General features: G+C 42.6%; 2 protein-coding genes across 2 annotated transcripts; both read right to left on the bottom strand.

Moving 5' to 3' along the window:
- Positions 1 to 9,154: 9,154 nt before the first annotated feature.
- Positions 9,155 to 11,963, bottom strand: LOC109910228 (homeobox protein CDX-1-like). Its single transcript, XM_020509358.1, has 3 exons — positions 11,525 to 11,963; positions 9,501 to 9,646; positions 9,155 to 9,385 (listed from the first exon to the last, which is right to left on the bottom strand). Exons 1-3 carry the CDS (start codon positions 11,961 to 11,963, stop codon positions 9,155 to 9,157), a joined length of 816 nt encoding a protein of 271 aa, XP_020364947.1.
- Positions 11,964 to 28,672: 16,709 nt separating this feature from the next.
- LOC109864967 (vascular endothelial growth factor receptor kdr-like) lies at positions 28,673 to 100,899 on the bottom strand. Its single transcript, XM_020453060.2, has 30 exons — positions 100,333 to 100,899; positions 89,312 to 89,399; positions 87,458 to 87,660; positions 84,352 to 84,479; positions 81,417 to 81,576; positions 79,438 to 79,574; positions 79,165 to 79,348; positions 78,843 to 78,969; positions 78,462 to 78,631; positions 76,759 to 76,915; positions 71,703 to 71,817; positions 64,922 to 65,030; positions 63,464 to 63,748; positions 63,084 to 63,230; positions 62,799 to 62,927; positions 61,560 to 61,666; positions 58,826 to 58,952; positions 57,994 to 58,098; positions 55,402 to 55,515; positions 55,124 to 55,212; positions 54,796 to 54,949; positions 54,057 to 54,154; positions 53,327 to 53,449; positions 51,813 to 51,924; positions 47,615 to 47,714; positions 43,780 to 43,885; positions 35,696 to 35,817; positions 34,109 to 34,181; positions 33,769 to 33,869; positions 28,673 to 29,458 (listed from the first exon to the last, which is right to left on the bottom strand). Exons 1-29 carry the CDS (start codon positions 100,391 to 100,393, stop codon positions 33,792 to 33,794), a joined length of 3,708 nt encoding a protein of 1,235 aa, XP_020308649.2. The 5' UTR covers positions 100,394 to 100,899; the 3' UTR covers positions 28,673 to 29,458; positions 33,769 to 33,791.
- Between the last annotated feature and the right edge of the window lie 215 nt (positions 100,900 to 101,114).

Genomic DNA, 101,114 nt, shown 5'->3' with positions numbered 1-101,114 from the left:
GAAACATATTTTTCCTGCAATCTAGAGCCCTAAACATTATGCTGAATTCTATGTTCAAAATATGTTTATTTTCTGCATATCTAATCATACTTCTTGAGCTGTCTGTATCTTCCTGAGAGGTGGTTATTTTTTTAAAGGTTCAATGCAGCCGTATTTATCTCAATATCAAATCATTTACGGGTAACAATTACATACCTTACTGTGATTGTTTTCAATTGAAATTGTAAAAAATAAACATATGTAGCTTCTTAGCAAAGAGCAATTTTTCAAGCAAGAGTTTGGCTAGGACTGTCTGGGAGTGGTCTGTGTGGGGGAGGGGGAAACTAAAAACTAGCTGTTATTAGCAGAGAGGGTTGGAACTCTCTTTCTTATTGGTCTGGTTAACTAATTTACTCCTGGTGATGTCACCAGGCAGGCCAAAACTCCATCCCACCAAAACAGGCTGCAATCTTTTCAAACAGCTCTTACACTAAAAGGGTATTATAATAATTTTTGCAATTTCACAGTATTATTCCAAGCTCACAGTGTGGAAATATACACTGAACAAAAATATAAACGCAATATATAAAGTGTTGGTCCCATGTTTCATGAGCTGAAGTAAAACATCTCATAAATCTTCAATATGGACAAAAAGCATATTTCTCTCAGATTTTGTGCATGGATTTCAGTGCATTCCTGTTAGTGAGCCTTTCTCCTTTGCCAAGATAATCCATTCACATGACAGGCCTGGAATATCAAGAATTTGATTAAACAGCATGATCATGACACAGGTGCACCTTGTGCTGGGGACAATAAAAGGCCACTAAAATATGCAGTTGTGTCACACAACACAATGCCACAGATGTCTCAAGATGAGGGAGCATGCAATTGGCATGCTGACTCCAGGAATGTCCACAAGAGCTGTTGCCAGATAATTTAATGTTAATTTCTCTGCCATAAGCATCAATTTTGAGAATCTGGCAGTACGTCCAACCGGCCTCGCAACTGCAGACAGACCATGTGCGTGGCTTCGGGTGGGAGAGCAGTTTGGTGATGTCAATGTTTTAAGCAGAGTGCCCCATGGTGGCGGTGGGGTTATGGTATGGGCAGGCACAAGCTACGGACAATGAACACAATTGCATTTTATTGATGGCAATTGGAATGTACAGAGATACCATGATGCGATCCTGAACCCATTGTCGTGCCATTCATGTTTCAGCATGATAAGCCCCATGTTGCAAGGATCTGTACACAATTCCTTGAAGCTGAAAATGTCCGAGGTCTTCCATGGCCTGCATACTCACCAAACATGTCACCCATTGAGCAGGTTTGGGATGCTCTGGATTGACGTGTAGGGCAATGTGTGTTCATGTTCCTGCCAAAAGCATGATCAACTCTATGCGAAGGAGATGTATCGCGCTGACTGAGGAAAATGGTGGTTGCACCAGATACTGACTGGTTTTCTGATCCACGCCCCTACCTTTTTTTTAAGGTGTCTGTGAACCACAGATGTTTATCTGTATTCCAAGTCATGTGAAATCCATAGATTAGGACCTAATGGATTTTTTTCAATTGACTGATTTCCTTATATGAACTCAGTAAAATATTTTTTTATTTAATTTATTTAATTTAACCCCTTTTTCTCCCCAATTTCGTAGTATCCAATTGTTAGTAGCTACTATCTTGTCTCATCGCTACAATTCCCGTACGGGCTCGGGAGAGACGAAGGTTGAAAGTCATGTGTCCTTCTTAACACAGCGCGCATCCAACCCGGAAGCCAGCTGCACCAATGTGTCGGAGGAATGTGTCTTATTCAGTCAATTTAGTATTACTTGCTTTATAAAGTGTACCAACCTTGCCAGCCTTGCCAGCACAACTAGTATTGCTTTAGAGCCCTAATAAAACAAGTTAGATTGGTCCTTTTACTACTGTTCAAATGTGCAAAAATTTATTTGAAATTTACCCATACACATCAACAACTGTCGTTTTATAGAATAACACAAGATATGCCCCCCACTACGACATACATGAAGTGCAGCCGTCGCTTAAGTAGGCCTACACATAATTTTTGCCTACCAACCAGTGTTGCCAATTTAGCAACTTAGTCGCTATATTTAGCAAGTATTCAGACCCTTCTAGCGACACATTTTCAAAAAAGCGACTAGCGACTTTTTCTGGTGTTATTGGAGACTTTTGGAGAGGTCACAGGCTAGCCCAGTCCTTGCGCAGCAGTCTTTCCCAGCTGCAGTCAGAGCAGGAGATGTTCACCCCTCTGCGTCCAGACTGCAAATGAATTGCAGGGCGGGATGTAAATGTAAAATGTTCTTTGTCTAAAATAAATCACTGCACTAAAAAAAAATCACTGCATTTGACTCACACAGCCTCAGTCACTTATTCACCTTGTCCACTGTGTGTGTGCCTCTCTGTGACATAAGCTAAACTTCTAGCTGGCTAGCTCATCATGTCTCAGTCTAAACTGTACACTCACAAATACAGAAAGGAGTGGGAATCACTCGGTGATCGGGCCTGCAGGCTGGTCAGTGAACTTGGCATATTTCTCTCGACATGGTGGTCCTCAGTTTTTTTGCTCTTGGCAGTTCTCAGTCATTTTCGGATATCCATGCTGATCAAAGCTCAGCCAACTAGCTATAATTATTCAGTGCCCTGCTACCAAAACTTAAGGAAGCTAGTAGCTACTAGCTATACTGTTGTTAGCTGTATCTGTCTGCAAAGGTGAAAAACGTTTCCCGCTCTCTGTGAGAAAGCACAATTTATATGTGGTGAGTCCACGCCTGGATTTGCCTCCCCGTAGAGGCCCTGGCATCTTGGTAGGTAGTTATGAGGTTGAGAGATTGTGAACATATCTGGGCTAGCTAAAGCCTTCATAAAATGTCTAGGTGCTAAGTATTATTACAGAGAAAAAACAACAGTCTTGAATGAATTCCCACATATGCTGAGCACCTGTTGGCTGCTTTTCCTTCACTCTGCGGTCCAACTCATCCCAAACCATCTTAATTTGGTTAAAGTCGGTTGATTGTGGAGGCCAATTCATCTGATGCATCACTCCATCACTGTCCTTCTTGGTCAAATAGCCCTTACACAACCTGGAGGTGTGTTGGGTCATTGTCCTGTTGAAAAACAAATGATAGTCCCACTAAGCACAAACCAGATGGGATGGCGTATCACTGCAGAATGCTGTGGTAGCCATGCTGGTTAAGTGTGCCTTGATTTCTAAACAAATCACAGACAGTGTCACCAGCAAAGCACTCCCACACCATCACACCTCCTCCTCCATGCTTCACGGTGGGAACCACACATGCGGAGATCATCCGTTCACCTACTCTGCGTCTTACAAAGACACGGCAGTTGGAACCAGAAATCTCAAATTTGGACTCATCAGACCAAAGGACAGATTCCCACCATTCTAATGTCCATTGCGTGTGTTTCTTGGCCTAAGCAAGTCTCTTCTTCTTATTGATGTTCTTTAGTAGTGGTTTCTTTGCAGCAATTCGACCATGAAGGCCTGATTCACACAGTCTCTTCTAAACAGTTAATGTTGAGATGTGTCTGTTACTTGAACTCTGTGAAGCATTTATTTGGGCTGCAATTTTTGAGGCTGGTAACTGTAATGAACTTATCCTCTTCAGCAGAGGTAAATCTGGGTCTTCCTTTCCTCATGAGAGCCAGTTTCATCAGAGCACTTGATGGTTTTTGTGACTGCTCTTGAAGAAACGTTCCAAGTTCTTGAAATTTTCCGCATTGACTGATCTTCTTGTCTTAAAGTAATAATGAACTGTCGTTTCTCTTTGCTTATTTGAGCTGTTCTTGCCATAATATGAACTTGTTTTGTTACCAAATAGGGATATCTTCTGTATACCACACCTACCTTGTCACAACACAACTGATTGGCTCAAACTTATTAAGAAGGAAAAAAATTCCACAAATTAACTTTTAACAAGCCACACCTTGAATGAGTAGGTGTGTCCAACCTTTTGACTGGTACTGTTTATACAGCACCTTCATAAAGTATTCATACCTCTTGATGTATTGTTACAACCTGAATTCAAAATGTATTAAATAATATAAATATTTTTCTCACCCATCTACACACAATACCCCATAATGGAAGTGAAAATACGTTTTTAGAAATGTTTGTAAATTTATTGAATATGAAATACAGAAATATCTAATTTACATAAGTATTCACATCCCTGAGTCAATACATGTTAGAATCACGTTTGGCAGCGATTACAGCTGTGAGTCTTTCTGGGTAAGTCTCTAAGAGGTTTGCACACCTGGACTGTACAATTTGTGCAGACATACTGAAAAACTCCCCATTACTTAACAATTACTAGCATACCCATAACATGATGCAGCCACCACTATGCTTGAAAAGATAGAGAGTGGTACTCAGTAATGTGTTGCATTGGATTTGCCCCAAACATAACACTTTGTATCCAGGACAAAATCTTAATTGCTTTGCCAATTTTTTTGCAGTATTACTTTAGTGCCTTGTTGCTAACAGGATGTATGTTTTGGAATATTGTTATTCTGTACAGGCTTCCTTCTTTTAACTCTGTCAATTAGGTTATTATTGTGGAGTAACTACAATGGTGTTGATCCATCCTCAGTTTTCTCCTGTCACAGCCTCTAAACTCTGTAACTGTTTTAAAGTCACCATTGGCCTCATGGTGAAATCCCTGAGCGGTTTATTGAGTTAGGAAGGACGCCTGCATCGCCCATCTACCAATAGGTGCCCTTTGCGGGGCATTGGAAAATCTAATCAAATCTAATTTTATTGGTCACATACACATGGTTAGCATATGTTAATGCGAGTGTAGCGAAATGCTTGTGCTTCTAGTTTCGACAGTGCAGTAATATCTAACAAGTTATCTAACAATTCCCCAACAACTACCTAATACACACAATCTAAAAGGGTGAATGAGAATATGTACATATAAATATATGGATGAGCGATGGCCGAGTGGCATAGGCCAGGTGCAATAGATGGTATAAAATACAAATTATACAGTTGAAGTCATTAAAACGTGTTTTTAACCACTCCTCAAATGTCTTGTTAACAAACTATAGTTTTGGAAAGTCGATTAGGACATCTACTTTGTGCATGACACAAGTCATTTTTCCAACAATTGTTTACAGACAGATTATTTCACTTATAAGTCATTCTATAACAATTCCAGTGGGTCAGAAGTGTACATACACTAAGTTGACTGTGCCTTCAAACATCTAGGAAAATTCCAGAAAATTATGTAATGGCTTCAGAAGCTTCTGATTTGTTAATTGACATCATTTGAGTCAATTGGAGGTGTGCCTCTTTGCTTGACATCATGATAAAATCAAAAGAAATCAGCCAAGACTTCAGAAAAAAAATTATAGACCTCCACAAGTCTGGTTCATCCTTGGGAGCAATTTCTAAATGCCTGAAGGTACCATGTTCACCTGTACAAACAATAGTACACAAGTATAAACACCATGGGACCACGCAGCCGTCATACCGCTCAGGAAGGAGACACGTTCTGTCTCATAGAGATAAACATACTTTGGTGCGAAAAGTGCAAATCAATCCCAGAACAACAGCAATGGACCTTGTGAAGATGCTGGAGGAAACAGGTACAAAAGTATCTATATCCACAGTAAACGAGTCCTATATCGACATAACCGGAAAGGCCGCTCAGCAAGGAAGAAGCCACTGCTCCAAAACCGCCATAAAAAAGCCAGACTACGGTTTGCCACTGCACATGGGGACAACAATCATATTATTTGGAGAAATGTCCTCTGGTTTGATGAAACAAAAATATAACTGTTGGCCCATAATGACCATCATTATTAGGAAAAAGGGGGAGGATTTCAAGCCGAAGAACACCATCGCAACCGTGAAGCACGGGGGTGGCAGCATCATGTTGTGGGGGTGCTTTGCTGCAGTAGAGCCTGGAGCACTTCACAAAATAGATAGCGTCATGAGAAAGGAAAATTATGTGGATATATTGAAGCAACAAATCAGTCACGAAGTTAAAGCTTGGTTGCAAATGGGTCTTCCAAATGGACAATGACCCCAAGCATACTTCCAAAGTTGTGGCAAAATGGCTTAAGGACATCAAAGTCAAGGTATTGGAGTGGCTATCACAAAGCTCTGACCTCAATCCTATAGAAAATCTGTGGGCAGAACTGAAAAAGTGTGTGTGAGCAAGGAGGCCTACAAACCGGACTCAGTTACACCAACTCTGTCAGGAGGAATGGGCCAGAATTCACCCAACTTATTGTGGGAAGCTTGTGGAAGGCTACCTGAAGCATTTGACCCAAGTTAAACAATTTAAAGGCAATGCTACCAAATACTAATTGAGTCTATGTAAACTTCTGACCCACTGGGAATGTGATGAAAGAAATAGAAGCTGAAATAAATAATTCTCTCTACTATTATTCTGACATTTCACATTCTTAATATAAAGTGGTGATCCTAACTGACATAAGACAGTTTTTTTTTACTCTGATTAAATGTCAGGAATTGTGAAAAACTGAGTTTAAATGTATTTGGTTAAGGTGTATGTAAACTTCCGACTTCAACTGTACATATGAGATGAGTAAAGTAAGATATGTAAATATTATTAAAGTGGCATTATTTAAAAGTGACTAGTGATCCATTTATTAAAACTTCTCTGGTCTTTTTGGTTGAATCCGTGTTTTAGATTCACGGCTCGACTGAGGCACCTTACAGATAATTTTATGTGTGGGTTACAGAGATGAAGTAGTCATTCAAAACTCATGTTAAATGGGGATCTTTTCCCCACAGCATCTTACGTGTTTCCATGGCAAATCCATTGTTTTGACCAGTTCCATTGACCTCTTTACTGCATCTATAACAGCTAGTTCTCAGTTTTCCCCTCCCCACTCAGACCACTTCCAAATAGTCCGAGCAAAATTCTTGCTTGAGAAATTGCTCTTTGTTAAGAAGCTATTTGTTGTGTCTCTTTTTAATTTAAAGTTCAAATTCAGCCGTTTTTATGTCAATATCAAATCATTTTTGGGTAACAATTGAGTACCTTACTATGATTGTTGTAAATTCAAATGGTCAAAAAGGAACAAAATATAGCTTCAAAGAGCAATTTCATTAGCAATCATTTTTCTAGGACTGTCTGTGAAGGGTCTGAGTGGGGAGGGGAAAACTGAAAATGATCTGTTATTGGCAGAGGTTTGGAACTTTCTTATTGGTCTATTAATTCATTTACAGTCAGGCAGGTCAAAACTCCATCCCACCAAAACAGGCTGAAATTTCAGGCGGTCTTTTCAAACAGTTCTTTCACTAAAATGAATTATCGTCATTTTCATTAAAACAGCCTCAGTTTGTTGGGGCATGGACTCTACAAGGTGTCGAAAGCGTTCTACAGGGATGCTTGCCCATGTTGACTTAAATGCTTACCACAGTTGTGTCAAGTTGGCTGGACGTCTTTTGGGTGGTGGGCCATTCTTGATACACACGGGAAACTGTTGAGCATGAAAAACCCAGTAGCGTTGCAGTTCTTGACACCTGGTCCTACTACCATACCTAGTTCAATGGCACATACATGTTTTGTCTTGCCCATTCACCCTCTGAATGGCACACATACACAATCCATGTCTCAATTGTCTCAAGGCTGAAAAATCCTCCTCCCCGTCATCTCCACTGATTGAAGTGGATTTAACAATTGACCTCAATAACGGATCATGGCTTTCACCTGGATTCACCTGGTCAGCCTGTGTCATTGAAAGAGCAGGTGTTCTTAATGTGTGTATACTCAGTGTATATGAAACACAGGAAAACAGGTTTGTTGAGGTTGTGCACTTCTATACGGATCTCTTGCAAGTTTTTGGAGTAGGCCTAGGCTAGGTTATGAGGATGTTATGAGCCATTTTAATGACAGTCTTGGGTGACCTTTTTACAGGTTCATGTAATATAACCCCATAGGCTTGAACCTACATTGAACCTATCCCAACGAATAGATCACTACTTATTTCCCCATATTAATGGCTCAAAGGTCAACATGAATTGAGAAGACAGTTTGACAGTTTGTGGACAAGCATAAGTAGGCCTAGTCCTAGACTACAAAGTCTACAACTTGACACTATATAGAATCCCGTTACAAAAAGTGACTGCGTAGCTGTGTGTTGCTTTGGCCAATAGCAACATTTTTGGTGCAATTTAAAAACTCCAAAACGATGTGCCATTATTCACATGAGAAGGGCTATAGGTCTAGGTCTTTTTTAATCGAGAAAGATAAAAAAATAAAAAATAATAATGTTACATGCACATCACCAATCAAACATTGCCTTTGACACATGCTGGGTGGTCAGAATGAACTTTAATCCCATCCTTATAGTTTGTATAAAAAAAACAGAATGGCGATAAACAATTTAAGAGCATGTCAACTGTAATAGCCTAATGAATTAATCCCTTGATAAATCATTTGTATGGTTTTGAAATATCAAATATATACATCAACAATAAAGTGTTTTAGAAAACAGTAAGCCTATGCACACTCACATTCCTGTTATTATGCAGTAGTTCGCTATACTTTTACAGTCAATGAAATAAGTAGAAAACGATATAACGTTATTGCAAAAAACACATTTTATTTTCATTTTGAACGTTGCCATCAGACTAACGTTCTACCCGTATCACTCTTAAAACCTGCCTCACTTTCCCTGTATTAAGGAAGTGTGCTTTGCAATCAAATTGGAGCAGAAAATGCTAAAAGTTTGTCAAACAGAAACTCCAAATTAATAATATGCCTTTTCTGTCCAGTTAAACTTCAAATAAAATGTAATGCCTACGTGATTTCTCATTTTATTAACAAACGTATACACCTTATCACATACAGAAAATTATATTGCCTATCTCAATAACTCAGACACAAACAAACATGTTAAGCATTACATTTCTGAACCATACATTTATTTTTTGTATGTTTTTATTTTACTATTAGAACTATTCTATAAAAACGTATATTTGAAGAGCCTCCAGCATTTCGTTGCAATTATAAATCATCTTGTTTCTCGACTTCTCGTAATCCACAACATGTGTTTCAGGACGTCTGAGTAATCCATTGGGAGCCAAGTCTTGCGGAACTGTCCTTTCAGCGTGTCGGAGTGCTCAGTTATGTTGGATGGTCCAAATTCGATTCTACTGAGTGACAGTAACTTGCTGTATGTTCCTAATAGATGCCAAGGTGTTCATTCCGGGGGGTGGGTAGAGAGAGCCGTGAATATCCGACGGACTGAGTGAGCCTGGTACCGGCAGAGGACTCACTGATCCCGGGTCACTGTGCACTGATCCTCCGCTGCCATCAGATCCCATTTTCTTTTTGATTAATTTCCTTTCCTTGGCTCGGCGATTTTGAAACCAGATCTTCACCTGTAAATGTAAAAGAAAAATGTGTCAAATTGGTATTTCGTTTTATATTTGATTCATCATTTGATTTATCAAGCCTAGGGCCATAATGCTCTATCATGAATTGGTATTGACCTACCTGTCGTTCTGAAAGGCCAAGGTTCCCCGCAAGTTCCGACTTTCTTCTGATCGTGATGTAACGATTAAAATGGAACTCCTTCTCCAGCTCCAGTCTCTGGTGGTCGGTGTAAACCACTCTGTATTTCTCCTTCGTTCTTGTTTTGCCTGAAATTATGAGAAGTTATGAGAATTCAATATGCTCCGTAGGCCTAATTTTTAAATAGGCTAGTCACAATGAACATCGAATACTTCAATATATAATATATAATGGAGCAATAGGCTATTTAAACACTGAAGTTCATTCTTGTTTTAAATTAACTTTTATAGCAGTAATTTGAGGTATTTATAGCAAGTAGGTTTAATACTAGAGAAATAGGACAATCAACAGGTTAATTATCAATGCCTATTAAACTTTACGATTCGTTTATCTAACACATCTCAAAATGTGTATGTAGCATCTTTAGGCTCTATCAACTGAAGTGGTGGCTATCATGTTAATCTAGATTGTGTTGCTTTGTTGGTAGATATGCAAATTGAGCCACTGATCTTTTGATCTCACTTTTTGAACAAACTGCAGAACAAAGAGTCTCAGAGATATTACCTAAACTCCATTGAAGTGTTAAGAGGCAACACACGACAACACAAAGGACTAACAAGGCAATACTATCTCAGACATTTCTCTAGCTTGGATCAGGTTGCTTTTGTTGATCAATATATCATAACCACATACACTTTTATCAGGTAGACAATATTATTAGTCGTTTTGAACAACATTGAAACATGTTGATATTAATAGTTATAGCTATAGGTCATGCTTGACACGTTTGACAAGACCCGGGATAGCCTCCTAGAATTAAACACTTGACAACACGTTTGATAAGCTAGCCTAATAATACAAATACAGAAAAAGACATCTAGGCTAAAAGAATTTCAGGATTTTACAGTGGTTCGTTTTATAACCAAGTTAATTAATAAGCTATAAAACGAAATATACGAGTTAATTTAGGCTTATGTTACTATTACTTAGTCTAATTTATAAATATAGGCCTAAAGTAAACGAATTCTATTTTCTACATGTTTAATTTCTAGCGAATTAAGAGATGCTTAGCTTTATTGCCAAGTTATAGAGCTTTGTTTATATTCGTCAAAGACCTTTCTTTATTTGCTGTGAAAAACGTCACCCTTTCCGGCAATAGAACTCGAAGAATGGGAGACGAGGAATACACTTTGGTGCATATCAAAGTAAAATGAGGTGTTAAAAGAGACCGCAGCCTGAATATGACCGATAACCTCAAAACCCGAGACAATGTAGCAGGAAAAGTAGACCTCACATCTAGTTTACGGGAGTCGAGAAATTAGCATTACAAGTGCGCCTGGCGCCGTTTCAGATCTTGACACCTTCATCGTTTCCTCCACAAGGCTAAAAGCCTGTATCAGAAAATAACTAAGATGTTAACGTTTTAATTAATATCATAGTTTATCAGACTATTATCGCTTTTGTAGGCCTATAGTTGCTTTGTCAATAATGCATTTGACAAATTCGATCTAGAGCCTATCATTTTCCTCCTTTCGCCTTTGAGTCTATTGTGATTTACAATTTAATGCCTTGAAGTTGCATTTTACAGTTTTCAAAATGTGTCCAATACAAAAATGTTACATGCGACTGTGTGATTTTGGTGACATCTAATTTAAATCATGATTAGATAATGTCATGTTAGTGCTTCCTTTTATTCGTTACGAATCTCTCCACAATGTTACCACAATGCACCCATTAAGCATGATGTTATTCGTTTTTACGGTGAGATTTATCACTTAAAGTATGCAATAATTTTTTATATTGTATAAATTTTCTAAATACTACCTGTTGCACTTGCACAACTTTTATGAGCCAACACCAGCAGTTTTCACAGCACACGGAGAAAAACACAACAATTCCGACTCTTAGCAAAATATAAACATGTGGTTTGGCATGAGTTGATGATGTGCACGAATGATTTTAATAGTGGCATGCATTTCTTGGCTCAAGCTTGTGACCTTACTCACCCGTGGAAGATGATTGTACCGTTTTGTTCATCCACTGGTAAGAAGAATTGCGCCTTTCTCTATCCGGGGAAAGTTGAGCAACAGAAATATTATCTGGAGGTGGTTGCAATACTGCTGACCCTGGCGCGTGCATGGGATTGTATTCAGGTGAGCAATAGGAAACTTGTCCCGGCGATGAGTTGTTCATGGGCGAGGGAATAGTGTTAGGAGGACCCAGACTATAGGCGCCCCAGTCCTCTCTCGGTGCGCCATAAGGAGCTCCCCAAGCCCCCGAAGACTGTGCGTGCGTATCCATGTTTGGCACATGATGGTATCCAGTAAAGTCGGAATATTGTGGCGTGGGAACAAAGTTCTGTGGTGGGATGTTGATGCCCGATCGTCTTGCAGGTCCTTGGTGATACATGCTGCCTTCTTTATCCAAAAGGTATCCCACATGCATGATTTGAAAACAAGGGACAAAAGTGACTTTCAAGTGTACATAGTTGCCCTGCAACTGCGTCAAAATAAATCAAATAACAATCCTCTTGCTGTGGTTATGTTGCGTATAGTCCAATGGTGCAAATTAAATGCGAAGTAGTTCCTGACGTGATACTGTCTCACAGGATGTGGCTCTGTTGTCAAGGTGGTGGTGGCAAAGGTATACTAAGGTCTTCCTTCCTGACGTCAGAAGAGTCTTCAAACCCCGACAATTTGCATTCAAATGACGAGTCAATTATGTTGGCGAACCCACTGTCCTCTAGCGCCAGTTTTACGCATCACCCCAAAAAAGAGCAAACTCCACTCCCAAATCTGAAATCTTGGCGCCAATAATCAAATTTATTGCAAAAGTGAATTGCAATTTCTCCAACAAACAATATGCTTAAATGGATATGCTCCTGAACACGTTATGACTTATACATATCTCTCAGGCCAATTGAAGTGTCCTAATTGAAGTGTGCTTGCTATATATTTTCTACTTTGTGCCAGCAGCATGCCACCCTGCATACCACTGCTGGCTTGCTTCTGAAACTAAGCAGGGTTGGTCCTGGTCATTTCCTGGATGGGAGACCAGATGCTGCTGGAAGTGGTGTTGGAGGTCCAGTAGGAGGCACTTTTTCCTCTGGTCTAAAACAAATATCCCAATTCCCCAAGGCAATGATTGGGGACACTGCCCTGTGTAGGGTGCCGTCTTTTGGATGGGATGTTAAACGGGTGTCCTGTCTCTCTGAGGTCATTAAAGATCCCATGGCACTTATTGTAAGAGTAGGTGTGTTAACCCCGGTGTCCTGGCTAAATTCCCAATCTTTCCCTCAAACCATCACAGCCACCTAATAATCCCCAATTTACAATTGGCTCATTCATCCTCTCCCTGGAACTGTTCCCCAGGTCGTTGCTGCAAATGAGAACGTGTTCTCAGTCAACTTACCTGTTAAAATAACGAATAAATAAAAATGTTCAACAATATTTTTTATTTAGGCCTATTAAGTTGCATACATTATTCCTTACTAGAAATAAAGATGTGGCCTTGTGTTAATGCAGGACTGTTACTGTGCTATAATAAGCTAGGCTATTTGTAGGCTTTCAATTATATAACGTGCAATTGTAGCTGTCAACTTCTTGATTGTGTTGTTGTCATTCTGTTTTGTGTCAGAGAATAATAAATAATAAAAAATACCATTAAACATTTACAGCAGGGATCAACAACTAGATTCAGCCGCAGGCCTATTTTTTTCTTGGACAGATGGTTAGGGGGGCAGAACATAATTACAAATCATTTGTAGACTGCAAATTGCCCACAAGAAGCCCAAACAGATATAATAATTGACTAAAACATAATAATTTCAAACCTAGCTTACGTTTGTATATGATCACATATCTCTCTCATTATGCATGGGAATACTTGGAAACAGATTTCCTAAATTAAAATAACTTGGAGCAGATCTCCTGGTGTTTTTAGAGTCCAAAAAGGAAAATTCCCCCAAGTAATAAAAACATACATATTTTTTTATGCTCTAAAAACTTGGTGGGCCAAATAAAACCGCACATGGGCCGCCAGTTGGGGAACCCTCATTTACAGTGCAGGTGATGGTCCAACACAACCGTCACACTCTCCTCTCCTTTGGTTGAATAATGTCTTTAGGGCTAAACCTGTTAATATGGGAAGGCAACGTCTCCCATGTCCACAGACACGTTTCACGCCTTCGGAAGCTGATCGTATTTGTTAAAGATATTCACTTGCAAAATAGGTACAAAGTATGATGAGACTTTCTCCTGTAGCAAGGCGAAATTTTCACATTCCTTTTAGTTCGCACTTCGACACTTCAAGGTCGCACTTCACAGCTAATTCCGGTTTAACCTATGACACCCACTAACCACAACGTGGTCTCGCGCCCGTGCGTGCCAATATGTTAGGCATGATCTTAGTTGTTATCTGTCCCTATTTTACATAAGAGATTGCATAAAAAGTCTCGAATGAATTGCAATATCTATCATAAAACAATCCAAACGAATCGAAGTACAAAAGTACAACAATACTACAATACTAATACTAATAACAACAATACTGATAACACATGTACTTTACTAGGCCTACACATAGGCCTATTTATTTATTTTAAAGAATTGTATGTTTTTTTATATGACTGATTATAATTTTTTCACAACAGACAGTTCGAGTCATCTAGCATTAAATAAACCCAAAGTAGATAAAGATTGCCCTCCAGCTTGCTTTTGTTTGTGTTAAAGGTATGGAAACAAATATTAAACCGGAAACATGCTTTCTTTTTCGGGTGGGTGGGAGAGGTGCTCAAGAAGCCCTGACCATGCCAGTGCCTTGTAATGCAAATGTTTGGTTTATGTGAAGAAAAAAAATCAGAGGCATGTGCTACACATAGAGACACCTGTCCATTTGTGTCTACTGCATTTACAGACATTTTATTTCATATTTCAAAGTGAAGTATGGCTTCTGAATCTCATTGACCATACACTAAACAGGCAAAAAACTCTGATACAAGTCAGGTGCCTTGACTGACTGTAACCAAGAAATGACTTATTTCCCCAGGCTCTGGTGGAAGGATATTTGAGCTGAGATAATTGAAAGCCACTGCTTCCTTGTGGATGGATACAGAACTCCAATTAGTGGCCAACCAGAGGTTAAATCCAGACCTAACAACGGCCATGTAGTCCCCTCAAGAGGGCACCATCTACCAGGGAATGTGATGCTGTGCTCCATATAGTACAGTTCTGTGCTGAGTGGAAATTAATTACAATGCAAGCTGAATTGCTTTACAGTTGGCCTATATGGTGTACAAGTTATTACAGCGCAGAATAGCAAACAGAATCTTCATTAAATAAATCTATGTATATATATTGTTTCCTACTGAAACCACATCATCAGCTGATGTCCCTCTGTATGTACCTTGATTAGTGCATTCCATAGGTTTGTACAATATGTAATTAAAGGAGGTGTCAAAGTTACTTCTATATTATTGGGCAACTGGATTGCACGTTTATGTAAGGAGTTTAGTAATAAATACATATAATATATGTGTGTATACAGTGATGTTTATTGACATACCACACTATACACATACAGTGCCAGTCAAAAGTTTGGACACACCTACTCATTCAACGGTTTTCTTTACTTTTACTATTTTCTACATTGTAGAATAATAGTTAAGACATCAAAACTATGAACTAACACATATGGAATCATGTAGTAACCAAAAAAGTGTTAAACAAATCAAAATAGATTTTACATTTTGATTCTTCAAAGTAGCCACCCATTGCCTTGATGACCACTTCACAGGGCTCCCGAGTTGCACAGCAGTCTAAGGCACTGCATCTCAGTGGTAGAGGTGTCATTACAGATACCCTGGTTCAAATCCAGGCTGTATTACAACTGGATGTGATTGGTTGTCCCATAGAGTGACTCACAATTGGCCCAGGTTTGGATGGTGTAGGCTGTCATTGTAAATAGTCATTGTCCTTTTGAAAAACAATTTGATAGTCCCACTAAGCACAAACCAGATGGGATGGGCTATCGCTTCAGAATGCTGTGGTAGCCATGCTGATTAAGTGTGCCTTGAATTCTAAATAAATAACAGACGGTGTCACCAGCAAAGACCCCCCCACACCATCACACATCCTCCTCCATGCTTCACGGTGGAAACCACACATGCAGACATCAGTTCATCTACTCTGCATCTCACAAAGACACGGCAGTTGGAACCAGAAATGTTACATTTGGATTCATCAGACCAAAGGACAGATTTCCACCGGTCTAATATCCATTGCTCGTGTTTCTTGTCCCAAGCAAGTGTTTTCTTCTTATTGGTGTCCTTTAGTAGTGGTTTCTTTGCAACAATTCGACCATGAAAGCCTGATTCACGCAGTCTCCTCTGAACAGTTGATGTTGAGATATGAACTCTGTGAAGCATTTATTTGGGCTGTAATTTCTGAGGCTGGTAACTCTAATGAATTCATTCCCTGCAGCAGAGGTAACTCTGGGTCTGCCTTTCCTGTGGTGGTCCTCATGAGGGCTGTTTCATCATAGCCCTTGATGGTTTTTGCAACTGCACTTGAAGAAACTTTAAAAGTTCTTGAAATTGTCCGCATTGACTGACCTTCATGTCTTAAGGTAATGATGGATTGTCGTTTCTCTTAGCTTATTTGAGCTGTTCTTGCCAAAATATGGACTTGGTCTTTTATCAAATAGGGCTATCTTATGTATACCAACCCTACCTTGTCACAAAACAATTGATTGGCTCAAACGCATTAAGAAGGAAAGAAATTCCACAAATTAACTTTTTAACAAGGCACACCTGTTAATTGAAATGCACACACACACACTCACACATAGACACACTATCACACTCTTCACATCCGCTGCTGCTACTCTGCTACTCTGCTACTCTGTCGCCCCCAGGTGGTGAGGGTAGGCAACAACATCTCCACCCCGCTGATCCTCAACACTGGGGCCCCACAAGGGTGCGTTCTGAGCCCTCTCCTGTACTCACTGTTCACCCACGACTGCGTGGCCACGCACGCCTCCAACTCAATCATCAAGTTTGCGGACGACACAACAGTGGTAGGCTTGATTACCAACAACGACGAGACGGCCTACTGGGAGGAGGTGAGGGCCCTCGGAGTGTGGTGTCAGGAAAATAACCTCACACTCAACGTCAACAAAACTAAGGAGATGATTGTGGACTTCAGGAAACAGCAGAGGGAACACCCCCCTATCCACATCGATGGAACAGTAGTGGAGAGGGTAGTAAGTTTTCAGTTCCTCGGCGTACACATCACAGACAAACTGAATTGGTCCACCCACACAGACAGCATCGTGAAGAAGGCGCAGCAGCGCCTCTTCAACCTCAGGAGGCAGAAGAAATTTGGCTTGTCACCAAAAGCACTCACAAACTTCTACAGATGCACAATCGAGAGCATCCTGTCGGGCTGTATCACCGCCTGGTACGGCAACTGCTCCGCCCACAACCGTAAGGCTCTCCAGAGGGTAGTGAGGTCTGCACAACGCATCACCGGGGGCAAACTACCTGCCCTCCAGGACACCTACACCACCCGATGTCACAGGAAGGCCATAAAGATCATCAAGGACAGCAACCACCCGAGCCACTGCCTGTTCACCCCGCTATCATCCAGAAGGCGAGGTCAGTACAGGTGCATCAAAGCTGGGACCGAGAGACTGAAAAACAGCTTCTATCTCAAGGCCATCAGACTGTTAAACAGCCACCACTAACATTGAGTGGCTGCTGCCAACACACTGACTCAACTCCAGCCACTTTAATAATGGGAATTGATGGGAATTGATGTAAAATATATCACTAGCCACTTTAAACAATGCTACCTAATATAATGTTTACATACCCTACATTATTCATCTCATATGTATGCGTATATACTGTACTCTATATCATCTACTGCATCCTTATGTAATACATGTATCACTAGCCACTTTAACTATGCCACTTTGTTTACATACTCATCTCATATGTATATACTGCACTCAATACCATCTACTGTATCTTGCCTATGCCGCTCTGTACCATCACTCATTCATATATCTTTATGTACATATTCTTTATCCCCTTACACTTGTGTCTATAAGGTAGTAGTTTTGGAATTGTTAGCTAGATTACTTGTTGGTTATTACTGCATTGTCGGAACTAGAAGCACAAGCATTTCGCTACACTCGCACTAACATCTGCTAACCATGTGTATGTGACAAACAAAATTGGATTGGATTTGATTTGATTTGATCCTGATTGCCTAGGCACTTTAACCCCTGCATGTACATACTGTATTACCTCCATTACCTCAACTATCTTATACCTCTTGCATATTGACTCGGTACTGGTACTCCGTGTATATAGCCTCGTTATTGTTATTTTCTGCACAGTGTAGTTTGTGCTGCTCCCTGTGACTGCGTCTCTTCTTGTCAGTGACTGCCCTCTGCTGACGACAGTGTGAACCCCTCTTTGCACATTTGATTATTCTCTCTTTGTAAACTCAAAATCACTATGGCAATTAAACACAATTTATATAGTCATGTGGTCTCAAAATAATTATTCCACAGGTCCAATAGAGTCATATTATAGTATGTGTCTGCTTCCATATCTCCAACCGTCACAATATTGACAAGAAATGATTCTAAAGGCAGTGAGTGACATGAGGTTGGAGAAGCACCAGTTTTTAGTTGGTTGCATAAGTCCAGATGTTGTTGAGATGGACCCCAGACTTCACTGCAGGATAAGTGCTAAAACATGACCTTGTGACTTTTAAATTCTACAGATTCCGCTCTGACTGACCCATATGACGCGGATAGAGCAAGAAACAGTGGTTCTCAGTTTGTTGATGGGATGTAAACGTCTTCACATGCACTCTCAAGTTCAAACAGGATGCTTGTTGAAGCCTAACTCAGGTTAAAGTATTTCAATCATTTTGGTCAGGGGATAACAGAAATGGGTGTTTTGCTAGCATGTCGAAACAGCCCAGTGTGTTATCATAAGATTTACAGTGAACATTTTGTGTGTCTACAGGACAGGAGATGCCTTTTTTTTAAAGAACTAAAGGATTTTTAGAGAGGAAACGTGTGCAGGAAGCTTCAAGTTGAAGAGCACAATGTACTTACTGTGTGTGTATCAACAGCTGCACTTCCATTAACTCCTGTCCTAGTCATAGAGTGATTAAACTTACTGTACACTATTTTAAGTGAGAGAAACTACTTATTCACAGGCTGTAGTCATCAAGTACAACAAGCTACTGACAAAGTATTGAATTCCATCAAATAGCTGTGTCTAAATACTAGGCCATTGTTGTTCTGGATAGAATGTGATACGCTACACCTGCAATAACATCTGCTAAATATGTGTATGTGAACAATCAATTTGGATTAATTTCATGCCATTAATAGTCTCATTACTGGGCTCCATCTTTTAATAAATGTAGGTCTTTGTAATCTAAGTGAATTTGTTATTTCTTCCATCTCATTCAGTTCCCAAACCTTTTGCAGCCTGGAGTTATTTGTTGGGGGCTTGGATTTTAACCAATTTATGGGTAATAGATTTTAATGGTGGCTGTGAGCAAAATCTGCAAAATCTAGTTTTGACCCCTTCCCTCTATGCCCTCTGGAATCGCTCCCAGGAGAGCCACCAGGGGGTGTTGTGGTATTTCTAGTGCAATTAGGATTTTAAAGAAAGATTTGGAAAAACAGATGAGTGGAACAATGGAATGCCTGTGTCAGTCTTAATTTGTATCTGACAGGCATGCCATTGGGGGAAACAGTTTTCAGAAATATTACAAACTGACTGAACTGGACTTGTACATGATGGAGTTGCTCCAAGATCTGTCAAAAACATCCTAGTCCTCACCGAAAATGTATCAGACGAAGTATACCAACCATTATGTCAAGAGAGAATTGTTTGCATATATATCCCTGTCATTCAAATGAAAACCTCAGTGAAACCAGCTCACCCGTGTTACGACTGCATCGGAAGGGGTCAGAGAACACAGAAAGAACACAGTGCTGAAACCATCAGAGAGGCATGGGAAAAATGCAGAGACCACTTTGCCATAATCAATTCAGAGAAACGGCGTGGCTATTTATGAGCACAAACACATGTTTATGGCAGGCTGCGGCACTAATCCTGGTTTCCCGGACCCCGCTGGCTGCGTCTGCTGGGACATCACTACTTCCTGTTGCCTGTCAGAACCAAGAGGCCGTCCTCAGATCTGTGGTAGTGAACTCAGAGATTGGTTTAGTCTCAACTCGTCTGGGTCTAATGCAACAGTGCCAGCACTTGCAGCGGTCTTGTGTTCATTCATTCATGAATTAATTCATGTGTAATCCCATCCCTTGTTTAGCCTTGCATTGATTTGCAGGCCATTCTCTTTCATGTCAGGCAACAGGGGAGGTCTGTTTAAGACAATGCAGTTATAGTATTACTGTGTTTTGGAGATTCTGTGGTCTGAATCAGATGATAAAGGGGAGGGAGGGCTTTTATTTTTAGACCTCATTCTGCTTTGAAACAGTCTTGCAGATGCAATGCATTTTCTCTGCAGTCTAAATGTATTTCAGGAGTTTCAGTATAATATAAAAAGCGAATTCATGCAGGTTCCCTTTAATTAACCTCCAAACGTTTGTCACAGCTGGGAGAGGAACCTGCTAATGTTTGTTGGAACTCTGATGGTCTTTATACACAGTGCTTCTTTCTCACCCTAGTACACCTTCTGTTCCACACCCCTGGAGTTCACAAGTCCATTTTCGGGGGTAGTCTTTATTTACTTCGATGCACTTGTTGTTGACTTGGTCTGTGATACTTCCTTGCTGCTTAAAGGTGGGGTGAAGCTCCAGCTAGTCTGACTGTGGAAACAGCATCCGGCCCATTGTTCTGCTTCTAGTTGAGAGGAGGTTTGGACGTGGCCTACAGTCCACCTTCTTGGAGCAGGGGGTCTGGGAATCGCATTGTATAGTAGTGGGCTTGGGGGGAACCTGTGTTGTTTTTTTGTAGTTATTGGGCATTATTGTGTGGCGGATGGCTTCAAATCTGCACATGATAGGAGTTCAATCTGTGCTGTTTTCCCCCTGATTAACGGAATGTGTTTTGGCATGGTTTCAAGAAGGCCCTCAGTGTGTCACCTCTGTTATAGTGATTAATGGAGCATTCTGCTATGGGGTGCTGTGTTTGTCTTGGGAAGGAGCTGTGGAAGTGGGAACTCTGGGGAGGGAGGTTTTTTCGTAAATACCATTTTCCAAAGGAAAGAAATGAAAACAGAGCTCAATAGGTGACGCCCTTTAATTAGATGCAAACGGGATGTTGTTTTTTTCCCCCAGGTCCGTTTTGGTGTTGTTGCAGAGGCCGTTGTTACCTTGGGCAGCACACAAACTCTGACTCATCAGAGGGGATACGCTCGTTTTGCTTTGGTTATAGTAGGGTAAGTTACAGTCAACGCATTGTATTAATGATGTTTCATCACATTCCTCATATCCTGCCCTGGGTACTTCACATGGCAGATTGATGTTTTTTTTGTGTCATATCTGTCTAGCTGTTTCATTAGTCATATTTCAGATTACCAGGCAAACAACATGACCTTGAGTAAAGCTGTTTGAGGGGCAACACCACTTTTTCATTGTACGTTCACGATGGATGTTTTCATTTGAGAGGCTCTGTTATGAAAGGCCAGCACCACTCCATTTCTTTGGTTTATTTGGTTTCTGTCTTGAATGGCAAAGCAGTTCTGGATTCCGGATATGACATATTTCTTCCAGATCCATCCACTCATTGCATTATACAGTGCCTTCAGAAAGTATTCACACCACATGACCTTTTCCACATTGTGTTGTGTTACAAACTGGGATTCAAACGGATTTAATTGTCAACAACGTACACGAAATACTCTGTAATGTCAAAGTGGAAGACAAATGTTAACGTTTGTAAACAATTTATGAAAAATAAAACACTAATATAACTTGATTAGTTAAGTATTCAACCCCCTGAGTTAATACCTGTTAGAATCACCTTTGGCAGCGATTACAGCTGTGAGTCTTTCTGGGTAAGACTCTAAAAGCTTTCCACACCTGTATTGTATAATATCTGCCCATTCAAATAAATCATTCAAGCTCTGTCAAGTTGATTGTTGATCATTGCTAGACAGCCATAGATGTTCAAGCCAATTTAAGTCAAAACTGTAATTATGCCACTCAGGAACATTCAACGTTGTCTCGGTAAGAAACTCCATTGTAGATTTGGCCTTGTGTTTGAAATTATTGTCCTGCTGAAAGGTGAATTAATCCCCAATTGTCTGGTGGAAAGCAGACTGAACCAGGTTTTCCTCTAGGATTTTGCCTGTGTGTTTCTTTTTATCCTGAAAAACTCCACAGTGCTTAACGATTACAAGCTTAACCATAACATGATGCAGCTACCACTTTTCTTGAAAATATCGAGTGGTATTTTTTTGCAGTATTACTTTAGTGCCTTGCTGCAAACAGGATGCATGTTTTGGGAATATTGTTATTCTGTACAGGCTTCCTTCTTTTCACTCTGTCAATTAGGTTATTATTGTGGAGTAACTACAATGGTGTTGATCCATCCTCAGTTTTCTCCTGTCACAGCCTCTAAACTCTGTAACTGTTTTAAAGTCACCATTGGCCTCATGGTGAAATCCCTGAGCGGTTTTCTTTCTCTCCGGCTACTGAGTTAGGAAGGTTGGGTGTAATGATACACCATCCAAAGTGTAATTAATAACTTTAGCATGCTCAAAGGGATATTCAATGTCTGCTTTTTAAAACATTCACCCATCTACCAATAGGTGCCCTTCTTTGCGAGGCATTGGGAAGCCTTGCTGGTCTTTGCGGTTGAATTTGTGTTTGAAATTCACTGATCAACTAAGGGACTTTAAAGATAATTGTATGTGTGGGGTGCAGAGATGAGGTAGTTGTTCTAAAATCATGTCAAATATTATTATTGCACACAGAGTGAGTCCATGCAACTTATTATGTGACTTGTTAAGGACATCTTTACTCCTGAACTTATTAAGGCTTGCTATAACAAAGGGGTTGAATACTTATTTACTCAAGACATTTCAGCTTTCCATTTTTAATTGATAACAAAAAACTCCACTGACATTATGGGGTTTTACGTGTAGGCCCAAACATATTTTTTAATTCAGGCTGTAACACAACAAAATGTGGATAAAATCCAGGGTGGTGAATACCTTCTGAAGGCTCTGTAGTTCATTTATTGCAGCGTTGTTGTTGCATTGAATTCAGCCTATATTATAATGTCATCCAGGATTTACAGATGCATGTTAAGAGAATACAGCTTCAATATTCATACTCTATAGTATATGTCATGATCATATTTGATCAATATTCTGCACATTATTGGTGTCCAATGTAGTTTTTGCAATGTCAATTGTCTTTGGAGATTCTTATTCGACCTTATTCAGAAGTTATGACTGCTTAGTGCTCCCAAGAGAGGAGTCTGTCTAGTGAGCAGCCCCTGAAGAAAGGGCCAGTGAGGTTTTCCTGCTTGTGTCTGTGTGTGGAAAACTACTAGTTGTGTGAGTAAAGAAGCACGCCTTGTTGTGTTTGCAGCCAAAGAATGATGGTTCCTCATCCCCAGCATGCTTCCCATGTTTATTTACATTCCATATTCTGGAATCAGTTTACATCGGAGCTGACCTGCTTGGCTTGAGGTTTCAATAATTCACTGGTTTGGTCTCGTATAGAAGGAGGACAGTGAGTGTTGTGGTAAATATTCACGTTCACCTAGCTTTAAATACCGTAAATCAGTGTAAACCAGAGTGATGAGCGGAGACAGTGGAGAGCCCAACCTGTTCCGTGTGGCGTTCCCAGTGGGCAAACCCTGTGCCAGTAACGTGGGTCGGGGGGCAGTGTGGCCCCATAGGAAGCTCACTGCGGGGTGGCGTCCTCCGGTCGTGACCAGGATGATTAAGGGCCCCTTCCTTTCCTGCTCCGAGGGGCATTGTCCCGTTGACAGACAGGCTGCCGACACCTTGCCCCGCTCAGGAAGCGTGTCTCGCTGGTTAAGGAGCAGGACCAGCGGAGTGTAGCCTTCTGATGACACACACATACAATGGATACACGTCTCACCCATCTCCACATTCCCAGCCACAGACAAGTTGTGCAACAAACATTTTTTTCTGCTGATATGTGTTCAAAATGGTGCTGATTACCTATGGTGTCAGCACTTCAGATAAAAAAAAAGCAGAGGGTTAATATATTAAACAATGTTAGCATCTTCAGAAAAAATGAGGAGTGGACTAGAAGTAATTTATAAATATATAGATCTTTATTCATTTATTCACTTCTTATGCTTGGTTAATAATAAAAATACATTTAGATGACAGAAATCTATATTTGATAGAAAATATCAGTGCATATACTTTTCCCCTCCACATTGAACACAAGACCCAGTCAGTCCACATTAACAACGCAAACATAATTTGGCAGGATTTCGGGGTTTAGAGACAGGATTCATAATAAACCTTAATGAATAATGTATTGTATTGGCACATTGTAGTAGCTTAACACACACAAACGATCAATTCCTCCTATTTGTAAGGAAAGACCAGCTGGTGTCACTGGAAGTTTTATTTAACCAAAGATGCATATTTTTCCAAACATTTCAACTCTTCATCCTGATACTTTTTCCTTAAATCTGTGCATAACAGCCTTGTTTTTAAAGGTAATTACAGGCTAAACGTGAGAAAGTAGATAACATAACTTTCAGTGACCAGTGTATTGTGACCAGCCTGGATAACACATAGGATTCCTGTAGCCCGCCCTGCAAGCTTCACTAACACTTTTAGAGTAACAAAATGGATCAGTAGCAGAAGCTTTCTATTCTAAACATTCCTGCTAACAAACAGTAAATTCCTTCATCTTTCCTAATGTAATTAAAGTGTATACAGCAGTGGAAACAGCATATAAATCTGGAATAAAAAAACGGAATGTTACATATCTTGTTATCAAGGAGTCAGAGGGTACAAATCCTTTGGTTAACTCTTCAGTGTGACATATTTAAGAGGACATTTGATCTGGATTAATAAGCGACAACGTATAATATAAACCTAAATAAATATGCATGGTTTATTTTACTAGTGCTTTCTCAGACACACGCTTCATGTGGAATTCTAATCCAAGCTCATGTTTTTAACTAGCTTTGTCCATGTGGCTCTCTTGTATCTTCTCATTTCCTTTTTGCACTCAGGCCACAACAATAATATACAGTTAGGTTTTCCTCATGAACGGGCCCATATTGGGATAGGGGAAGGAATCCAAATAGGACTTTTCATTTAAAATGCCTTCACGGGAGAGAAGTAGTGTTAAATCCAAAGCAGTGTGGTATTACTCTCCGTTTTGCCCTGTTCCCTTCATACCTTAACCCTATTCAGAGGGCATGGGGACTTTATGGGCTGTTGAAACTACTACTACTCAGACTGAGCCAATACCCATCTACAGTCTCAACCCTTTCTTCTCTCTGAGGCGAAATGGGAAAAAATATATATTTTTAAACATGTTCACTGGGAAGACTGGGGATCGGAGTACTCAAGTGAGAAATCTTTTCAAACTGGCAGATTCAATTATTCACGAACCGTTCCGATAATCTGTCCGACAGGTGCCTTTTAAAAACGTGAGCATTAGCTAAAGTCAAGCTGAGTAATACATGCTTGAAAATACCAACTTTGTGATAAGAATGTTTATTAAACCTCATATTACGAACTAAAAGAAAACACAATAATTATTACTTAATATAATAAAATAGCACATTTACTTTCCAGTTTTCTATTCTATAAAACATTTGTACAGAAATAAAATAGTAAAACAAGAAACGCCTCAATTCTCCAACCTATTTTCTTTCTCTGTTACATGTTTTATCCCCATAGTAACACAGCCACATAGTTACACATTCTTAATTTACACAACAGTATAACCTGCTACCACTACATTTCATGTGTTATACGTCTGGAATCTGTTGTGCTTCTTAGTGTTATTCACAGTAGATCATAGGAATACCTGAGCCTGTCTTTAGGTTTGCATACAGTGCCTTCAGAAAGTATTCACACCCCTTGACTTTTACCACTTTTTTTTGTATTACTGCCTGAATTTAAAATGGATTAAATGAAATAAGTATTCAACCCCTTTGTTATGGCATAACTTGAATGGACTCACTCTGTGTGTAAAAGTAATGTTTAACATGATTTTTGAATGACTATCTCATCTCTGTAACCCACACATACAGATAAGTGTAAGGTCCCTCAGTCGAGCAGTGAATTTCAAACACAGATTAAACCACAGAGACCAGGGACGTTTTCCAATGCCTCTCAAAGAAGGGCCCCCATTGGCAGATGGGTAAACATTTGAAAAAGCAGACACTGAATATCAGTTTTAGCATGGTGAAGTCATTATTTACACCCAGTCACTACAAAGATGCAGGCATCCTTCCTAACTCAGTTGCCGGAGAGGAAGGAAACTGCTCAGGGAATTCACCAAGAGGCCAATTGTGACTTTAAAACAGTTACTGCGTTTAATGGCTGTCACAGCAGAAAACTGAGGTTGGCTCAACAACATTGTAGCTACTTCACAATACTAACCTGATTGACAGAGGGGAAAGAAGGAAGCCTGTACAGAAAAAAACATGTACAAAACATGCATCCTGTTTGTAGCAAGGAGCTAAAGTAATACTGCAAAAAAATTGTCAAAGCAATTAACTTTTTTGTCCTGAATACAAATTGTTATGTTTGGGGCAAATCCGATACAACACTATTCTCCATATTTTCAAGAATAGTGGTTGCTGCATCATGTTATGGGTATGCTTGTAATTGTTACGGACTGGGGAGTTTTTCAGGATAAACCTAAAACACAAGGCCAAATCTACACTGCAGTTTCTTACCAATAAGACTGTGAATGTTCCTGAGAGGCCGAATTACCGTTTTTACTTAAATCTACTTGAAAATCTATGGCAAGACCTGAAAGTGGTTGTTTAGCAATGATCAACAACCAATTTGACAGAGGTTGAAGAATTTTGAAAATAATAATGGGAAAATGTTGCACAATCCAGGTGTGGAAAGCTTTTAGAGTCTTACCCAGAACGACTCAAAGTTGTAATCGCTGCCAAAAATGCTTCTACAAAGTATTCACTCAGGGGTGTGAATAATGATGTGAATGAGTTATTTCTGTATTTCATTTTCAATAAATTTGCAAAAATGTCTAAAAACATGTTTTCACTTTGTCATTATGGGGTATTGTGTGAGGACCTCACAAATGAGAACATTGGGCAATATTTAGATTCTAACTAATGTCTGAGTCTTTAAAGGAAATTAAGTTCATGCATATATAATTTGATATACAGAAGAATATACATAACTGTCTTATGATTTTATATTATCGTGTTTGATATTGTACATTTAATTGTAGATGGGTGAGAAAAAAATATATTTAATCAATTTTGAATTCAGGCTGTAACACAATAAAATGTGGATTAAGTCAAGAGGTACCGTTGAAGTCGGAAGTTTATATACACCTTAGCCCCCCAAAAAATAATTCAGTTTTTCACAATTCCTGACATATAATCAGAGTAAAAAAATCCCTGTCTTATGACAGTTAGGATCACCACTTTATTTTAAGAATGTGAAATGGCAGAATAACAGTAGAGAGAATGATTTATTTAAGTTTTATTTCTTTCATCACATTCCCAGTGGGTCAGAAGTTTACATACACTCAATTAGTATTTGATAGCATTGCCTTTAAATTGTTTAACTTGGGTCAAACGTTTCGGGTAGCCTTCCACAAACTTCCCACAATCAGTTGGGTGAATTTTGGCCCATTCTCCTGACAGAGCTGGTGTAACTGAGTAAGGTTTGTAGACCTTCTTGTTCACACACACTTTTTCAGTTCTGCCCACAAATCTTCTATAGGATTGAGGTCAGAGCTTTGTGATGGAAACTCCAATATTTTGACTTTGTTGTCCTTAAGCCATTTTGCCACAACTTTGGAAGTATGCTTGGGGTCATTGTCCATTTGGAAGACCCATTTGCGACCAAGCTTTAATTTCCTGACTGATGTCTTGAGATGTTGCTCCAATATTTCCACATAATTTTCCTACCTCATGATGCCATCTATTTTGTGAATGCACCAGTCCCTCTTGCAGCAAAGCACCCCCACAACATGATGCTGCCACCCCCGTGCTTCACGGTTGGGATGGTTTTCTTTGGCTTGCAAGCATCACCCTTTTTCCTCCAAACATAACGATGGTCATTATGGCCAAACAATTCTCATTTTGTTTCATCAAACCAGAGGACATTTCTCCAAAAAGTACAATCTTTGTCCCCATGTGCAGTTGCAGACCGTAGTCTGGCTTTTTAATGGTGGTTTTGGAGCAGTGGCTCCTTCCTTGCTGAGCGGCATTTCAGGTTATGTCGATATAAGACTCGTTTTACTGTGGATATAGATACATTTGTACCCATTTCCTCCAGCATCTTCACAAGGTCCTTTGCTGTTGTTCTGGGTTTGATTTGCACTTCTCGCACCAAAATACATTAATCTCTAGGAGACAGAACGCGTCTCATTCCTGAGTGGTATTGCGGCTGCGTGGTCCCATGGTGTTTATACTTGCGTACTATTGTTTGTACAGGTGAACGTGGTACCTTCAGGCATTTGGAAATTGCTCCCAAGGATGAACCAGACTTTTTCTCTGAGGTCTTGGCTGTTTTATTTAGATTTCCCATGATGTCAAGCAAAGAGGCACTGAGTTTGAATGTAGGCCTTGAAATACATCCGCAGGTACACCTCCAATTGACTCAAATGATGTCAATTAGCCTATCAGAAGCTTCTAAAGCCATGACATTTTATGGAATTTTCCAAGCTGTTTAAATGCACAGTCAACTTAGTGTATGTAAACTTCTGACCCACTGGAATTGTGATACAGTGACTTATAAGTTAAATAATCTGTCCGTAAACAATTGTTGGAAAAATGGCTTGTGTCATGCACAAAATAGATGTCCTAACCGACTTGCCAAAACTATAGTTTGTTGGTGGTTGAAAAACGAGTTTTAATGACTCCAACATAAGTGTATGTAAACTTCCGACTTCAACTGTATGAAAACTTTCTGAAAGCACTGTAGGTCTATAGGTATCTGTATGTGTGGATCAGTGGAGGCTGCTGAGGGGAGGACGGCTCATAGTAATGTCTGGAATGGAGCTAAAGGAATGGTATCAAACACATAGCAACCATGTGTTTCATGTACTTGATACCATTCCACTTACTCCGCTCCAGTCATTACCACGAGCTCGTCCTCCCCAATTAAGGTGCCACCAACCTCCTGTGGTGTGGATATCACAGTGGGGTATGGAGAAGACCAACAGCACATAGATGAACCCCTGGGACAGGCTGAGAAAGCAGACTCTTCTTCCTCCTTCCTGCACTGTGGGCTGATGGGAAGCAGGCAGGCTAAGTGCAGATACACAGAAAGGTGTCACAGTCCTAAAGTAACAGATCCCACGTTGTAACAAATCGTCTCAAACTTGTCTCTAGCTCAAGCCCCGGGGATGAGGGGAAATGGAAGAAGTTAAAAGGAGAGAGGCAGCAGCAGGTGTTTTACGGTGCGCTGTGAAGGCCAGGGCGAGCTAGAACAGAGGAGAACAAAGGAGAGGCCTTGAGGCATTCAGTCAGACTCTCCACCAGGGGCGGGGGTGGGGGGGGGTCTCCCACGGCGATGGGGTGGGGTAGGGCTACACAGGTGGGGTGGAGGGGCGCACTATGTAGTTGTAGTCAGGGCGCGGGCTGTGGCACTCCAGACCAGGCTCCAGGGAAGAGTTGTTCAGGATGAAGTCCAGAGGGGACAGGCTGAGGGTACTTGTCCTTCTCTTCCTCAATCAGCACCGACTCCTTACTCCTACTCACCTCCTTCATTCTAGAGAGAGAGAGAGAGAGAGAGAGAGAGAGAGAGAGAGAGAGAGAGAGAGAGAGAGAGAGAGAGAGAGAGAGAGAGAGAGAGAGAGAGAGAGAGAGAGAGAGAGAGAGAGAGAGAGCACATACATGTTTAAAAACGGACTCAGTAATAAACCAATAATACATTTCCATGATAATTTTTCATAAAGGATATCATCAATCATGTTCTCTGGCCTCTCTCACTTCTGCTCCCATAAACGCTCCTTATATGAGTAATTGACTACTATTGTCTTCTGGTTGCTAGGAGTTTCCAGAACCTAGCTTACAGGGACGCAAGGTCAGATCCCAGTGGGGTAAATCACATGACTGACTAGCTGCATTGACTATGAGACTGGGGAAATGACAGGGTGGTGTATTACATTTTCGATTTTTTTGAGTCAAGTACTGACATCAATACTATGCCAAGCATTTACACATGTCTACAAAGAGAGGGAGATAGAGAGAGAGCTATAGCGAGAGGGTATAAGACAACTGCGAGTGGGGAAGAGGGAGTGCCACGTGGAATTCTACAGCACAAAGCTAGAGGATCATTACAGAGCCAGGGAGGCCCTCCCTCGTAAACCCCCAGAAGGTCAAAGGTGACAGTGATCGAGTGGCGACTCAGTAAGGGTTCTTTCCCCTCAATAAATAGATAATTCTCTGCATGCCTCTGGTGACTGGTTCTCCCATGGAAGAGGCCATGGAAGGTAAGGCTGTGCCCATAGGTAGTGGTCTTCTAGTCTCTCTCTACCCAGCGTTGTGCATCACATATGGGCACAGAGACGATGGGAGCACTGTACATGGGTTGATGGGGGTGTGGGGGTGGGGTTGGGAGGGAACAATGGTTGCTGAGGGAGGGGATCCATAATGTTTTATTCAAACCAAGACCTTGTTCATTGGGGGTTTCGGAATAGTGTCATTAATCATGTTAATTTCACATCAAACTCCACTCAAGGATGATTTCCTGTACCCTTTCTGCCAGTTTATGATTATTGCATTGAAAAAAAACATTGCTTGTTAGCTGTTCTTGCTTGTCAGAACATGTTTCAGTCCTAATCTTTTTTTGACCAGTGAGTGGGGCAAAGACAGACATATATTCATTTAATGCAATTGTGCTCTTTGAACTGAAGCTGGGAGAGTTATTGCAGCCGGACCTTTCTAAGCCCTGTCCTTAGCCCTGGTTTCTCTCTATTGTACAGGTATGAAAGGTTCTGACAAGGTGTCATGCCAGCAGTGTCATCTACAGTTGGTCAAGGAACCTGTCTTCTACGGACACTATCGATGACCTGGGTGATTGCTAGCTGGGAACCCAGCAAACCCAGGAACATTCCCAGAACATTAAACTAAGATTCCCATTTAAGTTCTAGTTAGGGTTGTATCTAACATTAGGTTTTTAACATTATGTTTTTGATAACAAAATATTTTTTTCTTCAAAAATATGTTTTAAGAGGCCTCCCAGGTGGCACAGTGGTCTAGGGCACTGTATTGTAGTGCTAGCTGTGCCACCAGAGACTCTGGGTTCAGGCTCTGTCGCAGCCGACCGCGACCGGGAGCTCCGTGGCCTAGCGTCGTCCGGGTTAGGGAGGGCTTGGCAGGTAGGGATATCCATGTCTCATCACGCACCAGCGACTCCTGTGGCGGGCCGAGCGCAGTGCACGCTAACCAGGTCGCCAGGTGCACGGTGTTTCCTCCGACACATTGGTGCGGCTGGCTTCCGGGTTGGATGCGCGCTGTGTTAAGAAGCAGTGCGGCTTGGTTGGGTTGTGTATCGGAGGACGCATGGCTTTCAACCTTCGTCTCTCCCGAGCCCGTACGGGAGTTGTAGCGATGAGACAGTAACTACTAACAATTGGATACCACGAAATTGGGGAGAAATGGGGGTCGAATTTAAAAATAAATATAAATGTTTTAAATTAAATAACCTTGGAATGTCACTAAAATGTTGTGCACAATATCTGTGACAACCCATATAGAACATTTCCCACAAGTTCTCATTAGGTTTCCAGGTTATGTAATAACACAATGTACCAGTAATGTTTTCCCAGCAAATCAAAATTGGTTCTGTGAAAGTTCAGAACATTCAATTACGGCAAATGTTCTCATAATAGAGCTCTGCTAACCAACCCGAGCAACAGCAGGTGAATGTTTTTTGCAGCCCAGAGTCATCTGCACAACTGGACGGTTTTCATGTTTTGGGAACACATCTTTTGTGATGTCCCGACAATATTCTCACCAGACTGTTTCCGCAACCTAATGAAACATTCTGGGAACCTTTTTTGTTTTTGTTGTACTTTCACCCCTTCCCCCCCCCAATTTCATGATACCCAATTGGTAGTTACAGTCTTTTCCCATCGCTGCAACTCCCCTACAGACTCGGGAGAAGCTAGGGTCGATAGCCACGCGTCCTCCGAAACACGACCCTGCAAAACCTCACTGCTTCTTGACACACTGCTGGCTTAACCCGGAAGCCAGCCACACCAATGTGTCAGAGGAAACACTGTCCAACTGGCGACCGAGGTCAGCTTGCAGACTCCCGGCTTGCCACAACGAGTTGCTAGAGAGCGGTGGGACAAGGAAATCCATTCTGGGAACCTTTAAAGAACAGATTAAATGTGTTCTAGAAACATTTTTTGCAACATCTGGCAAATGTTTTATACAAAAATGATATAATCATCAGCAAGACTGGACAGTTTTTGTGTTATGAGAACATTTGCCGCGACCTAATGAATGTTCAGGGAACTTTCACAGAACCAATTTTGGTTTGATGGGAAGCTTAGTCTACGCCTGAGGATTTGTGAACTGTATCATGAGATTACATTTAGAATAACCTGAATGCATCCCCTTGTTTAACTCATTTTGGAAGTTGCTGGTTTGCTGAGCATGTTCAGATCCAAAGAGTCCGGGTGTGTGACCTACTAGATTAACCCTGCTATTGGCCAACGTTCAAAATCATAAACAATCTCTAAAAGCTAAATCTACACAAACCACAGGTTTATATGGGACAGTGGGTGGACTGTACATGCATAATGGAATGTTCTCTATCTGAACATTAGCTCTCAGTTCATTGCGTAGGGGAGCCTTCATTCTCAAAGACACAGGGTGATGTTAGACAACAGCCACCACAGACTGATTACAGTGGACCAGATAACATCCAGGGTGATGAGACATCGGAGTCCACAACTGTTCCTTAGCAATGACACTGTTATTCTGTTAACATCCGTTAGATTGACTCTGGACAGAGTGTTTGGACAGAGTGTTTGGACAGAGTGTTTGGACAGAGTGTTTGGACAGAGTGTTGGACAGAATGCTTGGACAGAGTGCTTGGACAGAGTGCTTGGACAGAGTGCTTGGACAGAGTGCTTGGACAGAGTGCTTGGACAGAGTGCCTCCTTGGCCCCGACCTCTCATGTCATCTCACACTATAGCAGTTGAGTGATGTATGAAACACTGCCTCTACTCGAAAAACGTAGAAACTCCTTGATAAGTAAGTTGTCAGAGGATGTCTCAATCAGGCCGAGCAGCCTTTTGAGTTTTAGTGTTAAACCACCCAGGCCCGAGTCACACTTCCACTGGACTTTTGTTCTCTGTCTTTTGGGTTGTCACCTTAGGGCAATATCCCTCCCCAGAGTCCTTTGTCTCGATTGGGCTCTCACAAGGCTTCTTTTTACAAATGCAAAAACCTGTCATTGAGGTTCAGAGGGTGATAGGGACCATGTGTGTGTGTGTGTGTGTGTGTGTGTGTGTGTGACAATCCGAACGTCTACATTCCAGGCCAGTGGGTGGGTTTCCTGGGCAGGTCCAGCACCGTCTCTCCTTCTACCTCTTTCTGCTTCCCACATCTCTCCATCCTGCTTCTCTACCCCTCTACTCTTCTTTGCTTCTCCACCTCTCCCAGCCTCTCCACCCCTCCCAGCCTCTCCACCGATCCCAGCCTCTCCACCCCTCCCAGCCTCTCCACCCCTCCCGGGCCCCGGCCTCTCTACCCTTCTCTGCCTCTCCACCCCTCCCAGCCTCTGCCTCTCCACCGCTCCGGGCCTCTGCCTCTCCACCCCTCCCGGCCTCTTCCCGGCCTCTGCCTCTCCACCCCTCCTCGCCTCTCTACCCCTCCCCTCCCCGCCTCTGCCTCTCTACCCCCCCTCCCAGCCCATCTACCCCTCCCTGCCGCTCTACCCCTCCCTGCCTCTGCCGGTGGCTCCCCTGCCTCTTTCTGCCTCTCGCTATGGTTCTATCCGCCCCTCTCTGCGTCTCCAGATGATGTCAGTGACAGGGAAGATGGGGATTAGGTGTACTCACGCCAGGGACATGATGCAGGGAGGTCAGGCAAAAGATTCCAGGCGCTTCAGCGTGTTCCCATCGTCAGATGACAGGCCCATCCCACTATCCGACTGTCCCCCCTGCACGTGCAGAGAGAGGGAGGGAAATATCAGGAAACAAAGAGAGTGAAAGAGATAGAGAAAGAGAGAGAGAAAGAGGATGAGAGAATGATAGAGAAAGTGTCAGAGCTAGTCCAACAAAAGCGTGGTCTCACATATGTCTATTCTTACAAGCCAGATGTTTTACACCCTACTAATTAGGCAGCTCTGTAGTGAAGAGACACCCTCATGTTAAGTTGGGGGATGATGAGTTAATTCACCTCATGGTTGTCGTTAGAGCTGTTCTCCATGGTAACCTCGTCAAAGGTCTTCACACTTCCCGGCCGGATGTTCCTGAAGGGATAAGATTTCCAAAATCAGATCCCAATCAGGGAATTCCAAGATTACATGTGCCAAAAAGCGGCATTGAGACTCACAATAAGCGGGAACATAATCAAGTTAATGAACAATTACATAGTGTCAGTGGGATTGGTCTTTGAAAAAAACCTCTATTTATTTAGCTTTTCAACAGACGCAGAGAATCAAATGGCTGCTTAATTCCGCTTAAGGGATAACTGCTATTAGAGCATTTCAACACATTCTGAATAAACACACTCGTAGGACCTGTGAAACGAGGGCTTGACAAATATTATTTTAAGTGGACCTAAACCCTAAAGGAGGGTCTGTGGTTTGGGAGGAAATTCCTTGAAGGGGCCACAATGCTTTGGGCTCCCTCAACATCTCACTGCCAATGTATATAGTTCTTATCTCAACCTTAATCAGGTCTTTCACTGTCCTCAACTAGATCTACATCAACTTCTTTAAGAGTAAGTAGCCGAACCACCAAGCAAAGCATATGTTAAGAAAATGGTGTGTGCTTTGAACAATGTACTGAAGTGATTGGTTGTTATTTTAAAGGCACAATATGCAGAAATCACTCTGACATTTCCTAGTTGCTAAAATTCTAATAGTTCGCCTAATATCAGTTGATGTGCCAAAACAAGCAAGTACAGTGTAGAGAATCATTGTACCATCTAAACCGCGGTGAAATATATTTTCCATAACTAAAAATATTGTATTTTCAGCTGTCTGAAGCTGGTGTACCAAACTGAAAGTAAAAGACGCAAAAACTAAACTTAAGAATGGGAAGCATAGAAATAGCGCACAAAAAACATATCAACAGCTTCTTAGACGTGCTTTAACTGCGAATGACAGATCTATAATGCACATTTCTTTTTTTTCTTCTTTTTTTGTTGAATTTTACCCCCTTTTTCTCCCCAATTTCATGGTATCCAATTGTTAGTAGCTACTATCTTGTCTCATCGCAACAACTCCCGTACGGGCTCGGAAGAGACGAAGGTTGAAAGTCATGTGTCCTCCGATACACAACCCAACCAAGCCGCACTGCATCTTAACACAGCGCGCATCCAACCTGGAAGCCAGCCGCACCAATGTGTCGGAGGAAACACCGTGCACCTGGCAACCTTCGTTAGGGTTGCCTAAAAACGTATTGTAACTTTAACATTCAGTACATTTAAGATAACACATATTTAAAGAGAGATAAACGTTCCGTTAAGCCAAGATGCCCAAGGAGACATTACATTTCACTGCTGAAGTGTCTCTATTAAATGTTATATAATGTACATAGACTTATGGCAGAAATCTTCAACTAAACTGCAATGCTATAAAATGTGAGAGAGCTTATTCAATAGTGTTGTGAGCCACAGGTGTCTGTGTGATCTCCATGTTAGGTTCAGGGTAATATCTCTCTGTTAGGTTCAGGGTAATATCTCTCTGTTAGGTTGAGGGTAATATAGCTGGGTAATGTAGTGTAGTGACTGGCCAGTTGACAGATTCCTGTTTCTCACCAGGTGCTCCCTGAGTCGCGGTGAGAGAGCGGCCTGGTGTTGGTCTCCTCTGACCGGGACGTGTTGGAGGGGTCTCCCTCCTTGGACAGCAGGGCTGCTATTGGGATGTAATGCTTGCCCTCCTGAACGGAAAGAAAGAGGAGAGACCACAACATGTCAGACCAGAGGCCTAGCTAACAACTATCATAGCATGACGGAAAACACATGTATGTGATAAGTGTGTGAAGCCTTTTGAGATTTGAGCATAATACTGTCCGTGTGCTCCACAAACATCCATTCAGGCCCTGTAGACTAGCAGGGAATGTTGCCAAAGAACCCAAAGGTCACGCCTAATAAATAAAATGTGGAATGCCTGAGGGCCACAGATGGAGCAGTGTGAGGATGTTGGTAGAGACAACCTCACTGACTGGCCATTGAAGGACTGAGTCTGTCTGTAAGTAACAGACCTACAGTTGAAGTCGGAAGTTTACATACACCTTAACCAAATACATTTAAACTCAGTTTTTTCACAATTCCTGACATTTAATCCTGGTAAAACATTCCCTGTATTAGGTCAGTTAGGATCACCACTTTATTTAAAGAATGTGAAATGTCAGAATAATAGTAGAGAGAACGATTTATTCCCATTGGGTTATTCCCACTTTCATCACATCCCCAGTGGGTCAAAAGTTTACATACATTCAATTAGTATTTGGTAGCATTGCCTTTAAATTGTTTAACTTGGGTCAAACATTTCGGGTAGCCTTCCACAAGCTTCCCACAATACGTTTTGGCCCATTCCTCCTGAAAGAGCTGGTGTAACTGAGTCAGGTTTCTAGGCCTCCTTGCTCGCACACACTTTTTCAGTTCTGCCCACAAATTTTCTATGAGATTGAGGCCAGGGCTTTGTGATAGCCACTCCAATACCTTTACTTTGTTGTCCTTAATAAGCCATTTTGCCACAACTTTGGAAGTATGCTTGGGGTCATTGTCCATTTGAAAGACCCATTTGCGACCAAGCTTTAACTTGAGATGTTGCTTCAATATATCCACATAATTTTCCTCCCTCATGGTGCAATCTATTTTGTGAAGTGCACCAGTCCCTCCTGCAGCAAAGCACCTCCTGCAGCAAAGCACCCCCACAACATGATGCTGCCACCCCCGTGCTTCACGGTTGGGATGGTGTTCTTTGGCTTGCAATCCTCCCCTTTTTTCCTCCAAACATAACGATGGTCATTATGGCCAAACAGTTCTATTTTTGTTTTATCAGACCAGAGGACATTTCTCCAAAAAGTACAATCTTTGTCCCCATGTGCAGTTGCAAACTGTAGTCTGGCTTTTGTTATGGTGGTTTTGGAGCAGTGGCTTCTTCCTTGCTGAGCGGCCTTTCAAGTTATGTCGATATAGGACTAGTTTTACTGTGTATATAGATACTTTTGTACCTGTTTCCTCCAGCATCTTCACAAGGTCCTTTGCTGTTGTTCTGGGATTGATTTGCACTTTTCGACACCAAAGTTCATTCATCTCTAGGAGACAGAACACGTCTCCTTCTTGAGTGGTATGGCGGCTGCGTGGTCCCATGGTGTTTATACTTGCGTACTATTGTTTGTACAGATAAACGTGGTACCATCAGGCATTTGGAAATTGCTCCCAAGGATGAACCATACTTGTGGAGGTCTACAATTTTTTCTGAGGTCTTGGCTGATTTCTTTTGATTTTCCCATGATGTCAAGCAAAGAGGCACTTGAAGGTAGGCCATGAAATACATCCACAGGTACACCTCCAATTGACTCAAATTATGTCAATTAGCCTATCAGAAGCTTCTAAAGCCATGACATCATTTTCTGGAATTTTCCAAGCTGTTTAAAGGCACAGTCAACTTAGTGTATGTAAACTTCTGACCCACTGGAATTCTGATACAGTGAATTATGAGTGAAATAATCTGTCTGTAAACAATTGTTGGAAAATGACTTTTGTCATGCACAAAGTAGATGTCCTAACCGACTTGCTAAACATAGTTTGTTAACAAGAAATTTGTGGAGTGGTTGAAAAGCGAGTTTTAATGACTCCAACCGAGGTTTATGTAAACTTCTGACTTCAACTGTATCTTAATGGAAGGGTTGAAATCCTTACTGTGCGGCTCTTTTCTGTCCCACACGGTTGGTTTTTAGAGAGAGCAATCTGTTATGTTATAAAGCATTTCTATACTGCAGTTTTATGTGACGCGTGAGGTCTGGTCTGCTATCATCTCTTATCTCTTTACAATCCCCACTCTCTGTGACTGTTTATTTGACTGTCTTTTAAACTCTGAGTTTTTGGCATTATTAGGACTTGATGAGACCGTATAGTTTTGTGTTCGCAGGGGAAACAGCCAATTTTCCATCAGCAGACACAGTCGCTGCTTTCCTTCTACCTGTCTTGATTCCAGTGGTGTAATGAAGGGTATACAGAGGTATATGCCGTGCACCTCCAATTTTGTTGTGGGCATTGTGTATGCTCACTTCTTATCCCCACGATTCATATCAAAGTAGTGAAGTGGAGGTATACGCCATATCAATTAATAAGGCTGACAGAACAGATCTGAATGTTTAGCTTAAAACGTTGATAAACACATTTTAAAGCTCAACAATGTGCACGCAGTGGTAGGCCTACGCGCAAATGTTCCAAAATGGAATTTGCGGAAAACACTGTTCTAAAATGCAGCCGGGTCGTTCAAGATTGACTTCGAAATTGGACGTCTATCCATGTCCTAAGACCTATAAGGAGCTGTTTCCCTTGTTTTGCAAGGGCCATGGCTTTCAGTGGAGTGATGGGTAAACGATGCTTCGTGGAAGGCAGTTGTTGACGTGTTCAGAGGCTCCCTGGTTCGAGCCCCGGTTTGGGATGAGGAGAGGGACAGAAGCAACACTGTTACACAAACTCCATCTCATGTGTTCTACACAAACACCGCTAACCAAACAATGGTGCTAGGTGCCTGCGCAGTTGAATGAAAGGGTAAATACACTTAAATATCAACCATTGTTGATATTGTTGACATCTAATTTTGTTGTTTTTCAATTTAAAAAGAGGGACTCAGTTGACAGCCTCATTTATCTACAGCATTTCAATAGTAGGCCTACTATTAACCTAGTTGCACAGTACAGCTTGGGTAGGCCTGACTGTGAAAGACCAATATGGGATTTATCATTTGAAGTCACTGAAAGTGTATGTCACACAGTGCTCTTGAAAAATATTTGTCAAAATTAGAGTATACTCACTTCTCCAGACACCACTACACCACTGTTTGATTTAATTCCTATTTCTCAATATCTCCTTGTCATTCCACTACCACAAAAAGCAGGGGGAGAGGGGGGGGTTGTTGAGTGTGACTTACACCCCCAGTTACTGTGTCCACACCCCTGGGCCTGACCCCAGTGACTAATTGAATTGTTAAGTAGTTTCCTAAGGACAATGTGGCTGGAGTCCTTAAAGAGTGTCTGCTTTTAAATAGCAACAAATCCCTTTGAAAATGGCCTATGTGGTATCGATATGAGTAAGAAATATTTATTCTAGTGTCAAAATTGACTACAAAGTGTAAATAAGTTAATTTTGGTCATAGAGTCAGTCTCGTCTTAAACTGAGTTTGGAACATCTGTGTGTCACACCGGGAAATGAAGGTTGGGTTTTGATTTGACGATGTCCACTTGCCCACTAACATGGGGTGAACAGCTGCAGTGATTTCTATCTATCCAATAGCATAGACAGTGAGTCAGGCCTGCCCAGCAGCCTGACTTTGTTTACATAAGACAAAAAAACATTTACATGAGAAATACTGCACTAAATACCTTAGTTGGATGTAAAATTGTGCAACTTAAACATCCTCGGACAAAACTGCAAAATTAATTACAGATTTTTTGAGTTACCTTAGATTCATTCTGGAGATTTTGAGGCAGTAAAATAGGCTTCTGCGTCTACAGTGTCTCATTGGGGACAAACATCATTAACCAAACGTGGAATCAGTCAGGAAACACGTCCAAAACTGAAATAAAAAAATTCTAATGAGCAACAGAAAAACACACATGCCAATCGGCGTGTTCAGTGGCTCTTTATCTGTGTTGTGGCTTCCCCCACATGGAAGTAGTTTTAGGCACTTTGCCTAAACTTGACTTACTTACCTAAACCCTTTAACTCCGTGAGGAGCATAGGTAATACGCAAATGTGCTCCATCACACTCAGTTTTACTGGCCAGAAGCAAAGCATATAAAACACAGTAAGTCATACAAGCCTTATGAGCATAGTGCACTTAGATGAGGCAAGGCCAGAGCATAGTGCACTTAGATGAGGCAAGGCCAGAGCATAGTGCCCTTAGATGAGTCATGACCAGAGCATAGTGCACTTAGATGAGGCAAGGCTAGTGCCCTTAGATGAGGCAAGGCCAGAGTATAGTGCACTTAGATGAGGCAAGGCCAGAGCATAGTGCCCTTAGATGAGGAAAGTCAAGAGCATAGTGCCCTTAGATGAGGCAAGGCTAGTGCCCTTAGATGAGGCAAGGCCAGAGCATAGTGCACTTAGATGAGGCAAGGCTAGTGCCCTTAGATGAGGCAAGGCCAGAGTATAGCGCACTTAGATGTGGCAAGGCCAGAGCATAGTGCACTTAGATGTGGCAAGGCCAGAGCATAGTGCACTTAGATGAGGCAAGGCTAGTGCCCTTAGATGAGGCAAGGCCAGAGTATAGTGCACTTAGATGAGCCAAGGCCAGAGCATAGTGCACTTAGATGAGGCAAGGCCAGAGCATAGTGCCCTTAGATGAGTCAAGGCCAGAGCATAGTGCACTTAGATGAGGCAAGGCCAGAGCATAGTGCACATAGATGTGGCAAGGCCAGAGCATAGTGCACTTAGATGAGGCAAGGCTAGTGCCCTTAGATGAGGCAAGGCCAGAGTATAGTGCACTTAGATGAGGCAAGGCCAGAGCAGAGTGCACTTAGATGTAGCAAGGCCAGAGCATAGTGCACTTAGATGTGGCAAGGCCAGAGCATTGTGCACTTAGACGAAGGAAGGCGAGGGGTGAAAGTAAGCCGGTACAGAGTACCGGCAAAATAAATAGTGGGGCTACGCCATACCGGTAAAACATGAGCCTATCACAATAATGAAAACCAAGATTGCAAGAAAACTGTAAGCTATTACACCATCATTTAGTGGTATACCATCCAAAATGCGGTGTGGTTCCATGTGAACACTAACATTTTGCCAAGGTAAAGATGACTGGCCGGGACCAAGACGAACACGGACAGCAGTGGACGCATCAATCAATTCAGGCTACAAGAGGGTGCCTAATGACAATCGGTGAATGTTATTAACATTTTTGGTGTTTTAATAGACGTCTCTCATCAAACAGCAGGTGCACAGTGCTGTGTTTAAGATGCTGTAATTCTCTTACAGTACACGAACGCAGGTAGCATACTTTTTAAAAGGATTTGTTTGGCAATCAGACAAAAACATCATGCCTGGTTCTGTTCATGCCACATTAAAAGGTAATACATTTTTACAGTTGAAGCTAGAATACTAAATTGAAACAATAACAAAGTGGTTCACCCGCCTCATAGTTTGAACCATGTTTTGAGGCTATACAGTGTTTGCTTACATTTACATTGTTTACAAACATATAAAGTTATATTTTGGGTTCTGATGGGGTACGACAGTTGAACTAAGCTCATGAGGCATTTATAAGTTATATTCTTCAAGAATCAACACGTATACAGTGCATTCAAAAAGTATTCAGACCCCTTGACTTTTTCCACATTTTGTTACGTTACAGCCTTATTCTAAAATGTATATATATAAAAAAAATCCTCAACAATCTACAGACAATACCCCATAATGACAAAGCGAAAACAGAAATATCTTATTTACATAAGTATTCAGACCCTTTACTATGAGACTCGAAATTGAGCTCAGGTGCACCCTGTTTCCATTGATCATCATTGAGATGTTTCTAAAATTTGATTGTAGTCCACCTGTGGTAAACTCAATTGATTAGACATGATTTGGAAAGGCACACATCTGTCTATAAGGTCCCACAGTTGACAAAGCTTGTCAGAGCAAAAACAAAGCCATGAGGTCGAAGGAATTGTCAGTAGAGCTCGAGACAGCAATGCCACAGATCACAGCAATGCCACAGATCTGGGGAAGGGTACCAAAACATTGATGCAGCATTGAAGGTCCCCAAGAACACAGTGGCCTCCACCATTCTTAAATGGAAGAAGTTTGGAACCACCAAGTCTTCCTAGAGCTGTCTCCCGGCCAAACTGAGCAATCGGGGGAGAAGGGCCTTGCTCAGGGAGGTGACCAAGAACCCGATGGTCACTCTGACAGATCTCCAGAGTTCCTTGGTGGAGATGGGAGAACCTTCCAGAAAGACAAACATCTTTGCAGCACCCCACCAATCAGGCCTTTATGGTAAAGTGGCCAGACGGAAGCCAATCCTCAGTAAAAGGCACATCACAGCCCGCATGGAGTTTGCCAAAAGGAACCTAAATGACTCTCAGACCATGACAAACAAGGTTCTCTGGAATTATGAAATCAATATTGAACTCTTTGGCCTGAATGCCAAGCGTCACGTCTGGAGGAAACATGGTACCATCCCTTCGGTGAAGCATGGTGGTGGCAGCATCATGCTGTGGGGATGTTTTTCAGTGGCAAGGACTAGGAGACTAGGCAGGATTGAGGGAAAAATGAACGGAGCAAAGTACAGAGAGATTCTTGATGAAAACCTGCTCTAGAGCACTCAGGATCTCAGACTGGGGCGAAGGTTCACCCTCCAACAGGACAACAACCCTAAGCACACAGCCAAGACAACACAGGAGTGGGTTGTGGCCCAGCCAGAGCCCGGACTTGAACCCGATCTAACATCTCTGTAGAGACCTGAAAATAGCTGCGCCGCGACGCTCCCCATACAACCTGACAGAGCTTGAGAAACTCCTGTTGTGGAAATTCAGTCCTGAGAAAGACTTGGTCATTTCGTCAAACAATCATCTTATTTAATATTGATTAACTATTGCAATAATGAGGCTGGTCGACCCCCCCACCCTTGAGTGTAGGACCGAGTAACCTAACCTTCACACAAATGCAGAGTACTTTATATAGCCGACACTAATAATGCTCAGCCATAGTTGGTTCAACCCCCCCCCCATGCAGACCAAGGATCATCATAAGCCACACTGGGTTCATCCTGTCGTTATCTGCATGTGGGTTGTTGTCTTAACCCCACCCTGGCTTAGTTTCCCAGATGCAAGGATGATTTTGAGACAATGAAGGATTGTCCTACTCCTAAGCTATCTCTAGTAAAACACATTCTTGTCTACGTAATGCAGTCTTTAAATCATTTTCCAGCTCAAGCCACCTCCAGTGACCACATGCCCAGATTAGCTGCAGGGAACTAGAGTGGATATCATAAAACACAGACACTAACAGAACAGAAATATCTTCCTATTTGTTAAGTATTAATTGCTAACTATTAATATCAAACAAATCAGGTAAATATGCACATTTTCTATCACACTACCCAAATACCAGTGAGCCAAGCTTGTAGCGTCATACCCAAGAAGACTCGAGGCAGTAATTGCTGACAAAGGTGCTTCAACAAAGTTGAGTACTTACGTAAATGTAATATTTCAGTTTTGTATTTTTGTATAAATTTGCAAAAATGGTAGATTTCATGAGGGGAAAAAAAACAATTTAATACATTTTAGAATAAGGCTGTAACGTAACAAAATGTGGAAAAAGTCAAGGGGTCTGAATACTTTCCGAATGCGCTGTATATCATTATGTCCAAAAATGGATGTAGCAACTAAGGATTCTAGCTCTAAATGACATGCGTTTACTATTAGGCCCATTAAAAATGTTTAGTGCACACCCACATTGGAGGTCCTGTACCTGGCAGATATTACATCTACCTTCACCCCTGGGCAAGGCCCTATCCACAACCCTGCTGACCCCTGATTTCCAGATCACCTTGAACCTGGTCTTCACCACCACCTTCACCTATTCAGTCATTTCAGACTAGTGATAACCTCACGGGCAGAAGGAATAGATATTAAAGTATTAAAACAAAGCCATGAGGATCTTACCTGCTGTACACTGGCCTGTAGCAGGTCTCCTAGTCTCTCCACCAGGTCAGTGAAGGTTGGCCGGTCTCCTGACTCGCCCTGCCAGCAGTCCAACATGGTCTGGTATCTGAGGAGAAATACACATCATGTCATTATTCTGGCTCATATTCACATTCTGATAACACAGACACACTGTATAGCTATGTTGAGCAATATACAAATAAATGATGGTAATAATATGGTAATCGTAGAAATCTATATGGGTTGGTAATGATGGTGATGAATTTAGCATAATGCAGATGGCCATGCACTGCTAAGTTTCACTCCGCTGTAGCAGACATTTACCCAAAAGGCAAATAGCATTCAATCTTTTACAAAGGGAGTGCTTTGACTTTAGCAACAACCTGCACTCCACCAGAGAGACCCTGTGTGTGTGGAGGCTGACTGACACCAGAGATGACCTGTAGCTGGCTTCCACCCAAATCAACTGTCATCTAAAATACTCGTATATCCAATATTTCATTTTCCAAGGATAATCTGGTCTCTGGGGCTGTATCTCATTCCCTCTAGGTCTTGGTGTGAACATTAGGAATGCTCAGAGCACCCCCTCTGGTCTTTGACGAGCTGTCAGCCTCGCTGCCCATATGGGAAGACTCAGGGCCGTTATGTGCTGTGTTTCCACTGCAGTGGCCTGTAATAATGGCCGGACTCGGCCGTGTAGGAATTCAGAGATGGAGTGCAGGCTGCTGTTTAAATCAAACCCTACAGTCAGGGGTGATGATGGATCCCTAGCCTGTTTCTTACTATGGAGCGCAGCCTCCAAACAGAGGCCCTTACGTAAACAGAGCCAGGTGCCCATTAGCTCCATTATGTTCCTCTGATTGGCACCAGATTGAGTCAATTTGGATTTTGGAGAAAATTCCAGTAAAAAGCAGATGGTTCATTACATCCTCCGTCTTTTGCCCTCTCCATCTGTGTTTGCATTCAGGGAACCTAGACCTTGGCTTGACAAGACTCCTCCTCTCCTCTCAGTACAGTGGGGATTGGCTGGAAAAACGACCGGGTTGCTGGGCTGTGATTCCCATGTTAATGAGTGTCCTTGGCCAGGTGGAGGGACTCCTAACATCCTCACAGTGACAGGATGGAAGCCCAGAGCAGACCACCATGGCCCACATGGGCCACACATCAAGAGGAGGAGATGTAGACAGCAATGTATTTCAACCCAGCTTCCTCTCTGCTGCGTAAGGGGAATAAATTGGTTCCCCCTCTACTGTCTCTTCAAGCAATACTTTGTCGAGGGGGACCATTGTGGTGGTCGCAATTCCTTAGTCCACTACTCTCTTCTGGCAGGACAGCTGTGGGATGTTGGGAGGTGGACATCATTTTTTCTCTATTCTCGCGTCTTGAGGAGCATTCTTGAGGATGCCTCAGATCGCCGTTGGACCGATGGAGGATCTATCGATCTTTTAAGCCGATGGTCACATTCCTGATGAGCCGGTGCACCAGCAGCAGCGTAGATATACCGCCCTGTATCGCCCGGCACTTGGCCCCCTTCATTATCCATGGGATCAAGGTCAGGGTCAGAGCCTCTGGATCCCAGCCTTCCACACACCTGAACAACGTCAGGCCTGGGAGGCTCTGAGGAGAAGTGTTGGAGACAGGGTATTGCCCCTATAGACTATTGTGTACCGCTCCTCTGCTTGCCATTTAAAGTGATATCAGCGGGTCTTGTGTTTATCTCAGACAAGAGGCAGGTTTTACATCATGGTTCCTTGGCATGAGCATGTGTTCTCTATATCTTCATTTTGTCAATGGAAGGCTTTGCTTTGAACCAGAACGGAAAGTATCTTAGAGAGAGGAACTTGGCACCAGTGGGTCTGACTCTGGATCTACCGAGCTGACATTTGCTTCTGTTCGCGTCCCCACTCTCTTAAGGCCTGTGTCACATGAAGCAATGTGGATGCAATTTCTGTTGCAGATGCAAGTTGCAAGTGACATCATCTCAAGCAACTTTGCTGATACACATTTCAATTCAAAAGCAATTTAAATTACATTCAACATCTAATCCTGTCAAACATCACATCATGGTTTACATGAATTATTTATTTATCCAAACGTTTGGTAATTTTAACAGCATCGATATATAGACAAAATGCTGGCTGTGCAATTTAGCTAGCTAGCCAAAATGTTGCCTATTTGCCAACCATGCTTTACCAAGATAGCTAGCAAGCTAACCAAGGTAGCGACGAGCTAAGCTAGCTAGCTAAGTGCAGTTCATGTTGGACAATTTCAGTTGAAACTGGACAAAGAAAGGTCTGGGATTTATTGACTGCCAGACCATGTACAAAATCATGACTAGCCATGGTGTCTGGAATTGTTTATACATTTCCCATTTGCCATGTCTCTCTCGTTTGTCGCGATTTTTAGCGGCACTGACAACTGGATGGAACGACATGACGAGTCGACGTAAACCTTTTTCTGCACACTGATTAGACATTGCATACAGTCAGTTACGTGAAATATAATTGATTTCCATCACTTGCGATGCAATGCAACTAAGTTTCAGGCAATTTCGGGGGGGGGGGGGGGGGGGGGTGACACACATAGCAACCCAAATGCAGCTTTGTTGCAAGCAACATAAATTGTCTCCAGATTGCTTTGTGTGACATCGACTCCAGTCTGGTTCATATTTTGCTGGTCATCTCCAATCACCATCTCCCAGGTATTGGTGATGTATCCATTAGCTTGGTTCCAGTTGGCACAAGATGTTTAAAACAATTCTGGACAACATTTATCAATTACAAATCAATAAGACAGAGGAAGTTTGACTCCACCATGCTCTGTCACAAATGAAAACCAAACCCTACACACACACACACACACACACACACACACACACACACACACACACACACACACACACACACACACACACACAGCTGAATGGGAGATAGATTAACAGCAGAGCTCAGGAAGTGAGAGCAAGAGGTCCTTATTGCAAACTCAGACATATGCCGCAGCCTGGGACAGTGAGTGAGAGCCCCAGACAGAGCTCCCTGCTGAGAAGCCACCCAGTCACCTAAAGGCAACAACAACCCTAGCTCTCCCTATCCAGTCCACCTCCCTGCTAGACAAACAGCACTGATACCACAGGGCCAGGAGAAACCCCACTAGACTCCCCCAAAGATATTCTGTTTCAGCAGCAGCGTCCACCTCTGCCCTGCTTCAATGCCCCCTTGTGTGGACAAGGGAGGGAGTGTCCCGCCCTTTGGCTCTTATTGCCCTGTGTCTGGCTGCCCCCCTGGCCACTTCACGCTCCCCCAACCTTTAGTGTTGGGCTTAATTACGGCCGCATCAATGTCAGTCTTAAAATGGATCCGCACCTTGCCACCCGCAGCCCCCTCAGTTAACTGCCAATCAGCAGCTCCCGTCTCTCCTCCACATTCAGAGCTGGATTACCCACGATGCCTATAAGCCCTGTCACCCATTCAGACGAATGAAAGAGCAGATACAAGTCCTTTTTTCACTATATCAATATGGGAGGCTTTTATTGAGTGCCCTTTAATGGGTGGCTCTGAGCAAGAGTTCCTGTTAGCTAATTACCTTCAGGAGAGGTTGGGGGATACGGAGACTTGACGAGAGGCATGGTTCAGGCTCTTTACAAGTTTCAAGAGCCAAGGGAGCTCAGTGTATTATGCACAGGCAAGAGGTAAGAGAGCTATAGCATTTATGATGAACTTTCTGACATGGGCCACTCTTCAAACTGCAAGGGCATTACTTTTTAAAGCCTGAGTTAGATGATGAGATGGGGTTTGTATGTTAAGTAATGGGGAAGCAATGATTGCTTGATCCTTACATCTCAGAGGAGGAGTATTCCGGAGCTCTCATCCTGGTCCCTTCCTTCAGTCGGCAGCAGAACTCTTCGTCGATGTGTAAGCCAGGATATGGAGAGGCACCTGGGAAAGGGACAGCGAGAGAGAAGTGCAGGGTTATCAGACACTTCAATCTCCCACACAGAGAGGATTGGAGACTTTACAAAGATTAGAGAAGAAAGCTTCATAAACACTCAGTTAAGACTGCTTCAAAATCAACTGATTGACCTTACACATGGGCAATGATATGAAACATTGAATAACATCTAGAGATAATGCTAGAATAATTCTGAAATTGGAATATCGGGGGTGAGGTAAGATATGTTTTTTAATAACTTTAATTCACGCTTGGATCAGTCTAAATAAAAACAGTAATACACTAAGCCAACTTGAATCAAATATCCAATCCAGTTGGGGTTTCAAAAATATTGCCCACGCCATGTAATCCATAAACATTTCCTGACTCATGAAGAAATATTTTCATGTACCCGACCAAGATCGCTGACACAATGTCAGATAGCATCTACAGTGGTATCTACAAAGTATTTAGTCAGCCACCAATTGTGCAAGTTCTCCCACTTAAAAAGATGAGAGAGGCCTGTAATTTTCATCATAGGTACACTTCAACTATGACAGACAAAATGAGAAAAAAATCCAGAAAATCACATTGTAGGATTTTTTATGAATTTATTTGCAAATTATGGTGGAAAATAAGTATTTGGTCACCTACAAACAAGCAAGATGTCTGGCTCTCACAGACCTGTAACTTCTTCTTTAAGAGGCTCCTCTGTCCTCCACTCGTTACCTGTATTAATGGCACCTGTTTGAACTTGTTATCAGTATAAAAGACACTTGTCCACAACCTCAAACAGTCACACTCCAAACTCCACTATGGCCAAGACCAAAGAGCTGTCAAAGGACACCAGAAACAAAATTGTAGACCTGCACCAGCCTGGGAAGACTGAATCTGCAATAGCTAAGCAGCTTGGTTTGAAGAAATCAACTGTGGGAGCAATTATTAGGAAATGGAAGACATACAAGACCACTGATAATCTCCCTCGATCTGGGTCTCCACGCAAGATCTCACCCGGTGGGGTCAAAATGATCACAAGAACGGTGAGCAAAAATCCCAGAACCACACGGGGGGACCTAGTGAATGACCTGCAGAGAGCTGGGACCAAAGTAACAAAGCCTACCATCAGTAACACACTACGCCGCCAGGGACTCAAATCCTGCAGTGCCAGACGTGTCCCCCTGCTTAAGCCAGTACATGTCCAGGCCCGTCTGAAGTTTGCTAGAGAGCATTTGGATGATCCAGAAGAAGATTGGGAGAATGTCATATGGTCAGATGAAACCAAAATATAACTTTTTGTTAAAAACTCAACTTGTCGTGTTTGGAGGACAAAGAATGCTGAGTTGCATCCAAAGAACACCATACCTACTGTGAAGCATGGGGGTGGAAACATCATGCTTTGGGGCTGTTTTTCTGCAAAGGGACCAGGACGACTGATCCGTGTAAAGGAAAGAATGAATGGAGCCATGTATCGTGAGATTTTGAGTGAAAACCTCCTTCCATCAGCAAGGGCATTGAAGATGAAACGTGGCTGGGTCTTTCAGCATGACAATGATCCCAAACACACCGCCCGGGCAATGAAGGAGTCCTTCGTAAGAAGCATTTCAAGGTCCTGGAGTGGCCTAGCCAGTCTCCAGATCTCAACCCCATAGAAAATCTTTGGAGGGAGTTGAAAGTCCGTGTTGCCCAGCAACAGCCCCAAAACATCACTGCTCTAGAGGAGATCTGCATGGAGCAATGGGCCAAAATACCAGCAACAGTGTGTGAAAACCTTGTGAAGACTTACAGAAAACGTTTGACCTCTGTCATTGCCAACAAAGGGTATATAACAAAGTATTGAGATAAACTTTTGTTATTGACAAATACTTATTTTACACCATAATTTGCAAATTAATTAATTAAAAATCCTACAATGTGATTTTCTGGATTTTTTTTCTAATTTTGTCTGTCATAGTTGAAGTGTACCTATGATGAAAATTACAGGCCTCTCTCATCTTTTTAAGTGGGAGACCCTGCACAATTGGTAACGCCTGCTAGAACGCCCTTTTTCTTTTCATCACATCAACCAATCATGGCAAACAAATAGGTTGATTACCGCGTAAGTCATGTCTAACACAGAAACAGGGGTGTAGTTGATGGTTTGGCACCTAAAACGAACAAGAGGTGTAAATCCTAAACCACAAGACAAAACTCAAGCTGCTAGACAGCAGGTCACGTCTCCATATGCATATGCCAGCACCTTGGGACTGGAGCAAACCTTTGACCTTCAAACACCTATCAGGTTGCCAGACTGAGTGTTTGTAATTTTTTTTGCAGTCGTTTCGTGTCTTCATTTATCTTTCTGAGACCATGTTAACACCACCCAGATGTGTGAGTGGTTATGTGAAGGTACTGTATATGTGTCTGTGGGTATTTAGTATTTTCTTTCTTGTATTTTATTAAGATGCCCATAAGCTGTTGCAAAGGCAGCAGCAACTCTTTCTGGGGTCCAAACAGAGTGTGTGGTTGTGACAAAGAAAGGTTACCGGAGAAAGAGAGAGAGACAGTGAGCAAAGGGAGAGAGAGAGTGTGTGTGAGAGAGAGAGATAAAGAGGGAGCATGTGTGTGTGTGTGTGAGAGAGAGAGAGAGAGAGAGAGAGAGAGAGAGAGAGAGAGAGAGAAGAGCATGTGAGAGAGTAGGAGACAGATAAAGAGAGCATGAGAGAGAGAGAGAGAAAGAGAGAGAGCATGAGAGAGAGAGAGAAAGAGAGAGAGCATGAGAGAGAGAGAGAAAGAGAGAGAGCATGCGAGAGAGAAACAGAGAGAGTGAGAGAAACAGAGAGAGAGAGAGAGGAGAGACAGAGAGAGAGAGCATGCGAGAGAGAAACAGAGAGAGTGAGAGAAACAGACAGAGACAGAGACAGAGAGAGAGAGAGAGAGAGAGAGAGAGAGAGAGAGAGAGAGAGAGAGAGAGAGAACAAGTGTTTGCATGTACCCCATGTCTTGAGGTAGTTCACATTTCACACCCTTTTTTTGTTGTTGACCCAAGTCCTCCTGGGTGATTGGCTTCATGGCAGAGGTTCAAACGTAGCAGCACAATCAAACCTCAAGCCCTGCATCAATGTGCTGTTCTTTCCTTACACTTTCCTAACATTTACTCTGAATGTTGTCCTTGCTGCCTATGGTGACATTTGAGCATACAATTTGTCATGTGGAGTCTTGCTCTAGAACAGCTTGGTCTCTGCTTTGTTGCACGGTGCAAAGACAGTCATGAACCGACATTCAATGGCGTCTCAAAGGTTGCAGTGGTTTCACCGCAGGGGCAAACATTTACATTGATCGGCTGCTTGGTTACAGCGCGTTTGCATTGCCAGCTGGGAAGGGAACGGCCGGCTTAAATGGAAGGTATTCTTTCTTTTTAACGGCCCTTTGCCTGTGATAGAATTCACAGTGGAAGTTCACTAATGTTTAAAGCACGAGCAGCATGAAAATTGTTCTCTCAAGCTGACAATGCAGCCCCGTTTTATCCCAGAGGCACAATTACGCAGTAGCAGGAGACAGTTATGACCCAGTACATCTGGAGGAGCTGCATGGCTGGGGGCACCTTGCCTCGCCTGGCTAGCTGACTGGAGACTCCTCACTGAACATCGCTGGCTGATGACAGACAGAAACTTCTCCCTTCTATGGAAGGGATACTGCACACTGTGTGCAAAATTGTAAGATTACATGTAAAAAAAAGCTTCTTGGAGACTATTTCATTAAAATAATAAAAAATTCTAAGCAGTAATGTTAACTGAGAAATAACAAAAACACATTTAGCATAATATAATTTCTCTGAAATAAGTAAGTTGTAGGGCAGTGAGCATGGAAGCAGTCCAAATCTGTAGTTTCATGACAAGTCCTAAAACAATAGTCCTTGTAGAGGTGATTTAAGATAAGGACCTACACAACGGAGGAAATCTGCATTGAATAAGTCTGTATTGTTCCACATGGCTGCGTTGTGAAATGTGCACAGATGTTTGTTCATTTCTGCTCATTAATTCTGCTAATGGGGAGGTCAGGTGAGGAGGTGAGGGACTATAAGGCATAGTGAGTCATTCCTGGTCAGGACTAAAGGTCTGTATATTTACCCAGAGAGAAAATCTCCCACATTAGGACTCCAAAGGACCACACATCGCTCTGAGTGGTGTAGATCTTGTCAAAAATGGCCTCTGGCGCCATCCACTTGAGGGGCAGTCTGGACTGTGGGGGGGAGAGAGAGAGATGGAGATAAGAGACGACAGCTCTTTTAAATCGGTATCTCATCTCACCTGTGTGACTGGCTCTCTCACTAATACCATCAACAACCGACCTGTCACATCTGAGAAGCAGAAGGGCTTGAGTTGAGTGAAGTACTATACATGCCCTCATGCTGTAGTTCTATCACACATCCTCAACCACCAAAACATCCTCTAGTCTATGCAGACAGACACGTTAATTCCGTATTCAGACAAACACTGAAATCTGCCCAGAATATCTGGCATTTCTCAGAACTATTGCATTTATTCAGTCTGTCTTTACAGTGCCTTCAGAAAGAATTCACACCATTACTTTCTCACATTTGTTGTGTTACAGCCTGAATTTAAAATGCAATCAATTGAGATGTTTTGGTCACTGGCCTACTACACACAATACCCCATAATGTCAAAATGTATGAAAAATGAAAAGCTGAAATGTCTTGAGTCAATAAGTATTCAAGCCCTTTGTTACGGCAAGCCTAAATAAGTTTGGGAGTAAAAATTTGCTTAACAAGTCACATAAGTTGTATGGACTCACTCTGTGTGCAATAATAGGGTTTAACGTGATTTTTGAATGACTACCTCATCTCTGTACACCACACAAACAGTTGAAGTCGGAAGTTTACATTCACCTTAGCCAAATACATTTAAACTCAGTTTTTCACAATTCCTGAGATGACCTTTCAGCAGGACAATAACCTAAAACACAAGGCCAAATCTACACTGGAGTTGCTTACCAAGTAGACAGTGAATTTTTCCTAAGTGGCCGAGTTACAGTTTTTACTTAAATCTGCTTGAAGATCTATGGCAAGACTTGAAAATGGTTGTCTAGCAATGATCAACAACAGATTTGACAGAGCTTGAATAATAAAAAAAAAGAATAATGGGCATATATTGTACAATCCAGGTGTGCAAAGCTCTTGGAGAATTACCCAGAAAGACTCACAGCTGTAATCGCCGCCAAAGGCGATTCTAACATGTGTTGACTCAGGTGTCTGAATGCTTATGTAAATGCGATATTTCTGGTACTTCTTAATACATTTGTAAGAAATTTGCAAACATATCTAAAAACATGTTTCCACTTCGTCATTATGGGATATTGTGTGTAGATGGGTGAGAGAAAAAAAGAACTGAATCCATTTTGAATTCAGGCTGTAACAAAATGTGGAATAAGTCAAGGGGTATGAATACTTTCTGAAGGCGCTATAGTTTTTGCCAAGTCATTTTTGAATGATGGTAGTCAAGTTACAGTCTCTGGTTTCTCTCACACAACCAGGCGGTAATCGTCAAGTGAATGGCACATTTCATCACATATATAATGTACTTATTATGTCAGATTAATAGAAGTACAGCATGTAGCCACTAACATCTCCTTTGCGAATGTAGTCTGGGTCTTTGTAGATGTCTCTGGCCAGTCCAAAATCGCAAATCTTCACAACATTATTCTCCGACAGTAAGATGTTTCTTGCAGCCAGGTCACGATGAATACACTAACGAAAAGAAGACAAGACATCCATTTGGATTAGGATTGTTATCAAATGCATGACTTTACATGAACGTTTGAGTTCTGTGGAGATATCTCAAGTTAAGATTCAGCCTAATGGGATAATGCATGGCTAGAGCCAGGACTATATCCTGACCATGTGACCTTACAGGAAACACTCGTGGCCCTGTGCATGTCAGCTAAGACAACCTTATGGAACAGTCATCAGTGATATTCTGATGTGAAGTGTTTCATATCCAGGTTAAGCCCTTCTTTCTAATGGGGTTAGTTACAACAATGGGTTCACTAATGAGTCGAATCTGCTCTCCCAGAGCTTGTGACTGAGTTTTAAATGTGAATGAGTTTTAGACTGATTATAGCCAATATGCCAATAGACTCACAGCGAACAGAGCTTACTATGAATGAAAAAAGGTCAACAAAACGACTTCCCCGGCATTCGAAATACAACATCATTTCATTAAAGTCAACTGGACAGAATAAAGCTTTATAAACTGGTATTAGCTGATTTAAAAACAGCAACTTGTGTCTCATCAGACTGCCTTTTGGAAACATATTGATTTTGATGCAGTAATTTGCCTAGAGGAAGTGTATACCTTGCGTGAAGCCAGGAACTCCATGCCTTTTGCAACTTGGAAACTGTAGCAAATCAAATCTTCCATTGTCAATACTCTCTTGTACAGATCCTCTGGGTCTGAGGGTAAAACAAAACACAAAGTGGTAATGACTACAAACAATTTTCATAAACACAATTTAGTATGGTGTAACACATGAATTATGCACAATACAAATGTATACATGCAGGATCATCAACTCCATATTGTTAATGTAAGCCTCCCATACAAAGAAACCTGCAACATGCCATCATCGAAACCCCCTTTGTCACGTACAGTACGGTTCATTCGTCCACCTACAGTCTCTGTCTTACTAAAAACATCCTTTAAAGACAGGAGAGGATGCCTGGTGTTATTTTAGATGTGGGGTGAGACGTGTGATATCGGTGCAGTGTGACAGCAGGAGGGGGTTTGTGGAGGAACCCAGTGGACTCCTTCCATCAGCCCACCTGAGTAAACATTTAATCACACCAGAAATAACACATCACAAAACAAAATGTCCGACACGCCAGGACCAGACAAACACTTCTGTCAGAGGACTTTTCCTCCACTCCTCCTTCTCATCCAGGCACAGTGGGTGCCAGCCTGTGGTTCTGACCTATCGATTGTAATTATGAACAGGAGGAGGAAATGTCCCATCAGGCCCAGGAAGAAAACAATCCGGGGGAGGGCGGGGTGGAGGTGAGGGGAAGGAAGACACTGTTGGCTCGTGTAGTTTTACCTTCCTCCTCTTCCTCTGAGTCGCAGTAGCTCTTATCTTCCACAAAGCCGGAGCTGGCCGAGCTTCCGGTGCTTGCCACGCTCTCCAGGCGCCGCTTGATGAGCTCGCTGAGGTCACAGCCCGACCCCGACGTCACCAGCTTACCGTCCTGGCTCTGACGAGACACACAACAGATACAAGACGCTAAGCTTGAGTCTCTTTAGAAAGTGGCTCTGCGGACAATCTGGGGTTTTCTTATCAGGTTGAGAAAACGATGAAGGCTTTTGAATAGGATTTAATGAGAAAACAGCATTTCTGAAAGCTTCAGTCCGTGAAGATGCTGATTCACCTTATAGACAATGAAATCCGCCCTCTTGCTTCTTAAGTAGTTTGACAAGTTTCCATATTTGCAGTACTCCACTATCATCATCAATGGACCTGAGAAGAAAGAAGCACCGAATTCAAAGAAACTGACTAACGAGTAATGATTCAGAAACAGTGACAAGAGTGTGTTGAAATCATGATGGATTTTCTCTGAGATGCCAGCAATTTATAACTTTACTTCAAAAGTCATACACTGTGGCTAAGTTTAACCATAGAGTTAACCCTGTCCTCTGTCTCGCTCACCTCCAGGCTTGGTGCAGGCTCCCAGCAGGTTGACCACGTTCAGATGATGACCAATGTGGATCAGGATCTTCAGCTCGGACATCAGAGCCTTGCGCTCATTTGTCGTAGCTCCTCCTGTTACAACGCAAACACGCAGACCATTTAGAGGGATGCTGGTTAAATATACATTTCCTATTGCGGGGATACTGTTTCATACAACCCCTCAAAAGCGTGGATGTATTTTGACTTTAAATTACATTTTCATTGAAGTTATTTCGCTTTGTTTAAGATTAACTGATGTACGTTCATGGACGTCTGGTAACCAAACAGTATATTTAATAAAGAACAGATTTGACATAGGCAGGAAATGTTTCATTTGAGAAAATATGATCATCGACATGAGAACATTCAATGTGAAAGGTTAAGATGGCATGAAAAGATAATGTCAGGAATGGAATGAAGTCAACATGGGAATATATATAACTTCAAACATAAACATCAGCCTTCTCTCACATTCAAACAGATTCTCGCATACAACCCAAAGCACAGCCATACATTCCGTCAAAATAAACCCTGGAGCACACACGGAGAGACAATATAACTGTTGACTGTGAACAGGGCTCCCGAGTGGCACAGCGGTCTCAGGCACTGCATCGCAGTGCAAGAGGCGTCACTACAGACCCTGGTTCGATTCTAGGCTGTATCACATCCGGCTGTGATGGGGAGTCCCATAGGGCGGCGCACAATTGGCCCAGCGTCGTCCGGGTTTGGATGAGGTAGGCCGTCATTGTAAATAAGACTTTGTTCTTAACTGACTTGCCTAGTTAAATACAGGTTAATTTTGTTTTAAGATCACAGAACAGATAATGCTGTTGTTTTCCTCAGTTGTTTATCCAGTCTACCGTTCATATAAGGAGGCGGATATCTGGGTCAGGCATGCTATGAGGTCAGAGGGAGGGTTATTCTTAACCAAATAAACTAAACACCATCAAAGGGACTCGTCCTTTTTGGGGTGCCATCGACGCCAAAGATTAACGGTCAACCATAAATCAACCTCTACGCTACGCTGATCTCAAAGACCGTGGAATAGCCACTAGTCAAAGGTGGGTGGCGAGCTTAATGCGTCCGATGAGCCTGTATAATGTCTCTCTCTTTCATTATCTGAAAAGCTCATCTGGCCACAGGTGGTTGGAGTTAGCAATGTTAGTAAACAATATTGTCCCTAACTGATAAACAAAAGGAAAACATCGATTGAACAAAATAGTGCGAAATATTCCTGCTCTTATCCATCACTGACTCCCTGGATGTGGTTTACTCTGACAGAGATTTTGGTCGATTTTAATCATGAATCAATGACTTGAATTTAAATAATGAATGGAGAACATAGAGAGTTGAGCTGAGTTTTGGGTCTGTACTTCTGCTCTGTCTTATTGTTGGCTCATCACAGTGGTCCCAGCATGCTCTGGAAGCTGGAGCTGACTGACGCTGAGTCTCAAACCACCCGTAGGAAGGGTCAGTTTAGGGAAGTGAGCTGCTTTTCACTACGTTTGACCTGTGGTTCCTGGAGCAGAGCAGGGAGCAACAGCCAGCCCGGCGAGCTTGGTTCCTCTGTGATTAATGGAAGGGGATGATTAATGCCGTGACACTGATGGAAATATCTAACAAATGGCCTGGTTTATCATGTAGCTAGATCTATCACAAAACGCCATCACTGTCCATCCATGGTCCCATTACTCTACAGAGTTGGAGTTGGCCACCCCAACAGAGCCAAGAGGGAAGTTAGTTTGACCACTTCAACCCTAAGGGGATACAGCCAGTAATGTTGGGCTGAAATGTTTACTCTGCTAAGATCAGTAGGCCAAATCCCTTGGACAGTCTCTCTTGCTTCTGGAGTCTCTCTTCTTCCACTTTTCTCTGTTTCCATTTTGATGGAATAAATATGTTCTGCCAGATTTAGAAAGATTGCAAAATGTGTCTGTAAGTTATGGTGACCATAAATCTTGCGTGGGGAAGGGGGTGGTCATTGGTCTCAACTGTTTGTGTATCTAAAAAACATCAGGTCTATAAACCTTAATAAGGATTAACGTGCATATCTTTTGTAGATGCTTCATTTGTACCGTCCACGTTTACATTTTTCATCGCCTGAAAATCTTGGACCCAAGTGGAATGCTTTCCTGATTCCTGTCACATCTGCAGAATGTCATCCTCACCAGGGACACCAAGGCCTTAGTCTCTCTCAGACCAAACAGTCTGTTAGAAGCAGCCATCACACGCCTACAACTGGCTACACACGTGTGCCATCACAGTTCTTGAATTCATATCATGCACGAGAAACCAAATCACCTGCTGAAATGACAGATGGCTGTTTTACATCTGTTACATTCAGAACGACGGCTGTTGTGTTTCTACCGTAGGAGCTGACCACGTGCATTGGGAGAGGAGTACCTTTATCAGTATCATCTCCACCAGGTGGGATCAAAAGGAAGTTATCTGGAAACAACCTGCATGACTTTTCAGCCTGGTTTCCCAACCAAAGTGACTCGCGAGTGCTGTTAATGAGCGTGCATTACGTTTTCAGATCAAAGTCTTGATAATAACGCTTCTACCCTATACCTTTCAGCATTTTGACAGCCACAGTCTTGCAGGTCGAGAGCTTGTCGATCCCAAAAGCAGAAGCCTCCACCACTTTCCCGAAGGCTCCATGGCCCAGAGTTTTGCCTGAGAGAGAGAGAAGAGAGAGAAGAGAGAAAGAGAGCAAGAGAGAGAGAGACCAGTGGGTTAAGTAAATCAGATTGGGTTCCCTGTCAGGGGCGATATGGGCCTGTAATTAACCTTTTACTGCAGTGGGTTAAATCAGGGACACACAGAGTGATTGGTCTAATTTGAAAATCAACTTTAAAATAAAAGTATACACCTCACACACATGGTTATGGGCTTACAAAAAAGAAGACACCTGTACCATGTCAGGTATAGAGTTGAAATTTATTCAATTTAGAGTTTCAATACAATGTTACATTTTCTATACATCACAGAAGAGTGAAATATAACAAAACTGTTTGACATAGAAAGACCGGACATTCCACCCATTAGGGCAAAAGAGGGCATTTTTGGTCATTGACTGCAGGAAAGGGCTAAAACAACCTGCTGAGGTTCTGACGACTGGACCCGTGAAGCGTTCCTTCAGGGGATATATAATGTTAAGACTGTGTGACAGCGGAGAGTCACTGATGAGTAACGAAGCTACACCCTCTTCACAGGGGGGTGACACCTGTTGATGTGTCAAAAATGACATTAACCTGTTGATGTGAAGTATATGGTGAACAAATCAATTAACTTACAGTAGTTGTCCCTTCATGGTGCATATTGACCTTTTGAGTTACAGCGTCGTCATGGTGAGGGACTTCGTAGACCGTACCAGTGCTGTGTGGTGTAGTAAGTTACTCACCCAGTCTGAGGCGGTCTCGGGGAAACTCCCACTTGCTGCTGTCATACTGCAGGAGTTCACACTGCTCATCCAGAGGAAACTCGTCTGGGTCGATGATGATGGATGGACCCATTTTATAGTCCACAGACTAGAAGGGAGATGAGAGGCAGAAGAAAATGGTGATGGAGCTCGTGTACAGTAGGTATGTGAAATCAAACAGGATTTGTGGAAAATACACTTTTTCATGTTAAGTAAAGGACAAGAGCAAGTGTTCTACCATGACCGTGCCATTGTTCTACCATGACCGTGCCAGTGTTCTACCATGACCGTGCCATTGTTCTACCATGACCGTGCCAGTGTTCTACCATGACCGTGCCATTGTTCTACCATGACCGTGCCAGTGTTCTACCATGACTGTGCCATTGCTCTACCATGACCGTGCCAGTGTTCTACCATGTCCGTGCCATTGTTCTACCATGACCGTGCCAGTGTTCTAACATGACCGTGCCAGTGTTCTACCATGACCGTGCCAGTGTTCTACCATGACCGTGCCATTGTTCTACCATGACCGTGCCAGTGTTCTACCATGACCGTGCCATTGTTCTACCATGACCGTGCCAGTGTTCTACCATGACCGTGCCATTGCTCTACCATGACCGTGCCAGTGTTCTACCATGTCCATGCCATTGTTCTACCATGACCGTGCCAGTGTTCTAACATGACCGTGCCAGTGTTCTACCATGACCGTGCCATTGTTCTACCATGACCGTGCCAGTGTTCTACCATGACCGTACCATCTCTCTACCATGACCGTGCCATCGCTCTACCATGACCGTGCCATTGTTCTACCATGACCGTGCCAGTGTTCTACCATGACCGTGCCATTGTTCTACCATGACCGTGCCATTGTTCTACCATGACCGTGCCAGTGTTCTACCATGACCGTGCCAGTGTTCTACCATGACCGTGCCAGTGTTCTACCATGACCGTGCCAGTGTTCTACCATGACCGTGCCATTGTTCTAACATGACCGTGCCAGTGTTCTACCATGACCGTGCCATTGTTCTACCATGACCGTGCCAGTGTTCTACCATGACCGTGCCATTGCTCTACCATGACCGTGCCATTGCTCTACCATGACTGTGCCAGTGTTCTACCATGACCGTGCCATTGTTCTACCATGACCGTGCCATTGTTCTACCATGACCGTGCCAGTGTTCTACCATGACCGTGCCATTGTTCTACCATGACCGTGCCAGTGTTCTACCATGGCCGTGCCATTGTTCTAACATGACCGTGCCATTGCTCTACCATGACCGTGCCATTGCTCTACCATGACCGTGCCAGTGTTCTACCATAACCGTACCATTGCTCTACCATGACTGTGCCATTGCTCTACCATGACCGTGCCATCGCTCTACCATGACCGTGCCATCGTTCTACCATGACCGTGCCATTGTTCTACCATGACCGTGCCAGTGTTCTACCATGACCGTGCCAGTGTTCTACCATGACCGTGCCAGTGTTCTACCATGACCGTGTCATTGTTCTACCATGACCGTGCCAGTGTTCTACCATGACCGTGCCAGTGTTCTACCATGACCATGCCAGTGTTCTACCATGACCGTGCCAGTGTTCTACCATGACCGTGCCATTGTTCTAACATGACCGTGCCATTGTTCTACCATGACCGTGCCAGTGTTCTACCATGACCGTGCCATTGCTCTACCATGACCGTGCCATTGCTCTACCATGACCGTGCCAGTGTTCTACCATGACCGTGCCATTGCTCTACCATGACCGTGCCAGTGTTCTACCATGACCGTGCCAGTGTTCTACCATGACCATGCCAGTGTTCTACCATGACCGTGCCAGTGTTCTACCATGACCGTGCCATTGTTCTAACATGACCGTGCCATTGTTCTACCATGACCGTGCCAGTGTTCTACCATGACCGTGCCATTGCTCTACCATGACCGTGCCATTGCTCTACCATGACCGTGCCATTGCTCTACCATGACCGTGCCAGTGTTCTACCATGACCGTGCCATTGCTCTACCATGACCGTGCCATTGTTCTACCATGACCGTGCCATTGTTCTACCATGACCGTGCCATTGTTCTACCATGACCGTGCCATTGTTCTACCATGACCGTGCCATTGTTCTACCATGACCGTGCCAGTGTTCTACCATGACCGTGCCATTGCTCTACCATGACCGTGCCATTGCCATACCATGACTTTGCCATACCATGACCGTGCCTTTGGTCTACCATGACTGTCGTTGTAATGTGCCTATTTCTATTGTCTTTGGACTGTTGATGCATGTTCTCTACTTTCTTGTCATACACACAAACACGATCTCAGCACTTTTCCAATGCCAGGAAATGTGGAAATCGTAAACGTCAAGCTAAAATTATCCCACCCAATTGAACTGCATTTTGCAAGAGACATGAGTCAGTGATCGCAGTTGACAAAATCTGTATAGTGAGATTGCACTCCACTCCTGAAGCTCACAAACAAAAACCTCAAAATTGTAGTGTGGATGTTTGAATATGTCTTGAGAAGAGTATGTTACACATTGTTAAATGGCATGATGCTATGGTTTAATTAACTAAGTAAAAAAAAATGAATGGTGAGTCAAGTCCCCAGTGCAGTATACAAACAGTTACCACTTTCAAATGTCTTCACAGTCAAGAAGAGTGAGATAGATAGCACAGAACTAGCTGTGATTGCAGGGAGATCTCTTGTTTACCTTCCTCAGCTTGCGGATGAAGAGGATGAGCATGAGCCAGAGGAAGGTGGCAGCAGCTCCTGTACACACCAGGACGATCACCTCAATGTTGGGCTTCCCCTCATCACCTGGAAGGAGACCACAGGAACAATTAGTCAACTGTTGTTCACCGAGGAATTATGTGTTTTCGATGATTCTTGAAAAATGTATAAGAATTGATAACTGAGAACAAATATAAATGGGGATGTACACAATAGAGGAACGGTTTTGTTTGTTTAACATATTAGAGTAAGACATGGCACTGGTCTACTTATCCAGTACTTGAAAGTACATTTCTCTAAGTGAATCCAAGGAAGTGAATTACACCACTGCAATGTTGATTTTTTGAAAGTCCACTCTGGCATTTCTCTCAGTTATTCATTTTTTTGCTAGATTAACTCATTTCCGCCATGTTGTGTTCACACTACAAGTGGAAACACATTCCACTGCGTATCCCTAATTTTCTTAACTATCCATGTCAACATTCACAGTCAGCCATCTCAAAACTGCCTTCCTTAATCTTTAGGAATTTTGTGAAATAGTTTTGTTTAGAGTAATGCCTAAATAAAGGTTTGGCAATGCATGAAGCAAACTGTCTAATTTTGGACATGCTCTAACGGATGATGCTGACACCGGGGTTGGACTTTGAGGAAAATGGGACATTTTTGGGGGAACAGGAATTCATGTCTGGTGCCAGGGCTAGTCGGCAGAATACCGTCGCATGACCTTTCCCCCCTCCCTCAGTCTGTGTCATCATGTTTCCAGTCCCATGGTTATTTAACGAGAAGACTTCTCCCCTTGCTGTGCCCACAGAGAGTGGGACCTCTTAACACACTCTTTGCAGGTCATGTCCCATGGGTAGGGACCTCGTTTAGAGCTCCAAGAGCCCCAGTCATAAAAGCCAGTGGAGTAATTCACTGGACATACTTGGAAGCCTCTTGGCAGCCTCCCTCTCTAGAGAGAGTTCTCATACTGAAGTCTGGCCAGAGCCATTTGTACTGTTGACAAGAAAACATGGCCCAGTATGGCCAAAAGGTTTCCTGTGACTGTGATTGGTCATGCAGTAAGGAAGTGTTCTGGCTGTGGCTGTGCTGGTTAAACTCAGGGTTGATTGGAATCTGACGTGGTTAATGTACTGCAGTTAGATTCATTGGATATCGTTATCAGGATGACATGGGTTCTCGTCAAGCTCATTATGATGGAAATAAAGTAGTGACTCACCCACGACAGTGACCACAGCACTGGCTTTCACACTCCCCTCACCGTTGCTGGCCAGACACTCGTAGAAGCCCTCATCGTCTTTCTTCACTCTCTTGATCGTCAGCACCCCATCCTCCCTCAGGGTAATACCTGGAACAACAGCACGAAGTCAACAGCTCAGATTCTATGGAGAAAATGACTAACATGGTTGAGCAATTCAGCAACGAGGAGGCCCAGGAGATTTTCTTGATCATGTGACCCGACCAGGGAAAACCCAGGGCCCCTAAATCCCGAGTCATTTCTTACCTGGACCCTCCTGTACTGGTAGGTTGTCTTTGTACCAGGTGATGTAGGGTGGCGGCACACCCAGGGCGTAGCAGGCCATAGTCAGAGTGCTGCTGCTGTTTACATCTTGATTGGTCAGGTTCTGTCTCAGCCACGGCCTCTTCCTCTCTGTTTCAATCACAAAAGCATGTCTGAATTCGATCACTCTTCTTTTCAAGATTTTCCTCAGACAAACTCATCTCTCTACTGGGTTTCATAATCACGAGCGGGTTTATATCCAGGAGCAGGCACTTTTAAATACGATGTTACACAAACATATTATTCTTTGAGTTGCAATTACTGTTCTGTTAGAGACCTCATTGAACACCCAGCAGGCAATGTTCTCTCTGTCACTTCCTCACCATGCACAATCAGCACAGTCTTGACTATAGCTCTCTTGTTGTGGATCTTGTGCGCCCAGCACTGGTAGCCTGCTGTGTGATTCCGGGACACATTGTGAAGGCTTAGGGAGAGAGAGATAGAGTAGGGGCTGAACTGCAGGGCCGTGACGTTGTTGGTGATGGTGGAGTTCTGAGGGTCCTTCCACTGCAGGTCTGTGTACAGGTACCGAGTCCCCCTGCAGGTCAGAGTGACGTCGTCACCCTCGATGGCAGTCTGGGGCTCAATGGCCAGGTGCTGAGGGTGATCTGGCGGGGGAGAGGGGAAAAACACATCAGGTCATTAGGAGTGTTAGAGCATCTTTTTGTTTGGGGGGGGACATGCATAAGCACAGGTTAGATTATTGTACAGTATATAAGTGGGATACAAGAGCATCTTTGTTACTGCCTGTAAACCTCTCTAGGACACTGACGCTGTCCTATTCTGGGAAAGAACATCTCCGAAACATCAAGCTGCGCATCACCACACCAGGAATTTGCAGTTATTTCCTGTTTCATCACTGTTAATTGGAAGCACGTTGGCGGTGTGCGGTGAGCAGCGCTGATGTTCGGCCTACAGCAGTGCAATAGGAATCAGGCCGGGGCCGGGCCTCCGGGGAGCCAGACTGAGTTTGTTTATTCAGAACACTGGAAAGCATTCTGTGTTCCATAAGAGACGACAGCTGTTATTACAATTCTGCAGCATTCCAGTGCTCTCGATCCCCACCTCTGGAATGGTGGCACATTGCAGCACTTCCTCCAGAGACTGATTTTATTCTCATCCGGAAACTCGGAGTTTGGCATCATCAGCCGTGTCCCCAAACATAGTGTCACCACCATTCCCAATTACAATCTATCATCATTCAAGTTTTCAACTTCAAAACTTCTACGGTTTCAAATTTTTTTCCCGCGGTAATGACTGCTTGCGTGCCCTGACAGCTGATTTCTCCTATCATTATATAACTGGACTAGATGGAATTTTCATTTCATGAACATTTGGAACTGTTCAGATGCATATAAAAAATGATTCATGCAGCGGCAGGCTCCGAGAAGAAGAGAAATGACCCGCGGGCACTCCAGTGTTCGCTCAGAGCTGTTTTTAACCTCGCAGTATTAGACGGTACCATATGGCCCAGGACATGTTTGCCTCTTCCGTTCGATCCTGAAGCCTGCCTGCTCCGGAGGAAGATGGTTTCAATTAATGCCTCCATCTGCACTCTTTATTGCACAGTACAATCTGTGCATTCTTTCGCTTGCCTCGCAATTCATTACAGTGCGTACGTGTAGTCACTGGAAGCGAGACTTTGTGTATGTTATATGTTATACTGTATGCCTGGCCCGTAAAAATAAAAACCACTCAAGCATTTCTGCTTGTAATTTTTCCTTATGCTGTTTCTTTCAATCAACTCCCCACGTTGTGTAATGTTAAATTGGCCCACTTACCGTCCACATAGAAGGGGATTCTCAGTGTACGGGTGCCAAGTTTGTTCTGGGCTGCGCAGGAGTAGATCCCTGTGACGTTAGCCGCTCCCACCACTAGCGTACTCACAGTCTATGGAGGAGAGTGAACAAGCCAATCATTCGATCTACAATAGAGCCAGCAAATGCTGTATACTATGTGCAAAATATATGTTTATCTCGATGAGACTAACTTGTACAAATAAAAAAGTTACATGAAAAATGTTCAGGTTGGCATAAGATTCATTATACCTCAATCCATACACACTGACACAATGTCTTTTGAAATACCACAGCAGATGTTCCATCAACATCAGTGTGGCTATTTTGCCATTAGCTAGTGTGTCAGAGATCTGCCTTAAGCCTAGCCTGTTTTATGCTCTCGTCACAATAATGGAAGGATACATCTGGACTTTCAAAACCCGCCTCTTCTCTCCCCACAGCACAGGTCCACAGAAAGAGTGCCGGGGCCTCCATGTCATTTCCTGGGGAGCATTTACAATACCACACTCGATTCTATCACCGTTGGAGTGGAACCCGTTTAATGGCTTAAGTAGACACAACAATAAGTACGATTTGGGCAAAGGGCCAGATTGCGTAGGGTTCTGTTTTGTGTTCAGAACGACATCTGTTTTCAGAGCAGCTACATCAAAGGTGCTGAATGCTGTGGCTGTATTGTCTGGGTGGTGTTAACTTCCTGGGTTTCTAGTGCCATTGTGCTCTGCCCCTCAGAAATAGAGCTTTAGCCATGAGACTGGACTGTGTTGGACACATTTTCACAGTTGTAATATGGTTTCAATGTTTCAGCTCATATTGTGAGCAGGGTTGAGGGAGTAACACATTACACAAAAACGGTAACTGTGGTCTGTTACAATAGCAGCAAAAATATTGTAATCAGAATACCGATACTTTTGAAAAACTAGATGATTACTTTGAGGATTACCTTTAAATTCAGAAAGGATGTTTGCGGGGAAAAAAAGTTGACACTTCTCTGTTAATGACATTCAAATCAGCTTTGAAAACAGTTTAAGTTTGTTCCACCTGAGCGAGTCTGACCACAAGTCAGAGACCACTATGATGACACACCAAATGTGTTTGATGGATCGCGAGAAAAGAGCAGGAATAGGCTTTTGTAGGCTACAGTCCCAGCTGTCTTCCAATGGTGCGACTGCTGTCGGCATCCAAAGATTATCCAATTTGAATAAATGCTTGGAGGTAAGGATGACAGTAGTGGTGTAGTGTACGGCGATACGGATATCACTTATTATTGATATCTACATAGCGCATTGATGTGAATCACACTGCTGCTCTCTCATTTAGCTATTTCCGCTTTACGGATTGTGGTTGTTGTGGATGGCTGTTCACAAATCTAAATGTGTATTTGAACACAATAATGGTTAGATTCAAGAAGGTTAAGCTGCCTATCAATCATTGTTTTTGAAACCAGTGGACAGCCAGTGAAAAATGCACTCTTGCAACAGCTGCACAGTGTGGATCCAAGCTTATGGAATAAAAGTGGGGCTTTTACTGCTCAATCTAATTCATTCTGGAAATATCCATAGGCCTAATGCAACTAATGCAACATGCTCAAACTTGCACACTTGTGATAGACTTAAGGGGGCAATCTGTAGTTGCTAAATCTATTTTGGGACTTATAAATGATCAAATTAATGAGCCCAATCAGTCCTCCATGACAACAAAATCATAAACAATAGAGTAGGGCTGGCTAATACTGTATGTCCTTAGTTTTGGGGTCATGCTCAGGTAAAACAATTTGGCTAATCTATACTTCCATAAGTCCTATTCTTGAAGATCAAGGGGTATAACATTTATTAAAATGGCTGGAATTCTGATAGACTTTGGTTTTTAATGTAAAGATATCATTTAATCGTAATATTATATGTAGTAGAAGGTGATGGGTTAGAAGAAGCCAACATAACCAACCCATAAAGTAAACTTTAACATATGGCCAGCTACATAAACCTTAACATTGACTTATCCTTCAACAGATGTCGTTCAATTGGTAACATACATTTTTGTCTTCTTCTAATACATCTTAAGGGGAAAGTAATCTAAAAGTAAGGGAATATAATCAAATTACGTTACTGAGTTTGGGTAATCCAAAAGTTACGTTACTGATTACAATTTTGGACAAGTAACTTGTAACTAACAGATTACACTTAGAAAGTAACCTACCAAACCCTGAGTGTGCGCTGTGTAAACATGTTTGGATGGAAAAGCTAGCTAAAAGTTGTGTTAAGTTGTCTACCCCGAGTTGTTATGACATTGGTCAGACCACTGACGGAGTAGTTACATGGTGTTGTGTTACGGTCATTACTCATGATGATGTAACGTGAGCTGGAAAACAGTCGTTTCAACAAGTGCGCTCTGTCCCTAAGTGGTGACTTGACCAGAAGCATTATGACCCCAGGGAGGGCCCATGCCTCTCTCCCCCCGTCCCCTGGTGCTGTGACCCAGCCCAGTCGGTCCCCCTCTCCACCAGGAGCCCCTCTGAGGCTGGCCATGCAAACCTGATTAACACTCTATTCTCATTCATGGAGAACAGTGATTTATGTGGGGTGACAGAAAATAATTATCTCCCAACAAACCGGTGCTTGTTATCACTGACCCTTAGTCCTCACCCCTATAAAACACTGGTGTTTGGGCCACAAGCGCTTGTAAATAAGAAGTGCCTCCCTATTTATGTCCATCGGAGATTGGTAGTGTTGGAAGTGAATGAAGTCTAAGCCCTCTATTACGAGGTGTGTACTGTATTGTACCTGAAGGAGATCCTTTTTGGATTGATAGGTAGTCAATAAAGTGGTGAATTGGGAGCACAAGCAGTGTGCGGGCCCTCCTGTTCTTTACAGTATATATACCATTAGCACAATTTCTGTTCTTTACAGTATATATACCATTAGCATGATTCATGTTCTTTACAGTATGTATACCATTAGCATGATTCCTGTTCTTTACAGTACGTATACCATTAGCATGATTCCCATTCTTTACGGTATGTATACGATTAGCATGATTCATGTCATTACAGTATGCATACCATTAGCATGATTCCTGTTATTACAGTATGAATACCATTAGCATGATTCCTGTTATTACAGTTTGTATACCATTAGCATGATTCCTATTATTACAGTACGTATACCATTTTCATGATTCCTGTTATAACATTACGTATACCATTAACATGATTCCCATTCTTTACAGTTTGTATACCATTAGCATGATTCCTGTTATTACAGTTTGTATACCATTAGCATAATTCCTGTTATTACAGTACGTATACCATTAGCATGATTCCTGTTCTTTACAGTATGTACAGTATACCATTAGCATAATTCCTGTTATTACAGTATGTATACCATTAGCATGATTCCTGTTATTACAGTACATATACCATTAGCATGATTCCCATTCTTTACAGTATGTGTACCATTAGCATGATTCCCATTCGTTACAGTATGTGTACCATTAGCATGATTCCTGTTCTTTACAGTATGTACAGTATACCATTAGCATGATTCCCATTCTTTACAGTTTGTATACCATTAGCATGATTCATGTTATTACAGTATGCATACCATTAGCATGATTCCTGTTATTACAGTCTGAATACCATTAGCATGATTCCTGTTATTACAGTACGTATACCATTAGCATGATTCCTGTTATTACAGTACGTATACCATTAGCATGATTCCTGTTATTACAGTACGTATACCATTAGCATGATTCCTGTTATTACAGTACGTATACCATTAGCATGATTCCTGTTATTACAGTACGTATACCATTAGCATGATTCCTGTTATTACAGTTTGTATACCATTAGCATGATTCCTGTTATTACAGTACATATACCATTAGCATGATTCCTGTTATTACAGTTTGTATACCATTTGCATGATTCCTGTTATTACAGTACGTATACCATTAGCATGATTCCTGTTATTACAGTATGTATACCATTAGCATGATTCCTGTTATTACAGTTTGTATACCATTAGCATGATTCCTGTTATTACAGTTTGTATACCATTAGCATGATTCCTGTTATTACAGTACGTATACCATTAGCATGATTCCTGTTATTACAGTTTGTATACCATTAGCATGATTCCTGTTATTACAGTACGTATACCATTAGCATGATTCCTGTTATTACAGTACGTATACCATTAGCATGATTCCTGTTATTACAGTACGTATACCATTAGCATGATTCCTGTTATTACAGTTTGTATACCATTAGCATGATTCCTGTTATTACAGTACGTATACCATTAGCATGATTCCTGTTATTACAGTTTGCATACCATTAGCATGATTCCTGTTATTACAGTACGTATACCATTAGCATGATTCCTGTTATTACAGTACGTATACCATTAGCATGATTCCTGTTATTACAGTACGTATACCATTAGCATGATTCCTGTTATTACAGTTTGTATACCATTAGCATGATTCCTGTTATTACAGTACGTATACCATTAGCATGATTCCTGTTATTACAGTTTGTATACCATTAGCATGATTCCTGTTATTACAGTTTGTATACCATTAGCATGATTCCTGTTATTACAGTTTGTATACCATTAGCATGATTCCTGTTATTACAGTTTGTATACCATTAGCATGATTCCTGTTATTACAGTACGTATACCATTAGCATGATTCCTGTTATTACAGTACGTATACCATTAGCATGATTCCTGTTATTACAGTACGTATACCATTAGCATGATTGCCATTCTTTACAGTTTGTATACCATTAGCATGATTCCCGTTCTTTACAATATGTATACCATTAGCATGATTCGAAATCCCTTCAACCGTCAATCATCAGAGGGAGGAAACACCTTCATAAATCTCCCATAGAGGAAAGCTGGAGAAATACCATTTCATAAAGTTTACCACACCAGCATACGTGTTTGGGTAATGACTTATTATAACCAGTATTTTCTTCGGTGGTAGGTTTGCTTGTGCTGTTGAAATGCTTATATGCTGGCTAGATTTATGTCCCAATTTGACCTAGTGTGTTGGAACGGCTGTCTTTCAACTAATCCTATAGGTGGGCTTTTGGGGGAAACAGTTGAGGCCTGCACTTACGTTTGGAGTGAATGGTTTTGGTAACAAGCTCCTCTAGGACATGTGCTGTAATGTCTATAGTCTCCATGTTCAGTATGCTTTGGGAACGCATGCCAAGACGTGGTCCATTTTTTGTGAGAGGAAGTGATCGAGTGTTTAGTAAACTGCAGGGCAAATTGCAGAAACCTCTATTGGAGACTTAGGAACTAATAGTTGTGTGGTTATATGGTCAAGGTGTCCCAGGTGAACACTTTTAAGATTGTAATTATTTGCATACCTCTTGTGGATCCCCTAACCATTACATTCAGCTATGGTGTAAGAACACAGATATGATGAAAACAATGAAAATAACCAATTATTTCAATTTCCAAACTTTGTTTTAGTAGTTCCAGCGATTACGGCTGATCTCTTCAAAAGGTCAGTGGAGTTAGGAGGGAACCTATAAAAGTCCCTTCTCCGCTGTCTGCACACGCATGGCTTGAGCCGTATGGTTGTATTGGTCTGTTTTACGAGGAGCTCCACAGCCCTCCGTGTTCCAACAGACAAAGATCCACTGATGTCAGAATAAACAGTGCTCTCTGGCAGACCAGGCAGCTGCATCATTTACAGGCCTAGCTGCTTTAGATCCAAAATCTGCGTTTTGTTCGGAGGGTGTTTTTCACTCCAGCAGGGTGAAATGAACTGTGTCTTTCAGTTAATGGGGCAGACGGACGAACGATTCAGGAGAGCAGCCCTGAAAAGAGCCAAAATGCTTTTTCTTCATGGCAGTTCTGGCACTCGACTTGTGTTGACCTTAATTGAAGGCTAAGGGGCTTCTTTTAATAAAAAGCAAATCATGTCAGATATGATGGTCTGTTTGTTGCAGACAGCATATACGAAATGACGGATAAGTTGATTTAGTGGCAGTTACTGCAGTGTAAACAATAATGTGGGTTTCCGTGTCATAAATATGCCTACTGATATACACTAAATGTATTTTACTATATATAGTTTTTTCTCTGTACATGTTGAATATTACAATGTATAAATAAACAGTATTTACAATGTACTGTACAGACTGTACTGTACTATAATTTCATTATACATATTGATGTTCCTTCCATAACTTTTGGTCACAGTTACATAAGTTGAAAGTGATGCAGATTGAATGAATCATTCTAGAACATTTTTGAACTGCCAATATGAGGATGGGGATTGCCTCGATGTATTGTTTTCAGATGTTGCCATCTCAAAGAGAACGGCCATGCAGATTTCCACGTCAGTGTTAGTCTCTCTGAACCCTCTCTATAGCCATTTACTCTAAATCCCTTTCTCACACAGTACATCTCAAAGTAATTGTTGTATATGCTTATTCCATGTGTACTTCTGTGTTGTTGTTTGTGTCACACTGCATTGCTTTATCTTGGCCAGGTTGTAAATACGAACTTGTTCTCAACTATCTTACCTAGTTAAATAAAGGTGAAATATTATTATATATATATTTTTTTAATTTGCACAACTATTTTGTCATTGACATTTACATTTCTGTTCAGATTACAGTATATTTATCAAACCTGACTCATATATGAAAAGTACACCCACATGAATTATTGTTGTACAATGTTAAGCAGTTCCAGGTTACAAATCTAATGAGATCAAACCCATATTATATACATACCTTGTTCTTTCCTTTCACCAGTTCAGTTTGGTTGTTTATGCTCTCAATCCAGTTGTGTGAGTAGTTCCCTTTATCGTCCATTTGAACTGGGATTGGCTCAGTGTAAAGGGTGCACCTACAGGACAGAGGAAATCAGTGATTACTCAACTAGACGTAACGGCTGCAGGTTACCTAAAATATGAACTCAGTTTTGTAAATTAGTACAGAATATTGGACAGGAGACTGTTAGAGCAGGATGCTGTGTGGCCATGACATAATTTCCTGTATTTAATTAGTGGGAACCGGAAATGATACTATGGACCATCGATTGATAATATGGACCAGTGATAGCTGTCCAAACGGTTTGACAAGGTGTCACTTTGAAACGGCAGGAATTAAACCCTAAGAAGCTCTGACTAACACCATAGCTTTTGTATGGCCTTTTAGGGTGCAGTGAGCTTACAGCCCAGTTAAACCAGACTGCCTGCTGAGGGGAACAATCAGGCTGATAAGGAGTGAGGCGGTCAGGATGAAACTGCAGTGTGACAGGAAGCCCCATGCTATGCTTTTTATTTATCCCTTATTTTACCAGGTAAATTGACTGAGAACACATTCTCATTTACAGCAACGACCTGGGGAATAGTTACAGTGGAGCGGAGGGGGAATAAATTAGATATCTGGAAGCTGGGGATGATTAGGTGGCCATGATGGTATGAGGGCCAGATTGGGAATTAGCCAGGATTAACACCCCTACAATAAGTGCCATGGGATGTTTCGTGACCACACAGAGAGTCAGGACACCCGTTTAACATCGCATCCAAAAGACGGCATCCTACACAGGGCAATGTCCCCAATCACTGCCCTGGGGCATTGGGATATTATATATTTTTTAAGACCAGAGGAAAGAATGCCTCCTACTGGCCATTCAACACAACTCCCAGCAGCATCTGGTCTCCCATCCAGGGACTGACCAGGACCAACCCTGCTTTCACCTCGACTAACCTGTACCCCCACACATTGACTCGGTACCGGTACACCCTGTATAGAGCCTCATTATTGTTTTGTACTTTCTTGTGTCACTTTTTTATTTGATTTTTTAAAACTTTAGATTATTTAGTAAATATTTTCTTAACTCTATTTCTTGAACTGCATTGTTGGTTAGGGGCGTTTAAGCAAGCATTTCACAGTAAGTTCTACACCTGTTGTATTCAGCGCATGTGACAAATAACATTTGATTTGATTAGCTTCAGAGGCAATTCAGCAGTGGGATGCAGGGTGGTATGCTGCTGGCTATGCGTCACCTCGAACAGGAAACCCCCCCCCACTCTCTGGCCAGAGGAGATAAGCCTGTTCCCCAAACCTTATTGGGTCAACAAGGGACAGCTGATACCATCTTACCCTGCTGCTGATAAAGAAACCCACCCCCCTTCATCTCCCAATCACTCTTTCTTTAACTCCCAAATTATATCTGAGACGTTACGCTTCCCCAACCACAAGGGGACTGTGATATGTGATTTATACGAGGTCCCATCCTGAAATGATAAGTGGTCAATTTGCAGTGACAGGTTCTTGAAGTGGGTCTGAACTGTATAAAACAAACAGTTGGCTCAATCTGCCTCCAATCAGGCCGTGGCTGGCCTGGGCTGTTTCTCTGTCTGAAGCCACTCCCTCATTAGCTGTTGAAAAAACAAGCCCTTTTCAGCGTCAAACGTTTATGAGCCACTGTTTCCATTGCCAGAGTTGATTATCTTTAGGGCTGCAGAAACGGGGCACTTTGACACAGCTTGACCCTCCGCCATTATTTCTGTCACAAATTTGGCATACCAAGAGAGGGTTTTTTAACCAATAATTATGGATAATTAACAGAAGCACTTGTCAAGTTAAAGCGCATGAAGTGTAACATAATTCAGGCCCTCCGTTGTGAGGCCATCCAGAGACGTGTTTTTCTAGCGGTGTTGGGTCCTGATAATCCCGCGGTAATGGCCCATTGTTTGCCTGATTTTACGCCTCAGAAAGGACCCCTGCTGTCACTGACTGTGTTCTGGCTGCTCTGGCTTTCAGGGAATGTTCATGTTGTTAAAGGTTCACTAGCAGGTCGACATACACGCCCACGTCACTCATACCACACGCTCTGTCCCGTTCAGCTCTATAAAAGCTTGGGGAGTCTGAGACTAATATATCCTCTCTCCCCGCCCACAGAGCCAACGGCCACAAATGAGTGGGGAATTCTCCGGGGCTGCATTTCTTTGATAAATTACTGTATTTTGGGCCAGAGTCAATTAAAAGGATGCAGGCATGTTTATGGAGAAGGAGCCCCGGGCTTGCCCGGTGGTTCTGGACTCCAGACTCACACAGATGATCTGGTTTTATGTCTGTCTTTGTATGTGTGTCTGTCTTTGTATGTGTGTCTGTCTTTGTATGTGTGTCTGTCTTTGTATGCGTGTCGGTCTTTGTATGTGTGTCTGTCTTTGTATATGCGTCTGTCCTTGTATGTGCGTCTGTCTGTCTGTTTGACTTTGTATGTGTGTCTGTCTGTCTTTGTATGGGCGTATGTCTGTCTGTTTGTCTTTGTATGATCGTCTGTCTGTCTGTTTGTCTTTGTACAGTGGGGCAAAAAAGTATTTAGTCAGCCACCAATTGTGCAAGTTCTCCCACTTAAAAAGATGAGAGAGGCCTGTAATTTTCATCATAGGTACACTTCAACTATGACAGACAAAATGAGAAAAGAAAATCCAGAAAATCACATTGTAGGACTTGTAATGAATTTATTTGCAGATTATGGTGGAAAATAAGTATTTGGTCAATAACAAAAGTTTATTTCAATACTTTGTTATATACCCTTTGTTGGCAATGACAGAGGGCAAACGTTTTCTGTGAGTCTTCACAAGGTTTTCACACACTGTTGCTGGTATTTTGGCCCATTCCTCCATGCAGATCTCCTCTAGAGCAGTGATGTTTTGGGGCTGTTGCTGGGCAACACGGACTTTCAACTCCCTCCAAAGATTTTCTATGGGGTTGAGATCTGGAGACTGGCTAGGCCACTCCAGGACCTTGAAATGCTTCTTACGAAGCCGCTCCTTCGTTGCCCGAGCGGTGTGTTTGAGATCAATGTCATGCTGAAAGACCCAGCCACGTTTCATCTTCAATGCCCTTGCTGATGGAAGGAGGTTTTCACTCAAAATCTCACGATACATGGCCCCATTCATTCTTTCCTTAACACGGATCAGTCGTCCTGGTCCCTTTGCAGAAAAACAGCCCCAAAGCATGATGTTTCCACCCCCGTGCTTCACAGTAGCTATGGTGTTCTTTGGATGCAACTCAGCATTCTTTGTCCTCCAAACACGACGAGTTGAGTTTTTACCAAAAAGTTATATTTTGGTTTAATCTGACCATATGACATTCTCCCAATCTTCTTCTGGATCATCCAAATGCTCTCTAGCAAACTTCAGACGGGCCTGGACATGTACTGGCTTAAGCAGGGGGACACGTCTGGCACTGCAGGATTTGAGTCCCTGGCGGCGTAGTGTGTTACTGATGGTAGGCTTTGTTACTTTGGTCCCAGCTCTCTGCAGGTCATTCACTAGGTCCGCCAGTGTGGTTCTGGGATTTTTGCTCACCGTTCTTGTGATCATTTTGACCCCACGGGGTGAGATCTTGCGTGGAGCCCCAGATCGAGGGAGATTATCAGTGGTCTTGTATGTCTTCCATTTCCTAATAATTGGTCCCACAGTTGATTTCTTCAAACCAAGCTGCTTAGCTATTGCAGATTCAGTCTTCCCAGCCTGGTGCAGGTCTACAATTTTGTTTCTGGTGCCTTTGACAGCTCTTTGACAGCTCTTTGGTCTTGGCCATAGTGGAGTTTGGAGTGTGACTGTTTGAGGTTGTGGACAGGTGTCTTTTATACTGATAACAAGTTCAAACAGGTGCCATTAATACAGGTAACGAGTGGAGAACAGAGGAGCCTCTTAAAGAAGAAGTTACAGGTCTGTGAGAGCCAGAAATCTTGCTTGTTTGTAGGTGACCAAATACTTATTTTCCACCATAATTTGCAAATTATTTATTTCTCATTTTGTCTGTCATAGTTGAAGTGTACCTATGATGAAAATGACAGGCCTCTCTCATCTTTTTAAGTGGGAGAACTTGCACAATTGGTGGCTGACTAAATACTTTTTTGCCCCACTGTCTGTCTGTCTGTCTGTCTGTCTGTCTGTCTGTCTGTCTGTCTGTCTGTCTGTCTGTCTGTCTGTCTGTCTGTCTGTCTGTCTTTGTGTGTGTGTGTGTGAGTGTGTGTGTGTGTGTGTGTGTGTGTGTGTGTGTGTGTGTGTGTGTGTGTGTGTGTGTGTGTGTGTGTGTGTGTGTGTGTGTGGGTGTGTGTCTGTCTGTCTGTCTGTACGATCCAGTTCCAATACTGTGACAGCTGAGCTCAGCGTCCAATAAACCTAAACACTCATCCAAAACATAACCAGGAGGTGCACTGGCTAAGACAAAGCTGGTCTGCTTTACCAATCACGTCTATTCATACTGGCCCGAGAGCGGACAATAAAACTCAAGGCAGTGTTTCACCATACCTACAGAAATAACTAGAAATGCACAGTGACCCTTGGATGAGAAAACACACAACACTCCCTGTGACCTATCTCTGTTCTCTGCATGAAACTGGCCGTTTCTGTCATTCGAAACTGTAGTCAGATGGTCTTGGTGACTAAGTATCCTTTTGATCCACGGGCTGGGTGTTTGAGGAAAAAATATAGGACTTTCATCTCAGTTCTGGGTTTATTGCTTTGGATCTTGGAAGTTGTGCCTTGTGATTGTGCAAAGCCTTGACACTGTATCTTCCCAGGTCTGTGGTATTCTTATGGTTTACAGAAAAACAATGAAAGTACATTACCAATGAAGGAACATTGTGAAAGTGAAAAACAAGAAGTGAAGAATGCAGAATTGTGTTACTGGAAGCGTTAAGGTTAAAAGGCACTGATGCAGTAGGAGAATTCAAAGAAAATGGTCTTCACAGTTTAGTTAATGATTTAGCCCCCCCACCCCCGGATAAACAGGCCAGGATGGTGTGTCGGTGACTCACTCTTTGTCGGTGGGGTCAGGGTGGCATGGTTGCCAGAGCCACGTGATGTCGGGCATGGGCACTCCAAAGGCGGTGCAGGTTAGCTGGTGCTGCTTGCCGAACATGTATGGTTGGACGTCTACCGAGGCCACCTCCTCTTCTGAGATCATAGGCCTCACTGAGACACAGACAAAGAGATCAGACACTGTTGCATTAACCGTTACACTCTACCTGGCTGTTGGAGGTCATAATGTCTTTATAAAGATAGAGGTCCGTCATCATGATGAATAACCATGAAAAAGGTTCCATCAACATCCAGTTGTCATCTAACCTCAGAGAGTGGGCTTTGAAGTGCTTGAAAATGGCTGAGTGATTGCATAGCCCTGATACCCTGTGGTTGTCCATCACATCAGGGTGTCACAGTGTCTCAGAGCCTGACCTCTACCCTGCTGCCTCTGGGACAGATGTGGCCCTATGCCCAGGCCCCAGGTCAGTGGATCAGCAGTGTGGGAGAACACAGCAGTAATCAACACCAGACTGACTGGCGGACGGACACAGACAGACTGGATGCCACCTCCAGGAAAATGTTCACATCAGTTAATCATTGTCAACTAGTCAGTGTGTGTGTGTGTGTGTGTTTTGTTTGTATGCCTGCGTGCATTGGTGAGGCTGAGGCTGAAGTCGTAACATGGTTTCTCTCAGCAATGTCCTCAGTTCAAGCCCCGGCTGCTGAATATTTGAGATCTGAAGCACTGAACTTCAAAAGCTTGATGAACGATGTTTAAAATTGTTGCCTAACTGTTCCCAGGAATCTCTCTTGATTTCTCCTTCCATTGTTTTTGTCTGTGAGAGTGGGTCATTTTTTTGCCATTCCAAACCCTTGAGCAATCGGGACAGCAAGTGTCCATAGATAACATTTATATGAGGGAGAAAGGGGGCTGATCTTTCCACTTTGGCATGGTAGGGGGATTCCTGGGTAATGTGCAGGGAATGGGATGGAAATACTTTGTTATGCATTCTTTTGCCCCCCGTCGCCAGCTTGGAGTAGTATCTGAGTGGCACACGTGTTTCTCAACAGAGTTCTTAAGAGCAGGCAGATTGCACTCCCCGACTCTCCATCCAACACACGATCAAAGCTCAAGAACATAACACCGACCACTTCTACAACTGCTGGTGTTGACAACCATCAGTATTTACATGACAATCATTACAATATATTTGTTTGAACAGTCTTTGCTAAAGCATATAAAGTACACAAATAGCCCTATATAATGTACAGAACACGGTTGTTTACACAAGTGGTTCTGGGCCAGATGGGCTACATACACATCGAGAGGATGTAAACAAATGATTGCCTAAGATGACGCTTACAATGGAGTTATGTCCGTCCCTGCCTTAGCTCAGTGAGACCTTGCCTTCACGCAGTACCAGTTCCGAACACACTGACCCACCGTAGATGGTGACCTTGGCAGAGGCGTGCTTCTTGTTCCCCATCTCAGCGTTCCCTATCTCAGCCGTGCACCTGTACGTGAGGAGCTAGAGAGGCTGGGTTCCTGTCATCCTGCAGGCCAGGACCAACCGGGGGCTTAAACCCAATGTGCCGAGGGTGGTCGAAATGCAGAAGTCCAGGCCATTGCTTCATTTCCTCAGGATGGCCAGTCATTTGGAGGGACAAGGAATGGGGTATAGGATGGGATAGAGTGCCGATTTAAAAGGAGCTTTACCTCGGACTACCAGAGTGTAGCTGAGATTCCTGTAGAGGCCTCTCTCCTTGTTGCCCAGGGCGATGGTGAAGACCCCAGCATCCTTCTGCTTCACGTCCTTGATGAGTAGGTTGTAGCCTGAAGACTCGTAACAAGTGGAGTTCTCGTTGATGGGGACGCCATCCTTATACCTGGGAACGAGATACACCAACATTTGCTTTAGAAGTTCACCTCATCATAATGTACTGATGTGAAAGTTGTGATGATAATTAGTGAGCAACTCTATATCCCAAATCAAATACTCACATGCTTCAGTTTAGTGCACATAGTCACAACAGAGCTATTATATTAATCAGGAGTTGACAATACACGCAGTGAAAAGTTCCAGCAACTCAGTCTTACCATGCGATGGTGTCGGTTGGTGGCAGTGCATTGACCTTGGGTTCAAACATCAGCTTGTTTCTACCCTCTGTGTAGACTACTCTCCTGGCCCATTCATTCTTATAGGACACATTCAGGTATGGATGTTCTGAAATCACACGGGAGAAGACCAATGATGAAAGCATTAAAACAACTGTCGAAAAACAACAGTATAAATGTACTATCAATGAGGTCACACAATGAATGGCCAAGATGACCCTTACAATGGAGTTATGTCTGTCTCTGCCTTAGCTCAGTGAGACCTTGCCTTCTCGCAGTACCAGTTCCTAAAACACTGACCCACCGTAGATGGTGACCTTGGCTGAGGCGTGCTTCTTTTTCCCCATCTCAGCGTTCCCTATCTCCGCCGTGCACCTGTACATGCCCCTGTCGTCCATGGTGATGTTGGACAAGGTGATGGCTTTGTACATCCTGGTGATCAAAGCCGGATTCTCTCTGATCTTATTGACGGTGGGGTTCCGATTGACCTGGGGACGCAAAGGCATTCATCAACAACTCTGAAACATTGACCAGTAATTGACCAATCTTAAAAGATGTTGAATGACTAAGAACTTACCATCCTCTTTGGGTACTCCCATTGGAAGTTGATCCTTCCGTTGAAGGTGGTCTCTGCAGAGCAGTTGAGGACCAGAGTATCTCCCACTAACAGCTTGATACGTTCAGGGTTGATCTTTACGTTCCTCAGGAAGTTAGCTATGCAAGCAGAGTTAGAAGGGAAGACACAGTGAAAATGAATCAACATCCTCAGTAATTCCTCTGTCTCTCGTAGTCACATGACCGAGTGGCTTCATGGGTAGAATGTTACTAATATTTTTCATAATTAATAAACATTGTTTAAAGAAACCCTCAGACGATCTTATGTTTCTATGTGAAACGGTTTTGTTATATTTCAGTCTTCCGTAATGTACACTACCGTTCAAAAGTTTGGGGTCACTTAGAAATGTTTTTGAAAGACATTTTGGCCCATTAACATAACATCAAATTGATCAGAAATACAGTGTAGACAATGTTGTAAATGACTATTGTAGCTGGAAACGGCAGATTTTTTATAGAATATCTACATAGGTATACAGAGGCCCATTATCAGCAACCATCACTCCTGTGTTCCAATGGTACATTGTGTTCCAATCCAAGTTTATCATTTTAAAAGGCTAATTGATCATTAGAAAACCCTTTTGCAATTGTGTTAGCACAGCTGAAAACTGGTGTCTTGATTAAAGAAGCAATACAACTGGCCTTCCTTAGACTAGTTGAGTATCTGGAGCATCAGCATTTGTGGGTTCGATTCCAGGCTCAAAATGGCCAGAAACAAAGACCTTTCTTCTGAATCTCTCTTGTTCTGAGAAATGAAGGCTATTCCATGTGAGAAATTGCCAAGAAACTGAAGATCTCGTACAACGCTACTACTCCCTTCACAGAACAGCGTAAACTGGCTCTAACCAGAATAGAAAGAGGAGTGGGAGGCCCCGGTGCACAACTGAGCAAGAGGACGTGTACATTAGAGTGTCTAGTTTGAGAAACAGACGCCTCACAAGTCCTCAACTGGCAGCTTCATTAAATAGTACCCGCAAAACACCAGTCTCAACGTCAACAGTGAAGAGGCGACTCTGGGATACTGGCCTTCTAGGCAGAGTTGCAAAGAAAAATACATATCTGGCTAATAAAAAGAAAAGATTAAGATGGACAGAGGAAGAATGGGAAAAAGTGTTATGGACAGACAAATCTAAAAAATGAAAAGATGCTGGAGGAGTGCTTGACGCCATCTGTCAAGCATGGTGGAGGTGATGTGATGGTCTGGGGGTGCTTTGGTGGTGGTAAAGTGGGAGATTTGTACAGGGTAAAAGGAATCTTGAAGAAGGAAGGCTATCACTCCATTTTGCAATGCCATGCCATACCCTGTGGACGGCGCTTAATTGGAGCCAATTTCCTCCTACAACATAACTATTTAGGGAAGAAGCAGTCAGCTGGTATTCTGTCTATAATGGAGTGGCCAGCACAGTCATCGGTTTTCAACCCTATTGAGCTGTTGTAGGAGCAGCTTGACCGTATGGTACGTAAGAAGTGCCCATCAAGCCAATCCAACTTGTGGGAGGTGCTTCAGGAAGCTTACCTCCACAAATTGACAACTAGAATGCCAAAGGTCTGCAAAGCTGTAATTGCTGCAAATTGAGGATTCTTTGATGAAAGCAAAGTTTGAAGGATACAATTATTATTTCGATTAAAAATAATTATTTCTAACCTATATTTCCTATTCATTTTGCAACTCAAAAAACAAGGACATTTCTAAGTGACCCCAAACTTTTGAACGGTAGTGTATATCAAGTGTAATATTGGGATGCTATTTTTATTTCAACTCTATATCTGACATGGTACAGGAGTATACTTTTTTAAAGCCCATAAACATGTGTGTGAGGTGTATACTTTTGTGTCAAAGTAGATTTGTTTTAGACTACCAAGAAACACTCTGAGTAACCCTGATTTAGCTCACTGCAATACAAGGTTAAAAGCTCAATTAGAAAAGGAGAAGTTACTCACTTTGCCTCAGAGGGATGTACTGCGACTGGACCTGTTGGCCGTCGACGCTGGTAACACAGGTCAGGAGACGAAAGGATTCGTAGGGACCATATGGGATCACGAAGCCTATTTTGGGGTCCCATTCCTTCCATTGTTCTATATCCTCTGATAAGGGTGGCAGCTGAAAGAAGAGACAGGTAGCAAAGTGTTTGTCAAAGGGCTTATATGTTTAGTCACACTTCTAGTTCTGCAGTCTTTAAAAAGCACTCAGCCAGTCAGACTAAAATACGATGTGGGCAACTGGCTTTGATATGAAACTCCACACTCCAATGAGCTCAGTTGGAGATGACAGCCCATTAGAACCAACTTCTAATTCATTTTCATGGTTTTATGGAGTGTAACTATCGCAATTATCCACACAGCGATGCACGGAGCACTGTTGACCTTGAACAAGGGATGAAATGGATGGACGTGGCCAAGGCCTACCACTGCAGTTGTTTGTTCTCCAGCCAAGTGTTATGCTGCTGGGAGAGGAGCGAGAGGGGAAGGAAGGAAGTAGGGAGGAAGGAAGGAGAAATGCCAAAGATCTTCCAGTAGCAGGGAGGTCACACAGCCCACTAACTTTGCCATCTGAATAAGACGTATGAGGTCTGGCATCATGTCAACAGGCAGCAGAAGACGCACTCTGTTCATTGATGCACATCATTTATAGGAAGGCCGTCTCGTGTAATAGGATACTGTAATAAGACAAGGAGCTTGGTCACTGTGACCCAGTACCCTACACCCAGCTCCTTCGAGAGAGATTTCCTCCTATAGTTTTATTAAAAACCACTTAACCTTCCTCATGAGCATCATCGGCCTATTGTTGTTTTTTAAATTCTACCCCCTTTTTCTCCACAATTTCATGTTATCCAACTACTATCCAATTACGATCCAGCGCCTTAGACCACTGCGCCACTTGGGAGGCCCCGGCCGATACAGTGCCTTTCAAAAGTATTCATTCCCCTTGGCGTTTTTCCTATTTTGTTGCATTTCAACCTGTAATTTAAGTAGATTTTTTATTTGGATTTCATGTAATGGACATACACAAAATAGTTCAAATTGGTGAAGTGAAATTTAAAAAATAACTTGTTACATTTTTTTGTATTAAATTAAAAACTGAGAAGTGGTGCGTGCATATGTATTCCCCCCTTTGCTATGAAGCCCCTAAATAAGATCTGGTGCAACCAATTACCTTCAGAAGTCACATAATTAGTTCAAATCCACCTGTGTGCAATCTAAGTGTCACATGATCGGTCACATGATCTGTAACATGATTTCAGTATATATACACACCTGTTCTGAACGGCACCAGAGTCTGCAATACCACTAAGCAAGGGGCACCATCATGCAAGCGGCACCATGAAGACCAAAGAGCTCTCCAAACAGGTCAGGGACAAAGATGTGGAGAAGTACAGATCAGAGTTGGGTTATAAAAAAATATCCAAAACGTTGAACATCCCACAGAGGGTCGCCCACCAAAACTCATGGACCAGGCAAGGAGGGCATTAATCAGAGAGGCAACAAAGAGACCAAAGATAACCCTGAAGGAGCTGCAAAGCTCCACAGAGGAGATTAGAGTATCTGTCCATAGGACCACTTTAAGCCGTACACTCCACCAAGCTGGGCTTTATGGAAGAGTGGCCAGAAAAAAAGCCCATGCTTAAAGAAGAAAATAAGCAAACACATTTGGTGTTTGCCAAAAGGCACATGGGAGACTCCCCAAACATATGGAAGAAGGTACTCTGGTCAGATGAGACTAAAATTTAGTTTTGTGCCATCAAGGAAAACGCTATGTCCGGCACAAACCCAACAACTCTCATCACTCCGAGAACACCATGTTTTTCATCGACAGGGACTGGGAAACTGGTCAGAATTGAAGGAATGTTGGACGGCGCTAAATACACGGAAATTCTTGAGGGAAACTTGTTTCAGTCTTCCAGAGATTAGAGACTGGGACGGAGATTCACCTTCCAGCAGGACAATGGCCCTAAGCATACTGCTAAAGCAACAGTCGAGTGCTATAAGGGGAAACATTTAAATGTCTTGGAATGGCCAAGTCAAAGACCAGACCTCAATCCAATTGAGAATCTGTGGTATGACTTAAAATTGCTGTCCATCAGCGGAACCCATCCAACTTGAAGGAGCTGGAACAGTTTTTGCCTTGAAGAACGGGCAAAAATCACAAAAATCCTCTACAAAGTATTGACTTTGGGGGGGTGAATAGTTATGCACGTTCAAGTTTTCCGTTTTTTTGTGATATTCCTTGTTTGTTTCACAATAAAAAATATTTACCATCTTTCAAGTGGAAGGCGGGTTTTGTAAATAAAATGATACAAACCCCCCCAAAACACATTTGAATTCCAGGTTGTAAGGCAACAAAATAGGAAAAATGCCAAGGGGGTGAATACTTTCGCAAGCCACTGTTTGTATTGTTTTTTAGACCAGAATTTCCTGGACAAGATGTTTATAACAGGTCTTCTATACTTAGATAGAGATTGTATTCTGCAGAAAAAATATATTGGAGGACCTTCCTGTTCTTAGCAGGAAGCAGACAGGATGACTCCCTCTCCTGCCCCTGAGCTTCCCCTCTCTGTGGCCACTATCTGTTCCCGAATGCTTGAGTGGCCTACCGTTTTATGGGTGTGAGAACTCCAAAGATGCCCATAGTGCAGAGCGCCTGTGTTTATCATGTCTCTTTGTGATCTTGACTTTAGTGACGTCAATGGCAGACTTCTCTTTCAGAAAAAGGTACACTCTGGTAAAGTAATCAGTCTGATGCCCATACTGTCTCATAGCGTGTACAACTGGTCAACATTGGTTAGTATCATAATAGATGCTGACATTTGCTCTCTTGTGAAAGAGCATGTGAATGAAGAATGTGAATACAGAAACTAATAGTCATAAAAAGTCTTACCCCTTCAAGAGTGACAATCTGGTCAGGAGAAGTTGTTCTACAGGGAATCACTAGGGTGGCCTCATGTCTGTATGTAAACAAGGTGTATGGAATGGGGAAATGGTGCTCCACAAACGGATGCTGGTGATCTGTAGAAGAAATGAAAGAGAATATTAATATTTACTCTATGAATTTAATAAATTTAATTAGCTGTATTTTATTAAAAGTAGGGGTGATCCTCCCGAGTGGCGCAGCTGTCCAAGGCACTGCAACGCAGTGCTTGAGGCATCACGACAGACCCGGATTCAATCCCAGGCTGTCTCACAGCTGGACGTGACTGGGAGACCCATGAGGCGGCGCACAATTGGTCCGGGTTAGTGGAGGGTTTGGCCGTCCGGGATTTCCTTGTCCCATCGAGCTCTAGCGACTCCTTGTGGCGGGCCGGGTGCCTGCAAGCTGACAGATGGACAGTGTTTCCTCCACACATTGGTGTGGCTGGCTTCCGGGTTAAGCAAGCACTGTGTTAAGAAGCAGTTGGGTTTGGCAGGGTCGTGTTTCGGAGGACAGATGGCTCTCGACTTTCGCCTCTCACGAGTCCATCAGGGGGTTGCAGCGATGGGACAAGACTGTAACAACCAATTGGATATCACGAAAAAGGGGTAAAAGTACCAACAACAACAACAAAAAAGTAAGGTGGAAAAGGATTCTTTAAATTCTGTTTTTTAAGTTCAGTAGAGTCAGGGTAATGTCAGGCCATCTATCTCACACAGAGATCAAACAGAATCTCCCGACTAGTGAGATCAGCTCATTCTCCAAACCCCCTACCGCTCCTCCTGCTAGGTGCAGCTTTGGATAAAGAAACAGGGTGGAGATAGAGCTATCATAGCTATCACAGCTCCAGTCTTTTTCACCAGGGCAGGCATCCAATGCCTCTCTGACTGTTCTTTCACAGACCTGCTGTGTGAACTTTGCTGTTACACAAATACTTGAGTGATTTGTGCGAGGCTGAGCTGTTTTGGCGTGATAAAATGGACTAGTATTTGTAAAACAAATATGGAAAATGATCTAATAAACAGTTGAAAGTCTTTGAAAGAGGCCTGGTTAGACTAAACACGGGGCTACCAGGCTGTCAGATCGCCAGAGGAGGCAGAGAGAGCAGCCAGGGAATTAGGCTAGGACCTCAACCTATGGAGTCTAGTACTTTTTGCGTCGCAATTTTAAGTTCGCTCGAAATATCCGCATCTGTTCTGAAGGCCAGATATTAAGAAACATTTGTGCACACATATCACAGGAGCTGGACAAAAATATATGTCCAGACAGAGATAGAAAGGAACTCACTGTTTGTTTCATCCAGAAAAGGTTATTCGTCAGGCTTGTCATTCTTATCTTTCTGCCCAGATGTTCCATGAGACCGATCCCCACCACAGTCCCTCAGACTAAGACCTTGACATTTTTGAAGGGACACTGATGGCAATCTCAACTATGGTAATGTTTTAAGGTATTTAGTGTTGCCTTGCAATGCTCTCACTAAGGAGCTATTTGCAAGTGTTTGTACGTGCAGTTTGTCTGATTCGTAGAGGACATTCTCCAAATTTTGAGGGAGGACTAAGCCTGTAACATGGGAGAGACCATAGCTGGTGTCGTGCGAGGCTCCAGGAGAGACTGACTGGAAAAACAGAAGCCGGAAATATTAGCCAATGACAAGGGCTTCCAATGCGATACACTCTCCTTCCCTGTCCCAGAAGGAGTCAGGAAGCGGGGGGAAGCCTTTCTCTCTGTTAGAGGCACAACTCAGTTCCTTCTGTATGGCTTGGACTAGACTCCTTAAAATAAAAAATCCCCTCTCAACATACAGTCATATATCTGTAATTACAAACCATCCTCTTTACAACATGTGGAGAGATATGGCTGTTGTTGTCTGCTAAATGAGGTATGGAATGGATGGAGCCTCTCCTTTATTTATATATATATATATATTTCAAAAAAAATCTTATTCTGTCTTTTTTTTTCTGAAAGACTGGCTGGCTTCCAGCTCCTGTATCCTGCAGGAAGATGTCAGGCTGCTCAGTGACCATGGTTCTAGCCTGGCCCTTAAGAGCCTCTGTTGTTCTAATAGCTGTCTCAGTTTAAACCGTACTGCACTATAGGCGTTGGCCCATTTAAAATCACCTCCTGCTTTTTAGAGGGAGTTTGTTGAACTTATGCTGTTCTGAAACAAACCAACTGTAATGAAAAATATGAAGAAAACAAACATACAGATCAGGAGTGAAAAAAGTCCTTATCGGAGTTAAAATGAACAGAATCCAACAAACTATTTCAATCACAAAGGGAGATCCTTTTCATATCAACTTTCACACACTGGGATCTATTGGCTAATTATGTACTTTACGCTAGAGCTCTGCTACCCGACCTGAGCCCGATGGGCCCCGACATTATACAACGGGTTAGGGCTGGAAATGTTCCTTGAGTTTTATCGGAGTTTAGAGGGAGAAAAAGTAGCTAGTTTACAGCTAACTGCTCTCTGTCTTGTCATTGAGCATAACAGCAAGCAGAGGCATTGCTATGGATACTCACACAAGCAGAGCCATGCACAGAGCGCATACAGAGCGAGCAGCGCAGAGAGGGGGAGAACAGACAGAGACGGCTATCGGATTCTAACAAAGGAAGCTATTTCTTATTTCGCGTTCAGGTAAGTCCAGCCCTAAAATTTGGCATAAGCAATCGGGCCTGGGTAGGGTAGGGCCTGAACGTCGCGGGCATGGGTAGGGTAGGGCCTGAACGTCGCGGGCCTGGGTAGGGTAGGGCCTGAACGTCGCGGGCCTGGGTAGGGTAGGGCCTGAACGTCGCGGGCCTGGGTAGGGTAGGGCCTGAACGTCGCGGGCCTGGGTAGGGTAGGGCCTGAACGTCGCGGGCATGGGTAGGGTAGGGCCTGAACGTCGTGGGCATGGGTAGGGATTGGGCTTGGGCTTAAAATTCATGCAAGAATGTCATTATAGAACTCAACAATGATGATTTACTCTGTCAAGCATACACTTTATACTGTATGTAAAACCTGCTGCATATACAGCATTGTATGAAAGGGGCTATACCATTGGGAAATGTCTGAACAGTATAAAGCGGGACTCACCTTTGACGTAGATGTAGGTGGAGCTGAAGTCGGCGGAGGGCTGGGTGTACATGCAGCTGTAGAGGCCCGTGTCGTTGGGGCTCAGGTGGCTCACCAGCAACTTACTGCACTGGGCGTGCAGCTGGGGCTCACACTCCTCCACGCGCACCCCCTCCGAGGTGACGTCCCGCCAGGGCAGCCTCCAGTGCAGTTGGGTGGCACCTCTGATAAAGACACAGCAGAAGTAAGCCCTAAGAACTGATAGAGGATCAGATATTATTTTGTGTCCCTAATGGTTCAAATGTGGATTGAGGGTAGGGAAATCGGATTCTAGATCTGTGGTTAAGGGCAACATCTAAGTCAAGCGACAAAGTACTGAGGGTCTGAGAGGGTCAGTCAGACCACCTGCATCATCCCTTTCTTATTACCCTCCTACCCCCACTAGGGTTCTGGGTCGTCACCCTCAGGTCAGCAGCATCACCAAGTCAAATACCTTCATTGTCTCACCTGATTTATGCACACAAACATACTCTCAAATGTTACAGGCACAAACTCTTAAAGCTTGAATCCTTAATTGAAACAATAACAATGCCGTCACTCAGCCTGGAGGAAATGTAACCTCTTTTAAATTCATAGACAGTGCTAGGGATGCAAGGACTGACCATCCATGATATCAAACTTTGCACATGAGGACATGGCTGGGGTCTCTGGGATGATGTGTTCAAATAACACATATTCCAAACAATGCTGTTTTTAAGGTCCCATTAAAAGCGATCCCAGAGGATCTTGAACAATTTCTCACTGCATACCACTGCCTCTACCTACAGCGCCTTGGGTCAAGCAACTTCAAACTCTCATCAAGAGGCTAGAAACCATAGTTTCAGTCCAGGGACTTTTTAGCACATGGCCTTGGAGGGAAGTGTTGCATTAGGAAAACAGGGGTTAGCTTTCCTGAAGTGTCTAGAAAATTATGCAAGGCTCTCTAAACGCTTAACAAATGTGTGCACTTCAGACAGACAGGGGTCCCATCGGCCCCCCGGAGGAATTTGGAACAGATTGATAAATGGGGACCACACTGTTCCTGGCTGGGAGTGTAACTGCCTAGCTGCCTCTGTGGTCTGACGGTCTTGATGCTCCAGCAGTCCCTTTTACATTCCCTCTCCTTACTTTATCCTGACCTAGCTGTCTAATGGTGCCAGACAGGCTTCCTTGGCAGTCCAGAGAACAGCCAACCACTGGAGCAGGACCAGGAGCTAATAAATGACAGGGGAGGGGTGTTGGCATGAACCGTTTGGATTTTTTATGTAAGCCTTGCCAGGGAGTTCAGATTATTTCCCGTACCTCTATCATCAAAATGAATGGCCTATTTTAAAAGGCATGTACACTTTTTTGTTCTGTCCATATGACCTAACCGAGAAAACCCCAGAGTTGTAAAAAACAAGTATTTCCTTGTCTGGTTGTGTGGGCAGGAACAACTCCTGACTCTTGTGATGGGGCCCTATAGAGTACAGATGTAGAATATTAATTTGATCACCCTGTTGCATGAGAACTTTCCTGCAATGCAGGACATTTAAAATGTGTAATGTATTTGTAATTTCCACTTTGAAATTTCAGACTTGACTTTGCCTTAAGAAAAATGTATCAACCCCTACAAAAATGTCCAGTAATTATAATCCACATAATAATTCACATTTCCTGTTGCTACGGGATTATTTTACTGCTGTAGCAAACTGGTTCAAATTCAGATCCTACATCTGTAAGTTAAAACATATTTTCTGTTGGGGAACTTGTTGGTTCAGTATGTGTGTGTGTGTGTGTTTGTTCGTGGGTATGTGTGTGTGTTTGTTTATGTGTGTGTGTGAATGTGTGTCATACCTGCAGGTGAGGGTGAGTGACTTCCCAGTGTGGCGAAGGTGTGTGTCCCCAGAGGGAAGCAGAAGAGGGGCCGGTAGGCTGACCTGACCTGTAAAACACACACACACACACACACACACATTCAGACATGGGCTATTAATACATTAATACACACTGCACATTTCAAAGTTTCGCTTCATAGTTGTCTTACAGTAAACAACAAATTACACAATGCCTCTATTTACAGTCAACCTAATTACACCATTCCTCTACTTACAGTCAACCTAATTACACCATTCCTCTATTTACAGTCAACCTAATTACACCATGCCTCTATTTACAGTCAACCTAATTACACCATTCCTCTATTTACAGTCAACCCAGTTACACCATTCCTCTATTTACAGTCAACCTAATTACACCATTCCTCTATTTACAGTCAACCTAATTACACCATGCCTCTATTTACAGTCAACCTAATTACACCATGCCTCTATTTACAGTCAACCTAATTACACCATTCCTCTATTTACAGTCAACCCAGTTACACCATTCCTCTATTTACAGTCAACCTAATTACACCATTCCTCTATTTACAGCCAAGAATCCTACAGTCTGACTTACTAGTGGTGTGACAAATTCCTTGGGAGTTTTTCACCTGAGTCAGTACAGCCCATGTTCTGGTCTACTCTGCTGCTGGTTCTTATGCAAGTGGTGCTCTGCTGTGCAGGGGTCAGAGTTGGGGATGGGAGGGGTGGGAGTTGTTTCCGGTGCAGTCCGTGTAGGGTAGGGCTCTGGATGGATACTGCTCTGGTCTGGAAGTGATGAGCTATGTGAGTGTGTTAGAGTGGGGTGGGTGGGAGGCATATGAGAGGGGGGGGCATGGGGAGCAGCTGTGCACCTCAGCCAGCCAGACGGGTCAGTTACAACTGGGGAGAACCGGGCAGACCCAGATGAGCCCTGCAACATGTCAACAAGCACTTCCTCTAGATCAATCAGTCAATCTACCTCGGTGGGGACTCTCTCTCTCTTCCTCTCTTTCTCATAACACTTATTTGGGCAGATGTACTTTTTTATTGACCTCTGATCTTGTTGATGCTCTGTATGCTATTATTACATGTGCAGGGAAGAGCGACAAAAAGGGGAGGTTGAAACGGTGGATTAAAAATCCCAGTTGGGGGTGGGCCTGGCTGAAGCTGTTGATAGGTGCTGCTTGCGGTACTCAGCATAGGAAGCACTGTCATTCTCTCTGCTGTCCGTGAGGTGTGATGGTCTTATAAGTGATTTCCTTCTTTTGACTCTCTACTCCCCATGCAGCTTGTGTACTGACAACCTGGGGTTTAGTCCGGGTCGCCAGGCAAACACGTTCATTACATTTTCTCTTTCAGAGCGGATATCTGCAGCAAAGCTTTTACTTGAGTCATACAGTATCCAGACAGTCAATGGAATTACACAACAAGGCTAATTCCCTGTGTGGACTCCAGAAACCCACACACAAATGCACGTGAACTGAACATAACACACACACACAATCAAAAGTACACAGAGTTCGGATTTGTTTCACTGTGAGGGCCTGAACAGCTGTTGTTCAAGAATGAACTGCCCATGCCAATGTTGGCACTCAATATCAACTTCCCCCCCAAAAATGTTAAAACATCATTGTTTCGTATGAGTCCAAGGTTATTTGGAGGGGAAGGGATGTGGTCAAAGGTTTTTAAAGGGATGAAAACATTCCTCTCAGTATGACAGAGTACTAGAGTATAGGGTCTAAGTATACTACATCCCTCTCTTTAATACTTCTACTTATGCTAAACCTAAATCAGAGATCACAATCTTCAGACAAACACGCTACGACTCCTGTCGTTATGACTTGTTTCTTATTGCCCATGTGTGTATTCACACATGGATGGATCGATGGGTACATAAACAAAGGCCTGAAGAATGTGACGGTGCATATTTCAAACCAGCTGAGAGAAAAGGACGTACTCACACCGAGATTCCTAGAAAACGGTCCTGCCTAAAGCTAATGTTTCCTAAAGCTCATATGTTGTCCATTAATGCTTTAAATAATATATATATATATATTCCTAAAAAGTCTTATTTACTAGGGCTGGGAATTGCCAGGGACTTCACAATACGATTTTATCATGATACTTGCCGCTATGTATTGCGATCCTATTCTAAAGGAAGATGGAGAACAAGCTACAGGATGAAAAATACCAGATTTTTGGCACAGGTACAGCCGACTAGTGCTAGCTAACGCTACCTACAGTAGCACAATTGGAGTCAACTATCTGTATAATATCGCCCAAAAATAATATTGCGATATGTACTGTATGGATTTATTTCCCCGATCACTATTTTATTTACTGTCTACAAATGACCTCTAGTACAGTACTGCTGATGCTATGTTACAGTATTATGGTTTGGTTGTAATTGAACTTGACTCTCATTCAAAAACTCTACCACTCCACCACTTTTGTTCCACACTTTGATCCACTTGCTTTTACATACTGTATGCACAAAGTGTCTCTCTCTCACACACACACACACACACACACACACACACACACACACACACACACACACACACACACACACACACACACACACACACACACACACACACACACACACACACACACACACACACACACACACACACACACACACTGCAACCTGACCTCACCACTCACTGGAGGGAAACTCTTCTCCTAAAACCAGGCAGTTCCCTCTGCTCTGCAACAAACTACAGATGGATGGTTCCCACTTAAAAAAGACCCCTCATCAAGCCACCCGCCGCGTCCCCCCTCCCCCACCGAACAGCTGTGTGCCGCATTCCTCCAACGGAACGCCTGAAGAATCCAGAAATTGTGCTTGTTGTGGTGGTTCAGTTCAGAGGGTCCAAGACCTGGTTCTCATTAGGAGCCATAAAAGAAGAGGACAGGCATGGAACCAACAAAAAACAGAGAGAGAGCAACCACTCTCCGATGCCTCTCTGGGTTGCCATATTTAGCTCAGTGCTTGTTGGCGTTGGGCTCTTATGACAGTTTTCAAACAGCAGTTGACATTGGTAATGTTACTCTGGGACCTCCATTCATAAGTTCCTAGCCTCCCTCTGTGCAGAGCTGGGGAAACAACAAAGAACAGGACATTGTGTTTTGAAAACACGTGTGGTCGTTACACTTCCAGGAAGGACTTTTGCTTTTGCTTCTAAAAGGTTGGGATTCCAAGCTCTATTTGGACGTGTTTGGGGTCAAGCTAAACGGAAAGCAAAAATTTAGTCAGAGAACAAACAGGGCCCCCAAACAATGACAAATTGACTGTTTTTAAACTAATCCAAATCCTATCTTTGTGTCTAGTCCCCATGGAAATCAGTGTGCTCTTTAAAACACCCAAAACCATTTCAGCTGTTTTCTGCCAGACACTTGTGTAATCGAAATACTATCTCATGAGCTGTTCATTGACTACAACTCAGCGTTCAACACCATTGTGCCTTTCAATCTCATAATTAAGATAAGAACCCTGGGCAGTGGTGGAAAAAGTACTCAATTGTCATTCTTGAGTAAAAGTAAAGATACAGTAATAGAAAATGACTCAAGTAAATACAGTTGGGAGAACAAGTATTTGATACACTGCCGATTTTGCAGGTTTTTCCTACTTACAAAGCATGTAGAGGTCTGTAATTTTTATCGTAGGTACACTTCAACTGTGAGAGATGGAATCTAAAACAAATATCCAGAAAATCACATTGTATGATTTTTAAGTAATTAATTTGCATTTTATTGCATGACATAAGTATTTGATCACCTACCAACCAGTAAGAATTCCGGCTCTCACAGACCTGTTCGTTTTTCTTTAAGAAGCCTTCCTGTTCTCCACTCATTACCTGTATTGATGATGATGGTAGGCCTGATCACCGACGACGATGAGACAGCCTACAGGGAGGAGGTCAGAGACCTGGCAGTGTGGTGCCAGGACAACAACCTCTCCCTCAACGTCAGCAAGACAAAGGAGCTGATTGTGGACTACAGGAAAAGGAGGGCCAAACACACCGCTTGGTATGGCAACTGGCATCCGACCTCAAGGCGCTACAGTGGGTAATGCGTATGGCCCAGTAAATCACTCGGGCCGAACTCCATGCGATCCAGGACCTCTATACCAGTCACCCAAGTCATAGACTGTTCTCTCTGCTACGGCACTGCAAGCGATACCGATGCACCAAGTCTGGAACCAACAGGATGCTGAACAGTTTCTACCCCCAAGCCATAAGACTGCTAAATAGTTAGTTAAATAGTTAACCAACAGCTACCTAGAATATTGCATTGACCCTTATTGCACTAATCTCTTTTGACTCTTCACTTACACTGCTGTTACTGTTTATTATCTATCCGGTTGCCTAGCCACTTCATCTCTAACAATATTTACATATCTTCCTCAATTACCTTGTACCCTACCCGTGCTAATCGACTCGGTAATGGTACCCTGGGTATATAGCCAAGTTATCATTTCCCATTGTGTATTCATTCCTGGTGTTATTACATTTCTATTTATTCCTGGTGTTATTACATTTCTATTTATTCCTGGTGTTATTAAATTTCTATTTATTCCTGGTGTTATTACATTTCTATGTATTCCTGGTGTTATTACTTTTCTATTTATTCCAGGTGTTATTACATTTCTATGTATTCCTGGTGTTATTACATTTCTATGTATTCCTGGTGTTATTATATTTCTATGTATTCCTGGTGTTATTATATTTCTATGTATTCCTGGTGTTATTATATTTCTATTTATTCCTCGTGTTATTATTATTTTATATATTCCTTGTGTTATTGTTGTCTATTATTTACATTTTTCTCTCTGCATTGTTGGGATGGACCCGTCAGTAAGCATTTCACTGTTAGTCTACACCTGTTATTTACCAAACATGTGACAAATACAATTTGATTTGATGTTAAATCCTTTAGGTAAGAAACTGCTGCTGAACCCAATATGATGCCGCTTAAGGGTTTGAACTGGGGATTTCCTCCCAAACACAGTCATCTCATACCATAATAATGGGGTTTTATTACGCACTAATACACACGAGCTGTTGGCAACTAGCCTGGACTGCCTGGCTACTGCCACATTCAGACTCTCACTCTCTCTCTCGTTCTCTCTCTCTTCCTCTTTAAAGTGCTGGGAATAATGTATGGAATTCCCTCATGTCTCTGTGTGCTTCCCGTGCTTCCCGTCCTACCATCTACCAGTAAGGCAGTCTCTGGAGTGAGAGTGAGAGGATATATTTTGGGGTTTTCAAGGCAAAAACAACAATGTGGAATAATGACTCCCTCGTTTAACCTTGCCACTCCATCTCTTTGTAAGTCCAACATGGGGAACAAAGGGCAGGGAGAGGATGGTGGGGGACACACACTCCTTTATAAAAGAGAAAGGTCAGAGGCTTGTGAGTCATATTCGCTGCAGTGTGTCCATGGATACAGCAGAGTAGCATAACAGTAGCCAGCTATAGTCAATCAGTTTCCACCGACATGATCACTGGCTTCCTGTACCGCACTGGGCCAGCATTTTTACCTCAATAGCACATTATAACATTTCCACACATTTTTCACAATATATTTAGTTTAAGCAACTGGCTTTAACACTACTGCGAATTTCCCAAACAAGTAACTTAAAATATTCCATTATTAATTTCAAGGATTTACTGGCTCACAGTTGGTGGGCTATAATGGATTGTGGGGTTACATTGGGGTTAACCTGTCTTGCACTGTTATATTCATTGCCTCATGGCGTGACGATACAGCCTTCCCACTGTGATGTTGTTCTGAGCCAGTGGTATTTTGTGAGTTGTCTTTAGGTTGAGTGTGTCAGAACAAACACACAGAAAGACAAACTCACAAGATTTGCTATGCTCTGGTGGCAGATTTCCAACAAAGAGCTGAAAACATTGACAAGAGTTGGGACCCCCTGCCAAAATAAGAAGTTGCTACTACTAACTGCTCGTTCTGTGCAGTTAAGAGTTTCTCCTCGTGTGTTGAGAATACACTCTCACACAGGGTCCTTCAGAAATCACTGCACTTTGTCAACAATACGGGTCCTTCAGAAAACACTGCACTTTGTCAACAATACGGGTCCTTCAGAAAACACTGCACTTTGTCAACAATATGGGTCCTTCAGAAATCACTGCACTTTGTCAACAATACGGGTCCTTCAGAAAACACTGCACTTTGTCAACAATACGGGTCCTTCAGAAATCACTGCACTTTGCCAAAAATATGGGTCCTTCAGAAATCACTTCACTTTGTCAACAATACGGGTCTTTCAGAAATCACTTCACTTTGTCAACAATACGGGTCCTTCAGAAAACACTGCACTTTGCCAACAATACGGGTCTTTCAGAAATCACTGCACTTTGTCAACAATACGGGTCCTTCAGAAAACACTGCACTTTGTCAACAATATGGGTCCTTCAGAAATCACTGCACTTTGTCAACAATACGGGTCCTTCAGAAAACACTGCACTTTGTCAACAATACGGGTCCTTCAGAAATCACTGCACTTTGCCAAAAATATGGGTCCTTCAGAAATCACTTCACTTTGTCAACAATACGGGTCTTTCAGAAATCACTTCACTTTGTCAACAATACGGGTCCTTCAGAAAACACTGCACTTTGCCAACAATACGGGTCTTTCAGAAATCACTGCACTTTGTCAACAATACGGGTCCTTCAGAAAACACTGCACTTTGTCAACAATACGGGTCCTTCAGAAATCACTGCACTTTGCCAAAAATATGGGTCCTTCAGAAATCACTGCACTTTTTCAACAGTACGGGTCCTTTAGAAACCACTGCACTTTGTCAACAATATGGGTCCTTCAGAAATCACTGCACTTTGTCAACAATATGGTTAAGACAACAGTAAAAGAGAGTTACTTTTTTATTAGCCCGTAGATGACCTCTTGGAGACAGAATGTCCCTGCATCTCCTTTAAAAAGGCAGAATAAAGGACAATGGGTGGCCAGTCAGCTTTTCCTGGTAATACAGAATAAAATGTGGCTAACTATAGGAATATCCTGTATAACGAGATTCCTATGAGCTCTTCCAATGTGTAAGCCAGGAGGATTCTTGTTCCATAACATGTGAGATTACAACTGGCTGGTGGACAGAAGGTCCTTGAAATTTAAATCACATGAAGGGGTTAATATAAAATATATTGCCGGCTCAGCAAGAAAGATATATGTCTTATAGAGGGGGATGCTGTTATCATCACTGTTAATAACAGTGATAACAACTGATCCCTGAATGTAAAATGTCCAGATTCAACTGAAGTGCTTCTGCTGTGCAGTTAGAAGTCTCCCAATCCAAGAATCCATCATGTACAAGAGAGGTACGAGAGTTAAGGAAACCTGCCAACACCAACAGCTGAGTTAATATTTCACCTTGGAATAACACCACATTGGTGGATATGTTGGCAGCAGTCTAGCCCGTCAGAGAGAAACAGAGATGCTTGGTGTGTGTGTGTGGATGTGTGTGTGTGTGTGTGTGTGTGTGTGTGTGTGTGTGTGTGTGTGTGTGTGTGTGTGTGTGTGTGTGTGTGTGTGTGTGTGTGTGTGTGTGTGTGTGTGTGTGTGTGTGTGTGTGTGTGTGTGTGTGTGTGTGTGTGTGTGTGTGTGTAGGCTGCATGACACGGACATACCGTTGGTGAGGGATGAGCTCCCTTTGAACTTAGATGACCTATCCCTATCACTCCCATTGGCCATCTCAAGTGCCCACAGAGGGGAGAAAAAATATTTTTTAAATCAACTTAACTGGAACATCATACTCCTTAACCCAGAGAAACAGCTTCAAAAGGCACACTGGACCATTGAGTTGCCATTTGACACTATGGGCTGATTTTGGAACAGGTTGTTTGAATTGGAAACAAAGTTAAGGGAGATGCGAGGCCAATGAAGTGCATGGTTGGATAATGTTACATTTGATCCTCTCAGTTATTCCCTTTAACTAAGCGGCTGAAATGGATCGGCAAAGACTTTGATTTTGTTTAGGATTTGTGGTTTTGTGGCTGAAAATGAAGAAACTTAGATCCCATTTTGGTTTGAAGAGTTTTCTCACCACTTCCCCTTCCCTCATCTAATTTTGTGTGATTCAGTCAATGACTTATGGTCAGCGGAACCCTACTGTCCTCTAGGTCTCCATTAACTGTGGCGTGGGTGTCAAAACCATGCCATAAACTCCCTGACTCATCTGAATCTGTTATAGTTTCCCAACCACAACCCTGCACTGGGTCTGACCTTCCAGCAGATGGGCAGTGTCAAGCATAATTTCTGAAGGTGATTGAGATAGTTCCCATCTGAACGTTCTGTTCCCGTCAATGTGATGATAGGCAACAATCCCAAGAGAGATGATATTATCCCACGAGAAATAGCCACGGTAATAGACAAAATAGATCAACTTTACTGCGTAGTGCACACACCCTATCACTGTACTGGTGGAGGGAGAACTTGTATTATCTGAACACAAGACAGTTACATCAAATAAAGCTCTGTTTTCATGGTCCCGAGCAAAGAGATGCTGCAGGAAAGAACTCTCCGGCTGTCAGAGCCATCAGGCTTCAGATAGTGCCAGCGGGCCGAGGAGGAGAGAAGCGCTGGACTCATGCCCTGCGCTAAATCAAAAGCAGTCACACATACCACTCAGAGTAGAATATTTGCTAATCATTTTTACTTGACCTCTCTATCATTGAACGAGTCATAAGGAATGTAACAGTTAAATGGGTTTGACAGGAATGTAATGGTTAAATGGGGTTGACAAGTATGTAATGGTTAAATGGGGTTGACAGGTATGTAATGGTTAAATGGGGTTGACAGGTATGTAATGGTTAAATGGGGTTGACAGGTATGCAATGGTTAAATGGGGTTGACAGGTATGTAATGGTTAAATGGGGTTGACAAGTATGTAATGGTTAAATGGGGTTGACAGGTATGTAATGGTTAAATGGGGTTGACAGGTATGTAATGGTTAAATGGGGTTGACAGGTATGCAATGGTTAAATGGGGTTGACAGGTATGAAATGGTTAAATGGGGTTGACAGGTATGTAATGGTTAAATGGGGTTGACAGGTATGTAATGGTTAAATGGGGTTGACAGATATGTAATGGTTAAATGGGGTTGACAGGTATGCAATGGTTAAATGGGGTTGACAAGTATGTAATGGTTAAATGGGGTTGACAGGTATGCAATGGTTAAATGGGGTTGACAAGTATGTAATGGTTAAATGGGGTTGACAGGTATGTAATGGTTAAATGGGGTTGACAGGTAAGGCCTAATAAGGGTCCGCTTTGATCTGGAGAGAGTTGGGTAACAAATACAATATATCAATGTTAGTGTTCGCTTTTGGCGATAGGAAAGAGGATTTACCAATTTCAAGCATCTATAATCAACGCCTCTTATGTCACTTATCTCTAGCAGTGCCTTACAAATCCACCAACAATCTCAATGACTTCGAATACTAAACAAAGTCACATCACCAGCACAATAAGGAATAAATGCCTGTTTTTCAATTTAGTTGGGTTTATTCCAGATTATTTGTAGTGGACCCCACCCCCATCTCTGTGGTAATGTACCTGTCCATCTGACCAAAACTCTCCTCATCCCTGTCTTTAGACCCCATTTACTATTAATGTCCCTACCATACAGCCAATCATCATGCAGAAATGGTCTCCCTTTCCTCCTCCCCATTGTCTTTCCTCCTCCCCATTGTCCTGTGAGCGTAAGGAGCTCCGGGAAGGAATATTTTCTCAGGTAGCGTGTCACGTTTCCGTGACTTCTACTGGCCAGAACAATACCAGGGTGCCTCCTGCCCCTCCATCCGCTTCCTCCTTGTGTCTTTCCCACGCTCCGCTTGTGGACAGTGAAGGAAATCTATTTGGAAACATTGTAGACAAAGCTAGACACTAAAAAAGTAGCAGGGGATGGAGGAGATAGATGGGGGCAGCATTTCCTCTGCTTGGATGTCATGTTTATTTGGAAACAGGGAGGAAGACATATCTGTGTAGCACACCGGGAAAGACACAATCTAGAGAAACATCCACCTTTTCTGCTCCATTTTGTTTACGTGGAGAGGCATCAAGATCCTGGGGCTGCCAAGTTATAACAATGTGGCTTGCTTTGTGAAACATACATTCTATTCTCAAGATGTTGAACAACCTTTGACTCAGGAGATCCACATGATAACAATGCTAGAACACATATTTTCACCATAACTGAAACACTGGTTCTGTTTTCAAATTGATTTCCCCTCCTCCAGGGGCCGAGTTTTCTGTAACACATCAGACATAATTTCACCAATATCCAGTACATTTTACACAAAAACTACCAATCTGAATGAACTAATTTGAGATTAACTGAGAACAGTCAACTAATGAGGTAATAGGTGAAAGGTATAGGTGATAATAAAGTCATAGGTATAGATCATTAACTCACTAAGGTAAAACACCACAGTAGCCGGTACTCAATTAGGCTAAATCCTCACTTCAATTGAAAGTGACATCTACTGGTGACAAGATGAACTGCAATGTCCATACCTGTATGGATTCCTAATTGGCAGAACCTCAACCTTTAAATTAACTTCAATTACCATAAAAACTGCATTTCAACTACATGGAATTTTAATTCCAAGAAAGAACAGGGGCATTTTCAATTTAACTTAGTTGGATTGTGTGATATGGTCATGATTTAAACAGGATTATCCTTGATAATGATCACCTCATAAACCTATGTCATAAAGTGTCCATTCCAAAACAAAATGAGTTTGTCTTCAAACTCTTGAATAAAAAAATACAATCTAATTATTAATAGGCTGCATACCAGCAAAATGACAGACTAAACGTGAAAATCAATCTTCAATTATTCATATTTGACGGGGTAATAAATCATCAAATGTGGGGGCATTAAGTAACGAAATTATACTGAGGTCCAACTAGCATAACCAAATAATACTTTGGGATAAACCATCTCTGGATAAATATGGAATAATTCTTACCGGTGATATATGTGATCAAATGAAGGAGGATTGACAGTTTCGCGCAGTCGAGCGGGGCCATTCTGTCGACCACAGATGATAGCCCTACTTAAATAAAATCTATCCCAAGGAAGAGCCAAAAGTGTTGGCTGAGGATGAAAACGGAGAAAATTCGCAGCTAGGGCTAATAGTCCAAAAGTGACAAATTCCCTTTCGTTTTTAATCCCAACAATCCTTAGATCAAAATGTAAGAAACTCAGCAGTTTTCCTTGTATCCCATAGCTTGTTTTGCAGGACAGCTCCCCAGCGCAGTTTTGGTTCCAGCTGTAGAGACAGATGAGAGCAGTCCCGAGGGCAGGTGCGACCCGCGCGACAGTATCCCTCCTTCCTTGGAACTGATTAGATTGAATTTGAACAAGCGTTGCCACAAAGTGCCCGATTCCTAAAATATTCTGTACACGATAACAAAAAGCTCCAAATTTTAAATAAACAAAACACAGAGAAAAATCAACCATACATCCTCTGAACAACGTAGTGCAGACTAATTAATGCGCAACTGTCTGAAAGAATGTCTCATCCGCTTCGGTACTCGTACTCAGCACTGCTTGCAGTGCATGGACGTTTCTGTCTTTATACTGAAAAACAAAGGAAGTATGCAACGTCACTTGTTCAGGACAAACTGCTGTGACAGTTTTCAGTTCTAGAAACACTTTCTGCATTTTAATTTCACTAATATGACATGCAAATAGCCTACATTATATTTAATATGTATTGATGACGGTATTGGCACCATCTTTGCTACA

The sequence above is a fragment of the Oncorhynchus kisutch genome, linkage group LG19 (assembly GCF_002021735.2).
Source record: "Oncorhynchus kisutch isolate 150728-3 linkage group LG19, Okis_V2, whole genome shotgun sequence".
Lineage (NCBI taxonomy): Eukaryota > Metazoa > Chordata > Actinopteri > Salmoniformes > Salmonidae > Oncorhynchus > Oncorhynchus kisutch.
This window is presented reverse-complemented; position numbering and strand designations above follow the sequence as displayed.

Bases quoted from the DNA above. Each gene is read 5' to 3' on its own strand.
- LOC109910228 (XM_020509358.1), bottom strand. From the start codon at position 11,963: ATGCATGTGGGATACCTTTTGGATAAAGAAGGCAGCATGTATCACCAA. The intron at 9,647-11,524 runs GTGAGTAAGGTC...TCATAATTTCAG, and splicing joins GGTACAATCATCTTCCACGG to GCAAAACAAGAACGAAGGAG. The intron at 9,386-9,500 runs GTAGGTCAATAC...TTACATTTACAG, and splicing joins TTGGCCTTTCAGAACGACAG to GTGAAGATCTGGTTTCAAAA.
- LOC109864967 (XM_020453060.2), bottom strand. From the start codon at position 100,393: ATGGCCCCGCTCGACTGCGCGAAACTGTCAATCCTCCTTCATTTGATC. The intron at 62,928-63,083 runs GTAAGAAATGAC...CTGTTGTTCCAG, and splicing joins ACCAGTACAGGAGGGTCCAG to GTATTACCCTGAGGGAGGAT. The intron at 55,213-55,401 runs GTGAGCGAGACA...CTTTCTTCTCAG, and splicing joins AGCCTGCACCAAGCCTGGAG to GTCCATTGATGATGATAGTG.